This window comes from Notamacropus eugenii, chromosome 6, assembly GCF_028372415.1.
Source record: "Notamacropus eugenii isolate mMacEug1 chromosome 6, mMacEug1.pri_v2, whole genome shotgun sequence".
Taxonomy (NCBI): Eukaryota; Metazoa; Chordata; class Mammalia; order Diprotodontia; family Macropodidae; genus Notamacropus; species Notamacropus eugenii.
Window position 1 is genome coordinate 353,846,548 of NC_092877.1, and position 106,038 is coordinate 353,952,585.

At 43.9% G+C, this 106,038-nt stretch overlaps 1 protein-coding gene across 2 annotated transcripts; it reads right to left on the reverse strand.

Annotated features, from left to right (window-relative positions):
* Positions 1 to 7,242: 7,242 nt before the first annotated feature.
* On the reverse strand, positions 7,243 to 83,678 carry PRKCI (protein kinase C iota). Of its 2 annotated transcripts, none has more exons than XM_072618491.1 (18): positions 83,470 to 83,678; positions 64,612 to 64,733; positions 40,590 to 40,679; positions 37,287 to 37,337; positions 33,197 to 33,282; positions 31,976 to 32,116; positions 29,424 to 29,478; positions 26,582 to 26,640; positions 24,619 to 24,795; positions 24,064 to 24,161; positions 22,444 to 22,530; positions 19,730 to 19,865; positions 17,083 to 17,170; positions 16,124 to 16,249; positions 14,028 to 14,107; positions 12,628 to 12,717; positions 11,144 to 11,259; positions 7,243 to 9,790 (listed from the first exon to the last, which is right to left on the reverse strand). In XM_072618491.1, the coding sequence occupies exons 1-18, from the start codon at positions 83,595 to 83,597 to the stop codon at positions 9,703 to 9,705; spliced, it is 1,818 nt and encodes a 605-aa protein (XP_072474592.1). In that variant the 5' UTR covers positions 83,598 to 83,678; the 3' UTR covers positions 7,243 to 9,702. The 2 variants fall into 2 exon arrangements, with proteins under 2 accessions (XP_072474592.1, XP_072474591.1); XM_072618490.1 differs by lacking the exon at positions 83,470 to 83,678 and adding an exon at positions 77,908 to 78,083.
* Between the last annotated feature and the right edge of the window lie 22,360 nt (positions 83,679 to 106,038).

A 106,038-nucleotide genomic window follows, 5' to 3' on the forward strand; every position in this document is an offset into this window, starting at 1 on the left:
GTATGCCCAACTCTCAATTCTCTTGGAGTTAGAGAATTAGGAAAACTTCAGGTACCTTTTTCTTTTGTTTCCCAAGGTTTACTCCTAGATCCTCCTTTAAGGAGGGAGGAACTTGCAGCCCCATGCCTATAATGAGTCAATCCTCTTCAGTCCCCACCAATTCACCTTTGGGTTGCCTTTTACAAAACTGGAAAAAATTTAGTTTCCCTAAAGCACTTAAAAAGTTGATATTCTTCTGCAACACCATTTGGTCTCAGTATCACCTGGACGACCACGAAGTGTGGGTCCATTTTTGGGACCTTACAATATAATACTCTTTTATAGTTATATTGTCACCGAGAAGGAAATGGGTAGAAATATCCTACAAAATGGCCTTGGTCCAGCTCTCTCAGAACCCCACCAGAAAAGATTGCAGATGTTCATAGCTAGAACTGCCCCACAAAGGAGCAATGGGGTGAACTGGACATTTTGGATGACTTGCTTTTTATGGCCCCCCCAGGGCTTTAGCCCCCCACCCCCCTTTCCCTGCCTTTGTTCTCACCATCCCCTCACATTGCATCCTGGGCCATCTCCTGATGAATATCAGGCCACTGGACCCAGAGGGCTCAGGAGAAGAAAGTGAGGTTGGTGACCTTACACAGCCCTTCTTCCCTCAAATCAAAGTCAACTGCAAATCATGTCATCACCTTGACATCATGGTCTTCTTCAAGAACAAAGGACAAACACAACACCACCTCAGCCACCAGTTCCATTATGCTGGTGGGAATCACCAGGATACAAGTTAACTACACTGATTTCTTCACATTTTGAATGAGAAAACTATTGCTTAGGCAAATAAAAAAAATTGTATCTCCTTTGGTTTTGAAAGCCCCCAACTAATGTATTTATATCCTTGGGCCAAGTTCATAATCTTTTCCCCCTGCCTCCTCAAATGCCTGACCTATTTTCTCCTTCTGTCCAGGTGGTTTGTGGTTTACTCTGTTGTCAATATGACTTCTATTTCTTCTTCCACGGATTTTCATTCAGATGCTTCCCTCCCTCTCTTGTTTTCTGGCAATGCTATTCTGCTACAATGTCCACCCCCTTCCCCCCAATCCCACCTTCCTGCCTTGTCTTTATCTCACTTTCTTGTCCAATGACTTGTTCAGTCATTTTAATTGTATCTAACTCTTCTTGACACCATTTGGGGTTTTCTTGGCAAAAATGCTGGAGTGGTCTGCCATTTCCTTCTTCAGCTCATTTTACAGATGAGGAAGCTAAGGCAAACAGGATTAAGTATTTAGAGTATTCATTTTGAAAAAGGTATGCTTTTTCCAAGCAATATTCTGTTCATGGATCTCATCCCACCAAGTTTCAATGATATTTCTTTAGATAAAATGCATCTGTTGGTTAGAATTTCTACTTCACCTTACTTATTACCCAGACATTTGTAGCTTGGTATTTGAGATTATGAGTTTTATCATTCAGCTGTTAGCTCAGTGCCTGGTACAGAACAGGTGTTTGATAATGTTATGTTTGATTGAATTTTCCTGAATTTTTTGTCCTATAATAAATGTTCTCAGTGTGACCTTCCCATCTTTAGCCTTTCCTTGAATTTGATGTTGACAGTGATATTTCCTATTAACCAGCTGTGCTCTGAACACACAAGAGACATCATGTTTAGAAATAGTTCACAGGTTGGTCAACAGTGACTACAGAGATAGTAAATTTTATTTCCTTATTTCTTTACATCTGTGTTTGCCATTTCCAACACTTTTCTGACTTTCCATATCTTCATTATCTTCTGAGTGCCATTGTCAGCATCGCTGTAACCCAATTAATAATGATAACAGCGAACATTTATACACTGCTTTGAAGTTTTGGCAGAGTGCTTTACATATAGTACAATAGCCAGCATAAAAGTGCTGTATGAATTAAAGCAAATCACAAGGAATGAAAGAGAGGAAGGAAGGGAAGGGAAGGGAAGGGAAGGGAAGGGAAGGGAAGGGAAGGGAAGGGAAGGGAAGGGAAGGGAAGGGAAGGGAGGGGAAGGGAAGGGAAGGGAGGGGAAGGGAAGGGAAGGGAGGGAAGGGAAGGGAAGGGAGGGGAAGGGAAGGGAAGGGAAGGGAAGGGAAGGGAAGGGAAGGGAAGGGAAGGGAAGGGAAGGGAAGGGAAGGGAAGGGAAGGGAAGGGAAGGGAGGGGAAGGGAAGGGAAGGGAAGGGAAGGGAAGGGAAGGGAAGGGAAGGGTGAAAGAAGAAATTCCACCATCATCAAAATTCCATCCTCTCCCTCCCTCCCAATACTCTCACCACCAGGAAACTTTTATCATGGAGATTGCTTTAGCTTTGTTCTCACACTTCATCAGTACCCTTAATTGTTTCCGCCTCTCTGATTGGAGGGCTGGATAGCAGTAACTCTTCCCACAGCCTCCCTTGATACAGGGCTCAAAAATGCCAACCATCTCTTCATTTGCCAGTAGTCCCTCTGCTTGGTTTCAGCTCCATCACCTTCATGTACCCCATGGTGGGTATCTAGCATCTCCCCAAGTCTTTGTCTTCCCCTATTAGATTACAAGCTCCTTGAAGGCAGGGACTGTCTTTCTTTTTTTATTTTTTGCATCCCCACTGCCTGGCACATAGTAGGTGTTTAATGTTTATCATACTGTAGCATCCACATGCTTCCAAAGGGGTTCACAGCACCAAAAAGAAACTGCTCTAATGGAGCCTAAAAGAGGCACTTAGCTGATGTAGCAGCTAGACCAGAGTTCAAATCCTGCCCCAGGTACTTATTAACCCCATGACTCATAGCAAATCACTCAGCTTCAGTTCCTCATTTGTACAATAAGGGACTGGATCATCCAGCTCTATATGCTATGGATTGAACATATAAGAGTTTCAGTCACCTAACAGGAATGTGATCTCTTAGAGTGAGACTGGAATTTTGCAAGCATAAAAATCTCTCATCTCAGACAGGTAGAGATATATTTATTTGGTCAAATGTATCAACAATCTGACATCCTTTGATCACGTTCAAAATCTGTCCACTGGTGGTAAAATGCTCCATCTCATTCCAAATACCACAAATCATGTAACATGGCCTTTCTCATGGTTTCCTAAAGTTTCTTCAGTACTTTAAAGAAAGCATAGATTTCATACCTACTAGCTGCATCCTTACTATGAAGTTACAACTTCCAGATTATCAAGTGGAATCAATCAACAACAACTCAAAAATAGCTGTTTGCGAAAAACTTGTGAAAGGAAATGTGTGAGGCTGCTGGATGGGTCTCAGCACCAACTGTACCAACCCTTCTTGGAGGCAGTCAGGTAAATGACTACCTGGAAACATGGGAATTTTGCAAGGAGAATAAACAGAACTATTATAAGTTCTAACAGTACTAAGGGGGGAAAGATTTTTTCAAAAATAATTGAATGAACAAGAAAAAAATAAATAAAGAAGAGCTTTGGGGGTTTCCATATGGTTTCTGTCTCACCATGGAAAACAAATGGTGGACAATATATAAAACAGGGCAAATCTGAGAACTGATAAAATCAGACAAAAAAACCAAACTTGATGTAAGAAAGATTTGTGGTTTCCTGCTTCTTTTTCTGTTCTTTTATATGGAAATGTTCATGTTTATTGTTGTTTCTCAAGTTCATAATAAAAGAACATTTTTAGAAAAGCATGTACAAGCAGTTGGATAGGGGGTAGGAGATAGGCACTATATAGGGACCTTCTAGAGAACATCCGACAGCAGAGAGGTCTAGTAATTTACCCCAGGGTTATATAGCCACTTTTAAGTGCTCCATCCAACACACCAAGCAGTTTCTTTCTATAGAATATTTTATTTCCAGAGACAGGATTGTTAGATGACACCTGGTTCAATCCCAAATCTGCCACTTTCAAGCTGGGTGATTTGGGGACAACTCATTGAATCTCAGAATTATTTCTTCAAGCATAATATGGGAGTAACATTTACACTACCTGCCTCTCGGTTTTCTTTTCATGGGATTTAGAGTTGGAAGGGCTTTTAGGAATCATCTCCTCCAATTCTCATTTGTTTAAAAAAATAAATGGCCTGGGCCCAGAGACATGCAGTCACTCGCCCAAGAACACAGAGGTAATAAGTCACAGATCCAAGGCTCAGTCTCAGCCTCAAGTTTTCTGACTCACAGTGAAACAAAGGAGGGAGGCAGTTTCAGTGTCCCAGGCTTCACTGAGTATGTATGGTTGCTCCCTGCAGAGTATGCCCATGCCAGATCAGTTCTACCTTCCCATCCATTGCTGCCCTCCTGACTGTGAAATGCCAACTCTCTCAGCCCTCCCTAGATTCTCAGCCAGAGACAAGCCCAGCCCAAATCTTGAGTCCACTTCCCAGTCTTCAGTCCACCATTTGAGAGAACACAACTCCATTTATTTATAATGGGAATCAAGGGGCAACTAGGTGGTGCAGTGGATAAAGCACCAGTGCAGAAGTCAGGAAGACCTGAGTTCAAATCTCACCTCAGACACTTGACACTCACTAGCTGTGTGACCTTGGGCAAATCACTTAACCCCAATTACCTCAGTCTAGGTCATCTCCAGTCATCCTGATGAATATCTGGTCACTGGAATCAGATGGTTCTGGAGGAGAAGTGAGGCTGGTGACCTGCACAGTCCTCCCTTACTCAAAACAAAGTCAAGTGCAAGTCATATCATTACTTCTCTGATGGCATGGTCTTCAGCAACAAAGGACGAACACACACAATGGAAATCAATGGTAGAACAGGGTTTAACATAGGGCCAGTTTTGGGGGGAAAAAATGTCCCTATCCCAAGGATGGAAAAGATTCCTTTACAAGGAATTTATTGCGTCGCTCCAGTCAAGTCATTGGTGCTCTGAACCTTCCTTTCCTCATCTATAAAATGGGGATAACAGCATTTGCCTCATATGCTACATGTAAAGAGTCTGACAAGTCAGCTACTATATTAGCATTATGATTTGCTTCAACAGATCTGGTGCTCCTTCCACCAGTACAAACAACCACTCCCTTAAAAGGCCACCTCTCATCCTGTGGGACCCTTGTTGGTCCTCCAAAGGGGGATCTATTCTATTTAATCTTGGTCCTATTTTCTTTTTGGTACTACTTTGCAAAATCCTGCAACTTTGAATTCTTGAATTAAAATTTTTAAATATTAAAACATCACGCTGGCAAAATGCAATAACGCAGCAAAAACAAGCAAAAACAAAACAGCAAAGCTTTGGTGTCCTGGGGTTCAATCAGTAAGAAATTAACTTTAGGCTGAGTGGGTAAGCAAAAGTCAACAACTACGCCTTTATGGGAATCCACTTCTGACTGCTTTGTTGGGAATATGGGGCTAGAAGACTTTAGCCATTTGCTCTAGATGTACTAACTAGTCTTTTCATATTTTATGTCCTTATGATGTAAAATCTGGGTTAAAATTTGTTTTTTTATAGGAGTTAATTACATTTACACGAGTTTAGTCGTAGCCAAATTATGCATAATGTAAGAGCTACTGGGTAGACCCAGAAAGCTCTGCTCAAATTACAGCCCACAGATAATTTATATCACAGGAATTCAAGTCTGGCCAGTCTTTCATAGGCTAAAACCACCAGGGACCCAGAACAGTCCTTTCCTGAAACTGACAAAAGCATCTCAGTTTTCAAAGATTGGGTTGGAACCTTTCTGTGGCCTTTGCCAATTAGAATTTGCATTGGTTCAGCCCAAGCACCAAAGACAACTTCTGCTAATACCCTAAAGCCTCTTAATTGAAGGCATTTGTACTAAGAAACACTTCTGCCTTGATCCCATGACCATGAACTATTTTACACCAAAATTTATGCAGACTGAAGACAGAAATAAAAAAAACATCCACCAATCCTTTTTGTTTCTTCAGGTGGAAAAGCATCATTAAAAATACACATTATTAAAGTCAAATAGACAAGCAGCTGCCCAGGGCCCAATGATATTATTGTATTGTACAGCCAATTTATCCCTTCTCTGACGTCCTCACCTTGATCCTTCTTTCTGTAAAGATATTCTGCCCAAGACCTAATTTAAGGGAAGACACTTGACAGCTTTTCTTTCATATCCATCCAAGGCCCAATTTCCATTTCTTGGCACAGAGAACAGACATATAATCTTGCACAGAATGTATATTTTAAGACACTTGGCTTTTGCCACTGCATCTTGCCTGAGGTACAGCACAGCTGTCTAGCTTCCTCAGGATGTCTGCTCCTCACTGTGTTGCTCAGTCCAGACTGTAAGGGCAGGGGCTGGGTTTTTATTGTTAGTCTCATGGTGCTTGGCAAAGTGGTATGTGCAAGCAGACATTTAAATATAACTCGATAAATCGAGTAAGGATGCTTGTATGGGTGTCTTCTGATTCCACAAAACACCTAGAATTCCATAAGGAAGACACAAAAATCTAGGGGGCCATTAACCAAAATGTTCCTTTTTTTGCATGATAAATCTGAAACTTATCTGCCCAGTAAGCCCTAGAGCAGAGACTGGCAACCTGAGACCTTGGAGGTGGAGCTCCAAGGTACAATTAACCATGCCAAAAAGTTCATGGTTCCATGTGTCTTTGAACAATGTTACCTGGCTCTACACTGATTAGCCCTGTCCCTGAACTTCTGGCTAAGATACATGTCAAACCTTGGCTTCAAGCTGGAACATGATTTCTGTAGTGATCTGCAATTCTTGGAATTCCAGGCAAACTCCTTTCTCAGATCCTTTCGTGGGCTTCTCTGGGATCATGACAGTGCTTCATGAAAGCCAGTGCAGGCACTCATCAGGGAAAAGGGGATGCTTCAGCTGCTAGGAGGGCCCTGGACTTTGGGTTGCCTCTTTCTAACCCATCTGCCAGGACAGGTGGGTGCTGAGGACCATCTCTCTGGAGCTAAAGAACTCCCAAAGGGGCAACCAGGGAAGACAGGGCACCTCACCAGTCCAGTTATTAAAAAAACCCTTTGAGATCTTCAACCCTGAAATCAAGTATTTATCAAGCATAATAAACAGACCTTTCATATACTAGTAGAAAAAAAAGGAATGCTAAAAAGAGTTGAAATTATACTAGGAAATTTGCTTGGTTCCATAAGGTATCTTCCAAACACTACCTTATTCTTATGCTTGGGGGAACACAACAAAATTCCACATTTAAAACCTTTTTCATTCAATTCCTTGATTATACACAAATCTGACAACTTCTTTACGGATGCTAAAATGTCCACACCCACCCACCCGCCAAAAAAAACACTTGTAATGAGGACTATTATAAACATTTTATTTAAAGACAAAGTAAAAAAGAAGGTGCACAAATACAGATGACAATATATTCTGTGTATTTCACATGAAAGAAAACGTAAATTGCATTAGTACTGAACAAGCAGAGTACCTGGAGTCCAGTCTTTACACAAATAAAATGAGGTCACTCCACAAACATGTCATGCTTATGAAAATAAATCTTATTTCCTAGAAACCCAAAGTTCCAACTACTCTGACTGTCCAACGCCTGATTTCCCTGCTGAGTAATTTTGAGACAGCCTCTACACCAAGTTTTTTTTAAAAAATTGACATGGCACTTAAAAGGGTGTGGAAAAATGAAAATAAGTAAAAACCTATTTGCAATGGCAATCTGTATAAAATTTACACATCTTATTCGTTTTTAAAAATCATACTAAAACCAAAGGCCACCCTGGAGGTTAAAGCCACATTATAGAAAATGCATATCACCTGTAACATGACTGATAGAAAACTCATCAGTTTTGTGCAGACATTTCCAAATGAAGACTCTAGTTAGTCATACGCCTTTAGTGTTCAGCTCACGAGAACAGTAAACGCACCCCTGGCCCCAACTGTTTTGTAGCGTTCCTGGAAACAGGTCACGGGACAAAGACAAAGACAATCCTAGGGACAGAGGAAGCATCACCACTCTGAGTTCAAGATCAACACCTTCTGATGAGAGATGTCCCACCAATGACCTGGGGCAAACCCTTTGGATCTCCAAAACTAATTTTAGATTATAATTACCTAATAAACAAAACAAAAATAAACTATCTTTAGATTATAATTTTGTTTTCTTTGAATTTCTCCATGCAGGCTAGGCACAGGAAAAATAAAGACACTATAGAACTGTGTGAAACCATATCTAGTGATACGTAGCTTTTAAAGAAAAAGAGGGGGAAGAAAAACTCATAAAATGTATAGGACCAATTCCTTACATCATTCTGAATTTAGGACTACATCTGACTGCCTTCTCACAATTAAATTTTTAATAAGGTTGGGAATGTATAGGCAATTTCAACGCACTGGGTTATTCCAGCTTCCAAATTACGCTCTCAAAAAATAATGAAAGGATGATACTTTTGGCATTTATTCAGCCAATAAATTTCTCAAACATATTACTATTTATTCAAAAATAGCTTAAAGAGCCTGCCTTCTTACTCTGTATTATATCTATTATCTACATAAGAAGAGTTTATAAAATCCAGAGTGAGCCAGAATAATGGCCAGTTTTCTCTAACATTTATTATAATCATTTTTCTTGGATCTCATGGAAGATTCCATGGAGAATAAGCGGCAAGTATTCATATGGTAATTTTCAAGAAAACTCTAATTAAGTTGCCTCAGTAGGAAGATAACATCTCCTATACATATCAAATTGTAAAAGATTTGTTTTTAAATGCACACCAATTCCACTGGCTAAATGTAATTCCTTTTCAAGTTTGGAAACAAAGTATTTCTCCTTGCTCATCCAATTCCCACAAAGAAACCGTCACTGAATCTTAAAAGAGCAGATGTGGAATTCTTCCCTTGAGGGGGAAAATAAATATGACCTTATACCTTCTCCAACTCCAACCACCTATTTTTGCTAAAGGCAATTTTTATTTTCTACATCCTGACAACCAGGCACCTTAGTTGTATCCAGGCTCCTTTGCATTCTTGTTAGCTGACGCCCCAGGTATAGAAATTTCTGGACAGAAGTCTCAGAGGGGCGCTAGTTCTTCCCTTGGGATCCCAAAAGGGAGAGACTCCAAGCCCACAGACTGACGGCTTTCTGGAGTGTCTAGTGCTCTCCTGAGTGAAAAGTGTATCCTCCAGTTATAAGGAAGCAGCATCTTTCTTATACCCACATATTTAAGGACTGTCATAACGTTACAAGTTTGACTATTCAGGACAAGACGGAAACATAAAACTGAACTCCTAGAGTTAAAGAACAGGAACATGTATTTCAAAGTCATCTTCTTCCTCCAAAATAACACTTCACCACCACCACCACCACCACGGCAGCCTGATGACTGGTGTAACTATGAGAGGCTTAGACAATGCTATTTCACAGTGTGCCTTAATGCAATGTACCAGAGGTCTTCTTCAAAAGCAGTAACAAATGTTCTTTTAAATAAAAAGGAGACTTGGCTACCACTTAACAAGCGATATGAGAGCCACAACTGCTCAGGCACCCCCTAAACTCCTGCAGCTGCCCACTTTGTTACAACTTCATCCTTCCTGGTCCGAGTCTCTGGAATGTGTTTTGAGAATTTTTCTTGTAGTTGAACTTAAATGTGATCATTTGGTCATTAGGATCAGGGATAAATGATACCGAGTGTGCCACAAGAGATGACAAATTTAAAATGTTCAGCTTATTCTATACGGTTGCATCCAAACTGGTAACTCGTTTATCCATGCATTATGGGACAACACAGGCAAAAGGAATGAGGCTCAATCAGACACACTCTTCTGCAGACATTAAGAGAGGATTGATATACTCAAAGCCTTCAAATTCAGACTGGTCAATCTTCTTCACAATGTCACTGTTGGGAGAGAAATCCGTTAGGAATTTAATAATATTTAAGACAGGGGTATCAGCAGCCATACACTAATTAAGACAGAAAACTGGCAAAAAAGGTATATTAAAACTATAAATTAGAGGAAAAACTACAAAAATGAGGCTTTACGAAGGCATCAAATATATATAGATATCAAATAAAATGTATGAAGAATATCAATCATTTGGATCAGGGGTCCTTAACCTGGAGTCTATGAACTTGAGGGAAGGAAAAAAAACCCCTTTCTTTCTTTTCAATAACCTAACTGAAATTCAGCATTCCCTTCCATTTTTAATATTTTATTCTGAAATGAGTCTATTGGTCTCACTGGACCATCAATGGGGGTCTATAATGCCAGAACACATGTGCATGTGCACACACACAAACTCTACACTTAGATGGACTTTTAAAAGTCAGAGAGAAAATATTTAAGAATATTTCTAGAATATAAAGAAGGGAAAACTCAACAGGCTTCTTTGTCCAGAGTTCCAGCCTAGAGTCACAGACTTTAAAGTGAAGATGACCAAAGGCTGCGGCAGAAACAATCACAACTGAGGCTTCTGTTCTAAGTGAATCTTCAGATCCATCCGATTATCCTCCTTCCCAAACTTCCCAGAGCTAAAAATGGCCTCTCCCTATGTTAGGAGGTTAGTAAGTGTCCATCCCAGGGCTGTGGATCATTCCTAAAGAGGAGAGTGTCCAGTGTTGTAAAAATGCCCAATAAAAGGCCGCTGTCCCTGGTGCTGCATTTGTTGTGGGGTTGAGGACAGAAAATCCACTATGAGAGGCCAAGAGCTGGCTGACAACATCAAGTACAGACCCCTTCAGGGAGTCAGGAGACAACTCCTGAGTGGCAGACAGAACTGGGCTTCCAAAGCAGGTTCTAAGGGATGGGGAGCCAATGCTAAAGATGTCTTTTCCCACTAGACTGTTTTCCTTTAGGCAATGGTGACTGAAGGGACTTTTCTTAGAATAAGAAAGTAGGAAGGGTGCCTCTTCCTGCAAACAGCAAAGACAGAGAATGTCTGAGCCAGGGAGACAGGAGGAAGACTGGGATTCACACTAGAAGACCTTGAGGACCTAACTAATGTATGAGGTGAAGCCAACCTGCCAGGGAGGGAGACAAGCAGGGCTTTGGGTTTGCAACAGCTGCTACAGGCTTCAGAGGAGCAAAATTAAGAGATGAGGAGGACTATGGGGCAGCAGAGATGGGACCCTAGGACTTCTCAGTCCCAAACATGTCACAAAGCACCCAGTTCCCATAAAACTGTTTTTTTCAAATGATCATAATAAGCTTCAGTCCAAGAAATATCAGAACATTTTGTGCCGTTAACTTACTCATCATCTGGAGTGAGCTGGACAGGTTCATTAGTGAACTGAGAATCAAAGTTGTCCAAACCAAATTCCCCCGAAATATTTGGCTTGAAGGGAGGTACCACCTGCTTTTGTTCCATCTAGAAAGACAGGTTTCATGGGAGGCAATTGAGAAAAAACACATGTGGACCTGCAACTTCACTGTCTTTTTAGGTTCCATTTCAGACCATAGGCCTGACCTCGAAACCAAATGCTCCTTTGAGCAGGACTACATTAAACGCTTTGAGTTGAGCAACAGGCCAAAATTATTCATTCCCTCTAGCTACATGATTCTGTTACATGCACAGGCATATGTACTCAGATATGAATCCTACATACTACCATCTACACAAACACATATACATACATATATTACTACACTATACATATATACATGTAACGTATCCCTATGTTACCATATGTGTTCAGTAACATATATTCACACACACACACACAACTAGGTATGTAATTTATATACACTGGGGCAGCCAGGTGGGCAGCAAATAGAGCACCAGCCCTGCGAGTCAGGAAGACCAAGTTCAAATTCAGACACTTACTAGCCACGTGACCTTGGGCAAGTCACTTAACCCCAATTGCTTTGCCTCCCTGCTCCAAAAAGAAATTTTACACATCCAGTACATATCAAACATATATAATTTCATCCCTGGGGCAATCCCTTCAGCAACACTGATTCTGACCTCTCTATAGCTTAGATGGTCTTCTGAAGTTACTCTGGCCTAAAAATCCATTAGCCTTTGGACAACTGAAAAATAAAACTTCCCCTCAGAGCAGAGAAACACACTCTGTCCATCCCAAGCCCTGACTGCTTAACAAGACTGATTAGCCAGAGTCTGTGTTCCTCTGACAAAAGCTTGAAGAAGCTGGGGTCCCCTCCAGGCCACGAGGAGACAATGAAGGAGAAAGGCTGGTTCTAAAAACCTTTCCGGATTAGTAGGGTGTGGGCCCTTCTAATGCTGGGTAGGTGACAGGTAGATGAAGAAGACTAGAAGGTATCCCAAGGTACTGTTCCATCTCCCCAGCTGCCTGGCCCATCCTGGGCTGACTCTGCCCCAAGCATTGCTCTCTTGATTGGTGAACCTTGGACCAGGTTCACCCTTAATCAAGGGTCCCAGCCATGCTCATTTCACTCCCTGTTCCACTCCTGCTTTGGACTCTCTACCTCCTCAGCAGCCCTTGGGAGGGGCGTCCTTCCTCCTCCCCTGCTCTCCAGCTCTCCTTTCTATTTTGTCTTGCCCTGTGAAAAGGTCAGCTCCTTAAGAGCTGAGACCATCTTGTACAGCCTGGAACATGTGCTTAACCAATGTTTTATCCATCAATGCTTCTATCTAAAGAGTTAGCATATCAATAGCTACGTAATGTAGGGAAAGACATTTCCAGAAACAATTGTGATGCAAAACAAAAGTAAATAATAAAACCTGTTTAAAAACAAAAGAAGATGATCCACATACCATATCCCAGTCTACATTTCGGAAGAATGGATGTCCCTGAATGTCAGCAAAGCCTGTCTGAGGATGACAACCTAACCGTTCCTTGGGGTCCTAGAAGTGGAAGAATGGTCAATTTATTAAATGAATGCCAAATGGGGATAAAAACGTTCATACCCCTGGAATTAATAATCATTCATTCTTCTTCCTAGAGGCTACAAGGTTAATCCCACCAGGTTATAAAATGGTTGCTGTGTCTCTATAATGCAGCCATGGTCCAGCCTCTCCCCCCTCCGCCTCGAATATGTCATGCAAGTTAAGGAGGAATGTCAGTCTTGCTGCTGAAAGCATCACAGAGCTGCTGAGGCTCCAAGTTTCTTGAACCCCAAACGTTATCACCCCAGACAGTCTTGGTTCTAACTCAATTCTAAGCACTGCTTCATAATTCTGGACAGTACACCCAGACTGCTGTGAGTTCATCTAGTATTTAAAGTAGTCACAGGTAAAAAAACTTTTCCTCTTTGCCACTGATCTCCCTCAGCTGATTCATTCAGCTGCAGGGGAATCTTGGCCACCTCACTACTATGAGGATATGTTCTCATTTTTCTTTTGGTTAAAGTCGTTTTAAATTTGTATATTAACACCTCTCACCTTCACTTTGCACTGTGTTAACAATTAAGTCTCAAGTCAAGCTATTTCCTCTGGAAGGTGTGCATCCCCCCTAGGTTCTGCTGCTGCTGCCATGTGGTGTTAGCTCCATCCCAGCCCCCTTTCCACTCTGGTCCCTTAAGAGATTGGCAATGGCTGAGGGAAGGCTCCTCAAACTTCCAGGCTCCACTGGTTTTTTAATGGTCAAAAACAGTACTTAATGTCTCCTGACTGGTTCCTGAGTTCCCCCAGCACTTACTGTACTAATCCATCAACCCAGCTCTTGAATCACCTCCCACCATGAGCTATTCAACATGATTAATCCTTTGTGCAAGACCTGCTTGCTCAGGTAGGTGACTGGTTCCTGGGGGAGAGAGGGATCTTTCTTCCCTATTTCTTTCACTCTCTCTCATACCGTCATCCACAAAGTAGGCCCTGGACAGCTATCTCTTGGGGAATCAATGCCCTATTTACTGTTTCACAGTGACTTAAAACACAGTCCTGGAGAAGGGGTGGGTCCGGAGGTGAGGCTGCTTTATAGTTGGCATTCATGTATATCACCTCACCCACTACAGGGGGATATTAAGGCAATAAATGAAAAGGTTTCATTAAGCATAGTCACATAACCTCTAAGAACATGACTGACAAATGAATTGAAAACTAAAAAAGACTTTGGGGCACATCTGGGAATCTTAAGCTCCAGGGCCCCTTGCTGAGGAACCCCATTTCCCAGAAGTGCAGCCATGCATAAGACACCCCCAAACACCAACTCTTACTTTATTAAGAAAACTCTTCAGAACACTCGCAGCTTTGACAGAGAGGGAGCGGGGTATTCGAATTTGCTTTTCCAAAATAACTAGAAAGGAAAACAATGAAGAGATCATATGCCAGTTTTAAAGAGCTAACTTCTAAAACTACATCTCTCTGCTGACCTCCAATTGTGAGTCTTTTCTTCTCATAAGATTTCTTATTTTATTTTTTCCACTTAAAAGTATTTTATTTTTTAAATAATTATCAAAAGAATTTTTAAAATAAATAAAAAAGAAAAGAAAACAAGGAAAAAGAAAACAAGAAAATAAAGAAAAAGTATGCTTCAAAAAAATAGTATTTTATTTTTTCCAATTACATGTCAAGAGTTTTCAACATTCACTTAGATTCTGAGTTACAGATGTTTTCTCCCTCCCTTCTCTAGCCCCGCCCAAGACATCTAGCAATCTGACATAGATTATACATGTACAATCATGTTAAACATACTTTGCCATTAGTCATGTTGTGAAAGAAGAATCAGAACGAAAGGGAAAAACCATGAGAAGAAAAAGAAAGGGAAAATAGCCCAATCTGTACTCAGACTCCATAGCTCTTTCTCAGGATACGGACAACATCATGAGTACTTTGGAATTGTTTTAGATTACTGTTTTGTTGAGGAGAGCCAAGTCTATCAAAGCTGGTCATTGTACGATGTTGCTGTTACTGTGTACAGTGCCTCAAACTCCCTATGTCTAAAACTGAATTCCATCTCTCTCCCCAGAACCCTTCCCCCCATTCCAACCTCCCTATTACAGTAGAGGACAAGGGTCCCAACCTAGGAGTCATCCTGGATCCATTCCCCACCTCTCTCCCTTCTCGTCCCCACACTATATCCAAGCTCACCTCTGCAACATCTCCCCAAGAGGACCCCTTCTTTCCTCTGCCCCTACCCCACCTCCTCTCTCACACCCTGCCTCTCCCCCCTGCCCCCCCCCCCCCCCACCTCACACCTGGGCTACTACACTCAGTGGGGGGGGGGTTGTCTGCCTGCCTCCTCCACACAGCTCACAGCCACTAGAGTGAATTTCCTAAAACCCAAGTCGGATCATATCCCCACACGAACTACAGTGGCTAGTACTTCCAAAACACTGTCTGGCCTTCAAAGCTCTTCCTAATCTTGCTTCCTCTTGCCTTTCGGGTCTTCTCTAAAACGTTATCTTCTGTCCAGTGACATGGACCTCCTGACTACTTCACTCAGGAGACACTCCATCTCAGCTCTGGCCATCCTCGTTAGCAGGCCCCCACCTACAATCAAGCCCTCCCTCCTCTCCTGACTCCTTGAAATCCCAACTAAAATCCCACCTCCTACAGGAAGTCTTCTCCAACCCCTCTGAATTCCAGTGCTTTCCCTCTGTGAATTATCTCCCATTGATCCTAAACATAGCTTACTTTGTACATATTCATTGGCACAGTATCTCCCCCATTAGACTGGGAGCTCCTTAAAGGCAGGGATTGTCTTCTGACTTTTTTCTTGTCGCCAGCCCTCAGCACAGTGCCTGGCACACAGAAGGTGCTTAATGAACGTCTGACTGTTAAGTTATGGAAGCTGCTTAAAAGGTCACAGTGAACACACTTCATTCTCTTCTTTTGATGGGGGGGGCAGGTCTTGCCCTCATTCTGTTGTAGAAACTGTGCTCTTTTATTTCTGGGCATGGTTCCTTCTTTTCTCTACATTCTTCTGGGGATTCTCTGTAAAGTCTGTCCTACCTAATCAGGCCATCTCTGCCTCCTGAATTCTCTCCCCCCATGACACTGCCCAAGCTATGCCCAGAACACCATGGTGTTCCTTTAGGTGTGCAGAGCTAAGCTGCTTCTTATTTCTGCAGCTGGGGACAAGAGGCACAAAACCACCAGAAAACCACAGATACTGAGCAGGGGTAAAGCTCCAAGACCTGCTGCCAAAGATGACAGTGCAGCCCAGCTTCCCAAGAAAGCTCCCCTGTCTTATCTTCGTCTCAGAAAAAGGAAACAGAACTTTCTTTTGGCCTCACTTTGCTGCTCAGCATTTACCACAGTGTCTGGCACATAGTAAATGTTTCATTTTGCTGACCAACTGACTAATCACCTTGAAAGAGATAATCCTCTGTGTTCTGATCAGGGTTATCAGAGCTCCCGACAATATCAAAGGGAGACCTTCCTGCCATCATCTCGAACATCAGCACTCCAAGCGCCCACCAGTCCACACTGAAACCTTCAAAAAAGAGGTTTGAATTAAAAAAGAGGAAAAAAATAGTCAACCATCATTCTTTAAGGTCTTCATTACCAAATAAACACAAGTACTATGTATGAAATGGTCTTCTAAATGCATTCTAATCCACATCACAAAGTCACAGGGTTTATGTCGTTAAATTAACAAAAAGATGCATTCCTAAAAATCTGTTCAAAAGAGTAACTTTTAGAAAATGAATCTTATAAATTTCCATAACTCCAGAGACAAAATTTCCACAGAGAAGCTCAGATCCTGGAATATCTAAGGATAAAATAAAACTCCACAGAACAAGATTTCTGACTGGGATAACTCCCCAGGCGGGACATCTTGGACTGTCCATGGAATGGACCCTTCAGGTCAATCAAATTCTCCCCTTGGCTTCTAATGAGCAGAAAGGAATCACTGTCACACAGACATAGCCATAAGCTACAAACAGATAGAGAACAGCCTGACCACAGCTTTAGTATCCAGGGTGAATCTTCCTGCTGATGGGGGGAGGGGGGGCATGGCATGAATTCCATATATAAAGTATCCTGACACTGGCAACCTCCCCCTTCCAGGTCTTTAGCTATGGGTGGATCAAAGAACCTCCCTATCATTCCTCCCCTTCTTATTTCTCATATAGTGAGGGCTGGGGGTGTTACCTGGATTTTCTACATGTATTTTTTTCTAATAAGGTCACTATTGAAACACTAGAAAACTCAAAAGGCAAACACCTAAAACAGAAGATGATCAATTTTTTTTTAAATAAAGTCACGAGCTAGACTACCATCACCTAGACAAAAAAACAAAACAAAAACCCAACTCTTTATTACCATAATCTTCTCCTCGTAAAATTTCAGGAGCAATGTAATTTGGAGTACCACAGAAAGTACTGGTTGTGTCTCCTGGCCTTAATCCTTCCTTTAAAAAAAAAAGAGAACAGTGGTGTCACAGGAACCCTAAATTTTGCTGTCAAATCACCTGCCCCATCTCAACATCCCAAGTCCAGTATTGGTCAGATAAGGGTTAATTTAAAAGTCAACAGCTCCAGACTCTGGGGGAGTCAGTCCGCTGTACACTCTCCGTTCTGGCCACACTGGTCCTCTCGCTAACCCCACCCTCTGGACGCTTCGCTTTCCCCATCATGCCTTGGCCCAGCTTGTCTCCAAGAGGGAATGAACATCTCCTTTCAACGCTGAGCTCAAGTACCATGTCCTTCTGAGTGCCAGTTCCTCCCTCCACCCATGATCTTTCACTTACTTTGTATATATTTTGATTTGCTGATATGTTTGTGGATTGTTTTCCTCTGATAAGCATGTGAACTCCCACAAGGGCCTGGTTCCCTTTTATCTTTAAATCTCAAGTGCCTCACGCACAGCAACTGCCAGATGAATGCTTACGGGAGCCTGATTAAAATATGTCCCTGCCACAATGACCATTTTTTAAAACGCCTGTGATATCCTTCAAATATACACAGCTCAAAGAACATCTGTCTTCACTATTATCTGTTTAGAAATAGGTCCATTATGACAACTACCTTTTCAAAAAGATCTGACTTTATTCCTTCCTAGCCTCTAATTTCAAACTATGCAAAAAAATTGTATCCCACAAGTACCCTGCTTTAAAATCCACATCCATGTGATGATGATCCATTAATTCTACTAGAACTGTCATAATACACAGGAGCTACACTAAGGCAGGAAGTAGGTTAACCACTAATAATTTCAATAAGCCTGGATACTGTCATTGGTTTGTAAGCAGCTTTGAGGAATGACAAATGATTCTCTCGTGACACAATGTGAAATTTGTCATGAGGCCTTGATCACCTCAATAGAAAGTCTATACAACGTGAGTACAAACCACCAAGAAGCTGGCTGTGTTTCATGTCCGAAATTAGTGAAAAAAAATTGTCCATGAAATGTTTCCAATGTAAACTCAAAGTGAGGTTAGATGAACTCATAGCAGAGGGCCTCCACCCACCAGCAAAGTCTATACAATGTTAAAGCAGCCAGTGGAAACCTGTAGAAAGTAACAGGGAATATTTCTGGAAGAAAACTGTGAAAGTGCTTCACAAAGTGTTTCTGATTTCCAAAAAACCTGTTACAAGAAAAACAAATTCATCCAACATTAACATTTAGCCAAAGGCATTAAGCTGCTTCTCTCCTTCGCTGGCCTCAAACCTTCAGATAGGGGGTTCTGTTCTGGGGTGGGGGTTTGGGGGTGCTTTTAATTTTCCTGACGGTTGAACCTTACTGGGCAGTGCTCCCTGCTAGCTGGGCTTCCCAGCAGGGAAGTGGGGACCAGCTTCAAATGCCACTAGGTCAGGTTTTGGAATCTAAAGGGAACCCCTTCTTGCAAGGAGCAAATTAAAATGCCTTTCTCAGTCAGGTCATCTGAAGGCCACCAAATTTCTCCAGAGCATGACACAAATGAAAACAAACAAAACTTCCGAATAAAGGAAAGACAGAAAGTAGTTTTAACAGGTCCCTTTATTCTTATAATTTCTCTTCTTAAAGAAATGAAACTTCCTGAGAAATATGCCATATTTAACATTTTAAAATTCTAAACCTAAAATCCCAAAAAAGAACATTTTCCCCCACACAGCAAACACAAAATGAGGATGCTACATGAAACTGTGAAGCTCCACTTCATGCCGCTTGCTTTTTTTTTTTTTTTTTAAGTATACACTGCATTACACGTGCTGCTTTCCAAATTGTCCAGCTTGTCTATGCTTCCCTCCTGTCCTCTCCTGGACAATTTAAAAAAATGGTGTAATGGTGGGTGCCATGGACATTTTTGAAAGGGCACAAAGGGACCCAAAAGGCTTTGAGAGAACCACTGAAGAAAAAAAAAGCTTCTCTCCAAAGCCAGGGAAATATATGGGAAAAGGGCTCACGTGAGATGTCTTTCCCCGTGCACATCAGCAGCCACAGATACCAGGAAAGCAGGCCCCTCAACATCATGGCTCATGGTCAGCACTTAAATAAGGTCAACTTTGCCCATGAAGCTTTGCAGCTGCTGCTGAGCTCAATCAAGGAGAAGGCCCAAGGCAAAGATCATTGCACAGAGCCCCCTGAAGAAGGGGTAACAGTTGCCCTTAATTTTGGCTGAAGAAAGGAGACCCTTCAAGGTGAATCTTTTAAAACTGACAGACATGAGGATTCACACTCTCCTCTCCTACTGGAGTCTGGGTCACCACCAATACACCTAAAACCTCACTGGATTCCCAGCAGCCCCGTCATCTATGAAACAGTAAGGCTGACCACAGCCCTTCTTTACCCTCAGTGAGGCTCACAGAGGAGGTGGCATTGAAAAAAAGGAAGAAAAAGAGCTGACCCAAAGCATTCTGGAGCCACTCCCCCTACCCCCATGAGGTTTCCTTTTCCTCCTCCCCCCCTCCCCCCCTTCCTACCCCTCCTCCCCTAGAGGCCATTAGCAGAGGCAACAGCCTTTCCGAAGCGCTAGGCCAAGGGCCCTCACCTTACACATGCCGTAGTCAGTGAGCTTAATGTGGCCTTCAGAATCCAGCAACACATTGTCCAACTTGAGGTCTCGATAGATTATCCCTCGTTCATGAAGGTAATTTAGTGCTAGACTTATTTCTGCAGAATAAAATCTAGAATGAGATAAAAAGGTCACTGGTTTGCTTCAAAAGAAATGCATGTTAAACTTTAAATTACACAGCTTCTAATTAGTAAGGACACGTCTAAGTAACTGTTTTACAAACGTAAATAGTGCTCATATCACATTAAAACTTCTTTTTCTCTGGTCAGGAGTCAGAATTCCTTAAGCAATCCTTTCACAAACCCAGACACCAGGTCCAACACATAATCAGCTAGAAGACAGAGTCAGCACACCTGATTATTTTAAAATATTGTTTTTTCATTAAAGCCTGTATTTCACAGAAATCTTTTCATACCTCAAACAGTTTAATGGATGACCTAAAACTACCAACCCTTCCAACAAAAACCTGTTGTTCACACTGGACACTCAGAACAAGAATGAAAAAAAATGTTTCTGCCATTAGGTAACGCAGTGTCACAATAGCCCTCCTATGAGGTCCCAGTATGTGTCAGAGGTTGTAGCCCAGGTTCTCCAAAGCTCTGAGGGGAAGCAGGTTCTGGTACGCGGCCTGTCTGCTGACCAGCAAAGGCTCGGCATCAGGGAGGTGACCAACAAGGGGGTGACTCGCACTTTTAAAATCCCACTGACTATCATGGTGGCACAGAAGGCGCTGCTTTATGAGTCATGACACATGACACATATCCAAGTTTTACATGTGGAAGGCACATGAAATAGCAGAGGAAAACATTATCTGGTAGCTATTTCACTGCTGGCAGGATGATCTCAAATGAAGTGTACTCCTTTGTCAAGGAAAGACCATTCCTGAGTGGAAGTGCACACCTAAGTGATTTTTTTGTTGGTGTTGTCCATAGCAACCAATGAAACTGTCCACCAAGGCAAGAAGGCCACGAGAAGCACTGGGAAAGGTCAGGCCCACAGAGGGATGAATAGAGAGTCCTTCAAGTATTAGAAAAATATTCAGGCATTGTGAGGACAGCAAAACAGCCAATTCTTGCCTTAAATCTCACTGGATAAACTCAAATCTCTACAAAATCATTAATTAGCTTGACTGTCTGCAGCATTCTGGAAAAGACTGTCCTTCATTAGCTGAAGGTCCCAAATGGCCCCGGGCAATCAGGAAACACTGTAGCTGGGTCCTGGACTGTTCAGCTCCTATTCCTTACTGAAATAACATTGATTCTGTGTTGCTGTTTTTTTAACTGATCCTATTTACAGTTAATGATTTTGTCCTGTGACTGCCTAAATCATGGTTCTTTGTCTCTGAATTTAGTTCAGAATTCAGCTGGCCTGTGATGAGTTAAGTTTAGAAATTTAGTTCTCTTGTTAATCACTGTCCTGTTCTTGTGTCAAGGAAATCTGTTACGCTTGAAGGAGGCAGGTGGACCCCAGGGAGTCTGGTCTAGTATCTTTACCCCACCAAGCTATCTTCCAGGATGTCTGCTTTGCCATCTCTAACCTGGCAGGTGGACTCAAACAATAAACATTCCTTAGTCAGGGAAGAGGAGGAGAGAGTTGCGGCTAGCTCCTCACTCCCAATTTCCAACCAATTATATTGTCCCCCATGCCCAGCTCCGTAACCAACCATCACTTGTTCTCCCCCTACAAAGTCCTGTTCTTTGTTCCCTAAAAACTAGAAAGGGCAACCATTCTCTAACTCATGGTCTTTGCTTGGCTGAGGAAGTTGAGATCCTATTCATAGGTAAATTCATGCTTTACTAATCAATCAAATGTGCTTAGAACTTTGTGCCTCAGTTTCCTCATTCTGACCATAACCTTGTGCTATCCAAGCTTCCTATGTCCTACTGGCAGACCAGCAAGCGTGACTGCCAGACATTCTCAGTTCAAATAAATCCTCACAATTGATAACAATATTACAAATACAACATTAATTGGGGACTATCCATTTGGGCTTTATTTTCTCGGGAAGAAAACCATACAGGCATTGTTGCTGATTTACAAATGGAGGGAATATACCAACTCGGCCACTAATAGGAAGGAAGTGGTTTGTCCCAAGTGAGACAAAGCAGAACCAGGTCTGAAACTCCATTTGTGATCCCTGATCTAGCCCTCTGACCTCTGTTCAAAAAGGTCAATGTATAATCTCCCCAAACTGACACAAAACCAAAGTTACAAAACACAAGAGGGTCAAAGGAGTTTTCCACCAGTTCACTGACACTGAGGACAGAACTATGACCCTCAAATTTAAAAACTGATCAATGCAAAAATACAGGCAGACCAACTTCAGGGATTTTTTTAAGTAACAGAAATGTTCTGTGATCACTTTCAAAAATATACATAAATGAACTTAACAGTGTTGCTAATAAGAATGTGAATTCTAAAAAAAAAATGTATACTTAGCTATTTTTATGTAAATGGACCCTGAAAACAAGAGCAAATATTTCCCTCAAAAAGTTACTTGTATGATTCATTTGCTTAGGCCCTTTGAAAGTATACTTATGTACATCAGGACATATTGGATAAATATTAAAGCAAAACAAGGAGCCCGAGACCAGTCTCAGGTATGTGGAGAACTGCCAGAGAGTGTGGGGACGTATGCCAGTCTCCCACTGCTGGCTCCTCACCCACCTAGGGAACAGCACACAACCTACCTGGCATGTTCTTCTGGGAGCTTCCTCTGTCGCTGCATGTGGAACATGAGATCTCCTCCATTCACATACTCTATCACAAAGAACAACCTAAAAAAGAAGAGCACCTCTCAAACTCCCCTCAGGGACAAGGCCTTCACTCTAACATTGCGGACAATACAACGTAAGCCAGTCAGAACGATGGGATGCACGGCCGGGAGAACAGGGCCCCCCTGGGGACAGGCCAGAGAAGAGAAGGCCTAAGGGAGAGTCTCTGGCGGCCCAGTGAGGGCTTCTCTCTCTGGCTCTCTTTGGAAGGGATCCCCTGGTGAGAGCATGGCTGCCTCCTTCTCCTCCTCTGTGGTCTCCATTCATCACACTAAGAGTTCTAGCACCTGCTCCTCCAAAGCAGCAGCTCTGACATTCCAGGAAGCAACACCAACCATACAGGTCATTTCTAAATTTTTAGGATCAAATTGGGATAATATATGGAAAAAGCTTCAGAAACCTGGAAGCCCCAAAGAAACACAACAGGATCCCAGCAGATCACTCACAATGTCAACATTCCCCAAAACAGCTGGTTCAGTTTGGGGAGGTTTTTTGTTATTAAACTTATCATTTACTCAGCAGCCAAGCCTGAAAGCTGGGAGCATCTAGGTCTTGCATCTATCTACTTCTGTGCTGGACACGTTATTTCTCCCCCATGAGAACAAAAGTTCTAGGTGGGCAGAGGCTGTTTTTGCTCTTTATTCATGCGCACAATCTTTAACACTGCTACTGAAGGACAGATTGACTACCAGCCTTCGTGTGAAGTAGTCTCTCTGACCCTCCAATGCGACTCCCCCACTGGTCAGACTGGGATACTTCTTCATCCCTGGGGTTGTGTGTGTTTGTCCTTCACTGCCAAAGAAGACCATGCCATCAGGGAAATAATGGCATGACTTGCACTTGACTTTGTTTTGAGTGAGGGAGGGCTGTGCAGGTCACCAGCCTCACTTCTCTTCCAGAGCAAGCTGAATTCAGTGACCAAATATTCATCAAGATGACTGGAGATGATAAGGCAATTGGGGTTAACAGACTTGCCCAAGGTCACACAGCTAGTGAGTGTCAGGTGTCTGAGGTGAGATTTGAACTCAGGTCTTCCTGACTCCTGCACTGATGCTCTATCCCTGCACCACCTAGCTGCCCCAATTCCTGGGGTTATCATGGGGGCCTAGGAATTCTTTGTGTGACATGCTTCATAATCACACAGCCTTGTGGCCACTCAGCTCCTGCTATGACTACAGCCCCTCCAAGGGAACCTCCTCTTGAGTTCTACTCCAGGCATTCACTAGGGCACAAGGGTCCTAAAAGGCCCCAACCAGCAGGGAAGGCTCTTCAGCAACAAACTGAAGGTCGGTCAGATGAATGCTGGAAGGGCTCCCTAGCACAGTGATTGCTTTTAGGCACCACGGCCCACCCAACCCTCCATGAGGAATATGCTAGAGTTCTGGCCTGAGCACTATGCAGCCCCATCTGCTGGCAAGACCACCGCATCATGGCCTAGGACTGTACAGGTTTCATCCTTGGTGTAAAACTATCACAAGCAATTCCTTCAGATATGCCCGGTTCAACCCTCTCCCTACTCCTTCTCTTCACTCTTACCTGCTTTCCGTCTGGAAGCAGGAGTGCAGGCCAACGAGGAAGGGGTGGTTGGACGCCTGCTCAAAGACATGCTTTTCTGTCTGCACCCAATCGATGTCCTGATAAAACACAGGAAAGCAAACCCAAAGTCTTCAGATTCTCTCTCTTATCAACATCCCCTCCTAAAAGCAATTATTATTTTGTTCCTAAGAAAATTAGCAAAGTCAATTATTGAGACACAGGAGATAAAATGAGCCTTTCACAATTCATCTCACCATCAATTCACAATCTACACAACAGGACACACATATACATGTGAGATAAAGCATGAGAGTCCATCAAAGAAGCACTGGACTTGAGAGATGGGGGGCCCACAGCATTTCCCTAAATGGGAAGCTTCCCCCTGACAACAGGCTACAGTGTCATTCCTAAGATCTGTTACCAAAAGAGACAGATGATCCGAGTAAAAGCATCAAACAGCCATGCAGATGGTGCCAGGGCCTTCCTGACTGTAACCCTGGGAAGCTTATACTATACACGTCCACTCAGTCTTAACGACACCCAAGAGCCACTCACCTCATCGTCATTGACCAGCTCCTTCTTCACAACTTTCATGGCGTATATGCGCTCGGTTTTTTTCAGTCGTACCAACAGCACTTTGGCATAGCTGCCCCTTCCTATTACACGGAGCAGATCGAAATCCAGGAGACCCAGACTAGATGAAGCTTTACCACTGTCTCTAGTACTCATTGCCTGTTAAAGGAACGATCATTCTTAAAAAGGCAATGGCTGAAAAGCCCAAGTAAAAACACCCAACTAGAAAGACACCCCTGAAAATGGAGACTCTCTACATCCACAGCATTTCTGAAGTTCCAAAAGATGAAAGGGAAAACACCAATTTGGAAGCCATTTGTAGGGAAGACAGAGAAGGAAGGACCCAAAGCAAATCGCTAGAGTCTAGGCAGGAGTCTAACTCAGGTAGCAGGTCCTTAGGGACTTAGAAAACCACAAGTGACCATTTTGTCGATGTTACACAGTATTTTCATTTTCTGGTTAAATATTTCCCAATTACATTTTCCTCTGGCTCAGCCCTCTCCACAATGCCTAGTGTCTGACCCTTCTGGTGGAGAGTCAGGGCAGACCAAAGAGAACCCACTCAGTCAGGAAGGGGCAAGAAACATTGTCAGACACAGCATAGGGCTGGGGAAACTTTCCTCCCAGCATAGACCCAACAATTAGCCAATTTTAACAATTTAAGCTGGGCAATTATTAGCAATTAGGAACTTCTAGAAGGTAGTCTCTTGACATGCTGGCAACAGAAACCAGAAGAGGTTAAGGAGGAAGTGGGTGGTAAGGAAATGAGACAGTGTACTGTGAGGAAATCATTTTATACTTCTTCTTAAAGAGCTTATATATTAAGAGACAAATAAACTGGATAAAGGAGTGGGTCCTAATAAGCCCTTTTATCTTCCAGCAGTGTTTATCATAATACTACAGTTCTACCACATGATAAATCAATTTTAACTTTACATGTTTTTTAGAAAAGGCCAGGAATTTGGTTATTTATTTTTTTCCCCAGAGAGCAGAAGAATCTAATATTATCTTAGTAAGGATCACTAGGCAACCATTTGATGCAAATTAATCAGTAAACATGGAGCTGTTAGCTATTAGATGGGGGAGTCACCATGACTTTGAAGCCAGCTGCCAGAGAACTACTTACTAGGAAAAAGCTGTTCTGTGGTTTGTATGTTTGTACATGTCCTTTTCGCTCTGTTGGGTCATGAGAAGAAAAGGAAGTAATGGAATGGAAGGGAGAAAATGGGTGCCTTTTCATGGGAGCAAAAAACTGAAGGGAAAAAAAAACTAGGTGCCCATCCACTGAGGAACACCTGAAGAAACCGTGGTACATGAAGGATAGAAACAATGGAACTGTTATTGCATCATCTGAAATGATAACAGGGTGGGGTTCAGAGAAAACTGAGGACTTAAATGATGCAGAGAGAAGGGGACAGAACCAGAAGCCACTAAAAAGCAGCAGAGGTGCACCGAAGGGGCCCAACTTGACTTTGGGGCCTGCGGAGGGAACCCCTCTCCCCCTCCTTAGCAGAGGATGGCTTGGTTTAACATATTCTTCATGATAGGGGAGGAACCCTGTGGGGCAGTCATTGAGAAATGAAGAATCATCAATGACACCGTTTTCAAAATGAGCATAAGTGGTTAGAACGCCATCCTCTGGAATGAAATCATGCGCTGAAGACAAGCTCTCTATAAAGCCCTCTGAACACCAAGGTCCCTGCACATGTTCCCCTATAACTGCAGAGCTGAAAGGGCCCTAGGCATCCCCTCCTCCAGTCTCTTCATCTGAGAAAGAGGAAACGGAAGCCCAGGTTCACACAGTACCTCCTGAGAAACAGAGTCAGCATTCCCCAGATGTTCTGACACCCTGGCTCCTACTCTCTCAAATCACACTATGACCCACCATTATAATCAACAGCTGGCTAACAGAACTGTCAGATACAATAGGCCGAGCGACTTTTACCTCCTTTTCTTCACCAACGTGGTCCAAACTCTCATGACTTGAAGGATTATATGGAATTACTAGAAGAAAAAAGACACCACAAAAATGGACAAAGAAGGTAGCAAGTCACTAAAACATAAAGGACCCACCTCTTGAGATGTGAAGGAAACCCTAACTCCCACCATGTCAACAATCTCTGATTTTTACCATTTCTATCTGTCCATGTCCTTTGTGAATAAGGTTTGTTGCCTCTCTAACACTTCCGTGGGAACTCTTTGCCAAAAGTGTAGACACCAATGTTTCTTGCCTTGTTATGATGATAATTTCATTCTTCAACAGAGTGGAGAAACCAATGAGCAGAACTTCTATTCTGAATCAGATTTTCACTAACAAAGAGGAACTGTCAGCTAGGGTGGGTGGAAATGATGGGGCTTTACAGGAAGGAAAGAAGGATCCCACGGACTAAACTTTTACAAGGGCGAAGCAGTTTAGGATGATGGGATACCCTCAAGATTGAAATTCTAAGGACACACAGACAATTTCTGTGAGGAAGAAAAATTAAAAAGACAAATGAGGATATAAAAGAAATTCAACCAATTTAGCTTCAAAAAGACATGTGAGAAAGAAGGAAGCAAGGGCAAGTGATGGTGCGTGAATACAAACCTGCTGCACGAGACTGCCATAATGGTGTTGGGTGCCCTAGGGCTCAGAATGATCTGAAGCTGGAGGAAAGCGAGGCAACACCGCGGGGTGCAGGTGGGGAGGAATTCCCCAGATGGGATTGTAGCTTGGGATGAACGGTACAGAGAGAAGGGAAAACTACTTGACTTATACAGGGACGAAGGGGATGTGGCTGCCCTGAAGAAGGGAAGTCACCAGGGACAGATTTGCTTGATTCTGATATAGTCCAAGAGCTGCCTGATGTCAAGGCTGAGAGCCACATCAGGCATCTCTGAGAAAGATTGGAGTGTCAAATCCTGCTCCCATTCTGACAAACTGAAAAGTGGGGCAAACAAAAGGTCATCGAACTTGACTGATTCCTTGAAAACTTCTAGAACTTCTAGAAGAGGAAGTGATGACCCAATGAGCATCCACCAAAGGAAATAGCTGCCTCAGAGAGCCAGTGTGGTTTTGTCAAAGACAGGTCATGCCAGACCAACTTTGGTCATGCCAGACCAACTTTACTTCCTTTTTCTGACAGAGTTGACAAGTGATATGCAGAGATGCTTCACCTAGATCTTAGCAAAGCACTAGAGAAGATATTGCACATGTGGGCTAGACAAGAGTGCAGCAGGGTAGATGTGGAGCGGGTCAACGGGCCCAACCACCAGGGCAGTGGGAAATTGTTCTAGGTCATCTTGGAGACGGGCTGTTGCAGCTGCACGCTGACCATCTTTATCTATAACTGGGATAAAGACACAGAGGATAGCCTTACCAGATGTTCAGAAGATGCAAAGCTGTGACTGACAACGAACACACTGAATAAAAATAAAGACCTTTACCAGCGAGAATATTAAGGTGACCAGTGAAATTCAACAGAAATAATGTGGGTTCACAGGAGTAATTTTCCTAAGTATGAGCTGGGGAGCCACAGTTAAACAGTTTATATGAAAAAAATGTAATGCAAGTGTTTTGTTTTGTTTTTTTCCCAAGTAGAGGGAAAAGAAGGGGAGAGAAAATAAATGCTTGTTGATGGCTAAAAAAAAACCTAAACAATTTAAAAATAAAATGAAGTTTGAAACAAACTAAGACTCAAAGAAGCAGCTAGGTGACGCCATAGTGCATGAGGCACCCAGGCCTGGTGTCAGAAGACTCATCTTCCTGAGTTCAAATCTGGCCTCAGTCATTTTATTAGCTCTGTCACCCTTGCCTTAGTTTCTTCAATCTGTAAAATAAGTTGGAGGAGGAAATGGCAAACCACTCCGGTATCTGCCAAGAAAAACCAAAATGATGTGACAAAGAGTTGGCTACAACTGGAAAACAACGATGAAGGCTCATAAAGAAACCTAAAGATGGGAGGGCTTTCAACTAGACTGGACTATGGGGTATGATACCCAAGGAAGTGGGCCCTCTCTTGGGCTATGTTAGGAGAGGTATAGTTTGCAGGATTAAGGAGGAGACCCTGATGCTCTCTGCTTGACCACACTGGGAGTGCTGTGCTCAGTTTTGGGTACCATAGATTAGAATACTAGTGACCTGGGTAGCATCAAGATCATATCACAAGAGGATCATTGGAACAAAGTATGATGAACCTGGAGAAGAGGTTTCTATGACCTCTTGTGTATGATAACTGTCTCTAAGCACATGAAAGACTATCATGTGAACGAAGGATGAGATTTATCCTGCTTGGCTCTGGGGGGCAGAAGAAGGCCTAAGGTATAGAATTACAAAGAGGCCAAAGTAGGCTTCTCCTTCTTGGATAACTCTACTTCAAGAGATGATAGCACACTCTTTATTGGATTCCTTCCCAATCCGAGACTGGCTTCTTCAGGCTATGCTGGCTGCCCAGCAGTCCTCCTCGAGGGGTGACAGGCAGGCAGCATAGTATCCTGGATTACAGACAGAGACAAATGTCCTCTGCTGACTCTCCCCAAATCGTATGACCTCAGGGAAGGCCCCCAAGGTCACAGTGCTTGGCTTCAGTTTCCTGATTCTGAAAATGAGGGAATTGGTTCTTAAGGCTCCTTCTCATCCGAGGATTCTCAGCCTAACAGGAAATCTCAAAGTTATCAAAACTATGTTCAGATTAAGAAGACAAACAGATAATCTTCCCTCCTCAACTTGCCCCCCTGCCCTCTAAAACAGCCTTGTTCCTCTTGCAATCATCTTGTTCCCCTGAAAAAGAGTCTGGAATAAGTCTCACCTGTCTCTACGTTGTCTGAATGCACAGAGGTTTGGTCCATGGGCATCACTGGTTCCTGGATAAAGATTTCAACAGGTTCAGAGACTGTACATTCTTACGTTCTGACAAACTGACATTTCCAGCAGCTATCAAATATCAAAACTAAACCGGAGAGAATATGACTGAGACACCATATCACTGCATGTAGGATGGTTACCTTCAGAAGTTCTTACTATATGAAGCTAGACAACGTCCCCTGAATGAGGTTATGTTCTCCACACTGGAAAGACGAGAATGTTCATTTCCAGTGCTTGTATCAGAAATCAACATTCAAGGCCGACTTGTTACTGAATTCTGATCTTGGAGGCAGCCTCTCTGTCCTCAGGCCCTCACTGGGGAATGGGAACTTCATGAGGTCTTCTTTAAACTAGCCACTAATAGCCCCAAACTGTTGGCTGATGAAAACTGAAGATCCAAGTTTAACAAACACCAGCAGCAAAGAGTAAATGAAAGTGAATGTTCCTCATTTCATGCTGACATCAACTTTTGATAATTGAGGATGAGGAAGGAGAGGGGGAGGGGGAGGAGGAAGATATAGCCAGAGTCTGAAAGGCTTTATACAGGCTACCTCAAAGGATGCTCACAACAACCCTGTGATGTAGAAACCATAATTATTCCCATTTCATAGATGAGGACACTGAGTCTCAGAGAAGTTAAATGACTGGTCTGGGGCCACTCAAGTGTCTCAGGCAGGATTCAAAGCCTAGTCTTCCTCATGCCAAGCCTGGCACTCTCTCACTGTGCCCTCTCGCTGCCTCTCCTCCCTGATGGGCCCTTGAGAGATTGCCTGGTTGAGTGGAAATGGCATCCTGGGTTTGAATCCTAGCTCGTGCACCTTGTGTCACCTTAGGCCAATGCCTTCAACTTTTTGGGCCTCAGTTTCCTTACCTGTAAAATGAGAGGTTGGGACAGCTAGGTGGTGCAATGGATAGAGCACCAGTGCAGGAGTCAGGAGGACCTGAGTTCAAATCTCACCTCAGACACTTGATACTCACTAGCTGTGTGACCTTGGGCAAGTCACTTAACCCCAACTGCCTCATTCTGGGTCATCTCCAGTCATCCTAATAAATATCTGGTCACTGGATTCAGATGGCTCTGGAGGAAAAGTGAGGCTGGTGACCTGCACAGCCTTCTCTTACTCAAAACAAAGTCAAGTGCAAGTCATGTCATCATTTCTCTAATGGCATGGTCTTCTTCGGCAACAAAGGATGGACACACAAAATGCGAAGTTGGACTCCATGATCCCCAAAGCCCCCCTGATCTCCAATCTATAACTTAAAAGCATTTTCAGCCTCATTCAACTTTATCAACATGACAAGTCCTCCCTTCCCAACTCTGCTCTCACTGCCTTGCACCATGAGCCCCTCATCAAGATGCTTCCATTAAAAGAAAAACTGCCCTGAAAACCTGAGATTAATGTCACTGAGAGCAAATTCAGGGAGGCATCACCTCTTTCAGGTCTGATGCTTGGCTTCTTTAAGGATCTGGACACAACAGATCTATTGGTATGGCTTCATCAATACTTAGAAAACATATTCAAAATCCTGAAGGATGTGGCTAGACTTCACTCTCTTCCTCCAAAGACCCAAGGTTCAGACACACAAGAGAAGAGCCCAGCCTTGTCTCATTTCTCCCACAGTTCTGGATACAGACACTGCTGCAGTATCTGCTGCCCCCATGCTGTGCCTAGCTCAGCCAAGCCAGGAAGGCTCTCCTTCTCCACCTCCTGCTCTCAGAGCCCCTGGCTTTTTGCCTCAGCTCAAGCATCTCTGCCTCCTGCGACAGAGCACATGGTGCCGTGGCCTCTAAAGTGCCCTCTTCCTCATTCTCTCTTTGGCACTTAGATATGCCATCACCCCACTGAGATGCCAGCTCTTTCAGGATGCGGGTTGTTTCTGCTTTTTCTTTGTACCCCTGGGAGGCAGTAATTACTTATTACTTTTAAAGTGTGGCTGCTTGATAGATAAATGAAAAGAGGTAGAGGAAGAGCAATGTGTAGTGAAAAAAATCCTCCCACAGCTCTCTGGGAGGTCAGAACACGTAACAGTGCAGGTAGAGAATGGAATGGGCACAAATCCTGCCTCTAACCCCTCCTGGCCAAGTGACCCAAACACTCGAAGCTGCTGAGCAGCACGCTGCAAGGACTTTCCACACTGGGGAGATCATAGGTGTAGTCTCTCAAAACTTTGTAAAAAATCACTAGTTATAAAAACCTATATGGAAATTCCAGATTGTGTGAAAAATTAAATTCCTCTCAGAAACCAACATTACTGTGGACACTCAAACCTAAAATCAGCAGCACTTTAATATGTCTAAGTGTATGGACCTATGTGTATACACAGATGTGTAGCTGTGTACACGTACGTACACACACACACACACACACACACACACACACACACACACACAAGTCCCGCCAGCCTACTCCACGCTGACCCACCCAAGCTTTGGGTCCCCTAGAGGGCCACCTCCCAAGCCCATCTCACCCCAAAAGCAAGGAGCCACCATCTTACCGGGGGCAGAGAATGCCGTCCACATTCGATGGTAACCAGCTTGTGGCACTTCTTGTGAACAAGCAGTTTGCAATTGATGCACTTGTAACCCTGGCGCCCAAGGCCCCAGATTCGGTCAGTGCAGATCGCACAGTGAGCTCGCTAAAAAGGGCGAGAGAACAGTGTTTAGACAAATATGGACATTGCTCCAGATGGCAATGCTAAGCACACAGAATGAAGGTGACTTCCCTCCTTCCTCCTCCTCATCTTAGTCTCCTTTAGGATTAACATTTCCATCCTATGACTATAAAGCAACATCCTTCCCGCACTTATCATTTTCTCAACATTTAATAAAGTCAGAGAGAAAATGAAATAAAGATGCAGCCTTCAATGAAAGTAAGTTGGCCACCATTTTAATGTTGGTTATACACCTTGGACACTTCAGACTCTTCCACAGCTTTAAAAGCAGTGACAGCAGGAGGAACTAACTCAGTTTGAAGATGAAAAGCTCAAGGAAAAAGAAAATCACAGAAGCCCACACAAACCCCCCAGAGACTGTTCACAGAGGTCAAATAAAAGCCCTGCCTTTCTAGGTAAGAGCCAGGGGAATATCACGGCTGCTGCCTATCTACTGGGCACTAGCAAAGAGCAGCGAGGTATCAAGGCCTTCTCTTTAAAACAAGGGTTCATCACCTTTTCTGTGTGTCACAGATCTGCCTATCCCCCACCTTTGGCAGTCTGGCAAAGCCTATGGACCCCTTCTCAGAATGTCCTTAAAGACATGAAACAAAGTACATTGTTTTACAAAAGAAACTAATAATATTGAAAGATAATTTTTTTCCCATCAAAGTTCACAGATGCCCTGAACTCTCTTTACTGAGGCCTCAGGTGTCTGTGGACCCAGGTTAAGAATCCATTACAGCTGTGAATTCACAGCCTTACCCTAAATACCTATAGCCCCATTACTTAAGCCAGAAGCCCAGGATTTGTGGCATTTAGAAAGTCCACATGGAACCTTCTTGGAAGAGTCCACCTGTACACAAGTTAACTTCATTCAAGCCTTTTCAGGTCACTGGGAGTGACTCAAAAGAACCCAGCCAATCACTGCTTATTGGACAACAGGGTACAATCTAGTCTTTCTCTCTGCGATCAAAGTGACTGTGTCAAGGCCTAAGGGGAGGGAGGAGTGGGGTGGGGGACACTCCGTCTCAGAAGCAACAACAAGCAGCCAGGCTGGATTACCCTGTTGAACCGCTTGGCTTGGAAAGTGTGGCCATTGGCACAGTAGAGCTTCCTCCAGCGGCGCGCGCCTCGGCGGTAGATGGACTCTGAGAAGGGACAAGAAGAGAGACCTGAGAAGCTGTAAACAATGTCTGGGCCCAAGATATAAAGCCTGAGGACAACAGAATGGGGACATGCCTCAGTCAATGCCAGATTACCCAAGAAGAATGAGACTCAGGCATAGAAGCAGCAGCCCACTGAGTCCACAGAAAGCCACCACCGGAACATAGCAGTGTTTCTTTTCACAGACTCACTGCAGCAAAGATTAGGGCTAGAAAGCCCCTGTCTATATTTCTGGCAAGCTGAATCCATAATACATCCTGTCTATTTGATGTCACCGTTAGCGTATAATCCCACTGTGTCTGCAAATCCTCCTGCACTTTCAGAGATTCACGTGCCACCCACAGAGCTGGTGTCAGTACTGGGAGCAGACCCATTTGCATTCTAAATAAGTAAGACAGAGTCCGATTTCCATTTAATGCTGCCTCCTGATCAAGCACCTTCCAAGCATCTTCGGTGGCTCCCACTTATCTCTAAGTTCAAATATGAATTTTTCAGCTTGCCATCTAAAGTCCCTCAGAGTCTGGGTCTAGACCACTCTCCAACCTCATAACATGTCACATCCCTTCACTTCCTTCAGGTTCCAGGCAAGTCAGCCAACATGCACAGGTTCCAAGGCTCTCCCTCTCCACCTCTAGTTCAGAATCCTCACCAGCTTTCAGCTTAGCTCAGGACCAGTGCCAAGGACAAGTCTTTCCTAATGCCCTCAGCTGTGAGTGCTTCCTCTCCTTCTCAACTTACCTTGTACTATCAGTCTTCTTTTGTGTAGCTTACAGCATCCCAGCAGAATGGAATCTCCCTGAGGACAGGGACTGCATTTCTCATTGTTTTTAAATTTCTGGTACCTAGTACGATTCCTTATACATAACAGGGGTCATAACAGGTAGTTGAAAAAGCTCTGTTTAATTGATTTTTTTTTTTTAGCTCTTATTTCTAATTTTCATTAGTAAATCAGGCAAGGCCTTTTCATGAATGGAGTTTTAACTTGATTCATAACTAAGGATGATTCTGGAAAGCCCCCTGGCTCTTTGGTAACTTCACATATCTCACACTTGGACATTCTGTGTCCTGAGTGTTAGGGCTATCAAGGCTCTAGGAGGGATCTCCCACTGCAGATCAGAACATACAGAGGAAAACTTCAAAGGGCACCTGAAAAGTGTGGTTCAAATGTAGAAATCAATAGTGAACAGGGGAGAGAGAGAGAGAGAGAGAAAGAGGGAGAGGGAGAGGGGGAGAGAGAAAGCGAGAGAGAGAGAGAGAGAGAGAGAGAGAGAGAGAGAGAGAGTGAGAGTGTGTGTGTGTGATGGATCCTGTGGCTGGTCAGCATGGTGTAGCCTAGAGACTCCTCAGAGTCCCAGTCTTAAATGCAGAGATTCACAAAAGAAACCAATTATCTTGAAAGAAAAATGTAATTTCTTTTTTCTCATAAAAGTTCCCAGATCCCCTGAAATCTGCTCCTGGATGCCAGGTCAAATGGAGACTTGGACAGAAAGGAAAAGATGGTGAAAGACAGACTACAAATTCTGCTTTGATGAGCAGCCTTTAAATGTTCTGGCCCCACAAGACAGAAATGACGAGAGTTCCGAAGTCTCCAACCTGCTGAAGGCCGTGTCTGGAGAATGGCCTGCAGGGTTGTCCTCCACCAGACTGGAGTTAGAAGATAAACAGACTGGGGACTGGAAAAGAAATGCTACCCCGTATGCACAGTCAGGTCCAACAGGCCCCCTCCGCACTCCTGCATGGGTAATGGCCCCCTCCAGACCCACCTACCAACAATCTCAGGTCTCCCTAGTCCTTGAAAGGACCTCCTAGCCCTTCAGTTTAACTCAGAACCACCTCCTGGGAAGTCTTTCTTAATTCTCCCTCCTACACTTAGCTTGGACTGTCCTCTTGGGTCTGGGCTATAGGTCTCCCCTTCACTGCAGAACCCCGTGACCAGCTGTCTCCATCACCTGCCTCTTCCTCCAGGTTTCCCTTGCCACTACCGCCCTCTCCAAAAACGCCCTTCCAGGCCAAAGCAAAAGCCTCTAATGACATGGCCAAGCACTGGCCCCTCCTGGCAGTCACTCCCCTGGTCCTCCCTCACCCAGTTCTCCTTCCCTGGCTCTCCATGAGGCCTTGCTAGGAGCACTTCCCAGAAACCCATCTCAAGTCCTCCTTGCTTCTCTCTTGTGTTGCTTTGGCTTCAACCACCCCCTTGACATAGATGAATCCTAACAATGGCTACCTGGGCCTCTCGAACTCAATGTCCACCGACACCACAAACTTACTACTGCAAACCTAGAGAAGCTCACCTTTCCTCCTTCACTTGCCTCCAGTGAACTGACTACTACTTCTCTGTAGGGCATCACTGGCCCCTGGTCATCCACATATATCAGTTTAGGGTAATCTTTTGATTTTCCCCTCTCCTAAAGGCCTGGCACCTAGTGAGTGCTTAGTAAATGCACTCTCTACACATCCATCTCTCTGTCTGCCAACCTGGGTCTGCCTGTCCGTCTGCTTGTTGGCTTGTCTTTTACTCAAGTTCTCCTTACCATTTTGCATCATGGGCCCCTCTGGCAGTTTGTTGAATCCTGGTGACCACAATGTCACTATCATCTTTTTAAATGTATAAAATACAGAGAAATGCAAAGGATGCCAATTACCATGAAACAGTTGTGAAACTATTACAAAAAACTATTGAAGAAACCTGGCTTTGCCTCCTCTAGCTGGTCAGCCCACAGGAGTAGCCAGTCTCACCTCAGTAGTGTTTCCTCCTCTGTTCCCTCTGCCTCCATCTTGGTCACAGGCCCTCACTTTTCCCCACCCAAGCAGGACCTCAGCAGCAGCCTCCCAGACCCTACCACCTGACTGGTCTGCTTCTATCCAGTCAGAATAACTGGACTTATCACATCACTCCTCCACTCAACAATCTTCTCCCTGTTTCCAGGGTACTGCCTGGGCACTCAAGGCCCCCTCTTCAGCTGATCTTTCTCTCTTTGACCCAGAATGTCGCTGCCACCACATGACCTCAGACTTCAAACCACATGGTGGTTTATAGTTCCCTTTTGCTCTTCTCCTGAAGCCAAGTATTTGAGCCCTCAGTGAAGGGCTATACCATGAGGTTGCTGAGGCCATGGGGGCTCCATCTTCCCTGAACCTCCTGTCACCTCTGCCCCCAGTACTTCATAGAGGGCTCCACAAACAGCTGGTTTTTAATGAGTTTTTACAGCCCTCTACTGTCCCATGCATGCAGTGAATGAGCCAATCCAGAACAAAACTCAGCAGACCTCACTGCCCACATCTCTGCTCTAGTCAGTCCATCTAGGGCCCTTCTAAATTCTTAGTTAATCCCCATACAAATGTCATTATTCCCTGGACTTCCACCCAATACTCTCTTTTCTCCAATTCTTCTGTCCCACTCTCCTTCCCTTTTTCCCAATCCAGATTAACATAAGGCAACATTTAGTTTACATTAAGTCAAAGAACTTTAAAACTCTCAAAAGTCTGAAATCAAAGTCAGTGTCAAAGTCAAAAAGTCAAATTCACTCAGTTCCTAATCTCTTCCCAAATACTCAGTGAAGAGTCAGGGATTCCAGTTTGGAATCTTTTTATTTTACAAATTACGTAAGACTAAATGTCCTTATACAACACCCTTAAATGCTTCTGCCCATCACTTAGGCAGTGGGAAAAAGCCCTCAGGGTTTAACCCCACCTAAAATGACATGATCTCTAGTTATTTCCTAAGTGTCCTACAAGCACATGAGGGGACTCATGTGTGGTATCCCTTCATACAGGAGTTAGACGTGTTAAGAGTTATCTGAACTTGATGAGGAGAAAGGGAGGTTGTTAAACCTGTTAAAAGCTGAAGAACAGATGGAAATAGTCTTAATTAGACTGAACACTGTACCACTGAATCCAAGTAAAGTAACTTCAAAACTGCTCTAAGGGACTCTCTAGTTTTGTTTTTATACAGGTTGTCATAATAAATAACACTTTACAATCAACTCACTATCTTCTCCAGGACACGGCATTCCAGGCCTTTCTGGTACACATGGAAATACTGAAAGAAAACAACAAAAACAGCAAAAACTAAAATTAAGCCATTAATTTTATGAATGCACTTATAAATAAATTTTATAATTTATATATTAACGTACTTATTAATTTTACAATCACATTTCATTAATGTACTTATTAAAATGTACTCATTGTCATGCCCTAAAAACATACACGTCTATTGGGCTTCCAGTGTGATCCTCTCTAGCTGAAGACAGCCGGTGGTGTGTTGTCAACATGATGTGTCTCACACCGATTACTTTTCTAGCACTACTCAATAAGAACCATGATATAGACAATGTACTCATGTACATGCAGACATGCCAACAGACAAGACAAATGAATAATGTCACTAATTTCCTCAGTCATTTTAGGGAAATCACTGGCCTTGTCTTTTCTGGCTGACCTGGGCCTGTGATGCCTTCAATGAAGGGAGCTTTCTTTCTAATTCTCTCTCTCTCTCTCTCTAATTCTATACCAAGGTATAATTAGTTCATTAAAAAGAAGAATTTAAAGCAAATAGTGAAGAGCTTTATAACTATCAAACCTTTTGAAAGAAGTGTACCAGGCAAAGATAGGTCATATATTACCCTGGTTAACATGCCCATTGGAAGCCACACGTGACTATTAAAAATATAAAAAAGCACAGGGTCTGGAAATTTATGAATGCTAAGTTCAAGAGAGATTATAAACAGGCTGATTAAATGACTTAGTTCATTCAAGAGGCCAGACAAAAAGTAAAGATTAGGAAAAGGATGGCAAGGTTTATGCCAAGAAGTGAAATACAGGCTAACGCTATAAAAATAAAGGTGACAGAATACACTATTTAAATAGAAGAGTGGATTACCAATGAGCAAAATTTCTAAGGTATTTACCAAAAATATTTTAATCTGGGAACGAGAACAATATTGATGATCCTACCAGGATCTGCAAAAACATGAATTTTGCCTGTCCTGGGGGGCAACAGCACATCCTGAGTTAAGATAAATTATACCACCTTTGAGGGAGAGAGTAGTCATATTGGGTGGGTTTTTCACTAAGCCCAGGAAAAGATTCTGCATTTGTTTGCAAGAATAAGGAGCTTCACAATCTTGGTCTCTTGAAGCTGGGAAAGGAATATGGGTACGTTACGCTAGCATACTGGCATTCTATCAGGTTATATCATGGGTTTCATTTGTCATCAAAACTGTGACTGAAGAAAAGGAAAGAAAGGCAAGTAGACTCACTGCTTCGGCGGGAAAGCATGCTTTGCCATTTCCTCCCTCCAAGCATTTGCAGAAGTTGGGTGCTTCCTCACAGCTGTCTCTGGAGGAAATAAGTGCCATGTCCAGGTGCCTCAGTAACATAGGCTTGCTTTATTAAAAGATCTGCTGATGGTGATTCTTGTTTACAATCATGAAATGTGAAATGACTCAGGCTCACTAAACTTTCAACTCATAGGTTCCCGTCTAAATGAGGAAGCATTTCTAGGTGGTCTTTTAAATCAGGAAGACAGAAAGCCCACCACCAATTTTCTGAGATGATTCAGAACTGTCAGGCTAGAGGAAGAAGAGACTCAAGGAGGTTTAAATAAATGATAGCTCAACAAAAATATATTCATTAAACACCTACTATGCAAAGACCAAAAGTAAAGCAGCGCCATGATCATGGAGCTTTGTCTTTCTCAGGGAGACAATACATTCAAGTATAAATAAATACAATACTGATGCATGAATACAAGAACTTGGTGGGGGACGGGAAAGGCCTCACACAGGAAGAAGGGTCTGAGGGAGCTCTGAAGGGATGAGGGATCCTAGGAGGCAGCAGCAGTGAAACCCCAGGTCTGGGGAAGCGGAGGGTGTGGACCTGTCTAAGACATGGTAACAAGATATGCAATATTCTGCACAAGAACGCATGAAGGTTCATCTGGGTGTGACTGGGAATAATATACAATAAGCTAGAAGAGTAGGCTGGAGTCAGGCCACGATGATCTTCATATGCCTAGAGTCTGTATCTGATCTTGGAGGTGATGGAGCCACTAGAGAGGCATCTCCATGAAAATGTCTTTGGCAGCCATGCGGAGTATGAATCGCAGGCATCATGAAAACCTGACTGAGGCTGGTGCTTGTGAGAGGAGAAGAGACAGACAGATGGGGGAGAAGGTGCGCATGTGGATGTGCAGGTTGAGGGGCACTGAGGAGTCAGGGATGAGCTGAGGTTGCATATGGTCTAGATGACTAGAAGGCTAGCGGTACCCTAGGCAAAAACAGGCAAGTCTGGAAAGGGAGAGGATTTGGGAAGGAGAGAATGATGTTGACTAACTCAAAATGTCCAATGGGCAGTTGTAACATGGGCCTGGAGCTCAGAAGAGATGGACTGGGGAGTCATCAGCAGAGATGATCACTAAACCCATGGTGGTAATGAGGTCACCAAGGGAGGAAGCACTAATAGAAAAGTTGGAAGGGCCCCAGAGAGCCATGGCTGATGGTCCAGCCAAGGAGATGCAGCCTCACAATGCGGACAGGAGGGAGCATCTGGAAGGAGGAAGTGGGCCAACAGTTTCACGGAGTATGAGGAATGAGAAAAGGCTGTTAAATCTGGCAGATAAGAGTCATGGAAGTGGAATGATGAGGTCAGAAGCTAGAATGTCAAGGGCAGACACGGGAGTGTACAGTAAGTGGAAACAATTAGAGGAGATGGGTTTTTTTCTCAGACTTTGGCTGTGAAAAGGAGAAGGGACATACAATGAGAGCTTTGGGAGATGGCAGGATCAAGAAAGAGATTTTTAATGATGGGGAAGACCTGGGCATCTCTGTAAACAGCAGGGAAGGAGCCACCTTTCAGGTGGCTTTCAGGCTCCTTCACTCTAAAGAGATGGTTGTGGAAGCACTCAGTGTGTCAGAAGAGGCAGAAGGGGATGGGACCCAGGACAGCGGTAGATGGGTTGGCCCCAACAGAAGGAGAGGTACCAAATACTTATCAGAGATTAGCATGAAATAGAGATGATGGGTTGATGTCAAAGACTCCTGAGACTGGCCTCAAGAGTTAGGGGAGCCTTTGGCTGTGAGGGGAAGAAGTAGTGATCTGTGGAAAGACTGAGGGAAGACAAAGTGGAGAACTGATGTTCTAAGGAGTGTGAGGAGGGAGGGAAAGCTTTGCTTTGCTGTAGTGAGATCAGCAAACAACTGTGCAGTGACCAAAGAAATGTATGCATAAACAGGGACAAGAGGGAGAACAAATCATCTGGCAGTGTGGCTAATGACCCTTTCTACCTTACCATGAATTAAGAGCTCCGAATCTTTGTTAAGTTCATAGAGACGAAAGGCTTCCTCTAATTCCAGCTGAGACGAAACTGTGCAAGGGTCTCCTAAAAACATAAAACATAAAGCAAAGGTTAATTGGGGGAAAAAATCTACAATGGGATAGGTAATAAGCAATTTCTTTAATAGAGAAGCTCTCAAAGAAAAATGGATTTTAATCTCTGAAAATATATAAAACTATTATTGGCAGGTGGATGACTCTCCAGAGATGCTCCATTTAAAGGATTCTCTTTGAAACAAGCCAGACAATTTAAAAAAAACCCTGTTGATTTCTATTTCTCCAATGTCTCACAGGATATACAAACACAAGATTAAAATATAAGAATTAAAAAACCCCACTGATTCCTATTTTTCCAATGTCTCATGGGACACACAAACACAAGATTATATGCAAGAATTTTAAAACCCTGTTGATTTCTATTTCTTTATGCTGTCTCAGAAGATACACAGACATGAGATTATACATAAAGATCATAAATATCCTGAGTTTTCTTGTATTTGCATACGAGGTTCACGTCCAGCATGACAAGGAAATATCACCTGCACAAGAAACATAAAATGACTTGTCACATGACTAATAGGTATACCACAAGTAAGTGATCTACTTTTTTCTAATCTATTTTTCATTTCATGTGAGTATGGTCTCTGTTGAATGGCTTGTGATAATCACATAATCTGTTGCTTTTGCCGCAGCTGAGCTCACTGGGCCTGTTTCTTCATCTGTAAAGTGAGGTGGTTAGACCAGATGGCGAGAGGTCCTGTGGTCTCCTCCACCACTTCCTCAGTAAACCTTAAGCAGGTAAGAACACCACTCTGAGAAGGCGACCCATGTGCTTTGCCAAATGGTCCCAGAGTCCAGGACAGTGGTGAAGAGCCCCCTGGGCCTGGCAAGGACTTCCTACCTCCAGCTTGTTCTAGCCTAGTGATAGCACAAAGGTAACTGAGGGAACCTGACCAAGGAGACATCCTAGCAGGGATGCCTTCACATCAACTTCTGTGATAGTGATTTAAACAACAAAAATCAACTCTGAATGACATGGGAATCTGATCAGTGCAGTGACCACCTGTGTATTCAGAGGACTCATAAGGAAGTTGGGGAAAGAGAAAACAGATTTTTGTTCTTAAAAGAAAAAAGAAAGAATTACACTCAATTTCAAAAGATGATTGTGATGGTCCTTAGCCAATGAGTTTCTCCCTCTCTGGCACTCCAGCAGCCCCAAGCCCTACTCCTATCTCTGAGTCTGACTCTGGACTTCATACTATTTCCTCTAGATTAAACAGAAATTCTTCTTAGGCCCTGTGAGCCCTCGCTAGGGGCCACATGGTGGCATAGTGGATAGAGCACAGGCTCTGGAGTCAGGAGATCCTGAGTACAAATGCCATCTCAGATGCTCCTCTTCCTGACTTTAAATTTGGCCTCAGATGATAAATGCTGGAGAGGATATGGGAGAGTTGGAACACTAATTCATTGTTGGTGGAGCTGCGAGCACATCCAACCATTCTGGAGAGCAATTTGGAACTATGCCCAAAGGGCTACAAAAATGTGCATACCCTTTGACCCAGCAATATCGCTACTAGGACTATATCCCCAAGAGATCATAAAAATGGGAAAGGGTCCCACATGTACAAAAATATTTATAGCAGCACTCTATGTAGTTGCCAAAAACTGGAACTCAAGGGGATGTCCATCAATTGGGGAACGGCTGAATAAATTATGGCATATGAATGTAATGGAGTACTATTGTGCCATAAGAAATGATGAACAAGAAGACTTCAGAGAGGCCTGGAAGGACTTATATGACCTGATGCTGAGTGAAAGGAGCAGAACCAGGAGAACTTTGTGCACAGCAATGACCACAGTGTGTGAGAGTTTTTTCTGGTAGACTTGGATTTTTGTAATAATGCAAAAACTTCTTATAAAAAAAAAAAATCCCAAAGGTGGTTCTCAAGGCAAAATGCCTTCCACACTCAGAGAGAGAAATATGGAAGTCACTCACAAAATGTAGCAGATCATGTTTGTGTATGTGTATGTGTTTGTGTATCATGTTCTGATTTGTTATACGATTTCTTTCGTTTATCTTAGTCTGACTACATAGCATGACTATAGTGAAAATATACTCAATAGGAAAGTATATGTAGAATCTATACAGAATTGTATGCAGTCGTGGGGAGGGAGGGGGGTAGTGGGGGGAAGGTGGGGGGGGATAAAATCGCAATTGTATGGCAGTGATTGTTAAACACTAAAAAAAAAAAAAAAAAAAAAAGAAATTTAATGGGACTTTGGGGGAGTTTGTAGCAGCTGCAGATGACATGTGAAGACCAGTAGACAACACAAAAAAGTTTAGAAACTCAGAAATAAATAAAATATAGGTACAGTATTGTATAACAAAAAAAAAAAAAGAAATATGTAATTGAGTAAACAAGGGAAAAATTAAATCCTGACTATCCTTGTAAAAAATAAATAAATAAATGAATGAATGAATGAATGAATTTGGCCTCAGACCCTGGGCAAATCACTTAACCCCAACTACTTCAAAAAAAAAAAAAGAAGAAGAGGAAAGCAAGTTCCTCACCTACCTTTGCAGCCATCCACATGCCTCTCCCTCAAACACACTACAATTCAGTCAAACTGCTGCTCTCCTCCAACACCACAATCCTTTTCGAGGCCTCTACCAACACTGTGCCTAGCCCAATTCTGTAATGCACTTCCCCAGTCACCTGCGCCTCTTAGAAGCTCCAGATTCCTTCAGAAATCAGCCCAAACTTCCCAAAGTTACCTTGGATTCATTTTAGAGTTGATCCCTTTGTCCATTCTTCTACACATGCGTTTTGTCTCCTGCTGCAGAATGCAAGCTGCATGCATGGTGGGATTATTTCCTTTCTGGTTTTGGATCCCCAAAGCCTAGCAGAGTGCAACAAGCATTTACTGAGAGCCTACTGTGTGACAAACACTGCAATACTAAGAACAGGAAAAGCCAGTCTCATCTGATGGCTTGTGGCAAAGGCTACTGCAATACTCCAGACACAAGAGTCCGCCCCAAAGGGGTGGCAATGCCTGAGAAGAGAAAGGGACAGAGGCAAGAAATACTGCAGAGGTGACATCCACAGGCTTTGACCACAGACTAGATACTGGGAGAGGACGGTATCCTCCTCAAGAGTAACAGGGAAGTCAGAAGGAGGGGAGGTTGCTGGGGAAAAGCCACTGCCTCCAGTACCAAACACGGTAAGCTGAAGGTATCTATGGGAACCCAGGCCAAGATATTAGATAGGCAATCGGAACACCTCAGAATTTAGGGCTGGAGACACGAATATGAAAATCATAAGCACAGAGGTGAAAAGGGAATCCCGGGGAGCTGAGAGGGAGAAGAAAAGGACCAGGGCAAAGCCCTGTAAGACACCCATGCTGAGTGGGTAAGACCTGGATTAAAGACAAGACTGGAAGCAGTCAAACGTGTGGTGGCATCCTGAAAACCTAGAGAAGCGAGTATCAAAGAAAGAGCAATTGGCAAGGTAATGGCTTCAGAAGTTAAGAAGGAGGAAGACAGAGAAATGGCACACAGTAGGAGCTTCGCAAATGCTGTTGTGTGAACCATGAGCCTCTCTGGCCTCTGCAACCGCCCTTCTCTACCTCACTCTTACAAAGATTAGCAGCATCCTCCCCCGACTAGGCCTAGGTGAACAAGCTCTTCTGAAGCATAGACATCTTTCCCATCCAGTTGGGATTATCACTGGCTCTCTCCTGGAGACCCCTCATCTTTTGGTTCCTTCTTCCATGCTGGACTGTCCTCTCACAACATTCCCTCAGACCCATCTTAAAGCAACGTTAACAAATAGAGCACCAAGAAAACCTCTTCAAGAAAAACAACACTCCCCTCAGCCTCCCGATTCCACCAGCTCATGTGTCCTCCTGCCATCTCAGTCCTGGTCATGCTCAGACATGGCCCGATCCCCACTCCCACTTCAGTACTCCTGGAAGAAACCACAGAACAGGGCTCCTTGGGTCCATGAGAAGACTGGCCTGTTACCTGGATTCAGCTCCCTCAGAGCAAGGGCTGCGGGTCTGGGAGACAGCCTGAGCTAATGCTTTGCTGGGGTGGCCCTGAAGAACCAGGGGCTACTCTCAGATGATGCTCTCTCCCCACACCAGCCCATTCTCCGCTCAGGTGTCAATGGGATCTTCTGAAAGTACAGCTCTGACCATGTTCTCCCCCTCCTCAATGAATTGCAGTGGTTTCCTATACCTCCAAGATCCGAGGTTCTGGTTTTTAAAGTGAGTCACAACTTGGCTCCCCAACCCCGACTCACGTCCTCTGTGGTCCAGTGACACGGCCTCCTGGAAGCTCCTGTGCATGACACCCCATCTCCTGACTCTCTGCCTCACCTAGCCTCCTGTCTCCCTTCACATCTCAGCGAAAGTTTTGCCTTCTGCTGGAAGCCTTCCTGATCCCCTTAAATGCTCTTGCCTAGCCTCTGAGATTATCTCCAATTTATCCTGGATCAATCTTGTTAGTACAAAGTTGTTCGCATGTCATCTCCCCTCCCTCAGACAGGGAGATTGTCATTCTTTGTATCATAGCATCTAGCACACAGTAGGCACCTGATCAGTGCTTACTGACTTGACTTGCTGAGGCATCAGAGGAGGACTTCTTTGCAGGGTGATCACAACACTTTAAGTAGAATATTCTAATCAAGAGACCGAATTTTGAAATCGCCCTGTCCTACTTTCTGCCAATTTACATCCTGGTCAAAAACACTGGAGTGTGACATTGTCACTTCCACTGCAAAACTTGTCTGCCCCAGAGAGTGATGTTAGCCAGGGCTTACACATGGGTCTGTTCCCTTCCTCAGCACATCCCAGGGTTCATTTTCCAGTTTTCCACTGTTTCCCAATGTCACACCCAGTTTTGTTCGTTCTGTGGTTACACATCCTAATAAACCTTCCCGCTGCTCACTCAGATGACTTTAAAGTCGTTTTTTAGTTTTGCAGACCACCATCCTAAGCTTGTCTCCCTCTTGAAAGACTTGAGTCCCTGCAGACCAAGAACAGCTGCTCTAAGCCTGAGAATTAACAAGAAAGAAAAACACCTGGTTTTGGAGTCAAAGACCCTGGACTGATGCTTCAGTGGCTCTGTCTATAAAATGAGAGGGATGGATTAGGTGACCTCTGATCTAGACCTGTGATCCTGGTAAATTATCAAAATAATAAATAATGCAGTTCTCCACTTATGCCCTCCTCCTATAGTCTCCTGATATGTTCTTTCACACTGCCAGTTAACCAGTGGATAAAGATGCATTTGGTGTGTCTTTTAAGTCCAAGGAAAGCCTACAGAAGCCAACTCAGCCCCAAGACAGATTCTAACAAGAAAGCCCAGGGGATAAAAGTCTCTCTTTTTTACTTCCCGTATGTGGGATAGAAAAAAAGGTAGCAAATTTTATCTATGGAATGATGTGAGTTCAGTTGGGATGGTATTTCATCAACAGGTTGCACAACACCAAAAAAACCACCCCAATGAGGCATGTCTGCACATCTGGAAGAGAGCGATTCCTTCAAAACAAATCATGGGAGGAAGCATTCTGAGAGGAGGAAACACCCGATTACCACCAATGCCATAAAAGGCCGCACCTCAAAGCATTAGGGCCACATCATTAGGCCTCTCCAGACATTGAATTTGGTCTCCTTCTAGTTCTTTGAGCCCATGTCTAGATACCTCCTTTGCCCTGGACACATTTCTTCTACCTGGTATCATTCTGCTTTGTATCAATGCCTTATTTCTCCAGTTAGCTTGGAAGCTCCTGGAGCACTGGCAATTAATTTTCATCTCGACATTCCCAGCCCCAGACATGGTGTTTTACATGTAACAGGCACTGCCTTGTTTATGGTTATTTGATATGTGGTTCAATAAAGATCTGAGTTGGATTATGGGGGAGGGGAGGAAAAACAAGCATTTATGTACTACCTGTGTGCGAAGTGTTCAACCACTGTTTTAAATGACATTAATGTGCTAAGGAAAAAATGTTTTCTGAGCCTGACACTGGGTGACCTGAGGTTAGAATAAGAATTGGGGTATCTAAAACATGGGGAGTGGCAGTCGCACTACCTGTTGCCTTGGACAGCTGTGGTCTGGAGACATATTTTAATGATACTGAAAACCTGGAGGGAAACTAGGGTGCTGGGGGGAGGGGATGTCAAGTCAAATCATGGAACCAGGGTGATTTAGGACAGAGAAGAGAAGACTTCAGAGTGGTACAGGGCTGTTTCAAGTACCTCGAGGGTTACCCAGTATAGCAGGAAGGGATTAGAACAGTTGTAGCCGGCCCCAAAGGGGGTCCAACCAGAAACAGTTGGTGGGAAGCCACTGGGAGGCCCAAGGTCCTGCCCCCAAGGCAGTGGACTCCTGGCCCAGAGGATTTCCGGGAGAAGGCTGGATGACCACTTGATGGCAATGTTGCAAAGGGCATCCCTGGGCCACTTCTCTCTTATCTTGATCCTAAGGAACAGAGAGCCCTTTTTCTTCCAGAGGCAGCTAAAGTGAAGCAGACTTTTCCTACTCTGCTGTATATACATAACCAGATTCCATTTCTGTCCTAAAATATTCATACCATCTCAAATTGAAATCATCTTCCCACACAGTATATATCAAAGTACAAGCTATAGTTAGAAACTGAAAAACATATTTAAAAGTGACAGAAAATCTCAAAGTTTGAGAAAATGTTCAAATATTCTTCTGCTTAAGGAAAAACTCAAATTGAACTAATTAGAGAATGTAAAACTAAAAGAGGACTTAGTGACCATCTAACGTTCTCATTTTAGAGATTCAGAGCCCAAAACCAAAATACAAAAAGAATTAAATTAAATATACTTAACTTAGAGTTTAAAGAAATTTTGTTTAAAAATGAAAATCTTCTGTTTATGGGTGATCTCACTAATCCAATGCCGCAGACCCCAAGCCAGCCTAGGCTCTTCTGTACTCTGTGTTAAAGCTTGTCTATGGTCCCCCCCATAAATCTTCCACAGAGGATCTATCTGGGGCCCTAAAGACACCTTTCTCGAGAATGTCTACCATTCCTTGGGTAAAGAAGGAAGCACCAAGAAAGACCTCCAGGGCCTTCCCTGCAGGTGCCCTACGACTGGTCCACACCCTCCTCTCCCAGATATCTTCTGAGAGGAGCCCTGAAAACAAGTATTCATCAGCTATAAGCCAGAGCAAACTTTTGGACATTATATATCTCTCTGTTGGCCTTTGAATCACCTAAAACTTTGTGGTGATTCAGATCCATATCTGGAAAAACACCAGGATAACAAAATAGGAATTTTTGTTTCAGGGGATAGCTTCCTGATTCACCAAATACAATTCACCTAATCTCCTGTTCAATTTACAGAGAACATAAGTACATGGATCAGTAGCAACTGATGTCCTCTTTTTATAACGTTTTTGTTCTGAACTAACCGTCCATCAAATAAAATGGGCATTTCCATAGACTCAACAACAAGGGTTACACATGAAACTGTAGCTCTCTATTATGTGCAGCTGGCTTTTTTCACAGATGTTCTCCTCACTGCCTTTTTTTTAAAGTAATAAGCCAAACAATTTTTTCCCCTAATAGTTTACTTTCAAAATCTCAGCACTGGAGATCTCAAGATTATCTTCCCCTCCTCATCTATTCTGAAAACGGCTCCTTCAATGCTTTCAAAATCAAGCTGCCTCCTGCACGGATTTCTCCTGGTATCCTGCTATGTGGTCCTGCTATTTTTCTGACTTCTTTGTACTGTTTTCTACCTCCTCCCTAAGACACACCGGGCACTGAGGGGTCGGAGTCCACTAGTGAGGGACCACTTTCATTACTCAGATGCAACAGAAATGACAGACCATTGCCATTTTTCGAATGTCTGCAGGCCTCTCTCCACTTCCACCTATAAATATTCTTGAGATAACACATTAATTGGGCCTTACACCAAGTGTTTCACAAACCTTTTTTCCCCCTCCACCAATCAGCTATTTTGTAAAGTGATATTATTCATAATCTTCCACCATCCTCCTCTGTAATAGTTTTTAAATAAGTTATATTTTCAATCTATATTGTCTTTGGCTGTCCTATCCGCTTGATGAGGAACTCAACCATGGGCTGTTTGAGGAGCTTTCTGGCCTCTTCTGGTCTCCATGTTGCTTGACAAAGGTTATACTTTGGAGAAAGTGACTCAAGTCTCTGTTCATGTCTTTTCCTGGGTAGTTTTTGTTTTTCAGTCTCCAAAACCTCTTTTGCATAAGTCAGGCTGAAGCCACTGCAGCTGAATGCTGTGTTCTTCTCATTTCTTCTAATGATGCCGATTCTGACCTTTGCTCTAACAGATCAAAGACGCAACTGCACACAAAGAGCAAACTCAGAGATTATTATCCTTGAGAAGCCAACCTGAGACACTGTCCATCTCATTTTTTAGTGTTCAGGACTCACTATGTCTAGCACCTTCCTTTTTTCTTCTCGGAGAAAGTATTCAGGACAAGTAAAGACAAGTCCCCTGAACAATCCATGAGTCTTTGGTCTCTTTTATTCCTTAACCTTGACCCATGTTTCAGACTATCCTCTCATACTCACCTTTGCCCTGAAGTCCCTTCATGTCCCCTGCTTTTGTCCTCTGGGCAACAAAAAGCTTCTTCTCCCACCCGGTGGCTGCTCAGCTCTAGTTAGGCTGGGCCAGGGCCAGAACTGGCCATTCATCATGTGGGACACGTTGGGGCCAAAACAGTGGAAAACAGAGTGGCTGACAGAGCTGAGTGGCACCTGGTTTCCTTTGGTGCTACCATCCATGGTTTATTTGAGCTGCCCCTCTAGTCCTTGAGATCTGAACTAGACCCACATCCCTCCTAACTCTTTCTTCTTCCAAACTTCCTGGTTTCTGCCTCAAGAGCAGTGCCATATTCCTCACCCCCTAGATCACTACGTCAGAGTCATCCTGGACTCCTCACTCACCCCTTCTACCTCATCCCTCTTGGCAGCTGTGATTTGTCCCATCTGTCCCCTTCTCTGCACTCACAGACAGGGCCCTAATTCAAGCTATCACCACCTCTCAGGGTCCACTGGGAGAGCTCCTTCACTGGACTCCCTGCCTCAAGTCTCTCTCCACTCCAAACCAGCCAAAATAACCTTTTGTGCTTCTCCCTGCTCAAAAAGCATCCATCTTTCCTTCACATCTCCAGGATAAAATACAAGTCATCCTTCAGCTTGGCACAGAAAGCCCTTCTAATACAACCTGGCCCTAGACCACCTGTCCAGAATTGCTTCCTTTCAGATCCCCACATTCCAGCCAAACTGGACTCCGCATGTTTGCCCAAGCTGCTCTCTGAGCTGGCCCTGCAGAATTTTCTCGGAAGCTCAGCTCAGATGCCACAGCCTAGGAAGCGTTTCTTGCGGTTAGATATAGTTTTTCAAGGTGCTGACACTAAAATTCTCACAGCTCCACCTGTCTGTTTCCATGCCACACCATGGAGCAAGACATGAGCTCTCTGACAGCAGGGCCCATTTCCCACTCGTATCTTTGTGTTCCCAACAAACAGCCTGAAACCTTGAGCACTGCAGGCATTTGAACATTTAATTGAATTCGCTAAACACCAATGCTGACCTGGTTTAGAGGATCTTCGTACAATTTTTGTGAAATATTAATGAGAAAAAAAAAGCTGAAAGTTAGGCTTAACTCTGCCAGACATGTGGTGCTGTTGTGATATCCTAAGACTCTGTAATTTTTCAGTGGAATTTAAAAAAAGACTAACAAAAGTAGCTAGCTTTTACACAGCATTTTAAGTTTTGCATTCAATCCTCACAACAGCTGAATAAGGTGTTACCACCCCCATTTTACAGATGAGGAAACTGAGACACAGAGCAGGGAGGTGACTTGCCCATGGTCACACAGCTACTAAGGTTTAAGGTAGAATTTGGACCTAGGTCTTTCTGACTCTACATCCAACAGTCTACTATGGATCTGCCTCTCGCGATCAAAAGTATCCCAAAGAAACCTAACAAGATTCAGTGGCTTCCATAGATAGGTAATCTGTGGACTTTCAAATTTCAAATGACAGCTGGATGAAAGAAAGGTCTGAGACCAATAAAATATCTGGAAATCTAGTCATCATTAACTTACAGGATAACCTTGAGTAAATCACTTCAGTCTCCCGCCCTATCGACAAAAGGGAAATGTTTTCTCTTTACCTAAAAAGCAGTGATGTTACAGAGATTGTTAGCTAATCTCCTCACAGAAAAAGACCTTTAGAAACTTGGGCTGTGTGTCTGTCATCTCCAGCATGCCAAACAAAGTTTTCAATGCAAGACCACTAAAATTTGCACTCAAGTTAATACACAATTCAATCAAAGGAATGTCAGCAGCAGAATGAAATGTAAGGAAGAAAGGACCAAAGCAGGTCTTCAGGTAAAATGTCTCCACTTCCCCTTCCCTCCCATCTGTCTTCTTTCATTCAGGGAGGTCTATACAGGAAGATCTCGTTTTGAGTCCTGGTCAAGTCACATACACAGAGCCTCAGGTTTCTTATCCCTAAAATGTTATTTGCACTGATGTTCTCATGGGGTTCTCGTGAAGAAAGTGCTTTGTCAATGTGTCATGACATGCCTGTTTTCTTCTGGATGAGATTCAGTCCAGAATTCTTGTTCAGCACATGACAGGACCATTGGATTTAGCTGCTCTTAGGGGCTGCTGCTGATAATCTTTAAGAAGTAACAACAAAAACTCAAAGACTCCAGGTGTACATGTGCTTTCGCATGGCCCTTTGGTAAACAGACTAGGAGAGAGAAAAAATCAGAAGCAAAAAGGGGATACCTGGCACTGGACTCAACACTATGTAACTAAATAAACGAAGCCCTTTCAAACGTATTAAAAAAAAAAGGCAGCTCTTTCTCTGCCACTCAGCACTCAATCTATCAGCCCTTGCCTAAGCTGCCATCTGTCAGCTTCAATCCAGTCAGCCCAATCTGGCACTGGCTCCGGTGTGCATCGACATGTTGGTACTCTGGCATCACTATGATATCGTCTGAGTCCTTTGGGAAGAAATCACATGACCCTTCTCCTCTGCCACGTCTCCACACCTGGGCTGCCTACTCACACACAGTTAGGCTGCCTATCTGTGGATCACCCTTCCATCGCCATGGGCGAGGGCAATGCATAGCTAAAATTCCTGGGTAGTTTGTGTAAGAGGATGAAAGGAAATGCTAATCCTCAAACTCTGCTAAATTACAGAAATTCTACCTCCATTCTGAACTACAGGACTCCTTAAAGGTCTAATGCTTCAATACTCAAAGTTTCATTGGCACAAAAGACAGACACTCAGTATCTGCTTCTTCGTCCACATTTCCCCTCCACTGTCTTCCCCTTTCCTAGCTTTCAGAATTAGAATGTGGTAGATCAGGCACGAGTAATAAACATTTATCAAGGGTTTGACAACTGCAAACAACTATCAGCTAGCATTTATAAAGAGATTTGCTAAACACTTTACATATATCATTTCATCTGATCCTCAGAAGAACTCTGGGGAAGTAGGTGCTATTATTATCCCCATTTTACAGATGAGGAAACTGAGGCAGAAATGAATTAACTCTCCATGGGTCACACTAAGTGCCTGAGGGCACATTTGAACTCAAGTTTTCCTAACTCTAGGATACTGTGGACTCCACTGAGGGGATGTGTGGGTGTTGGCACCCTTCAGCACACGTCAGAAACTACATATATGTGAAGCACACATGTTCTCAAACTACCAAGTCACTCCATATCAGGAATTAGCTGGGGCCACTTTACCCCAGGCAGGCTGACTGGTGAGACCTTAGCATACCACTTCTGGAAGATGCCCCACTTTGGCCTAGAGCAAGCAAAGATCCATGATGAAAAAAAATGCAGATTTACAGAATGGACTAGGATACACTTGCTATCTGCAGTCTATGCTTCTGAAGCTAGCTTATTCTTTTGGGGAGACAGGGAAGGAACAAAAGTGTGACAAGAGAAAATTGCTCAACTAAAAACGTATCCTTTTCATGCAGGTTCTACCAAGTGGAAATTCATTGGAGACCTAAGCTTGTCTTGCACAGTAAAAGGTCTGCTTCGGTGGGGGGAGAGGGGGCAAGTTTACCATTCAAATGGATAATCTCAGGGCAGACCTCTTGGCGATTCCAGGAGGGGAAGGATGTTTTTATTGAGTTCAGACAGAAGCTAAGGGCTGGGTGGGATGTTCCAGTGGAGGAGAAGGGAAGGGGATAAACAGAGGCCTTCAAGAGGGCAGGGGGGAGAACTACAGATAAGAAAACAATGCAAAAGAGGAGATAAGAGGGCCCCAAAGACAAAGCTGGCCCATCCTGTCATTTGCTCCTCGGCCCAGGAGGTATCAGTCTCCAGAAGATCACAGACCATCTCCTGGGCCATCTGAAACGCACCTCGGGTTGCCAAGGTCTACCAAGATGAAGGCTAGCTAAAAAGAACAGTTACACACATGCGTGCGCGCACACACATACACACACACCACATGGCCTATGCCAAGTGCTCATGCCCAGAGACGCAACCATGGCAATGGTCGGATTATACATTACATTCTTCTGGGTGGGACAGGGAAGCCTTCCAGTAAGAAGGGGATCCTCTATTGGATAAGAAGCTGCCACACGCTTGCCCTTAGGATGTGTAGGGGCTCTGAGGTGGGCAGGGACATCCACTCTCAGGACAGAGCTGATGTAAAGGCCTGCTTCCCCACTGACATTTCAATACTGCACTGCCATCTCACCACCACCCCTTGGCTTCCCTGACTTCCTTCCTTCGAACACTTGGTTCTCAGACCTCCCCAGCGCCTTCCTGGCTGATGTGACCTTCCATTCACTCTGCAGAGACAGCACCTAGACCTGTCTAAGCATATTGACTTCTGTGTTTGTCTCCCCCATCAGAATAGGAGCTCCTGGAGGACAGGGATTGTTTCAGCTTCTCTTTGTTTCCCCAGTACTTAAAACAGTGCTTGGCACACAGTAAGCACTCAATAAATGCTTGTTGTAAGCCTGTAACAGACATGAGAGCCTCGGTTTCATCATGAGCTTGTCTCCTGTGAATTTCTGAGCCTTTCTCCCACATATCCCTAGGTCTTACTACCAAAGTCCTAGGCCCCACAACACACACAGATAAGATTTTATCAGTGGAAATGACTTTCCAGAAGAGGCATGGCCCTCTGCTTTGCAGCCACACCCTAAAGACCATGGGCCTGCTCTGCCTGGCCTGCAAAAAGCCTTTCAGTGTCTCCCCCAGGAGAATGCGAGCCCCCCAGGAGCAGCCTGTCCTATTTCCTACTTGTCTCCCCAGTGCTGAGTTCACAGCAAGTGCTTAATAAATGCTTCAGTCATTCAAAAGTAAACTTTCTTGCACCTTCTCAGGCTCTCCACAGCTGCTCAGATCAGTAGCCCCACCCGGGAGAATGGAGGCTGAGACTGCCCAGGTGCTGGCAGGGAGCGAGCCCTGGAAACAGAAGGTTGAATTATAAAGAAGAGTCTGGGGGAGGAGGGAGGATTAAGGGGGCAAGGAAGGAAGGGACAAAGAGGAAAGGGAGAGGCGGCAAAGTGTGGTTAAAATGCACAGGAACTGAAGGGTGGTCAGAGGGAGACCCAAACACAGTCAACTAACGAAGCCCCCAACATGCTGAGCTGACTCAGTCCTTTTAAAAACATCAGCTTTACAACTTCATAGGCCTTTCTCTTTTCCTGCTCTTCTCTGTATAAGGAAATGTTCATGTCTGCTCTATGTGTCCCTTTCAGTCACAAAAAGTAACTTTAAAAACTGAGGTTCTTATGCCCAAAGGGCTACAAAAATGTGCATACCCTTTGACCCAGCAATATCGCTACTAGGACTATATCCCCAAGAGATCATAAATATGGGAAAGGGTCCCACATGTACAAAAATATTTATAGCAGCACTCTATGTAGTTGCCAAAAACTGGAACTCAAGGGGATGTCCATCAATTGGGGAACGGCTGAATAAATTATGGCATATGAATGTAATGGAGTACTATTGTGCCATAAGAAATGATGAACAAGAAGACTTCAGAGAGGCCTGGAAGGACTTATATGACCTGATGCTGAGTGAAAGGAGCAGAACCAGGAGAACTTTGTGCACAGCAATGACCACAGTGTGTGAGAGTTTTTTCTGGTAGACTTGGAATTTTGTAATAACGCAAGAACTTCTTATTAAAAAAAAAAAAATCCCAAAGGTGGTTCTCAAGGCAAAATGCCTTCCACACTCAGAGAAAGAAATATGGAAGTCATTCACAGAATGTAGCAGATCATGTTTGTGTATGTGTTTGTGTATCATGTTTTGATTTGTTATATGATTTCTTCCACTTATTTTAGTTCGACTACATAGCATGACTATAGTGAAAATATACTCAATAGGAAAGTATATGTAGAACCTATACAGAATTGTATGCAGTCGTGGGGAGGGAGGGAGGTAGGGGGGGGTAGGTGGGGGGGGATAAAATCTCAATTGTATGGCAGTGATTGTTAAACATTAAAAAATAATAATAAAAAAAAAATAAAATAAAAAAAATAAATAAAAACTGAAGTTCTCTCTAACAGCCAGGGGCTGCGGCTGGCCAAGGGGAGGGACATCTGTAAGGCAGGGCAATTCTACACCGATGCCTCCCTCCCCCTGCCATAATTATAGAGGAGAAAGGAGAAACAGGAAAAGAGAAATGCCACTTTCAGACTTGACAAATTACATGTTTGCCAAACCAAAGCTATCTGGGGAAAGGTTTCTGCTAATATCTGATGAAGAAAAAAAAGTTGTTACATATTTAAGGACTGACTCTTGCTGCATTTTAGGACATTTTTCCTCCCCTAGTTAAAGATCAGGTTGTATAGTAGAAGTCAGTGGGAAAAACTAATTTCCTGGAAATCAATTTGTATGCAAACTCTCTACACCACCACCACTGGATGGAGCCAAAGAGGTAAGAGGAACTTGGTATGAGGAAGACCTGGGTTCAAATCCTACTTCAAAGCTTGCTCTGACCCTGGAAACACTACAAAACCCTTCTGATCCTCAGTTTTCTCATCAGTAAAATGGACTGCTGTGCTGACAGGATCAAATGAGATAATGGATAGAAGATGCCTTGTTATGTGTATTTATTAAAAACAAAGAGTTTAGCAAAGGTAACCTTAGCACTTCTGCATACATGTATATGGAGCAAAAATATGTTTAGGGATTTTTTTTTTAAAAATACCAACACAACCATTAACATCAGGAGCAGCAGGAATGAACAAGCCTAATAAAGGCGCCTACTATATGTACATCAGTGCTCAAAGGACAGAAAGGGAAGCATCTCTCCCCTCATTCTCCTGGGGAAAACAGCAGGGACATGGACAGGTAAGGAAACACAAGCTGCAGAACAAGCTGATCCAAAGGGGAGCAGGGACGCCTCGCTTCTAGGACCATCTCTGACACACCCTGACTGTAAGACCCTGGAGGGATTGGCGGCCAGACCATCCACCACAGAGAAGGGGGCGACTGGCACTGCCCAAAGGTCTTCCTCCCTGGGAGCTCCATGAACCAAGTCAATTACAGACCCAAGTTAAAAAACAAATGCACACAAGACAAGTGGGGGAGACAGGGAGGTCAAGAAAGGCCTCCTGGGACACAGGGGTTGTTGGCTGCGTTTTGGAAGAAGAGACATTCCACGACATGGAGGCCAAGAGGGGCTGGCCTCCAGCTGTGTGGGACGCTGGGAGGAAGGCCAGTGTGGCAGATGCTAAGTCTGGGCGGCACAGACTCTCTGCAAAGGCAGCCTGAAGCCACGCAGCAAGTAGCCTGACATTCCTTATCTTAGAGGCTACAGGGAGTGGATGGGGAGGGACACCAGCAGATCTGTGCATTAGGAACATCACGAGGTGGTACAGCAGACAGAGCTGTGTTCAAATCCAACTTCAGATACTTCCTAGCAGTGTGATCCTGGGCAAGTCACTTCAACCTGTCTGCCTCAGTTTCCTCATTTCAAAAATGAGGAATAAGAGCACCTCCTCCCCACGGTTATTGTGAGGATCAAACGAGGTAACATTTGTACAATGCTCATAGCAGGTGCTACAGAAATACCAGCGGTGCTCATTCTTATTATTATCAGAAAAGGAAAAGACTAGCAATAGGGAGACCACTGGGGAGGGCATGCCACAGCAGAGCACACCAGGGCCTGAACACGGCAGGTGACAATGAGAATGGAGAAGGGACCAGAGATGTGCCTGGAGAGCGTGTCAACAAGGCCTGGCAACTGACTGGACAGAAATGGTTAGGAAAGGGGAGAGCTGAAAAATTCCAGGTGATTACAAAACACAGACACACAGACACACACACACACATACATACACACATGCACACATGTACACGAATACACACACACTTACATGCACCCTTTATCTACAGTTTTAACTTCCTCTCTGAGCAGACCTTTCTGCTGGTTAATGAGTGGCTCAAGGACTGGTCTAGGACTTCCTCCTTCTACTCTGTCTGGGAAGCACACAGATGGACATTGAAATCTCGATCCCAACTGGAAAAAGAAACACAAACACTCTCATTTAACCAGAAGACTGGCCCCCAAGTACCTGGGGACTGATTGGAGGACATTTTTAGATCTGCCTTAGGAGCACATTCCTCCCTTACATAGTAGGAGATTTGTATAAAATATACTCTCTAATTAATGTCCTGTCGATCTCTAAAACCTATGATTTATAATTCCAATCTTAAGTACAAAAAAGTCTTCACTATTAAACATTTATTTCTGAAGTTTATTTACATATTCCTGTATTAGCCAGCATCAGAATTCATTTCAGACATGGCCAAGCAGACTGGACTTCAAAGCAGAAGAAGTCCAGTTTTCAAATCCAGGTCTGTTATTGCTGGGTGACCGTAGGCCAGTCTCTTCATGGCCTCAGGCCTCATGAGGTCTCCACATCCATAAACAAGGGGTAGGCCTAAGGTCCATCCCTAAGGTCCTTTCCCAGGTCTATGATATCACAGCACTTATTATAACCACGAGTCAGAACTAAGTGGTGCACAGTTTAAAAGACTTTTTTTTTTGGAATGAAAAAAATGCTATTTTTCTTCTAAATTGTTTGCTTAGATTAAGTAAACCAGTTTTTCCACATGAACATCAAAACAAATCTGTGGAACATGTTTCAAAGGAAAAAAACAGGCAGATGTTTTTAAATATGTTTTAAAGATGAAGTACAGTTAAGCTCTCCATTCATTCTAACATGAAGTCTTACAATGAGACAGTTAGTTTTTTCTTAATAACAGCTTTCCTGATCCACCTGGGAAATCGATTATAGCCCTCCCTTCTAATCTAATTAGGAATTGGGCCTTCACTCCATGTTGGGGAAAAACTGTTAAGTCCCCTAAGGCACACACAGAGAAGAAACCAAAGATGGCCCAGGTTCCAGGGATGATGAAGTGCTTGCTTCCTGAAGGCCCTGGGCTCTGCCTTCCACTTTCAAGTTTATAACACGAAAAAAATCACACCAATCTCATAATCCAAGGGAGGGAGGGCAGGGTGAAGGGAGACCCAAACTACCACTCAGCAGTACAACGCACCATTTTCTAGGAAGTGCAAAAACTACCAGTTCAGTCATACTCAGAACCTACAACTTTGAAAGAAGCTACTGTGTTTGTGCCAGGGCAGGGAGATGTAACTGTGAATTACACCAGGAAAGGTCAACCACATTCCCTCCCTGTCAGTGTCTGTTTCATTCAATAGGCTGAGAGACCAGGTTATTTTAAATCATCGTAGTACCTCCAAGAAGTAAGCCATAATCCTTTATGGAAGTACTACAAAAGCCTGCATTACCCTCAAAGACACCATTCCCTGGCTAGACACCACCCCCACTCATATGCATTGGGATGCCTCAAAATTTTGAGTCATGAAATATTAAAGTGCATTTTTTCTGACAAGATTATTTTTTTTATTTTTTAAATTTTTTAATTTAAGTTTTCAACATTCATTTCCACAAAATTTTGAGTTCCAAATTTTCTCCCCATCTCTCCCCTCCCCCCACCCCAAAACTCCAAGCATTCTAATCACCCCTATCACCAATCTGCCCTCCCTTCTAGCATCCCTCCCTTCCCTTATCCCCATCTTCTCTTTTGTCCTGTAGGGCAAGATAAGTTTCTATACCCCATTACCTGTATTTCTTATTTCCCAGTTATATGCAAGAGCAATACTCAACAGCTGTTCCTAAAACTTTGAGTTCCAACTTCTCTTCCTCCCTCCATCCCCATTGGGAAGGCAAGCAGTTCAATATAGGCCACATCTGTGTAGTTTTGCAAATGACTTCCATAATAGTCATGTTGTGTAAGACTAACTATATTTCCCTCCATCCTATCCTGCCCCCCATTGCTTCTATTCTCTCTTTTGATCCTGTCCCTCCCCAAGAGTGTTGACTTCAAATTGCTCCCTCCTCCCATCGCCCTCCCTTCCACCATCCCCCCCACCCTGTTTATCCCCTTCTCCCCCACTTTCCTGTATTGTAAGATAGGTTTTCATACCAAAATGAGTGTGCACTTTATTCCTTCTTTTAGTGGAATGTGATGAGAGTAAACTTCATGTTTTTCTCTCACCATCCCTCTTTTTCCCTCCTCTAAAAAGTCTTTTGCTTGCCTCTTTTATGAGAGATAATTTGCCCCATTCCATTTCTCCCTTTCTCCTCCCAATATATTCCTCTCACCCCTTAATTTCATTTTTTTAGATATGATCCCATCCTATTCAACTCACCCTATGGTGTGTGTGTGTGTGTGTGTGTGTGTGTGTGTGTGTAATCCCACCAACTACCCAGATACTGAAAAGTTTCAAGAGTTACAAATATTGTCTTTCCATGGAGGACTGTAATCAGTTCAACTTTAGTAAGTCCCTTATGACTTCTCTTTGCTGTTTACATTTTCATGCTTCTCTTCATTCTTGTGTTTGAAGGTCAAATTTTCTTTTCAGCTCTGATCTTTTCATCAAGAATGCTTGAAAGTTCTCTATTTCATTGAATGACCATTTTTTCCCCTGAAGTATTATACTCAGTTTTGCTGTGTAGGTGATTCTTAGTTTTAGTCCTAGTTCCTTTGACTTATGAAATATCGTATTTCACATTTTCTCCTTGACCTGGGAACTCTGGAATTTGGCTATAATGTTCCAAGGAGTTTCTCTTTTTGGATCTCTTTCAGAAGGTAGTCAGTGGATTCTTTCAATATTTATTTTGCCCCCTGGTTCTAGAATATCAGGGCAGTTTTCCTTAATAATTTCATGAAAGATGATGTCTAGGATCTTTTTTTGATCATGGCTTTCAGGTAGTCCCATAATTTTTAAATTGTCTCTCCTGGATCTATTTTCCAGGTCAGTTGTTCTTCCAATGAGATATTTCACATTGTCTTCCCATTTTTTCATTCTTTTGGTTTTGTTTTGTGATGTCTTGGTTTCTCATAAAGTCATTGGCCTCCATCTATTCCATTCTAATTTTTAAAGAACTATTTTCTTCAGTGATCTTTTGAACCTCCTTTTCCATTTGGCTAATTCTGCTTTTTAAAGCATTCTTCTCCTCATTGCCTTTTTGAACCTCTTTTGCCAATTGAGTTAGCCTATTTTTCAAGGTGTTATTTTCTTCAGCATTTTTTTGGGTCTCCTTTGGCAAGTTGCTGACCCACTTTTCATGATTTTCTTGCATTTCTCTCATTTCTCTTCCCAATTTTTCCTCCACCTCTCTTACTTGATTTTCAAAATCCTTTTTGAGCTCTTCCATGGCCTGAGCCCATTGAATATTTATTTTGGATGTTTGGGATACAGAAGCCTTGACTTCTGTGTCTTTCCCTGATGGTAAGCATTGTTCTTCCTCATCAGAAAGGAAGGGAGGAATTATCTGTTTACCAAGAAAGTAATCTTCTATAGTTTTATTTTTTTTCCTTTTTTGAAGCACTTTCCCAACCAGTTACTTGACTTTTGGGTCCTTTGTCAGGAGTAGGATGTACTCTGGCGATCTGTAAGATCTGTTCCTCCAAGGTGGCACAATCAAATGTGTACACTGGTCTGGAAGCAGGGAGAGATTTTTTGTGCCCAGAATCTTAGCAGAGTTTCGTCTTCACAACCCCCTCGCCTCCAGTTCAGCCAAACCAGCACTGGGGGGGCTGAGATTCAGATAAGCTGCAGGGGCAGGGCCACCATTCAGTGTGAGATAAAGATCAGCTGCTGCAGGGCCTCTATACAAGGCTGAAGTAACAATCAGCTGTTGGGGGGGGGGGGGGGGGGGGGCCGCGCCTGCCTGATGTCGCCTTTGTGGCCACTGCCTAAGGCCAGAGCTATGGGAAGGCACTTCTCCCTTCCTGGCCAGCTGAAAAAACCCTGTCACTGGCCTTTGGCGCCTGTGAGTTGAGGGATCTGCAAACCTCTGCTACTGTGACTGGGGATTCCGCTGCCCCACCCCCCCCCTTGGCCTGTTCCTGTCCTCCCAGATCTGAGCCAGAGCCACATGGCCAAGGCTGGGCTGGGCCGAGCTCCATGGCCAGTGTGACAGACATTTCCCATCAGCCTTTCAGGTCACCCTGGGCTGGAAATCTCCTCCACTCTGTTGTTCTCCACTTCTGCTGATTTAGAATTTGTTGAGAGTCTTTCTTTACAGGTATTTTATGAGCTGTGTGGGAAGAGCTAGTATATGTATGTCTTTCTACTCCGCCACCTTGGCTCTGCCCCTAAAATGCATTTTTAGGAAAAAGAGAAATTGGCCATTTATTCTATGATGATCCTACAAGGGTTGCCTGGGAGGCTGCTGAACTTTTCCTCTAAAAAACACATCCTGGTCATCAGAGAGGAGCTGGAGAAGAAAAAATCCAGGCCAAAAGGAGAGGAAGATGCAGGGGCTGGACCTCCCAGAGCCTTGCACCAGGACCTTGCACCTTACACACCCCCACTAGGCTCTACAAGTGAGGAAGGAGGTTTATCAGCTTCAGGAAGGCGGCTTCCTGCCAGGAAGGAGTGGGTGCCTCTGGACGTTGCCTTCCAGGTGCTAGCTAGGCACAGGCTTCCTGCATCAGTCAAAAGAGGAGCGGCACAGTGCTTACTAAATGCCTACTGCCTTGAAAGGCACCTTCACCCCACTCAAAAATTACAGAAGTAACCTCATTCTATGGAAATAAAGATAACAGAATTCCTTCAAATGGAATGGAATTCTATTTTAGGATGATTAAAAATTTTCAGATTGTTAAATAAGAAAAGTAATATGTACTTAGAGCCCACGTTAACTGTTGGAAAGTAAATGAGGTAACTCTGCCTCCTGGGCCTTCCTGGTACCTGCTGCAGCACACCCCCACCCCCAAACCTGGGGTGGAGCTTCATCCAGGAACCTCTGGTAACTCCATTCAAAGCCTCCTTTGGTCTCCTCCCCTCTCCCTCCCTCCTGTTGGTCAGAACTCCTCTCTTTCTGTCTCTGTCTCTATGCCAAATTCCAAGAGCATTCTACTTGTGACTACTATGTGGTTCCCAGATTCTTTGTACTAATGTGTATCCTCCATCACTGACAAGTCTCAGACTCTGAGGGCAGAGAGTGTCTGAGTTACTTTGATCTCTGTCAAGTACCGTACATATAGCTGGTGTACAAATGTTTGCTGAATGAATATTCTTTAAAATGAAATTTTACCCTATTTGCCAAAGTATTTTAAGTTAATATCTAAGATAAACCAGTAGAACTCCTCTTTAAGTGAGATGACAGAGGACTTCATAAAATCATTGTGAGGGGCTTCTTCATGTTCCCAAGGATGAGGAAGAGGGACGGCGTCAAGGGGCACACTCTCCCCCAATACAGATCTACAGCTCACAAGCCCTCTGCTAACTTCATATGTGGTCTCTGAGATCTGCTTGTGAGCAGCCTGAGCAGGACTGGACTGCCCACCACAGTAGGACTGGACTGCCCCCAAAATTACCTCTGTTCACTTCCCATTTGGGCTAACAAGGAAACACAAAACACTGTGTTTACCATGGAAGTCAAACTTTTTGTTTAAAGAAGAGAGAAATATTGGCAGAAGAATGAAGGGTATCAGATGTGTCTCTGTGTGTGTGTGTGTGTGTGTGTGTGTGTGTGTGTGTGTGTGTGTGTACATCATTCTCACCAACTGTATACACACTCAAGCAGTTAAAAGCAACTCTTTCAGCTGAAATAGAGGCAAAGTTGACTCAAATTCCCAATTCAGCCCCTTGGCTCATAGCTGGTCTTTCCTCCCCAACTCTCATACTCACTCTACGGGACTAGACGTACACCCACGCTGACTGGGCCCTCAAACTCCCCAACCAGGGGCTCCTTGATCCATTCTCTCCCTATGATCTACTCCTCCAACCCACCTCCACCAGCACAAAAACAACCGTAGCACTGAGCACCCACAAACATACCACCCCAGTGTTCAGGGATCCCAAAATGCCATTTCTCCAACCATCCCCTGCTGGCTTTCCTCCTCTCTCTCTGCCTTCCCTTACCCAAACCCTAGGCTTCATCCACACCATGACCGCCAATCTTCCCACCTCTCAGCTTGCTCCCAACCCATCTCCCCTGCACTAGCCACTCTCTCCTCTTTTCCCCACCTTGACCCCTTGTGAACCAAATCGACGCAACCCTGTCTGCACCTTCACTCCTATGCACCTCCTGCTGAGCTCATTCAGATGGGGTCCACTACAGCTTTCTCCACTGGGCCCTCATTGCTGCTCAGCAATCCTCCTGTTGCTCCCTCAGCAGCTCATTGTCCTGCTCTCCAGCCCCCTGCCCTCCACTTTCTCAGTTGAGAGATTCCTGCCTCAAATTCTACCAAAAATGCTGGCCAACCCCATGAGCTCCCTTTTCTCCCCATCCTGTCGATGCTTTCTCCCTCAGTGCTAACTCACATGAAGAAAATCTCCCCTTCCCAAGGTCATCTGTCTCCCTATTCAAGTGGTCCTGTCCCACCTCATCCCCCACTGCCAGCCCTGGTTTGTTCCCTCCTGCCTACAAATGTGCTCATGCCTCCTAAAGCCTGGAAAACACTCACTTACTCTCTCCTGTCCTTGATGGCCGGACTCTTCCTCCTTTTTTAACCCCTTACGTCTCAAGGCTTTCCTGACCCCCTCTTTCCCAGCTCTCCTCCTACCCACCTCACCACAGTTGTCCCTTAGGGCTCTGTCTACTTCACCTGGTGACATCTCATCAGGTCCCATGGGTTTCATTACTCCTCAATGCTGACAATCTCCAAATATGCCTGTCCTGCCCTAACCTCTCTGCTGACCCATTCTCACATGTCCAGCTGCCTTTCAAACATTCTGAACTGGATGTCCAGTAGACATCTTCAACTCAACACATCCAAAATGGAACTCATGCTCTTTCCCCATAAAGCCTCCCACCTCCCCACTTCCCTATTACTGTAGCAGGCACCACCATCCTCCTGGTCCCCCCAGCACACAGCCCAGGAGTCATCCTGGACCCCTCACTATCTCTCACCCTCATAGTCAAGCTACTACCAAGGCTACTGATTTACCTTTGGGACTCTCTCTTATAGGCCCCCTTCTCTGACTGCCCCCCACTCTGGTGAGGGCCCTCATCACCTCCCACCTGGACTACTGCAGGTGGGTCTGCCATCTCCACTCCCTCCTCCAGCACCAGTCTGACCAAGTCAGGCCCTGATTGCCTCCACAATCAAAGACAAAACACTATGTCTGGCATTCAAAACCTTCTAGTCATCTTACCCCAAGGTGGACTCCTCCAGTTGGGGGCACCAGCCTCCTGGCTGTTACACAAACATTTTCTCTGGAAGGCCCTCCCTCCTTTGCCCTGGCAACTGACCTGCTGGGCTTCTCCCTAAGTCTCAACTACAATCCCACCTTCTCCAGGAGCTTTGCCTTTTTTTTTTTTTTTTACTGCCTTTTGCCTCTTTTTGCATCCCCAGCACTTAGTGCTTAATAAGTGTTTGCTGATGACTGCTGGTGTACTCACCTTCCTCATCTATCCATTTCATGGTGAACAGCTGCTCGTTATCAAAGGAACACATGTCTCGAACTTCACTGCAAAGTCCCTCAAAGGAAATAGACGGTTCAAAGTGTGTTATCATGATGTCCCTGAGGAAAAAAGAGAAAGGTATTTTAAATTTAACAATAAAATATCAATCCTCTATGAATACTGAGATGGTAGACAGTCAATAAGTAACTAGGTAATAGATAATTCATATTACTGATAAATCCATCCTACTCTTATCACTGTATGGTTACGACAGTCTGGCACAGCCTTCTACCCAATTCAGGAATGCTTTAGCTGGTACAGTAGAGAGATCACTACCTCTGGAGCCTGCAAGATTTGGGTTCAGTCAGATTACACAGACACTAGCTCTGTAATAACCCTGTAACTGCAGTCTGCCTCAGTCTCCTCATCTGTAAAATTGGAATAATAATAGCACCTCCCTCCCACAATTGCTGTGAAGACCCATTTTTATCACATACGTAAAGAACTTTGTCAGCCTTAAAGTGCTACGTAAAATGTCCACTATTATTACTCCCAAATCCCCGACCGTTCTCCAGTTTGTTTATCCAGACTGTGCCTGCACTCTTCCAACGATGGGGGGCTTAATATTTCATAAAGCAGGCAGTCCCGATGCAGGACAACCTGACACTCCCTCTAGCTTCCTCCCACTGTCCCTCACTCTCTCCTCTGAGCCACTCCAGCAGACCAAGGCAGGTAAGGAGGTCCTCTGGGCCTGGGCCTCCTCTTCCCTGGGCTCCAACACCCAGGTCTTTCTCGGAGGGAGGCCAGCTAGTGTAATGTAAAGAATGCAGGTTCTCACTCCCAGCTCTGCTACTTATCAATATGACCTTGGACAAATCATTTAACCTCACTGAGTCTCAGTTTCTCCATCTGTGAAATGGAAAAATAAGACATCTACTTCCCAGGATCCTTTCCAGGCTCCAGCAAAGTGCTTGGCAAACCTCACACTCCTGTGTATTACCTGTCATGATGACAAGGTCCCAGACTGCTTCCTATCTCAGACGTTCTCTTTCAGCCACACTCAAGTTTCTCATAGAGCTCTTCAATGACTTTCCCCCAAACTCATCACAACATTACAAACGCAGACACTTGCTAATACAGAACACCCTAAAATTGTGCTCAGCTTTTCTTTTCTTTTTGTTATTGCCTATGTAATCCTGGGCAAACTGATTGTGGGCCTCAATTTCTTCATCTGAAGAATAAAGATGAGATGACCTGTCAGATCACTTTGGGTGACACACACAGGCACCAGTGAAAACACCTAGAAAGAATGCAAAAGACCAAAGCCCCGGGAGATAGCAATGGTGTTTCTACCAGCTGCCCCAGAACCCCTGCACCCCGTGGGAGGCAGAAGAGAAAGGCAGGTTTGTGAAGGAAAGGAGGTGGTGCTGGCGATTTCTAGTGCTGAGCCAAGGCTCCCTCCACCTCCTGGCCAAGAGGCCAGATGGGGCCAGAAAGGGGCTTCAAAGAACAGCTGTGTGCCAACCAGCCCGACCACTCTGGAAACCACGAAGAAGGATGTGAAAAAAATCAGATCTCATTAAGGGGCATGTGTCCCCCCAGTGAGGTCAAGGACAAGAAGTTTCTAAGTACACTGAAACAGCCACACAAGTACTTTTTGTGGTAGCAAACAAAAAAAAAAAGGAAATAAAGTGAGCGCTCATTGAATGGGGAGCAGGCTGAACAATCTGTGATGCACAAATCAGAAGTGAATCCATTCACCAGAAAGCACAAGATAGGAGAGTGAAGGCAGCATGGGCCTTGTAACTAACTACTGATACTGAGGACGGTGAGCAGGACAACAACCAGAATTCCAATTGTGTGAAGAAATAACAATAATAATAATACCAGCCAAGATGTACGTAACACTTGAAGCTTGCAAACATCTCATCTGATCCTTGAAACAGCCCCAGGAGGTTGATGCTGTAGTGATTCCCATTTTACAGATAGTGAAACTGAGGTACACAGAACTGAGGTGACTCGCCTCCGGTCACACAGCTGGGTCTGGCTCTTACTCAGAAGAAGCAGAAGCAGTTAGGCTTAGGGCTGAGGGAGAAATCTAGGCATCAGAGCGGGTCAAGGATGGCAGAGGAGGAGAGACAGACTCCTTCAGGAAATAGGTCAGTGTTAGTTACATCTTCTACTCCCACCATCCGCCACAGTTCTCTGTGTCCAAGTATTTAACCAGTAACTCACATTTCTATCATATTTTAAGATTTGCAAAATACTTGATCTACATGATCTCCTCTAACCTTTCCCACAAGCCCATCTGAGAGATAAGTAAACTACAGCTAAAAGAGGTTAGAAACTCACCCAGGGTCACACAGCTAATCTGTGTCTAAGGCAGACTAAACTCCAAACTTTCTGCCCTGAAGTTCACGGTGCTACTCACCAGGACACACAGCCTGTCTCTCCAAACACCAATGAGCGCTAGATGGGATGTTAGCCCATGAACCTGCCCAAGCCCGGCCATCTCCAGGAGCATCCAGAGAGGCTATGTGATCTACCCAGGATCATGAAGTCATGAAGTGGCCCCTTTTTTCCCAAACACCCTTCTCACTTTGTAGTTCCATCATGTCTGACTCTTCATGGCCCTGTGGATTGCAGCACACCAAAACTGGCCATGGAGTTTTTTTGTCAAAGAAAGTGGTTTGCCATTTCCATCTCCAATGGATTAAGGCAGAGATGAAGTGACCTGCCCAGGGTCACACAGTGTCTGAGGATGGATCTGAATTCAGTCTTCGGGACACCAGGCCTAGTGCTCTATCCACTGCCCCACTCTTTACACTATACCACCCTAAAAAGTCATGAGAGTTTGCCTTAAATTTTTTCCATTCTTCAGAAATGGATTTGGGTCTAACTGGGAGAAATTTCATCCTGGATCTGATTCGAGAGAATCATGGTGGGAAGTTCAATGCCATCAGAGCCCTTGTGGGAGGGGGTAAGAAAAGCCAGAAATCCTCAGACACACATTTTACCACCTACCTATCTGAAGGCAAGATGAACCCTGATCCCTGCTCCTTCTCCTCTTTTTCCAATACTGACCCTCAAGTTAACCACTTCAAATCTCTGTCTTCTACTCTCAAATCCTTTGCACACCTGTCCTTCCAACACTCATACCCTGCAAACCTCCCACCACTAGCCCCCTTCCCTACAACCACAGGTGCTGAACAGAGATGCCATGTAAGCCCATTGTAAGTGACCTAATTGCAACCTGGTCCTCCTTACACAAAACAATTCCTTTGCTCCTGCCTAAGTGATTCTCCATGCCATGCCCTACAAAGACTATTCCTGACCTTCTCTCCTCAACCTGCCAACTCTAGGCCCTCCCTGCCCTCCTCGAAGCTAAAGACTTCACCTGCCCAAAAACTGAGAAAACTGAAGCCATTTTCAAAGTGTTTCCTTCTCTATATCTCCTCTCCCTCACTCCCTCTTCTTTTAAAGGGAATGTACTTCCTCCTCACCTTCCATTTCCCTGAGCAGCTAGGTGCTGCAGTGGATAGAACACCAGTGCAGGAGTCAGGAGGACCTGAGTTCAAATCTCACCTCAGACACTTGACACTCACTAGCTGTGTGACCTTGGGCAAGTCACTTAACCCCAAATGCCTCATCCTGGGTCATCTCCAGTCATCCTGATGAATATCTGGTCACTCTATTCAGATGGCTATGGAGGAGAAGTGAGACTGGTGACCTGCACAGCCCTCCCTCACTCAAAACAAAGTCAAGTGCAAGTCATGTCATTATTTCTCTGATGGCATGGTCTTCTTTGGCAACAAAGGATGAACACACACACACACACACACACACACACACACACACACACACACACACACCCATTTCCCTTAAACATCTGCTCCAGTCTTGGAAGAAAAAACCCCTTTTCCTAGCCAAGGCCCATCCTTCTATTTGGAGGCCTGATCTGATCCCCTCCTGTCTTCTCCATCAGACAGCCTCCACCAGCCACAGCCTTGTTTTCTCTCATCTGCCTATCCCTATGGCCTACACACCCCTGCAAAGCCTCTCACCCTCACAAGACCTCTCTCAGGCTGCTCTCCCTCACTTCCTGGCCCACCACACTCTGGCATCCCCAACCTCATCATTCAGCTGCTACTGCTCTCTCTACTGCCAATGGGATGTTCTGTGACCTCCCTGTAGCCCAGGATGCTGCTGACTCCTCTTCTCTGGAATAATCTCCGTCCTCCCTAGGTTCCCAGGACTATGGTCTCCTGCTTCTCCCCCCTACCTGCCAGATCACTCCTCCTCGTCACTCAAATCCCATTGCCTCTGGGTGTCCTCCAGGGCTCCTACTCTTCCACACTCATCAGTTTCCTTGAGATTAATTACACTATGTACATGGTCACCACCAACTCTACCCTCCTACTGTGTCTCTGAACTGCAATACCACATCACAATCACCTAACGGATATGCCAAACTGGGTATCCTGGGCCATTATCTTGGACTCTTCCCTAGCCCTTGCTTCACATATGCAACCAATTGTCCAGTCCACACCAGCTCTGGCACCCAACATCCACTGCCTTCTCTCTACTCCCCTGACAGCCTGATTTCTGCTCCTCATCACCTCTTATGTCCCTGCCTCAAGCCTCTGCCCTAGCATCAAAGGGCTTTCCCTAAGGAGAGGGTCTGACATAGTCACATCCTTACTTGCTTCTGCCGCTAAGATTGAATATGATGAACTCTCTGATCTGGTGATCTATCATCTGGCCCCAATCTTCCATTCCAACTTCGTTATATTATTCCCTTTCCCTCACTCTCTAAGGTCAGTCAGTCACTAGGGTCCAGCCAAACTGGCCTCTCTGTCTGTCCTCCATACTTTTCACCTATCACTTAGAATCTCATTTTCCTCAAAATTCTGCTCAGCACCACCTTCTATAGGAACCCTTCTGATTCCTTCCCATGTGCCAGCACACCCCATACCCCCTTTAATTCTGTGTGTATTTTGAATGTGTCAATGATAAGAAGATAGAATCAAAGCTCCCTGCCCTCAGAGCATCCCATCTTTGCCACTGTTATCACCAGCATCCAACACAGTGACATTGCTTCACAGTTGCCATGGATCGATCAGCTGATTTCAGTTAAACTGCTGGAGAAGATCCTCTACACGCACAGCCTCTATTTCCTCATTTCTCAGTCTTTTCCATCTGCACCTCCCTTCCCCTACCAATGAATCACTCTTGCCAAGACTACCAAAACCCTCAGAAGCCTGCTAAATTCCAAGAGCTACCTGTCACTCAAACAACTTTTACCCAGTCTTCAATCTCCTTGATTCTCGAGGCTTGAGAAACCACTGAGCACACGTGTCCCTCCTGGGCACCTTTTCCACCCTATGAGGAGAACACCACTCCATAGCTTCAGCTGTCCTATCTCACAGCCCCTCCACAGCCCCCAACACTGAATCATCATCCTTGGCCCTTCAAGCGGGGACTGGCTAAACAAATTGAGAAGAAAAAGATGAATACAGAGACATAGGGAGACATAGAAGAATGTTATGAACTGATGCAAAATGAAGTCAGCAGGACCAGAAAAGCAATACATACCATTACTCCAACAGCCACAGAACCCAAAACCGAACACTGTGTAATCATAAGACCAAGCCTGGCCTCAAAGAAGCAAATGAGGCTGCATCGCCCTCCCTCTCTTTTTTGCACAAGTGAAGTAATAAGGGGATAAACACACAGACACTGTTGGATCAGTTCAGCTGTATTGGTTTTTTCTTCTTTGTTATAAGGAGAATTTTTTCAGTGGGAGAAGAGGAATAACTTGTTGAGAAATGAAGAAATGAGATGCTAAAAATCTTTTGGTTTTACATCAATAAAAATTTAAAATATAAAGCAAGCTCCTTGAGGGTAAGGATTATTTATTTTGTCTTGGTCTATCCTCAGTACAGAGTAGTAGGTGCTTAACATTTGTTAAGCAAGCAAATCTTAAAAGAATACTATTACAAAATTACCTGTCCAAGTCAAAATCCTAAAACACAGGTCAGACTGTATCAACCCTCCACTGGAACGGAAATGGTGCCATTAACATCAAAAATAAGCTCTTCTCCCATTTAAAATTCTTCAAAATTTGGCTCCTTTCTGCACTGTTACACAGAACTCTCCTCTCCATATGCCAGACTCCCACCACACCACCCTTCTCATCCCTCACCCCTCACATGCACTGACTATTCTCCAAGCAGGGAATGCTCCCTCTTCCGACTTTGGAATCTCTGGTCCTCTTCAGGCCTCCCTAGGAGTTTACTAGTCGTGCCCAACTCAGCCCAGCCATCAGTGCCTTCCCCCCAAGGCTGCCTTACATCTTGTGTTTTGTCCTTACCCAAATGTGGGCATGTTAAATGACAGAATGTAACAAAGGCCTTCCCAGTAAGATCAGAGGTAAAGCAAAAGTGTCTATTATAAGCACTAATATTCAGTATTATATTAGAGATGCTGGCTATAACAATAAGAAAAAGAAATTGAAAGAATAAAAACAGAAGATAAGAAAACACAACTGTCACTTTTTGCAGATATGACGGCGTACCTAGAGAACTGTAAAGAATCAACTAAAAACCTTGCTGAAACAATGAACTAGCAAAAATGCAGAATATAAAATAAACTCACATTAATGATCAGCATTTCTACATATTACTAATAAAGTCCAGCAGGAAGATGTGGCAAGAGAAATTCCACTTAAAATAACTACAGACATTATAAAATACTTGGTGGTCTATCTGCCAAGACAAAGCCAGAACTCTATAAACACAATTATTTTTCACACAAATAAAGACCTAAACAACTGGAGAAATATTAATTGTACTTGGGGAGGTTGAGCCAATATAATAAAAATGACAATTCTACCTAAGTTAATTTATTTATTCAGTGCCATGCTAATCAAACTGTTAAAAATTATTTTATAGAGCTAGGAAAAAAACAAAATTCATTTGGAAGAACAAAAGGAATATCAAGGAAATTAATGGGAAAAAATATGAAGTAAGGCAGCCAGATCATACCAGATCTCAAACTGTTATTCCCAAGTGGTAATCATCCAAACAATCTGGTACCAGCTGAGAAATAGAGTAGTAGATTATTGGAATAGATTAGGTATACAACACACAGTAGCAAATGACCATAGTAATATAGCATTTGATAAACCCAAAGGTTCAAAAAGATCCAAACTTTTGGGACAAGAACTCATTATTTGACAAAAATTGATGGGAAAACTGGAAATGTTTGGCAGAAACCAGCTATAGACCAACATCTCACATAGTATACCAAGATAACATCAAAATGGGTACATGACTGTACGTAATAGATTTTCAGTTTCACGTGCAGTCATCTCTATTTTTTATTATACTATGGAAATGCTTGTTTTAGTTCATAAGTTATTAAATAAAAAGTAAAGAGAAGGCAAGCAGTATATCAATTACACATGTGAAATTATGTAAAAACATTTCCATATTATCCATGTTGCAAGAAAAAAAAACAGTAAAAAGCAAGAAAGAGAGCAAGTGAAAACATCTGCTTCGATCTGCACTCAGCTCATCGCTTCTCTGGAGGTGCAGAGCATCGTTCGTCCCCGGCTCTCTGAAAGGGACTTGGATCGTTGTCTTGATCTGAGTAAAGGAAGTCTTTCACAGTTGATCATCCTTACAACACTGCTCTGGCTGTGTGCAGGTTCTGCTCATTCTGCTTCACTTTGCATGAGTTCATATAAATCTTCTAGGATTTTTCTGCTCGTCATTTTTCATACCACAATAGTGTTCCATCACAATCATACACCAAGACTTATTTGGACATTCCCTTGATTTCCAATTCTTTGCACCACAAAAAGAACTGCTATAGATACTTCTGTCATGTGAGTCCTCTTCCCTTTTCTTTGATCTCTTTGGGATATGGACATATGAGTAATGTTGCTAGGTTAAAGGTTATGCACAGTTTTACAGCTCTTTGGGTATATTTCCAAAATGTTCTCCAGAATGGTTGAACGAGTTCACAACTCCATCAACAGTGCATTAGTGTCCTCATTTTTCCATATCCCCTCCAATATTTATCATTTTCCTTTTCTGTCACATTAGCCAATCTGATAGGAGTGAGTTGTTTTAATTCGCATTTCTCTAATCAATGGTGACTTAAAGCATTTTTTATTTGACTACTCATAGTTTTGGTCCCGTCTTCTGAAAACTGCCCTGTTTGTATCTTTTGACCATTTATCAATTGGGGAATAGCTATTATTTTTATAAATTTGGCACTATTCCCTATGTACTTGGGAAATGAGGCCTTTATCAGAGAAACTTGCTGTAAACATTTTTTGCCCAGTTTCCTTCTAATTCTGGCTGCACTGGTTTTGTTTGGTGCAAAAACTTTTATATTTCATGTAATCAAAACTGTCCATTTTACTTCCTGTGAGCCTATCTCTTGTTTAAACAGGTCATAAACTCACTCCTTATCCATAGATCTGACAGATAAACTTGCTCCCCTAATTTACTTAAGCTATCTGCACATTCTTAGAGATTTTTATAAAGTTTTATATATATGAGCTATGAGACCTTTATCTGAGAAACTGTCTATAAATTTTTTCCCCAATTTTCTGCTTTCCTTATGATCTTGGCTACATTTGTTTTATTTTTTAAAAAAACCTTAAAGTAATTGAAATTATCTATTTAAGATCTCACTCTGTTCTCTCTCTTGCTTATTCATAAAATGTTCACCTATCTGTAAGTCTGATAAGTAATATGTCCCATGTTCTTCAAATTTTCTTGTAATCTCTCTCTTTACATCTAAGGGGTCATGTAACCATTTTGACCTGCTTGCCTTCTCAAAGGGTGGAAGAAACATTCTGTAACTCAAAAAATTTTGAAAATTAACCTAAATAAATAAATAAAAAGATAGAAGAATGTTATCCCTTACTGACTCGTGATATTGTCTCCATTATCTACAACTACCAGGAACATGGTAGATACTTAGATTGATAAAGCAACATACTGAACAAGAGACAAGTGTTCCCCTCCCATGAAAACACTGCAACTGGAACCCTTTCAAAAACCAAATACTACTGCAGCCCTAAAACTCAAAGTGATCCACCCCTTTAAAAGGCTCTGAAGTTCCTCAATTTTCTTTCCACTTAAGGGAAAAACTATTGCCCATTACCCTTCACATAAAGATAAGAGAAAAGGAATTGACTCTTTTTTAAAAAAAGGGAGAAAGAAAAAGAAATTCCTGTCCTCAAATTAGGCATTAAAAGGGGAATGATACTGTGTGCCTATTTAAACAAAAAAGCGATATGCTTAAGTTTAGCTGTAGACAAGGCCCAACACAGAGCAGCATGTGGCAAAGAAAGAAATCTTTTCTTTGTTAAAGTTTTTCATTTACAAGGAAAGAAAACAGAAAGCATTACTGTGCATGAACCAATCATTTCTTTTTCTGAAGTATAAAGGAGGGAGCTATTAAAATTATTCTTAGGTAATGATATGTATATATAGATGCTTTGGTTCTCATTGAAACTTGGGTCACAAAACCATCTAAATGCTGGAATGCATTTGCTGGGAACCAAGAGGTTAAGAAGGCCTCCTCACCCTGTCAGCATTAATCGTGTGTTCTGTCCCTCTAACGGGAGCTCCTTAAGTCTCAGGATCTAAAACATGCAAGGCCATTTTCTATAAACATTTTCCCAGAGTAACTGGAAAAGGCTTTGTTTACACATTTCTCTATCACTAGATCCTGGTTAGAGTATTCAGGGTTTAATGAGAACAAAAAGGCAGAGAGCACACAGCTGGTGAGTCACCTCAGCCAACGTGCCCCCAATAGTGGTTTTCACTTCCTTTGAGGCTCAGACCCTTTCAGGACTCCGGGGACCCTTTCAAGAAGCAGATACTTTTAACTGCAGAAAATAAAAGGCATCGGATTAACAGAGAAGAACAAAAACAATGAAGTACAGTTACCAGAATTTTTAAAATGTTAACAAATAAAAAAATGTCACAGACACTACCTATGTTAAGAACCCCCAATGTCTATTTGTGATTCCATCTTCAGCAATAGCATGTTTTTGCCTACCACTGATCTTCAACAGATCCCAATGTGCTTAGCCACATAGCTCCCTAAAATTACACAGTTCAATACAATTTTAGGCTTTCCCATTAAACCTCAAAATACTTCAAGAGACACATGCTTACATTCCATGTTCTTGACCTTAAAAGTACTCATTCATTCTTCAGCTACCTCTCTGAAAAAGAACTCCCTGAAAACAATAAACTGAGACGTGCTCCAACTTCTAAAGGAGGATTATTTACCAGCTCAACAATCCATCCCAAAAGCTATGCAAAAAAGATGCCAGAGTAAGGAGGGAAGAGGAGAGGGTAGGCTGTGGTCTTTCCCCATCCTGGTATCAAAGCAATAATTAGTTATCCCTTCCACATATGATCGAGGGTCAGCATAAGAAATCAAATGGGATATTTGGGGGAGTTTTGCAGAAGCCCCAGATGACGTACCAAAAGCCAGCAGACAAGACAGAAAAATTTAGAAACTAAGAAGCACATAAAATATATGTATAGTTTTGTATGATATCAAGACAAAAGAGAAGGAAATCCGCAAAGCCAAAATACTTCTTTTCTGGCACAAAAGGAGGACCAAAAGCTTTTAGGTGGATTTTCCAGATGGGGGAGGGGGGGCCTATGCCCCTAACCCCTGAGATGTGTAAGGGCTGCCTGAGCATTAGGGCTATTTGAAGTCCAGGCCTTAAAGACCCTTGTGGGTGAGTAAACCCCAGGGCCTCTTCTCCTTTCTCTCTTAGAGATCCAGCACACAGTAAGCATTTAATCAATGCTTGTTGGTTGACTTGATCGACCTCTTCAGCTCCCATGGTTGGGAGCCACCCACATCTGATCTCTCTCGAGCTCCAGAGCATCACTAATTAACTGTTATGGGACTTGCCCAATGGCAAGCATTCTCAAACTCACCACAACCTAATAGAACTCCTTATCTGTCCCCCAAAAAACCATCATTGTCTTCAGTTGAGGGCATCAGTCCCCTAAGTTCAAACTCACTGCTTCCCTCTCCCTCACCCCCACTAACCCATCAGCTGGCAAGTCAAGTGTCAGGCCTCCTTTCATAAGACCTTCTTCACTAACAGTCATACCTCAGCTTCAAGTCCCCTCATTTTCCAAATGGGATGATGACTGTAAGATGTTTTACAAATGTTCATCAGGACAATGGGCCTGTAGTCCCCCAGGTGGTCTACCTGCCTCCAGATTCTCCTCCACACAGAGGAGAAATGGACAGTCCTTAGACACAAGCCCAACCACCAGCTCCAGGGGCTGATGGGCTTGAGAGTTACTTCTGGTCAAACTAGCTTCTTTGTTGTTCCCCAGGACATTCAATCTCCCATTTCCCACCTTATTGGGGAAGGGGGGGGGGGGGGCCTCATGTGTGAAAATCATACCCTCTTGGGATGCCTATCAACTGGGGAATGGCTGAACAACCTGTGGTACTAGAGTGTAATGGAATACTACTATGCTGTAAGAAATGATGAGCAGGCAGATCTCAGAAAAACCTGGAAAGACTGACACAAACAGACGCTGAGTGAAGTGAGCAGAACCAGGAGAGCATTGTATACCTAACAGCCACACTGTGAAATAACTGTCTTTGATAGACTTAGCTCTGCTTAGCAATGCAAAGATCTAAGACAATTCCAAAAGACTCATGATAGAAAATGCCATCCACATGCAGAAGAAGAACTATGGAATCCGAATGCTGAGAGAAGCATTCTATTTTCTCTTTTTTCTTTCTTGTGGTTTTTCCCTTTTGTCCTGATTCTTCTTTCACAACATGACTAATGTCAAAATAAACTTACTGTGATCTGAAACGTATAGCCTACAATCAGATTGCTTGCCATCTTGGGGAAAGGGGAGAGAGAAAAAAATTTCAAAATCTTATAAAAGTGAACGCTGAGAACTCTCTTGACATTGGAAAAAATAAAGTACTATTACGTTGAAAAAAAATAAATCTTAATGTCAATAGTAGAAAGAAAAGAAAAACACCCTCCCCCATCCACCAACTTCCTTCAAGGTTCCATCTGAGTATCCTCAAGGGCAAGCTTCCATGACCCATGACCCATGACTCCTCTACTCCTGTGCCACCAATTACAGGAGGGAAGAGAATTCCAGGTGAGCAAAGTCCCTCCACCAATGAAGACTGGCACCTTCTCAAAACTTTTGAGCTCGGAGAATTGTCAGCACTCGCCCAGGATAAACCTGCCCTTCTGTATTTGAGGCAGGACTGAAACCCAGGCCAGCTCTTCATTGTCTTAAACTCCTCTCAACTTTAAAAAAAAAAACAACTTCAAAATCTGTACTTGGTCTTGAACTTCCTGTCTTCAAAGAAAGCTCCCACACCCAAGATAAATGTGTCCAATACAAACATCGTGCCAGTTGAGGAAAAGTGCAAGTTAAAGGGCCCCTTGTCTGGTTTAAGCAACTACAGGTCAAGAAGGCAGCAAGCCAAGGCAGAGAGATAGAGAGAGAGAGAGAGAGAGAGAGAGAGAGAGAGAGAGAGAGAGAGAGAGAGAGAGAGAGAGAGAGAGAGAGAGAGCGCGAGCTGGCCAGAGCCAGGGTCTAGTCCACACCTTCCACTCACAGGCTCTGTGTGCCAGACAATTCTAAGACATGAAGAGGCCCGTCCGGACTGGGGAGGGAATGTTCTCTGAGAGTTCCAGACACTGATGAAATCACAGGTCCAGGCCTATTCCCCATGCTTTCCAGAGTCAGTCTTGCTGGATTGCCTCAACATTCACAAAGCACCATGGCACAGGGGCAATTGGAGGCTGAGGCCTTGGGTGGGAATCCCCTCTCTGCTGCTTCCCAAGGCCAGTCATTTCAGTCAAGAAGCATTTATTAAACACCTACTGTGTGTCAGAGCTAAGCACTGGGGGTAGCAAGAAAGGCAAAAGACAGCCCCTGCCCTAGGAGCTCCCAGTCTAACGGGGGAAACAAAAAATATATACAAGATAAACTAGAAATCATCAGACAGATGAGCTGGAATTAAGGGGATTGGGAAAGGCTTCTACTAGAACAGCAGAACTGAGTTGGGACTTGACAGATGCCAGGAGTGGCTCAGTTTTCTCACCTGTGAAATGGACCTGCACTCAAGTTACCTCTTCAGGCTCCTTCCAGCTCAAAATCCTACATCATCATCCCAAAGGCAAGTGGTACCACCATGCAGGGTGGGAGGCAGACAGCTGGTTAGGAGTTCTGCTGGAATACCTACCTGACGGTCACCACCCATCCAGGCAGGAGGCACCCTGGGATGCACTTACTGATTCTGTACATGTCAGATGACAAGGTATAAGTCCTTGAAGGGCAGGGACATGGAGGAGCCCAGGGCCCGTTAAGTGCTGAATCCACGTTCATTGATTGGTGTGGCTCTGCTGAGAACCAGCCCTGTCAGCAGTAAGAGGAAGTCAGGTCTTACTTTGTTCCTCTAGTCTTGAACGAACCTTGGTCTGGCAGGGAGGTGTCAACACTCCCCATCTCTAAGGCTGCCTCGTAGAGAATGAAGCATGCTCTGAGGGCAGCAGGCTGGCCTCAGGGGGTCTGTGATTACAGGATCCCCACAGACCTCTGGGGATCACCAGCAGGCTCAGCGAGGCTCCTCCACAGCAGGAGGCACAGTGAGGGATGAGAGGCCCTGGGAGGCGAGGACATAGAGTAGGACACTGGAATGGCCACGGGAAGAGGCAGCAAAAAGCAGAGATGCCACTGGACAAACCAGCAGAAGCATGGGAGAGTTACCCAATACACATCTCTGATGGGGGGGCAGGGGGATGCTTTCATGATATCTTCATGTTCATACTGGATCTTCCTTCAGCAACACCCTGGGATTCTGAAGGCCACAGGTCACTTTTTTGAAAAGCCGTTTGGTGGGAAGGAGTCCATTTAATGACATTCTAGCTTTTGTTTCTAAGCCTTATAGGCCACTCTACCGTTAGTCCCACGTCTCTGCCCTGTGCGTTGTTTGTTTTTTCCCATCTACTCCTCGGCTGTCACTGGGCTTGTCTGTAGAGGACTCTCCCTCCCTTCTCGTAATTACCGGCTTGGAAAAGGGTTTGTAAATCCAATTCAATAAACATCTATTAAGCATTTCTCTTTTGTCGCAGCCCTGAGTTAGTTTCTGGAAAAGATACAAAGATTAGATAAGAATCCTGGGGGTTAAGTCCTCAGGAGGGTCTCGCTGAGGATGAGATACAACAGAAAATTGTGATGCTAAAAAATGAACAGGCTTTGGCAAGGGCCTTTCTTACTCACTCTGCAATGGCTACCTGGGCCTTTCTGTATTGGAGACACAGCCATCAATCCATAAATAGTTGTTAAGCCCCTGCTCATGTGCCAGGAACTGTGCTAAGTGCTGGATGTGTTCTTTTAACATCACAAACATTAAGAACCTATGGACAAGGCACTGTGGCAGGTCCTGGAGATACAAAATCAAATCCTTGGCCTCAAGGAGTGGACATTCTACCAGGAGGGAAAAGGGAGGGGAGCATGGACACTTTTTTTTTTAACCAGACTTGTGGCACCTTCTTTCTTGAGTCCATCACTTGGGTTGCTGGAGGGTTTAGCTTCTGGCCCTAGGTCATGCGGTCCAAAAATATATAAAAAGCAATATAGTGTAATTTCAAGAAATGGGAAGCAATGTCATGGACAAGCCAGGCACCGCTGTCGGAGCAGCTCACCCAAGGCAGAGAGAGTTCAGCCAAGTCAAGGAGACTGGGGGGGGTGGAGGAGGCTGTTAACCTGCATACAGATGGCTGAGATGCTCACGGAATAGACCTTGAAGCAGAGTAATAAAGGAAGAGAGGGAAGGCTAGATGCCCTTGGACTCCCAGTGCTTACAGTCAACTCTAGAGATAACCCCCTAAAACCTCAGTAAGTGAGAAGATCTCCCAGAGGGGTGACAGAGAAAAGAAGATGGCCCAAATGGGCCAGTGAGAGCCCAATCAGACACATGACCTCTGCCCATTAATGCCGTTACTAAAGTAGTCAGAAAACAAATGTACCAACAAAAAACAGTCTTGTCAAGACTTGCAAATATGAGAAAAATTCTACATATTTCCTTGCAAGGCCAATTTCAAACACAGCTATTCAACAATGTTTTCCTAATTGTACAATGCTGGTATAGGCAGGAAAATCTTTAAAATTATGACTGCTCAGTATAGAGTACTCTGAGAAATGTAATTTTGGAAAACATGTTTGTAAAACCCCCTGTATATTTTGTGATGCAATCTACCTGGTTCCCTCACTATTTTACTGGTAAGTCCTGCCCCACTAAAGCAAAGCTCACCATAAAAAAGCTTATATGATGTTAATCTCTCACTAACCAACAGAACTTTTTATTCTACTTCTGTAAACGAACAAAGTAATGACTAAGGAAATCCAAGGAAAAGCTCCCGTGTGTGTAAAAAAAAGACAAGGAAAAAGCCAATCTCCTATTTAAATACTAGAACAAGTAATCAAATTAAGTGTGTGGTTTAAGTTTCTTTATCTGGAGAAGGCACATTTTCATAAAGATCAAGTTTAAAGGAACTTGAAGGTCCTCTTCCTGGGGAAAAAGAGTGGTGAGTCATTTTTTTTTTTTTTTACAAAATGATCCCAGCTGCTACAAAGAAACACAGCTTGAGGGGTAGAGGGGGGCCTTGGGGTGCAACTGACCCACTGATCTCTCAGAATGAGGATATCAGTCATGCTTGGGGGAAATGTCTTCTGGTAAAGAGAATTCTTTAAAATATGAAAATCAAGTCAAAGGTGTCCTAGTTAGACAACCTGTTTAGTAACCTGCTCCTTCAGTGACTCATTGTCGTTTCAACAGTACAACCTCTGGCTGGGTATATTGCTAATAAAGATAGAGTCCTCATTAAGTCTGATTTCAGGACAGGAAGCAGAGAAATGACCAATTGAGAGAATGTTTAAGTACAGGAGTGACGCTTCAACCATGGCTCTCTATCACAGCTGAAGAAGGATCAAAGTGATTGTGGTCAGAAAGATTCCTGGCTCACCTTAGCAAAAGTCACCCTTTTTAAAGTGGAGGGGAAAGCTTACCTAAAAAACTGAAACCACAGGCCAACAGTAACACTTCCTATTGGTCATCACGCTTTGGAATTTACAAAGACATTCCTGAACAGATGAGCGTCTCCCTTCCTGACCTTGATGGTGAGAGAAACAAGGGATCTTAATTCCAACCTAGGTTGTTAAGCACAGTCACCTCTGTTTCTTTCAAAATAAACTAGAATTTAGTAAATCTGGTTATTAAATAAAAACATTTAAAATCAATGTCTCATTTCAGACAAACGTACACACAAAATGTTTTTCCCACAGTGCTCTGTGGGAGTCATGGCTGGCTGCAAAATCTCAAAATCCCATGAACTCCCCTAAGAATAAGAGCCCATTAAATAACACCCACACATTTAGCCAAGGCATGTAATGCTTTCTCTGTCTGTGTACATGTGAACTGTTCAATGTGATCTTAAGCTACTACGAGTCCTAAGATGAAGCTACAACTCCAAAGGTAAGAATTCACAAAACCACACAAACAAAAAGTCCAAACATTTCATTAAGAATCATTTGTGGGGACTCGATTTTGTTGGAATACAGAGGAGGGAGGTGGCAGGCAACTAGGACCTCCCTCTTACAGGTTCCCCATTCACAATCCTCACTGATCCATTCCGGAATGTACACACTGTACAGTCAACCTTTTTTTTTTTTAAGCCACTGACTTCTGCCTGGATAAATAAGCAACAAGCACACTGGTAAAGGTGTTTGTTTGGAAAACCCCCAAGCTGGTCTCAGCAGTGAACAGCAGCCACAAGGGCAGGCACCTCACAAAACAACGACCAAGTGAAAGCTGTTCAACTGAACTGGAAGTCTTCAATTTGGGGGAGAAGAAAAGTTCCTAAAGTTACAACATTCTTTAATCAAGTATCACGGCTGAACTCTTTTCCCCTAGGGGAGATGGGCCAACATTAGCTAAGGTGATGAGATAAGAAAAGCCCCACGGAATTACCTTCAGTGCCAGGAGGTGTGGGATGGTTTTCTTCTCACCTGGCAGGGCTCTCATCCTAAAACCAAGTTCTTGGAAAGCCAGCAACACCAGGGAGGGGCTCCCCAAATAACCATTCTCAACAAATCCCTCCTAAATCTGGGGAGATCGCATCATTCACTCAACCATTCAGAAATCCCTGGCAGCCCCAAACAGGTAATGAACTTATTATGGCCGTCCTCAGGTAAAGTCCACGTGCGTAACTTGGTGGCTTTTCCTTTTGTTGGGTATGACTTCAGGCATGCCCACTTCAGCTTACCACAGTCTAAATTGGTCCTGCAGCCTAGACCCAAGGGAAAGCAAGCCAGACTCAAAGTCTTCATTTGAAACTCCTGCCACATGCCAGCCCAAAGCAAGGCCTATTCCTGCCCATGCAGTAGGGGAACCCCACCCAGGCCCCCTTGAGAGACTCAGCACCCCCTGAGCCAGCCCACCCCAGCCACCTTGACAAGCAGGCCATGGCCAGTCCAGCCAACGGGCACTCTGATGCTGAGGACAGAAGAGCGAGCTGACCTTCAAGGGCCTTACAGCCTACAGCAGACCCAGCCATGAGGCGCTCCTTGAGGGTCCAGGTGGAGAGCAGAGAAGGCCAAGATCCTCCAGACACCCCCAAGCCCATCTCCTGTACTGCCAGGCACAGGGGATCAAGAGTGATAAAAAAAGGAAGCCCTCAGCACCTCACATGGTAACATTCCAGGTCTCTGCCCACACTTACGATCCCCACACCGGGTGCTGGGGAATCGGGCACCCTAAATCCAAAGCTGAGAACCAAGGCAGAGTGCACCCCTTTCATTTTACAGATGAGGAAACTGAGGCCCAGAGGTCACAGCGCTCCTTCTCACATACCAGTAATGAAACAAAGGCTCTGGATGAGGAGGGGATGGTCAGGGCATAAGGCCAGGGGCTTTCCTCTAATAACGCCCCTCCTGGAAGTCCCGCCCACGCCGGCCAGCCCCCCGACGCCCCCTCCATTCCAGGGGTCCTCGATCGTTCTTTCCCATGGATGGGTCCCCGCTTGTTTGTACACAGCGCCCTGCACGTGGGCTCCCCCAGCAGGGGGTAAGCTCCTGGAGGGCAGGGGTGGCACACAGCAGGTGGTTAATAAATGCTTATCCGTGCGCGGCCCGTCTGGGGAGGAAGGAGAACATTTGGAACTTGTGGAAGTGAGGGTGGAAAAGTGAAAAGTAATAAAATAATTTCAATGAGAAAAAAACAAGTTTACGGATCCAAATGATCCAAACTTCTGGGGGACCAGGGCAAAGCCGGCCCGGCCCTGGGGGCTTCATCTCGAGCAGCCTCCTTATGTGGGGGCCTCCGTCAGGCGGGACGCCCCCTGGCACTGCGGGCTCCGGGGGGCCCGAGGACGCCCCCTCGCCACGGGGGGGGGGCCCGAGGACGCCCCCTGGCACTGCGGGATCCGGGGGGCCCGAGGACGCCCCCTCGCCACGGGGGGCTCCGGGGGGCCCGAGGACGCCCCCTCGCCACGGGGGGGGCCCGAGGACGCCCCCTGGCACTGCGGGATCCGGGGGGCCCGAGGACGCCCCCTGGCACCGCGGGATCCGGGGGGCCCGAGGACGCCCCCTCGCCACGGGGGGCTCCGGGGGGCCCGAGGACGCCCCCTGGCACTGCGGGCTCCGGGGGGCCCGAGGACGCCCCCTCGCCACGGGGGGGGCCCGAGGACGCCGCAGCCCCTCCCCCCGGGGGCTCCGTGGCGATGCCGGCTCGGCCGCGCTCACTCACCCTTTGTAGTAGGCTTTCACCCGGACCTGGTGCGCGTGGTCCCCGCCGCCGCCGCCGCCGCCGCCCCCTCCCCCGCCGCCGCCCGGGCCCGGGTGGGACATGGTGCTGCTGTCCCGCTGCGTGGGCATCTCCCTGCCGCCCCGCGCCGGTGCGGCCGCGCCGCGGGGAGCCTGGCCGAGAGCCGCCGCCGCTGCCCAGCCGCCGCTACCGAGGCCGCCACCGCCGCCGGCCTCCTCCGCCCTGGCCCCGGCGCCTCGGCGCCTCCCTCCGGCCCGCCCACCGCGCTCCCTCCAAGCGTCCACATTCCCGGGTGGGGCGGGGCGGGGAGGGGCCGTCCGAGCCACCATTCCGGCCCCCGCCGGGAAGGGCCGCCTCTGGGCTGAACCACTCTCGCAGGGAGGGGGGACCCACTCAGGAGCCGTACCTCCCGGCCCATCGGGAGAGGCCACCTCGTAGCAGCCCCAAACTGGAGAGATTCTAAACCCCTCTATCCACATCCTGTCACACATCCTTCCTCCGAAATCGCGAGGAAGAGGTGGCGGCAGAGCCCAGAGGTAGTAAGTTACCCCCTCTTGGCCGGATAGTTCCGTCCAGCTCATCCTTGGAGGAGGGGGGGGCGGGGGCCGAGAGCGGCCGGAGTCAGAAGGAATCAAAGCGCCCGCCAGGGTTGGAGTTTCCGAACGGGATTCTGGGACTTGGAGTTCTCTGGTTAAGGGAATTCTGGGAATTGAGGTTTTCCCGGTATCCTACCCGCAGCCCCCCGGGAACGTGCTTTCTTCTCGCTGGCTCGCTGGGGAATGAAGGATCTGGGGCGGAGGGGCGGGTTGGATACCGCTCCAGACCTCGTCCCTCCCTCATGCCCGAGGCAGCCCCAGCCCCACGCAGCCCCTCCCTCGAGTCTGGGCTGGAGAATTTGCTGAATGCTAGGATTCTGGGCTGCGGTTCATTCCTCATTCCTCGGCGGCTGGAGGGGAGTGTCCTTTATCCCCCTCCCTAGAGGGGGGGGCAGAAGGATGTCACCTGGGTGACCTTGACCAACTCACTCACCCGCCCAGAGCCTCAGTGTCCCCCTTTGTAAATATGACCTCCAAGATAGGTAGATAGATAAATAGATTACATGGGTAGAGATAGATAGATTACATGGAGAGATAGACAGGTAGGTAAATAGATTACATGGATAGATAGAGATAGATAAATTACATAGATTGATAGATAGATAGATATAGATAGATAGATTACATGGATGGATGGATAAATGGATGGATGGATGGATAGAGAGACAGACAATACATGAATAGAGACAGACACATGGGTAGATATGGATGGATAGATAGATAGGGAGAGAGAGAGATTTAGATAAAGACATACAGATATCTTTGGACCTATAAAATGGGAGTGGCATGGGTGATGGTGAGCTCTTTGTATCCGTAGGATTTAGACCAGCTCTTAGTCTGGGTAGCTGGTTGACTTACAGACATATCTTTCCCAAAGACTCCTTAGGAATTCAAGGTCCTGTGACCACACAGATTGGCAGTGATTAAGGGTGGTGGCACATGCCCACTGCTCTGCATACCACCCTCTTTTTGTGAGCTCATCAGCTCCCACAGGTTCAAATATCATCTCTATGCAGATGATGACCAGATTCCTGTATCCTGCCCTTGTCTCTCCCCTAACTTCCTGTCCAATGTCACCAACAGCCAATTGGATGTTTGGAATGAGATTAGATGTCCCATAGGCATCTCCCCTAACTTCCCTATTTCTGCAAAGGGAACCACCACCCGGCATTTCAATTATTCAATCTCCCCAAAATTCCCCCTATTCTGTCAGTTTGCTACCACTTGTCAATTCTACCTTATGACATCTCTCAGATGGCCCAGTGGATAGAATGCAGCTTTTGGAGTCAGGAAGACCTGTTTGGCCTCACATGTTTACTAGATGATTGACCCTTAGCGAGTCACTTAACCTCCACCTCAGTTTCCTCAACTATACAATAGGAATAACAGTAGCACCAACCTCCCAGGGTTGTTGTAAGGATCAAAGACAAAATTTGTAAAAAGTGTTTAGGACAGTGCCTGGCACATAATATGCTCTATATAAATGTTTATTGCCTTCTTTTCCCAGCGGACAGATCAATGGACTTGGAGTCAAGAAAACTGGAGTTCAAATCCTGCCTCAGACACTTTCTAGATCTTCGAATTTGAGCCAGTCACTTAACCTCTGTTTGCCTCAGTTTCCTCATCTGTAAAATGCGAATAATAATAGCCCCTACCTCCCAGAGTGGTTGTGAGGATCACATGAGATAATATTTGTAAAGAGCACAGTATCTGGTACATAGTAGGTGCTTTTGTTGTTGTTCAGTTGTGTCCTACTCTTTGTGAAATTTGGGGTTTTCTTTGCAAAGATACTGGTGTGGTTGGCCATTTCCTTCTCCAGTTTATTTTATACCAGTAGGTGCTTAATAATTGCTAATTTTCTTCTCCCTGCCCCCCTCAATTCCTGGAGTCACAATTCTAGCTCAGGCCCTTACCACCTCCTCCCCCTCTTTCATGCATCCTCCTCATCCATGTAAAATAGATTTTCCTAAAGTACACATAGGACCGTGCCAACTCCCCCTTCCTTAACCAATCAGCACCAGTAGCTTCTTATAAACTTCAGGATCAGATATCAAATATCCAGTCCTGTTGGTTGTTCAAAACCCTCCAGAACCCAGGCTCTTCCCACGTCTGCAGTTTCCTTACACTTTCCTTCCTTGAGATCAGATTGGATATTTCCACTGCTTGCCTTCCACATTCAGAAGTCTTTCCCTTCTCATCTTTGTGCCTCTCAGTCAAAACCCCAGCACTGATCTCCCTTAATCCCTGTGCTTTCCCTCTGTCTGTCCTTTCTAGCTGATCCTTCGCTTTGATTTCTTCTACTCATCTTTATGCGCTATCTTTCCCATTAGACGGTGAGTTCCTTGAGGTCAGGGATTGTTTTTTGCCTCTTTTTGTATTCTAGAGCCTGACACATAGTAGGCATTTAATAAATGCTTGTTGACTTGACTCAAGTGCCATCTCCCAGTTCCTAGAGCCCCTCCCCAAAATCACTTTGCAAGTACTTTATGTTTATGTAAACAAGCGCATTATTAATAATAATAGCTTACATGTATACAGGGCTTTAAGGTTTACAAAGAGCTTTACATATATCATCTCATTTGTTTCTCCTATCAGAATATAAACTCTCTGGGAGTGGGGACTGTGCCTGGCATGCAGTAGGAGCTTAATAAATGTTGTCTAGTGCAAGGCATGAAACAAATGGAGGGAGAACTTTGTAGAGTTGGCCTCAGAGGCCCCTTCTAGCTCTAGACCTATGATCTTATGGACTTTTTTTAAAGGCAATCTGGGTTAAGTGACTTGTCCAGGATCACACAGTTAATGTGTTTCAGGTCCTCCTACCTGTAGGGCCAGCACTTCATCCACTGTGACACCTAGCTGTACCAATCTGTTGAACTTTCCGTCCTCAGGCAGCTTTTCTTATCATCTCTCGGGAAAGCAGGGGGACTTCCCCTTTCTCCTTTACAATTCCTTTTTCTTGGAAGGCTGCCATTGGTGCTCATTCTAACTTGTGCATGAAGGGCAGAGAGGGAAGCCAGGGCCCAACTGTGAAGTAGATGCAGGAAAAAAAATATTGGCAAAAGCATTTGGAAAAGGGATCATGGTTCTTTGGCTCAGTTTCAGAACCAAGGAACAGTGGGGAGAAGGTACAAAGACGTGCATTTAGCGCCATTCACTGAGCTGAGCGGTTTACAAATCTTGTCTCATTTGATTCTTGCAACTACCTTGTGAGGTAGGTGCTGTGATTATTTTCATTTTAGAGATTTTTTTAATGGAGGCAGAACAAGATTGAGTAACTTGTCCAGGGGTCACACAGTTGCCTCGGGTCTTCCTGATTCCAGGCCCATCGTACCATCCCCTGTACCATCTTTTGTGACTATAGTGGGGCATATAGTTTGGTCAGGGCACAAGAAAGAGAACATTTCAGCAGAAAAGTGCTGCAAATTATTCTGTCTCCAGGTCAAAGAACCATTAGGCCTTTGAAGAGTGAGATTATATATTCTGCAGCAGCACTCTAGAAAGATGGTGTTATCAGAGGACCTTGGGGCTGAAAGAATTAGTTCTATCCCCGCATTTTACTGATAACAAAACTGAGGGAGGCTTAAAGGTGTGTCAGATTCCCGTTGGACTAGACAGCCTTGGCAGTTCCTCCCAGCTCCCAGGTTCTGTGATCCTGGGTGCTGAGGTAACTTGTCCAAGGTCACCCAAGTCAAGACTTGAATTCAACCCTTCTGACCTTGAACCAATACCCCTTCTACCTCATTACATTGAAGAAGCATTTATTAAGCAAGGTCTACTCTGAGGCAAGGTGCTGGGATGTAAAGACCAAAAAAAAGAAGAAGTCCCTTGGGAACTTAAATTCTATGTCATAGCAACCAAACAACTTGAACTGGCTTCTTTTTAACAAACTGAGCTGCTTTGACTAATGGAAGCAGGCAGGTTTTTAGAGTTCTTCTCAGTCTGAAGTTCCATCAGTGAAGGTGGTGAGATGCCCCCTGGTTCTTTGGATCATCCCACTGTGCTCTGTTGCGGGCAGCTCTCCTGAAGGTGAAGAGCCCTTGGTGAGCAGGGCATGCCCCCCTCCCACCAGCCTGCATCTCCAGTGAGAACTTGAATTTTCACCTAATACTTCCCTCTTTGCCCAAACCTGTTCTTCCCTTTCCTTCAGTTCCCTGAAGGGCTTAGGTTACCCATGTGATTACTTTACTGTATTAAGTTCAGGAAAAGGAGGGATTAGAGGTGCCACTCTCCACCACCATTCGCCCAGAAACTATGCCTTCTTTTTCATCAGTATGGAATTTCCAAGAGTCCTGCCCCACCCTAGTCATGGGGATGGAAACAGAGGCAGGTGAGATGCCTCTGACTCGTCATCACCTACCAAGTCAAGGGTATAATTTAAAGGCAAATATTTAATCTGTGCCTACAGTCAGAGATTTAATGGTACTCTGCGGAGAATGCATTCTTGGGCACAGTTTCCTTATCCTAGGGTCTGCAGAAAGGTTTGCCCCCAGTGAGGAGGGTAGCACAGAAAGCTATTTGAAGTGGAAAGAGTTTGTCTATAATCCATCTGCTAGCAAGAAGCTGAGCTCTGAAGTAACTTCCATCCCTAACATTTCCTGGCCACGACTCTGCTACCTGTCTCCTTTGTAATGTTAGTCACATTTCTAACTATCAATCAATCAATCCACAAGTATTTAGTAAGCACCTACTGTGTGCCAGGCTCTGTGCCCCCACACACACACACAACCCTACTTGTATAGAAATTACATTGAAGAGGGGGAAGGGGGGTTGAGTGTGGCAAGGAAGAAGGGAGAACAAACACATTTCTAGGTGTGTCCAGTGTAAATATAAAGTGAATGACTATAAAACAGTTAAATAACAAGGCAGTTTGGGTGAGAGAATACCGGTTGTGTGGTTTGTCCTTTGTTCTCGAAGAGGAAGATGAGGCTGTGACTTGCAAGTGAAATGGATTTCAGTGAAGGAGGTTCTGTGCAAAGTTACCAGCCTCCCTTTCTCCTCTCAGTCCATCTGGATCCAGTGGCCAGACTTAGATTAGGACAACTAGAGATGGCCCAGAATGCTGTGGGAGACCTTGGAATGTTTAAACTAAGGTCTTTCAGAGTTCTCACTTTGACTGAGGCAATGCCCATTCAGTGATTAGAGCTATTTAAGAAGTGAGCCAAGGGATGGTCCCTTCAATATTTAAAAAAAAAAAATCAAAAGGAAGTTTGAATTGAACCTCAGAGCAAGTCAGGCCTTCGATGAGGTAGGGGAAATGAAGATAGAGAGTATTCCGGATGTAGGAGATGGAATGACCTGTGAATGGAATAGAATGAAATCCCCTGCTGCTGCATTGCAGAGGGCAGAGTGGGAGTAATGCCCTATGACTCTGCAAAGAGAAATTGAGAAAGGCTTTAAAAGCTGAACAGAGGAGTTTATAGTTGATTCTAGAGGCGATAGAAAGCAAACGGTTTGAGTAGGGGCTGTCATGGTCAGATCTATAGTTAAGGAAAATCACTTTGGAATCAGTGTGGAGGATGTACTGTAGTGGGGAGAGGTCTAATGAAATAACACATTTAAAGTACTCTGCCAGCCCTAAAGTGTTATAAACAAATGTTTTTTTATAAATAAAGTTTTATAAATTTTAAGTCATTTTTCAGTTGTGTCTGACTTTCCATGACCCCATTTGGGGTTTTCTTGGCAGAGATACTGGAGTAGTTTACCATTTCCTTCATTTTACAGATGAGGAAACTGAGGCAAACATGGTTAAGTGAGTTGCCCAGGGTCACACAGCTAATAATTCTAGATTTGAACGCAGGAAGATGAGTCTTCCTGACTCCAGGCCCAGCATTCCATCCACTACACCATGTAGCTGCCCCTATGTTTTATAAATAAATGCCAGTTATTCATATTTACGTTTTTATTGTTGTTGTTGAAGCAGGAAGACCAGTTAAGAGACTATTGTAATATTCCAAGTGGGGGGGGGGGGGAACGGAACTGTGGTGGGGCATATGTGAGTGGAGAGAAGGGGACCTACAGGAGAGATGTTGTGGATGAAATGAAGAACAAATAAAGATGGATGGGGTGATTGACAGTAAGGAGTTGAGGATGACATTGGTTTGTGACCCCAGGTGACTTTAAGAATGGAGGTACCTTCCACAGAAATAGCAAATTCAGAAGAGGGGTTTAGGGAGAAAGAAGAGGAAAGATAATGAATTCTGTTTAGGACATATTGAGTTTGAGATATCTACAAATGTAGACTAGGCAATTGTTGATTTAGGACAGGAGCTCAGGTGAGAGACTAGGACTGGTCATGTAGACTTGGGAGTCATATGCACAGAGATTGTAATTAAACTGATCTGAGTGGATGAGACTACCAAGAGAAAAAGGGTAGAAAAAGAACAGAATAGGGTCCAGGACAGAGTGTTGGGGAAGAGATGTGGATGAAGATCCTGAAGAAGATATGGAGAAGCTAGAAGGTGCAGTGGATACAGTGGAGCACCAGCTCTGGAGTCAGGAGAACTTGGGTTCAAATATGACACTTACTAACTGTGTGACCCTTGGCAAGTCACTTAACTTGACTGCCTCCCAAAAAAAAAAACAGTGAGAAAAAGGAGTAAGATGGGTGTATAGAACCAGTGAGTATGCAATGTGTCACAAGCAAAAGGGACAAGAGTAAAGGTCATCTGACTGAGCAATTAAGAAGTAATTGATGACTTTGGAGGGAATGGTTTCTTCTGAGGTCAAAAGCCAGATTGCTAAGAGTTGAGAAGTGAAAAAAGTGGCAGCAAAGATTAAGAATTTTTTTCAAAGGGAGGAAAAATGTAGGACGATAGTTCTTGTGGACGAATCTAATAGAATCTAATATCAATTTTTTAAGGACGTGGAAAATTGGGACTTTTTTTTGTAGACAGAAGGGAAGAAGCTAGAAGCCAGGGAGACATTGGAGATTATAAATATATGAGGATAACTATAAAGGCAATCTGATGAAAAAAAAGAGGAGATTCCACCCTCTAAGACCAAATATAATCAACCAAATCTTCTTCAAATCCTTAGATACTTCTATGCAAAGTCTACTCTCCTCACCATCTAACCATTACCAGCTCCTTTAACCAATCTTGATAAGGCATCACCATCTGATTGCCCTGTTCCCATAGGTTTTCCAATGTATTAATGTCCTTCCTGAACCATACTGCCTAGACCACTTACTTAGTGTATTAGCAAAGATTCTTTCTCAGCAGTGGGTTATACTAGCTGATCACTGAGATCCTTACCAGTTTGAAAAGTCTGTGATTCTGTAATGCTTGTATTCAAACACAGTATTCTGGATAGGATCTGACTAGAGTGGCGTATAAAGGGACTCTTACCTCCTTATTTCTGGACATTGTGCTGAACTTCTACCTTGGGCATTAACACTGAGTCACTCAGTTCAGTTATCTTGTCTATAAAATAAGGATAATAAAACCTCATTACCTGGTCGGGAGATTGTGAGGTTTAGTTAATTAGTACTTGGAAGTATATTATGATATCCAAAAAACAGAAGACACAGATATGGAGCTCTTTTTTACTGTTGGAGAAATGATTATTGTCAAGAATTCTCTTAGTTGCCTTCAAAGCTCAATTAAAACCAGTGAACTACTGGCGCAAGGCCACCCTCTCCCATTAGGAGGCCTCTGCTCTAGTGTGAATGAATGAAGTTCACATCCTAAGGAAACTTAACCCCCAAGGGGATAAGGCTCTTTGCATATTCTCTGGCTTATTAGACCTTCCTCACCCTGGAGAGCTGGGGGAAAAATCTCTTACAGCTTAGGTTTGGTTCATGCCTATGGTCTCCCCAAAAGAAAGTAACAGGAGGTCTTCTAGAAAGGTACTCAAAATACAAAATGGAACAGGTTTGGACAACTATTTATTTCTTCCGCCTCCCTCCCCAGCCCCCCAGGCCCCTCAGTTTAAACCAGCATTGACAAATATTTAAAACTTGTCATAGTAAGCCTTTTTTGTTGTTGTTGAAGATATTTTCCACTGTTCATGGCCCCTTTGGGGTCTTGGCAAGGAAACTGGAGTAGTTTGCCATTTCCTTTTCCAGTTCATTTTACAGATGAGGAAATCAAGGCAATCCAGTTAAGTGACTTGCCCAGAGTCACAGAGCTAGTAAGTGTCTGAGGTCAAATTTGAAGTCAGATCTCCAGGTTCAGCACTCTTTCCACTGCACCACCTAGCTGCCTTAAGTTGATAATTAAAACACGAAAAGCTGTGTTAGCTGCTGAATAGGCGTTTCACCTTTACCTCAGTTCTGCACTGTCCAAACAATTTGCTCAAGTTCCATGTCTTCTAGCAAGCCAGGGTATGGCTTGGGCTTATTCTCCTGGTAACGGTCATTTTCTTCTCTGAAAAGTTGTTTCAGAGATTACCTCCTGTTGTACAACCATCTCCTGGACCCAGGAGCTCCTGACCTTTTTCGTTCACATGAGTGAAACCACTATGGTTAGGAATGGCTCCATGAAGATCACTGTTTGGTCACTCACCAATGTTTAAGGAAAGAGAGTCAAACAGAAGAGGCAATCAGAGACCCAAAGTCCAATCCTAGACTTGCCTAGACATCCCAAGCTTGTACTGTCATTAGCAAGCAGTGCTTTAACTGCGAGGGGGGAAGAAATATCTTATCTCACTCCATTTGAACCTGAGAAAAAGGCTCAAAGAGTCCTGATGTGCTCAACAAAGTGGAAGAGAGTGAAAAAGTAGAAGTTGTCTTTCCTTTTAAAGTCTGTTGAGCAAGTCCCTCTCCTTGCTCAGTGGCTAATCTCCTGACAGAAGCCTTGTGCCATAACAAAGACCAAGGCATTAATAAGAACTTTCTGGGTCATCTCAAAGAGAAAGTCCTTCTGTACTGAATCTAAAGCACATATATCTCTAGCAGTGGCCCAAGGCCCAGCAGATCAAGGGGTTTTTCTTATTACCCCCATTACACTCAATTCAAGTGCCTTATCCTATATGAGGCCTTTCCTGATCCCCTGCAGTTAATGCCACCCCCCTTCCCCCCATGGTTTCTATTGAGTATATATACATAGAAAGATATACAAGATAAATTATCCTGGGGTGAGTTCCAAATGTTACAAATAGAATAAGTTCCTATTCTTCCAAAGACATCAAGGAAAGAAGGAAAGGACCCAAACGTACAAAAATACTTATAACAGCTCTTTTTGTAGCATCAAAGAACTGGAAACCAGATACTCATCTATTGGGGAACAGTTAAACAAATTCTGTTATATGAATATAATGGAATGTTGTTATGCCCTAGGAAGTGATGAAATGGATAATTTCAGAGAAACGAAATTATTCGGAGAAAAGTGAGTAAAAGTGAGAGACCAATTTATATAATCATAATATTACAAAGAAACACAACTTTAAAACACTTGAGAAGTCTGCTCAGTACAACGACCCCAAGTCGCCCATGTCTTGCCAGGAGGTGATAGACTCAAGATGCAGATTCAGAGTAGGAATTTTTACACAACCAAATGTGAAGATTTGCTTGACTCAGTTATACATATTTGTTAAAGGGGTTTTGTTTCAGTTTTCTGGAGGGCTGGGAGGCCAGGGAGGAATAAAGATAGGAGACAAGGAAAAAGAAAAAAGTAGAAAGAAAAGGTCTTTGAGGAAAAAAAAACACTAAAATACCAAAAACAAAAAAGAGAGAAAAGAACAGAAGGAAAGCCAGGAAAAAAAGAGGCCAGACAAATAGATACACAATACCAATAGTATCTAGCGTTTATATAGAACTTTAAGGTTTACGAAGTGGTTTCTGCATACTGAGTCAGGTAGGTGGTACGGTGGATAGTGGATAGAGACTGGGTCTGGAGTCAGGAAGATCTGTGTCCAAATCTGGTTTCAAACACTTAGTAGTTTTGTGACCCTGGACAAGTCAGTTAACCTCTCTCTGTTTTTCCTCAACTGTAGAATGGGAATGATAAAATAAGTGGATTCAACACCAAGAGATCTAATAAGATAATATTTGTAGCACATAAGTGCTATAGAAATATTCATTTCCTTCCCATATTATCTCAATTGGTCTTCAAAATAACCCTATTGGGTAGGTGTTATTGTCTTGTTTGACTGAGGAACCATGATCAACACATTGGTACTAAACACAGTTCCAGAAGACATGATATGACATACTAACTACTTGCAGATGGAGAGGGGATTCTGGATTCAGAGGGCATGTGTGTGTGTGTGTGTAAATTATACACACACACACACACACACACACACACACACACACATACAGGACATGACAATTGTGGTGATCTGTTTTGTTTGACTATATATTTGTCATGAGTGTTATTTTTCTTGCCTTCTCGATGGGTGAGGAAGATGTGAGATATAATCTGCAATAATTTAAAATAATTTAAGAGTAAATTCTTGTGCTTGGATTAAAAAAACCAATTTTATAAGTATAGAATTGGAGGCTCTCCTAGACAGAAGTTTGAAAAATACCTGGGAATATTAGTGAATTTTTCACTAATTTGATATTTCAGCTGAGGAGGGTAAGCAGTGACCGGATAGAGTACATTAAAGCAGGCATCATGTCCAGCACCGCACCGGGAGGGTGATGTTCCCACTGTCCTCTGCTCTGGTCAGGCCTCATCTACAGCATTCTGGCAGTTCTGAGCAGCACAGCTTAGGAAGGAAACTGATAAGTTTAAGAGGATCCAGAAGACAACTAGGAGGATGAAAGTCCTTGACTTTGGGTTTTATGAGGATTTTGTTGAAGAAATGGAAACTATTTAGCCTAGAGAAGAGAAATTGTCCCTTTTGGCCAGAATAGGGCAGAACTAGGAACATTTGGTGGAGGTTGCAAAGAAGCATATTTAAGTACGATGTCAGGGGAAAAAGAAAAGCAGCTTTCTAAGATGAGACCTATCCAGAAGGGGAAAGGGCTTCCCCCTCATCAGAGGTCTTCAAACCTGGGCTGGTTCATCATTGTTAGAGGTGCTGCAGAGGAGACATTTTTCAGCCACATTTTGAACTAGCAGGATGAGAGTCTGTGATTCTGAAATACCATGTGTACTTGCTTTCACAATCAGGCACAACATATATATGTTTATGGCCAAACGAGGGTAAACAAATCTCATTGGGTAATGAGGACAATTTTAAAAGATCACTCGTAAAACACAGAAGCTTAGCTGGAAACTCCAAATCACTGGCTTTAATTGATTGATAAGCCTTCATGTCCCTATCAAAGCCAATCACAATTGGTATCTAAACTGCCATTTTGAAGGAGAAAAAAGAAATCGGTTTAGAAGAAGACTTATACAATTGAGAATTTACACCCATCCCATAATGCTTCATTGTCCCTCAGCCTTTTGTGCTACACCATGGTTGTCTCTCTGATCTTTCCAGGACCCTGGATCACTTCCTCTCCTAGAAGCTCTACTCTCCCCACTTGGCAGCTGGCTTCACTCTACCCTCCCCAGAAAGCTGTCTCATTTCCCCTGCCACCCCCAACAACTTCCTGCTGAACTCAAATATTTTCATAATGAATTTCTACTGACCTTGAATTTAAGCTGTAGTCTATTTTTGGCTGCTTAAAACCCAGGAAGGAAAGCAAGCCCTGCTTGTGCTATGTGAAATAGGATAATTTCTGCCCAATGAAATCCACACTGAATTTCAAGGGCAAACCCATACCCAAGATAAAAATGTTTGTCTACTTCTTCAGAATACCTGACACGCCACCTCTTGGGCTCAAGATAGGTGACTGATTTCATACTTTCTGTTCCTGAAATAACAATAAACCATTTATATGAGGGTAGCAGTGGCTGGATCCATAGAGTGCTGGGGTCAGCAGTCTCTTTTCCATTATCAGTCTCAAGGTCAAGGGCCTTATTGTCCAAGTTCCCCCACTGAGACACTTGGGCAGAGATTATTGTGGGTAGTCAACAAATATTTAATTGATCCATATGTTCATCTATTTTTAAACCACAAGTGTTCTTGGAGTAGTGGGCAGAAAAATGAGAGATTGAAACAAGAACAAATCTTTGTATGTTTTCTACTTAACTTTCAAAAATGGGAATTAGAAAAGTCAGTCCAGCCTGCTCCACTGAATTTAATCAACAGCCTACAGGAGTGGTCGTCTTTCAGTTAACTTTGAACCCTGCCTGTCACTGGTTTTAATATTTCCCAGAGGTCCTTTTTCCTTCTTCAGTATTAATCTTTAAATCATGAGAAAATGAAATATCTGAATGGTTTTATTGTTGGTGTTGTTAGATAAGGGAAAAAAAATCCTGTGATCTCAGAATATTGTGATTTTTCCCTTCTGCTTTAGCCACATTCCAAAATATTGAAAAAGTGGGGACAAGAAGAGGAAAGAGAAAGACAGAATTTAATGAAACTATAATAATATAATAGTTTGAATTTATATGCCACTTTAAAGATTTCAATGCATTTTGCATACATAATCTCATTTGATCTACTAACTATTGTTATTGAACTCTACTAGGTAGAGTTATAGATTTTAGCATAAGAATTCACACAAGAAAAATCAAGTGGATGAAAACTGACTACTAGCTGGCTTGTAACACATAGTTTAATGGTCAAGCAAGGGTTTTTATGTCATGGCTCCTTAGATCATGTGATAAAGCCTATGGAGCCATTTCACAGAATAATATTTTAAAATAACTAAAAAAAAGCAAAATTTCAACTAGAGGTTAATGAAAAGAAAAATATGATTTTTCCCCTATCCAAGTTCACAGCTTCCCTGAAATCTATCAACACACTCCTTGGGGGTCTGTGTATTCCAGGCTAAGTTACTGCCAGAGGATTAAGTCTTCTTTGAAAACGAAGGACAAACACAACAACAACAGTTTTCTTTAGTGTGGCTTTATGCCTCTAATTCTGTTTTTTAAAGAGTTCTTTTCTTTTTTGAATATTTTATTTTTTCCCAATTACCCATAAAACAATTTTTAATATTTTTTTAAAATTTTGAGTTCCAAATTCTCTCCCTTCATCCTTCCCTCCCCTCCCCTCTCCTTGAGATGGTAAGCAATTTAATATAGCTTATACATGTGCAATCACGCTAAACATATTTCCATATAAATCATGTTGTAAAAGAAACATAGAACATAAATAAAAAACTCTATAAAAATAAAGAAAATGAAAAATGGTATACTTCAATCTGCATTCAGATTCCATCAGTCATTTCTCTGGAGGTAGATATCATTTTTCATCATAAGTGAAGGATTTATTTTCTTCAACATTTTTTGTGTCTCTTTTGCCAAACTTAACTTTCTTTTCATAATATTCTTGCATTATTCTCATTTCTTTTCCCAATGTTTCCTCTACCAATCTTCTTTGATTTAAAATCATTTTCTTTTCTTCTTTTGTTAGCTCTCCTAGAAATTCTTTTAAAACTTTGCATCTAATCTATATTTTTCTTTGAGACTTTGCATGTGGTTGTTTTCATATTGTTTTCTTCTGAGTTCATGTCTTGATCTTCCCTGTCACAATGGTAGATTTTTATAGTCAGGTTCTTTTTTCATTGTTTGCTCATTTTCCTAGGCATTTTTGCATTTGTCCACTTCGGACTTTTTGTTAAAATTGGACTCTGCTCCTATTGGGAGCAGGGAGAAGTGTTGTCCCAAGCTTCAGACTTTCTCAAGCTGCTGTTTTCAGAGCTATTTGGGGGCAAGAGGGTGTTGTAAATTTTTGGTACTTCTAAGGAGATGTGGTCACTGCTTTCCTGTTCTGGGCTCTGGTCCTAATCCAGGAAGGGCTCTTTTCTTTCTTACAACCACAATTTCTGTCCTCCCTAGAACTTCAACCTGTAGGTGGGCATAAGGAATGGAACTGCCCAACAGCATCCAGTCTTGAGCTCAGTGCCAGCACAGAGCATCCCCTAGAATCTTTTTCTGACCAGTTGCCTAATCCCCTTACCGTCTTTGGACCAAGAGTTCCCAAAGCTGCTCCTATCTCTGTTGCCACTGCGCCCACAACCCACAGCTGGTTTTGATGCCAGGTGAGCTCCCAGCCAGTGCCCACCACAGTATCACAGACCTCTGCTTCTGTCCTCCTTCATTGTCTTGGGCTGGAAAAATGTCTCACCCTGAGCTTTTGTTGGTGCTACTGTTTCAGACTTCATTCAAGGCATTATTTTATAGTTTGGAGAACTTGGCTATAATGTTTCCTCTTCTTTGCCATACTGGCTCCACCCCCAACTGCTGCCATAGAGACTGACTAGCCATGTACCTGTCTTAGACACGCTGAAGATAGACAATGATCTAGGGACAAAATTGAATTTGGAAGATGGGAACAGGCTGAGCAGCAAAGTGTTTTTAATGTCTCCTACGCTTCTCCCTGAAGAAAAGGTTCTTTTTCCTAAAATCCATATTTTTCTGCCATCTAGCTGGGAGTCACAGGACATTACAGTCTCAGGAGAATTAACATTTCATATTATCCAGGGGGTTGTAGAGAGGTTCAAGGTGGGCAAGAGTGAGCTGTATCACTTAAACCACAAAGAATTATGCAGAAGGAATAGAGGGATGTCATTGGAGAGATGCAGGATCAGAAAAGGAAGTGGGCTGGTCACTCACTAAGAGCAAGGGATAACCAGTAAACTCAAGCCAGACTGTAAAGAGATCTAGAGCAGAGGTATCATGCTCAAGATCCCCAGACTACAACTTGCAGTGCCTCCTGAGCCAGATTTAAATGTAATTGGAGATGTTACAAAATGAGTAAAAATACAATGCAACACAGATAATGTTAATTAATGATTTTCTAAGTCAATAGATGACTGACAGTTCCATAACATAGACCAGTATGAATGGGTTTCAATCTTTGAATTAGTATTTACATCAATGAGTTAACAACAATAATATTAGCTAGCATTTCCAAAGTTCTTTGCATATGTAATCATTGTAACAATGCATAGATTGTTCCTTTGGATCCTCATAACAACCCTGGCAGGCAGATGCTATTATTATCCCCATTTTTCAGATAAGAAAACTGAGACAGGTAAAAGTTAAGTGATTTACCTAGGGACATAGGGCTAATAAGTCCTGGCATCAGGCCCGGAACTCTAATGCTCTGTGGCACCCTTTAACTAAGATCGCAGTTTCATGGAAGTATCTCTTTTGCTCACAAATTATTTTTTCATCATTATTGATAGACTTTCAGTGAAATTAATTCAGTGGGCATTTTCATTAATTTGGTACTGTTGTAAATCAACCAATATTTAGTGAATGCTTACTATGTGCAGGTCAGATACTCCTTGTGAAGATGGGACACAGCCCCTCCCTTCCCACAGGTGACAATCCAGTTGTGGAGGAAAGACAAGATAAGACCTCACTTGATGATAAGTTAAGTAGCACAGATTTAAATAACAGTTCCACGTAACAGGGAAGAAACCAGAGGGTCCAAAATGCCCAGTGAGTCATGCAAGACAGTAAATCCAGTGGAGGGGACAGGGGAACTTTCAGGACAATTACCTCAGAAGAAAGTTGCAGGGTTTTTTGGTGTTTTTTTTCCAACTTCAAACCAAAATTTGTCTTTTTGTAACTTCCACCCACTGGTCCTGGTTTGATCCTCTTAGCCTGAGTAGAACCAGTCCAATCTCTCTTCCCATAGCCAACCTTCCAATACCTGAAGACAGTGGCCATGTCTCATCTGAAGCTTCTTTCCCCCAAGTTAAACATGCTCAGTTCCTTCAGTCACAAACCAAGCATCTTCACCATCCTGGTAACCCCATTCGGGACATCGTTCAGCTTGTCAATGCCCTCCTTAAAAATGCGATGCCTAGAACTGAACCCAGGACTCCACATGACATCTGACAAGGACAGAGTTATAGGAAGACTCTCAGCTCCCTGGTCTTGGAAGGTTGACCGCTTCTAATGAAGTCCTCAATTTCATTAGCCTCTTGGGTTGTCACATCACACAACTGTCTCACATTGAGCTTGCAGTCCACTGAAACTCCCAGATCCTTTTCTGAACCACTACTGCTTAACCATCTCTCCCCTACATTGCGCCTGTGAAAGTGATTTTTTATTTTTTTAGCCAAGTAGAAGTCATTGCATTAACTGAATTTCATATTGTTAGGTTTTGCTCAAGGCTCTAGCTTGTCCAGATTCTTTTGGATACCCACCCTGGCATTCAGGGTTTTAGGTATCCCTCCTAGCTTTGTGTTTTATCTGCATATTTCACAGATTATACACATACACACATACATATATATGCACATATATGTATCTGCATATATATATATATCTTTATCCAAGTCATTGATTAATATAATTGAATATAAAAATATTCAAAAGCACAGATCCTTGGGGTCCTCTGCTAGAGACCTCCTACCAAGTTGACATTGAATCATTAACAACTACTTTTTGAGTCTTTTCATCCAACCAGTCTTGAGTCCATCAGATTATGTTACCTTCAAATCTACAAGAACAGTATGAAATACATTACTGCTGAAATCTAGGTGATGGTAGCTGATATTTGTACAGTGCTTTAAGGTTTGCAAATTGCTTTACATGTTTTATGAAGCAGCAAGGTGGAGCAGTGGATAGAGCACTGGGCTTGGAGTTCAAATCTAGCCTCAGTTACTTACTAGGGTGACCTTGGGCCAGTCACTTAACTTCTGTCTGCCTCAGTTTCCCCATGTACCTCCCAGGGTTGTTGTGAGGATCAGATGACATAATACTTGTCAAGTGCCTGGTACAGAGAAGGCATTTAATAAATACTGTTTCCTTCCCTTATTCCCCTTTATCCTTATAACAACTCTGGGAGATTGTTCATCCTTGGGTCTCAAAGAAGACCAATGACATTGGGAGGGTGGTGTCTTGACTTGCAAGTGAATTGCATTTAAGTGAGTCAGCACTGTGCAAAGTCATCAGCCTCATTCTTTCCTCTACAGTCATTGTTGTAGGTCAGGATGACAGGCGATGGCCCTGGAATATAGTGGGAGACCTTGGTCTTTTTAAGCTATGGTATTTCCCAGGTCTGTTTGTCTGAGGCAGAGTCTATTCAGTAATTAATTAGGTAAGAATTGAGGCAAAAGAAGGCCTAATTTGCCTTCACAAAGAATCAGTCTGGGAGGGGAAGACCCTCTGAGTTTCTGGAAGAGAAGTGCTTGTTATGATCCCATTTTACAGTTGAGGACACAGACCCAGAAGTAAGTTAAGTGACTTGATTAATATCATACAGCCAGCAAGTATCTGAGGCCAAATTTGAACTTAACCCTTCCTGATTCCAACTCTACAGTTCTTTGATAATAATAGTTAACACTTATACAGCTCTTACTACAAGCTAGGCACTGTGCTAACTGCTTTACAACTATTATCTCATCTGATTTTCACAAAGACCTTGGAAGACAGGTGCTATTAGTATCCCCGTTTTACAGATGAGGAAACTGAGGCAAACAGAAGTTAATTGACTTGCCCCGGGCCACACAGTTGAATTTGAACTCAGGTCTTCAGACACCAGGTCTAGGGCACTACCCACTGCACCTCCAGGCTGCCCCTATAGGCAGAGTACAGCAATACCATTCCCCTCATCTGTGAGTTTAATAATTCCATCAGAAAAGGAAATGAGGTTAGTCTGCTAAGACACATTTTGGATGAAGCCATGTAGGCTCTTGGTAATCACCACCATGCCGTCTTTAACCCTCCTTTCTAAAATTTCCCCAGAAGTCGAAGGAAGGTCACTGGCCAATTATTTGCAGACTGTTCTCTGGTCTTTTTGAAACACCAGGTGGCCATTTGCCCTCCTTCCCCCCCTCCCCTCCATGGTCCCACTTCCATTTTCCATGACCTTTTCCAGGTCCCTGACAATCTGGTCTGAAGATGTGGTTCCCCAGAGCAGTCAGGTGCCTTCTCCCCGACTTCCTCACTCAGCTTGGCCACCCCTCCCTATTAGTCATTTTTGATTCAGGACTTCCTTTAAAGGTCATTCTCTATGGCAGAGGAAAAAAAGTGTCAAGCAGTTCTACCTTCTTTCTCTTGTCCCTTATCATGATCCCATGCATCCCAGCAAACATCCTCTGCTTTCTTGGATCTTCCTTTTTCTCCCAATGTAGATTATAAAACAAAACAACAAACCATGTTGCCATCTCCAGCCTCAGTTCATTCAGAGCTTTGGCATTTCTGATGGTATGTTTACAGGATTGTCAACATTCTTGTAGTTCTCTGCTGTTACCTGGACTTGACTCAATTTTCTATACATTTCTTTTTGAAATAATAATAATAACAGTAGCTTTATGAATAAGGATAATGCTAAGGTTTGCTAAGCACTTTACAAATATTATTTCATTTGATCCTTACAATAACCCTGGGAGATGGGTGCTGTTATTATCCTCACTTTATAAATGAGGGAACTGAGGCAAAGGGTGGGTAAGTGACTTGCCCAGGGTCCTAGAGCTAGTAGATGTCTGAAGCTGAATTTAAGGTTTCCTGCCTGGAGGTCTAGTGCTCATCTATTGCGCCCTCTAGCTGCCAGCATCCATTTAACTCCAAAAATATCCCCATTTTTTTTTTGTCATTAGACTTAATTTCCTTTGCATCTTCAGAATTTCCTTATTGTGAATCTCCTATCTCTCCTGGGCTGACCATCCTTGAAGCAATGGGATCCTCCTTACTTCCTCAGAACCCTTTGAAATCTACTCTCCCCAAATCCAGGGGGCATATCAGACTATAGTCAGATTTCCTCTCCTCTGTCATAAATTCCACTAAGGTGGAATAGGGTTAGTTCCTCGACCTCAGAGTTCCCATCATTTCTATCCTAGCAATCAAGCCTTACAAAGTACTTTCAAGATGGCCAATGAGATTAACCAGAATGCTCTTGGGAAGATTTCATGTAGGAAGTGGGTACCCGACTGTGCTTGCAAAGAAGACAGGATTCCACAAGTTGGAAGTGAGGAGGGATTTTTGACTAGGAAGAACTCCATGTCTGGAGCTGAAGTGGGGAAAATGGTATAAAAAAACTTTCAAAGGAAAAACCTGCTGTCTTTGATTTGAGAGCCCATAGACCTAGAACATGGGTTCTTACCTTGGGGGTCTATGAACTTTAAAAAAATGTATTTTGGTAACTGTATTGCAATACAACTGGTTTCCTTTGTAACCATGTATTTTATTTTATGCATTTAAGAACACTATTCTGAGGAGGGATCCATGGGCTTCACTAGACTACCAAAGATGCTCATGACATGCACAAAAAGCTAAGAAAACCCTTGACTTAGAGATGGAAGACCTTCAATGTCATCTAGTCCCAACCCCCTCACTTTGCAGATGGGGAAACTGAGACCCACAGAGGTAAAATGACTTCCCAAAGTCACAAAGTAATTAACATCAGGATCTCTAGACCCAGGTCTTCTAACTGTAGAGACAATGCTTTCTACTCTGAAATTTTTCCAGAGACCTGGGATTTTCTGCTTCTTTTATGGGAAATGGATTACAAAAAATGTTTGTAGTTGATGCCTATATTTTGTATTGCTAGACTGTGAGCTTCTGGAAGACGATTGCATCCCCTGTTTAATCTACATTCAAATGGGTGCACTCCTGACAGCACTGGAGTTGGTGCAACCAGTGCCGTAATAATTAATAATTAAGCACTAAACAGCATCTTTTAAAAAAATTTATAGCTGCACTTTTAAAAAAATTAAATTTATTTATTTTTAGTTTACAACATTCAGTTCCACAAGCTTTTGAGTTTTAAATCTTTTTCCCCCTCCCTTCACTTCCCCTTCCCCAAGAGAGCAGGCAATCTAATATAGACTCTACATATACATTTATATTAAACATATTTTCACAAGTCATGTAAAGAAGAATTATAACCAGTGGAATGAACCACGAGAAAGAAGATACAAAACAAAATATAAAAAGAGAGAGAATAGTATGCTTCAATCTGCATTCAGACTCCTGTAATTCTTTCTCTGGATGTGGATAGCATTTTCCATTACGAGGCCTTCGCAGTTGTCTTAGAATCTTGCATTGCTGAGAAAAGTCAAATCTATCAAAGGTAGTCATTACACAATGAGGCTGTAACTGTGTACAATTAAACAGAAGCATTTTGAGGATCTTGCCATCCAAGCCACTCCCTCATCAGCTAGGCATTCATGCTGGATCTCCCCCATCACTGTGGTGACCACCCAGCTTTATGTCATACCTGAGGTTGTGGAACAAGATTCTCTCTCTTAACATCTTTCAAAGCATCTTAAATGGTTTTGATTTATTAGTGAAAGAGCTTGTTGGAAGGGAGACTTCAGGGTGGAATTTTGCCCCTCTGAAGCTTTTTTTTCATAACGCACAAACTGTAAGCACAGTGGTATCTTGTGTTCTCTACATCTGGAACATTGCAAAGGACCCGAGTTTAGCCTGATCACCCACCCATGGAACACTAAGTCTGTTGACAATAATGATACACAGTTTGGATGACAGACCATTGATAGAACCTGTCCATTGCTGTATATCTGAGACAGACTGCACAAATGGATGAGTAGGGTCCAGATTTCAAGTGGAGGAAGAAAGTGGGCTAGACCGCTTTCAAGAAAGTACACATTGATCCCAAACTTCTCTGAGAAACAAAAACCAACCCTTTAATGTCCACATTTTATGGGTGTTATTACATGGTTTTGTCACAGTCATGAAGCATTTAATGGTTGCAGTGGGTCAGCAGTACCAAGTGCTAGTTATAAGCACAAAGGACAAAAAAAGGCAAAAAATGTTCCCAGCTTTCAAGAAGTGTACAGATTAACTATGGAGACAACATGGGAATAACTCGGATATTCATGGAGGAGATGTAATCTGAAAGGGAGATATTACCAGCTGATGGGGCTGGGAAAGGTCCTCTGCAGACGGTCAGACCAACCAGTATTTAAGTGTGCTTAGTTCAGGGATACAAAGAAAAGAAAGTAACACAGCCCCCTGCCCTGAAAGAGCTTACATTTCAGTTGGGGAAGATAATACAAAGGTAGTCGGGGCAAGGGCATTTCCAAGAACGTCTACGAGAGCCCGCAGTGAAGCCAGGAGAGGAATGAAGCAATAGGTGGCCTGGGAGGAATTCTGGGAGGAATCGCCCAATCCTTAGTGGAAGGGGCAGAGGTTTCTTCTACGTGTAAAGCCCAGGAGTAGAGTAGCCTCTTGGGGAAAGAGGTTTCTGGGATATTGGACAAAAAGAGGAGAGTCAGGAGAGCACCCCGAGAGAGAGGAAGGATTTTATTGTGGGATTTAAGCAGAGCCTGGAGGAAGAGACGGAGTCGGAGGGGAGGGGGCAGAACCTTCCAGGCCTGGGATGCACATGAGGTGTGGTGTTCGAGGCCGGAGTAGTCAGGAAAGGTAGGAGAGGCTGGGATTTGAGACCGGACATAGGACAGCCTCTGAATACGTGAACATGAAAATGATACAGAGTAACGAAGGGGTCCAGGGTGGGTGTGAGCAGGATGCAACAATGAATCCCGAGAGCTTTGGAAAACAGAACTAGAACAAATCATCAGAGAGGGACCCCGGCTGCAGGGACCCTGCAGAGAAGGTCCCCACAGGAACCGGTCAGGGGAGAGTGGAGGAGCCTCCGGGCGTGTGTGGGGGGTACCCGCCGTGAGGGGCGCTCCCGGGGGGCAGGGGCAGGCCCGGCTCGTTGAGATGTATCAAACGGAAGAGAGCTCTAAGGTGTGACGGTGCGCTCCCTCTCCCCGCCCCCCAAATCCGAGGGGCGCCCCCGGGGCTCACCTCCAGCCCCAGCATCACTTAGTCAATGAGGCAAATTAACCTTGACAGCCGGGATATTGACGAGAGGTGGGGGGCGGGGCACAGGGAGGTGGGTCGTCTTTCTGCCCCCCACCAACCTCCTCCCTGAAGGAGCGCGCAATCAGGACACTTCGCCCCGTCTGCCTCAGTTTCCTTCTCTGTAGAATGGGCAAGAGAAAGCAATGGCACAATTGTAGTTTAGTCCTGTCCGACTCTGTGACCCCCTTCGGGGCTTTCTTGGCAGAGACACTGGA

Coding starts and splice junctions, on each gene's coding strand:
- PRKCI (XM_072618490.1), bottom strand. CDS start 78,050: ATGAACGTGGATTCAGCACTTAACGGGCCCTGGGCTCCTCCATGTCCC. Junction 24,796..26,581: donor ACGTTGGTGAAGAAAAGGAG/GTAAAAGTCGCT, acceptor TTCCTTTAACAG/GCAATGAGTACTAGAGACAG. Junction 11,260..12,627: donor GAAATGTAGACTGGGATATG/GTATGTGGATCA, acceptor CTGTCTTTCTAG/ATGGAACAAAAGCAGGTGGT.